At 39.7% G+C, this 144179-nt stretch overlaps 4 protein-coding genes and 1 long non-coding RNA gene across 7 annotated transcripts; all 5 read left to right on the plus strand.

The window, feature by feature from the left end:
- The first annotated feature begins 75174 nt into the window (after positions 1–75174).
- LOC131303366 (uncharacterized) lies at positions 75175–81804 on the plus strand. The gene is made up of 4 exons (XM_058330203.1): positions 75175–75402; positions 75489–75551; positions 80499–80553; positions 80641–81804. The coding sequence occupies exons 3-4, from the start codon at positions 80522–80524 to the stop codon at positions 81443–81445; spliced, it is 837 nt and encodes a 278-aa protein (XP_058186186.1). The 5' UTR covers positions 75175–75402; positions 75489–75551; positions 80499–80521; the 3' UTR covers positions 81446–81804.
- On the plus strand, positions 78224–90759 carry LOC131303364 (uncharacterized). Its single transcript, XM_058330201.1, has 6 exons — positions 78224–78490; positions 84448–84730; positions 84877–85060; positions 85156–85412; positions 85627–85833; positions 90479–90759. Exons 1-6 carry the CDS (start codon positions 78270–78272, stop codon positions 90527–90529), a joined length of 1203 nt encoding a protein of 400 aa, XP_058186184.1. The 5' UTR covers positions 78224–78269; the 3' UTR covers positions 90530–90759.
- LOC131303365 (uncharacterized) lies at positions 82233–83308 on the plus strand. The gene is made up of 2 exons (XM_058330202.1): positions 82233–82907; positions 83003–83308. Exons 1-2 carry the CDS (start codon positions 82309–82311, stop codon positions 83286–83288), a joined length of 885 nt encoding a protein of 294 aa, XP_058186185.1. The 5' UTR covers positions 82233–82308; the 3' UTR covers positions 83289–83308.
- Positions 90760–96277: 5518 nt separating the features above from the next.
- LOC131303367 (uncharacterized) lies at positions 96278–111412 on the plus strand. Of its 3 annotated transcripts, XM_058330206.1 has the most exons (7): positions 96278–96668; positions 100686–100942; positions 109311–109508; positions 109634–109724; positions 109894–110167; positions 110668–110818; positions 110855–111412. In XM_058330206.1, the coding sequence occupies exons 1-7, from the start codon at positions 96388–96390 to the stop codon at positions 111037–111039; spliced, it is 1437 nt and encodes a 478-aa protein (XP_058186189.1). In that variant the 5' UTR covers positions 96278–96387; the 3' UTR covers positions 111040–111412. The 3 variants fall into 3 exon arrangements, with proteins under 3 accessions (XP_058186189.1, XP_058186187.1, XP_058186188.1); XM_058330204.1 differs by having other exon boundaries at positions 110668–111412; XM_058330205.1 differs by having other exon boundaries at positions 109326–109508; positions 110668–111412.
- On the plus strand, positions 100949–106585 carry LOC131303368 (uncharacterized). The gene is made up of 3 exons (XR_009191997.1): positions 100949–102091; positions 102290–106176; positions 106403–106585. It is a non-coding gene; the product is annotated as an uncharacterized LOC131303368 (long non-coding RNA).
- Positions 111413–144179: the final 32767 nt, after the last annotated feature.

Below are 144179 nucleotides of genomic sequence, written 5' to 3' on the forward strand. Positions count from 1 at the left end.
ATTACGCCACTCTTATCAATAAGTGTCGTAAAGAGTTAAAATGGATGATTTCATTACTTGAAGCAATGAGGGTTTTCTTCACAAGGATGTCAATTTCAAACAGAGATTTGAGAGAAGCAATGTAGTTAGGAAATAGTATGGATATAACTAGTCGATTGGTATATACTTCCTACTAGGATCTAGCTGGCGGACGTAATTGTCGTTCCCTTCGAGCATTCCCAATTTAAACGAACTCTTCGATCTAAGTGTTCCCGGTTTGCGTCCGGTACAAGTGGTTAGCGTCCGCAGCCCTTGAATAGTTTCACGCCTTCCTTTGTCGGTTTACGATTCTAAGGAATCTCGCGATATTTAGAGGTTAGAATGGAAGCTCTAGGAGTATTGGTTGATCTTGTTGGCTTCAGACGTTGCGTTGGGATGTTCTTTTAACTTCTGCATCAGTGTCACCCTTGTTGCTTGCGGTGGCGGCCTCACCGTTGGTGCTGGCATCTTGACTTGTTCTCGTAGTCCTTCCTTTTTAGTGTTAGAAGGGAGTTATTTAAAATCTAGTTTCCTAACGGCGCGTAACTCGAAATCGCAAGGTTCTTACTCCTAGTGAAAGGGTGATGAGGTGAGAAAAGACCATCGAGATTTTGAAACACGAACCAATTTTCAAAGCAGCAATGAAATAGGATGCAATTTGAATTCGGCTATTGTTTCGGCTGCTTAGGCCTAGGGTTGGTTAGTGCTAAAAATGGCTACCATAGCTTAGTTAGACCTATTCTGCGTTCAGAGGGTCCTCCGTTATCGTATCCAAATCCGTGGCGCGTATTCACTATCTACGAGGGAAAATTGAAAGGGGTTTTTACTAAAACAAATTTTCTTTTGCAAATGGTCTATCTTTCAAAAGTCAAAAGTAGCTTAATAACATAGTATGCAACGGTACTCTCTTTTAAAAGTAAAGCAGGTTTTTTTTTCATAGATACGAACATCATACAACATAAGCATAGAATTACAAACATAAACATAGAGTTCTACTATAAAACAAATAGATTAGAACAAGATTCCTAATACAAGTTGAACACGATCTTAATCCTTAACATCCTACATCCCGAAGGATTACAATCGGCCTAATATATGTCTAAATGGCGTCGTTGGGTTCGGGTCTCGCCCATCCTCGAGATTCTCTACCATCTTTCGTTGTAAGCTTGGCGCAACTGACGTTCGTACTCCTTTATGACTGCGGCGAGTGCGACGGCCACGACGAGAGTCCCGTACCAGAAGGTGTTGAGACGGTTATTCACGGCGAACCACCGTGGCATGCCTATTGTGACTACCGCACAAAATATAATGAGGGCGAAGAGTTGCAACCATAGGGTTTGGATTGTTATGGTTATTTCGGCTCGCTCGATTTCTCGGAATATGGCGTCTTCCGGAAATCCTCGTCGTCGGGTTGCCATGGCTCGGCTTGGTTCGGTTCGGTTTGATAGGATAGGATGGAGATTTGGAGGAGTTATGATGGTGAGGGAGATGATGAGATGGAAGTGGTGGTGGGGTATATATAGGGGACGGAAAAGGGGTGTTGTGGAGGGAAAGATTGGAAATTTAAATTTGAAGTTTGAAATTTGAATTTTGGAGGTTGAAATTTGAAGGTTAGGGGGGGTGCGGTTTGCCGCGCCTAATGGGGTTGTGCTCGGCACTCGGTGCCAGGTTCCGCTCTCGTCGTTTAAGAGGTGTGAAAAATATTTATCCAAAAACGAGCCGCAAAGGTTTACTAACCCCAAAAATGTTTTTTTTTTTTTTCGAGTTTCTAGGTTCCACATTCGATTCTTGATTTAAGTCATCATCCAATTGTTCGGGAATTCCCAGCTCGGCTGTACTGCCAATTCCGCGCCTTGCTTCAATCCGAAGATTGTTTTGACAGAATTCCACCCAATTTGAGACGGTAAACTTAAACTCAATTCACGTTTGTGCAACGGTCAAACTATCTCATGGTTCTACCCATTCTACCCATGGCCGAGGTTTTGAACCTAAAGCTTTGATACCAAGTTGTAACGCCCCCAATTTTGGGTACGTTAAATGAGGCATTTATTATATAATAAAGAGAGTCTGGCTCATTATTACATCATAAATACATCATAAGGAAAAGGTACATTTATTCAACAAGGAAGGAAACTAGGGTTCCTAATACTACTTTGCTTGCTCTTCCATCCTAGCAAGCTCCTCTGCTTCAAAAGCTTCCACGGTGTACATCTTATCCTGTTCATCTAAGGAGTCTGACACATTATACCAGCGTCACCACCGATATAATATGTCAGGGTCACCAAAAGGTAACACCGTGAGCTACAACGCTCAATAGAACAAACTCATACCCGCTAACCCATAACTTACAAACAACAGGTTATACAATCATCGATTTCCACATGATACATGTATATACAGCTAACAATGACACATCCACATTCGTTAATCATCTATCGTTGGTGTCCAAGATTTTCGTGTTTCTCCTACGCGACTCATCGTAGACCGTGTCAACATTTCAACCTTTCAAAATCATTTGTATTGGCTCCGTACCGCGGATAACCAAGCTACACACCCAACCTTTCAAAATCATTTGCATTGGCTCCGTACCGCGGATAACCAAGCTACACACCCAACCTCAGTTCCGCCGTTCCGGTCTCCCGAGTATCCTCACAATGGTTCCGCCGCACCGGGTTCCCATTGGCACACAATTGCATTGGCTCCGTAACGCGGATAACCAAGCCACACACCCAACCTCGGTTCCGCCGTTCCGGTCTCCCGAGTATCCTCACAATGGTTCCGCCGTCCCGGGTTCCCATTGGCACACATTCACACACACACATCTCACATAATGCCATCAAAATCGGTCATTATGTAGTTTCAAAAATATTTCCTCCTTCGAAACACATTTTTCTTGTTAACCACACCCTAGGTGTCATATTTCTATTTTCTCGATTTTCGTGTCTCGTTCTCATGCATAGACTCCGCGGTAGGACTTTTCACATACGCAACCATAAATCATTCATTTTAATCTAACAAGATCATCCAATTCTATATTGCTAAGCATGCTCGAAAAGATCAAAATATGAATACTTCAAATCAAGCGTTAAAATCTTATCTTTCGAAAATCGTTATATCTTACTTTTTGAGAAATTCAATACAACATATGTTTATTTAAGACAAAGTCATTTATCCAACATGTTCATACCTCCATTAGTGAGATAAACTTATTGACAATCATGCATTTTAAACGATAAGCTTATTTACTTGAAACCAAACAATAGATAATCTTATCTACGATATTGATACTTTGAATCAAGAACATGCTACTCTCTAACGTAGATTTTATACTATACGTAGAGTTATTGGATTAGGGTTCTACGTATACTTAGGGAAGTGAGTAGAGAAAATCTACATGATCGTAATGTCATTTCAAGATTTTGTAAAACGAGCTTGCTATTTATTCCTAATACTTTAACTTGCCTTATCATAAGCAAAATAACTAAAGTTATACTAGGGAAAATGAGTAGAGATTTATCTACCTTGATCCGAAACTAGTCGGGGCCGAATAAGCTAGTTGGAAGATTTTCTACGGGCGGTGAACTTGCAAATCTGGACCAAACTTTGGATGGCAGTAACTCGGTCAATATTTGGCCGAATACGATTGTTCTTGGGTTGAAATTGAAGCTCTCGAAGTGCTCTACAACTTTCGTGAAGGAAGTTGATCCTAGAAACTACTTTAGGCAGGAGAAAAATGGTGAGAAAGGAGAAGACAGTATGCTGTCTGGAAATAGGAATCCGAGATTTTTACTGAACTTCGGATGCCAATATCTTTGTCATTTCTTCACCGATTGGGATGGTTCTTGGGTCTAACTTGAAGGTTTCGAAGTGTTCTACAACTTTCTCGAAGGGAGTTGGTTCTAAAAACTACTTTAAGCAGGAGAAAAATAGAGATTCGTGGAGGGCAGTAAGCTGCCTGGAAAAACAGAAATGGTTTCTAGAGAGAAGTGAGAGCAAGAAGTGATGGTGTGAATTGAATGGAAGGCATGGGGTGCTATTTATAGCCAACACTTGAGCTCCTCCTCCTTCCTCTATGGCCGGCCCCCCTCTCTCTCCTTCCTCCCATGGATTTGCTCCATTGTCATGTCCAATCAAGCTTGAAAGCATGCCAAGTCTTCCATGAGTTGTCACTTCCATTTGTTGGCCAAATCTTTAGGTCATCATGAAGGGTTTTGGACTTGTCAAGTCTATGGGGAGGTTGCTTGCAAGAAAGAATGAAATCATTGGCTAACTTTGTACTTTGAAAGACTAGAAATGGGTTGGCATGTAGTCAAAAAAAATAGGCTTAAGGCTATAAATGTTGCTTGTGTAAGTAATCAATACTCATGCACACACTCCACCCCACTCTCTCCATCCGGCCTTTCTCTCTCTCTCTCTCTCTCTCTCTCTCTCTCTCTCTTTCTCTCTCTCTCTCTCTCTCTCTCTCTCTTGTATCTATATACATCCAAGAAAATCTAGGAAAGTAAGTCTAGGATTTTAAGACTAGAACATAGGTGTGCATGCATGGCAAAGCTAGCCTTGCTTCCTTGGAAGCAAAATGATGAGATTCCTTAGCCCATGATTTTGTATTGTCAAATCAAGGCTTTATTGGCAACTTAATTGCTATTAACCAATGGTCAAAAATTCTCCTAGCATTTATTAACCATTGGTTAAAGAAGGTAAGTATGAGCTTGAATGACTAGTCAAATCTAGGTTCTCATTATGGCAAGTCTAAGGTTGAAGCAAAATGATGGGATTCTTGTATGACTTGTCTTGTCATGCATTTAGGCAAGTCAAAGGTCTAATAACCAAGGGACAAAAATTCCCCTAACAATTATGGACCAAGGGGTAAATGGATATTGGTAATAATTTGATATGATTAGTCATGGAAATCTATTGTCCAAGGGATAATATTTTCCCTAACAATTATGGACCAAAGGTTAAAGTTTTCCCTTGCCTTTATTATCCAATAGGTAGGGTGAGTAATGATGCTAGGTAAAGTGAAATGACTAAACATAGGAATAAAATGATTACTCCTATAGTCTAATGGTTCAATTAGGGTTCGGGGGTTCAAAAGGCTCAAAGACGGTCAAAAAGGTCCATCTAGGATTAGGAAATTGTAACTAGATTGAAACGGTAATTAAGGTTTTCTAACGAATTGGTTGGAAACTAATTCTACTTGCCAAGTAGGATTTCTAGCCAAGAAATATAATTTAAAGATTTTATTTTAACTCACTAGAAAAAAAAATACGAGTGCTTCTACAAGCATACTTGTCTTTAGAAAATGACTAGATTGCTCGGCGTGAAAGATATAATTTTATAAGTTTCAAATCTAATTATGACGGATTATAAAAATTAAAAAGAAATTTTTAGTAGCAAATCCAAGTAATTAAGATAAAATTTAAATATTTAACGAAATTTTTATTTACCAAAAATCAGGGTCGTTACAATGTACCCATGAGGTACCAGACCATCTGACTGGAACACGAACATATGATCTCTAGTTTTTTTCAGATACTTGAGTATATGTTTCACTGCAGTCTAATGCTCTTGCCCTGGATTACACTGAAATCTACTAACCATGCTAACGACAAAGCAAATATCAGGTCTAGTACACAACATAGCATACATGAGGCTTCCTACTGCCGAGGCATAAGGAACTGCCTTCATCTTCTCCATCTCCTCAGGTGTCTTACGACACTGATCCTTGGATAGGTTGATTCCATGTCTGAAAAGGGAGGAACCCTTTCTTGGAATCCTGCATGCTAAAACGAGCAAGTATCTCATCGATATAAATAGCTTATGATAAGCCAAACATCCTATTCTTGCGATCTCACATAAGCTTAATCTCAAAGATGTGACCGGCTTCTCCTAAGTCCTTCATATCGAACTAGCTAGATAGTCACACATTTACCGAAGACAACATTCCCACATCGTTTCCGATTAGCAGAATATCATCTACATGTAGTACTATGAACACCACCACTTTTCTGTTGCGCTTCTTGTACACACATGACTCATCCGGACATTGATCAAAACCAAAAAAAAACTTGATTGCTTGATCAAAACGGATGTTCCAAGATCTAGATGCTTGCTTGAGTCCATGAATAGACTCCTTAAGCTTACATAACATGTGCTCTTGACCCTTTGCTATGAATCTATCCAGTTCCATTATCTAGATACATTCCCAATGGGTTTAATCCCTTCGGGTGGTTCTACAAGATCCCAGACTAATTAGAGTACATAGACTCCATCTCTGATTTCATAGCCTGTTATCAAAATTCCGCATCTTTATCTTCTAGTTCCTTATTGTAGTTGTAGGGTTCAGCATGTTGTTCTTCAGGGATCGTATCATAAGATTCTCCCAAGAATGTATACCGATTGGATGGGACAACAACCCTCCCACTACGATGAGGTACTGGTGTGTCAACAACTCTTTCTTGCAGTATAACGTCCCTGTACCATTAGTGTTTGAAGAAGTCTTTATCGGTCCCTCTCCTTTCAATTTCTTTAGAACAATGTTGCTTCTAGGCTTGTGTTCTATTACATAGTCCTCTTCTAAGAACCGGGCACATTAGGGCTAACAATGACCTTCTTATCCGTAGGACTATAAAATAGTCCACCTTTCATTCCTCTAGGGTACCCCGTGTTGTGAAAATTCGCAAGTGTACGAAATCGTAACAAGTAATATAGTGATAAAGAAAGATGTCGAACCCACGAGGACTACTTACCTATTAACTATTGAGATTGTTCTAGTTCTAAATTATTTGGAATCAGTAAAAGTGATGGATTTTGGATTTGAAAAATAAAAACAACTAAAAGTAATTCAACAACTGAAGATTTGACCAAACACTTAAAGAGAATAAGCTTTCACTCAAAAAGAAAAATACTAAGGCATCCGACTCACCTAACCAATCCAATCCCAAATCCTAACCATGCAATCAGTCAATTATAGTCCTATATGACAGCGAGAAATTCAAACTTTTCTAAGACCCTCTCTCGAGTAGAATTAGAACTACCCAACATATAATAATCCGTGATATGTCTATGCGGATTTAAGAGCATTTGAGCTCATTAAGATTAACAAAATTTCTCATATAAGCTGCACAAATCACGTTGGCACATTCCTGTCTTTCGTTCAATTCATGGCATACATCATACGAAGTTAAATTGCATGCATCATCTCTCGAATTAGCATGCACAACACATCACTCAAATATTGGCCAAATAATTGAGAGCACTAAACACAATGATGTAAACTCAAAAGGACTGATAAAATTATGATCACATAAAAATAGGATTTGGAATTGTCATGGAGAGGCTACATCATAGCCTTAGCAATAGATATTAGTTCATAATAGAATCAAAACAGTCCATAATATTTCTGCTATTCATAATGAAAATTGTACGAAAAGAAGGTGAAGAGTTTAGAAGGAAACTGTCAACAAACTCCAATTCAGCCTTTGTCTTCTTCTTCCTTTTCCCAAACTTCTAATTCTTCTCCAATGGTGAAAAAAAACTCTTTTCTTTCAAGCTCTGATCGTCCCAAACTTTTCTTCTATCTTCCTTATAAACACCTGTCTTTATTTCCCAAAACAGGATTCTCAATTAGGCAATTTTCGTCCTCTGACTTGATCCCCAATTTTCACCATATTATTCTTCGATTTTTGGAAAGTCTTCAACACGAAAGTTGTAGGATTCTCTCTTAGCTTTCCGTAGACACCAAGATCACCCTTATTGGATTTCTCTAGCCAAAGATATGCTCCGATTACGGAAGGGAACTTCAGGAAATCCGAGAAAAGATCAAGTCTTTCCTATTCTTTTGAAGAAGGCAATCTTTGTTCATTCAAAAAGGAAGGTTTCCTCCTCAATTCCCATCAAGCCTTCAATGTTTTTATTCCTGAACAAAAATAAATAAAGTAAATAAAAACTCTAATAAATAAGACAATTAAACACAAACTAACATAAAATTAAGAATAAAAGTATGCCGAAACTTGCATAGAAATTAAGCACATCACCCCGCAAACAAGCAAACTTCTGTCCTCGATTCCAATTTATCTGCGTTCCCATTCAGCACATGTGCTGGACTACCCCAAACCCGAACATGCTACAAACTAGGTTTGCGCCCAGTCCATAGTTCTGTGGGTGTAGATGGTACTGACTTAGATGGTACCAAGTTAAGAATATACGTTGTTGTTTCTAGTGCATGTCCCCAAAACGAAAATTGGTAAATCTGAATTACTCATCATTGATCTCACCATAACTATAAGAGTCATATTCCTTCTTTCTGCTAAACCATTTTGACGTGGATACGTGGTGCTACTAACTGGGATGTAATCCCTTCAGCTAACAAGTACTCCCTAAATTCTCCCAAGAGGTATTCGCCACCACGATTAGATCGCAGTGTCTTAAGACATTTACTCAGACGCTTCTCCGTTTCCGCCCTATACTCCCTGAATTTCTCAAAGCATTCGGACTTACGGTGCATCAAATAAATGTATCCAAACATTGAGTAATTATCAATCAAAATGATGAAATACTCAAAACCACCTCTTGCTTGGACATTCATGGGTCCACACAAATTAGAATGAAACAATTTTAACGGCTCTTTGGTTCTTTAACCTTTTGCTGATAAAAAAGCCTTTTGGTCATCTTACCTTCTAAATAGGATTCACAGACTAGAAGTTTCTCAACTTCCAATGAACCTAAAAGTCCATCCCTGACCAGTCTAGAAATCCTATTCAGATTAATATGACCAAAGCATAAGTGCCAAAGATACGTTTGGTTCAATTTAGAAGGCTCATTTCTCTTACATGGCATATTATTAGTGTTATTCAAGTCATGCAGTTGCACTGTAGGAAATATAGGATTAATAAAGTATAGATTATCCATCAATGAACCAGAATAGATAAAATGTTTATTTAACTTAATAACCACAAAGTTACTGAAATAAACCAAATATCCATCTTTAATCAACTTAGAAATTGAAACCAAGTTTCTTCTAAGTGTGAGAACATAAAGACAATCTCTCAAAATTAAACTCTTATTATTACTAAAAATTTAAAATAACATTTCCTACTACAACTGCTGCCACTCTCGTAGCATTACCCATGTGTAGATAAATCTCTCCATCACCGAGTCTTCTGGTTTCTTGGAACCAATGCAACAAATTGCAAACATGATTAATGATTCCCGTATCTACACATCAGGTACTGGTAGATAACACCACTAAACATGATTCAATGACTAGTGAAAAAATATATCTTGATTATTCACTTTATTGAGATAGAATAGACATTCCTTCTTCCAGTGTTCTTGCTGCTTGTAGTGAAAACACCAACCCTTAGGCTTTTCCACTCCACCTTGAGGTGCTCTAACTGGCTCCACAACCTTCTTCTAAGACTTGTTCTGCTTCTTCTTGTCTTTCGACTTAGAAGTAGAATCCTTTTTCGCCACCAATACAGATGGTTTCTTCACACCCACAAGACCCTCAACTGCATGGAGTTCCTTAAGAAGTTTCGCCAAAATTAAATGCATTTTGTTCATAAAATAGTTCAGGTGAAACTACTTAAAACTTTTAGACTGCAATGAGTTAAGAATGAAATCGATCTGGATTTCTCCATCTATTTCAGCTCCAAGGATCTCTAGTTCATTAAGAAGAGTTATCATCTTCAGAACATGATCCCTAATTGGGGTCCCTTCAACATGGGCGATACTCACCAATTTTTATAAGATTTTGCTTCCTGTTCTGTGGCATTCTCATCAGGTCTAGGAGGGCACACCTCAGACAATACAAATTTGTGCCCCTCAGCAGTTAACACAATATCCAAATTCCTTTTCCAATCAATATAATTCGATCCAGTAAGTTTATTTACTTTTAGAATAATGACAAGTGGATTGAAAAAGCCCATTTTTGAATCTGAGAATCACATAACATAACAATCAATTATGAAGGGCAATAAAAACTTTGAATTTCATTTTAATATTGGTTCCCTCTACCATATGTTAAAAGAAAATCATTGACAACCCTACACACCGTGAAGAGCATGCCACGATGGGAAGGTTGTCTACTCTTCATCATTCGTGTAGATAGGCACAACCTTTTAATTTTACTATCCAACAGACACTATACCGTGCCAAGCAAAATTAAATAGCCAATATAGCTTCGGTCCTATAAATAATAATAGTGACTCAGATGGTGAGGATACTATTCTTTATAGCTAAGTGTATACCATTACCTAGCCCCATGACCCATTGTTCTGTTATGAACCTCCTCAGATGGTGAAGTGACCCACACAACAATTATCTTAGAGCTATCCCTTTAGGAAGTTTGTACCGATGATGCCACAATTAATTTTGTCCGATAGGGAGGAAGGTTTTGAAACCAACACACAAAATTAATTATATCACCTACGAACTAGCAATGGAGACCATGGGATTTATTCAAAATAAATTTCCTCTCCCACTTAGTTATTTAAAAATTTGTGAGGGTTATCAAATTTTCGAGTTCGCAAAAAACGTGATCTAGGTCAAAGGCCATATATTTTCATGTTGTCTCAATATGGTAAATGATCACATATGCAAGCAATATGAAAATACAAATAATAAGGAAACACAAGATAAAAGAATCCAACTATTATGGTCAAAATTTTCAAAAAAAAAACTATTATGGTCAAAGATGCAATCCTTGAGCAACAAGGAATCCTTCCAAACTTGAAATCCTTAAGCAATCTTTACAAACTTGAAATCCTTCAGCTACACTTGTGTGGAAGACTTAGATACTTTGAATCTATCAAGGAAACCAAAATCCAATCGTGCTTAGGCAAGAAAATTCAGATTTGACATATTCCCGCGTAAACTGCACAGCCTTCAGTATTTTGGTCATATCTTCCTCATCCGACCTCCAATTTAAGTGATTCAAATTGGGTTGGATTCGAAATTCAATTATCTACAAGTTTTGTGAAGAAAAGATTTTCTAATTCCAACACTTACTTGGTCGAAATAGCCCTGCAATCAGGCCCTATGAATCTGTAAAAAATCTGTTGCGAGCCAAACAACTTATATCTTTTGTATCTATCATCTTCGATCTCCGAATAACCGTTGAATGCTATTACAATCGAAAAAACATACAAACATCGATCTTATGCCTCCATTGGAGTTCACATGCTACGTTAATTATTACAACCACAAAAAATAATCGTGGCACCCAACAAATAACACATGCTACGTTAATTATTACAACCACGAAAAATAATCGTGGTACCCAATAAATAACAATAACCACGAAAAAATTATCGTGGGATCCAGTCACACAAAAATCAACAAAAAACATGTGACCATAATAGCTGGGTAAGAACGCTGCAAAACAAGGGTTAGCACAGTTCTACGTTCTACCCTCTATAACCTACGAACAACATGGCCTGTTTAATCCATACGCATGATTACAACCTGCTCTGATACCACTATTGGGAAACTGAATCCCCAAGACCCAATAATGATGCGTATAGATTAGACAACAGAAATTGTAAAACCCTACAAGGCGGAATTAGGGTTCTACCTCAACTCCCTACGACACGAACGCTGGTTGAACTTGTTATAGCACGCCTTGCTATAAACCACGAATACTGCTCGACGGTACCTTACGATCTTCTATCGTATTCCTTGCACGTCTAGAACACGAACCGAGTGTGGACTTTTTCGTGATCTGTTTGCTCTCTCTATGCCTGCCTCTATTTACTGAATAATAGAATAACATCAACCTGACCTAGAGAGCATAACATGCATATATAAGGCTACGATAGGGACCTAAGGAGTAATAAGTCTGGGCTCCCAGTGTAAATAAGAAAACCTAATCCACCAAGATTCTATTTCTTATTTCACTAATTATAATTCACCCCACTACAGAATTATAATTGCACTCTCATTCTTATCTCAATTATATTACGAGCTCCATGATATTAAATACTTATTAATCTTCCCAAGTTAAGATTACAGATACCCATTGATTAAAATAAATTACTAACATTGGTAATCACAGAAACACAACAACGACCCAACCAAAAGGATTTTACCATGACTTTGAGATTGAATTTCATCGCTGGATGGTAGCAAAGATGGTGGCCGTGGGATTCGTCTCAAAATTTGACTAGTTTGAGAATGTCGGAATAGGAGTCAGGAAGGGAGATTGGTGAATGATAAGGGCGGTGGGTGATCTTGACAGGTGAAGGTTAAGAAAATAAGGATCGAGGAGTAGGTTGCGCCAGGATTTGCAAACGCATTTGCAATGGATGATTGTTTTTTTGGGAAGTCTGGAGAGAATATTGTGATGATTATTGTGGGTATATCATTTATGGAGCTGCAAAAATTCATTCTTTTCAATAAAATAAAAAGGTTTATCAGTGATGAATTTCAAACAGTGATAAAATTCAATGGGATCTGGTTTATCAAATGGCTCATTGGAATTCTTGTGAAGCAAGTTGGTGCCGGTGGGCACGGCGGAGTAAGTAGTTTGGATGGGGACGTGGAGCAATAAGTCTCTGGTCAAATATGCTCTGTTTGAACTTTCCATTTCCTTATGAAAATTGAGGGATCGAGAAAACATAAACAAACAAACATAAACTTCCAAATCTTTGAAATTTCGTCATCTGTCGATTCGTTTACAATTTTATTCAATCTCTGTTTCTCTATTGAAGATTTAGGGTTTGTTTGGAACTTATGAAAAGAGAAAAAGGAAAGCAATTTTTTTTTCTCTTGTTTGGTTTGAGAGAAAACAGAAAGCATAGTAACAAAACGAAGAATAAGCACGGTGAATTTCCCTTTACACTTAAATCAATTTGTAGGCATGTAAAAATTCTAGCCTATCACAAATTGCCATGTGTTGCTAGGGCATACAAATTAGCCAATCAAATGTTGCCAAGTGTCTGTAAGTCAAAGTTTCATGGACGGGCCAATAAGTAATGCCAAGTGTCCGTAGTCAAAAGTTAGAGACATGTAAATGGACTAATCAAATGGTTTGATCATCGGGCAGCAGCAACATCCATACTTGTCACTTCTTAGGCTAAGAGTCAATCTTTTGAGTCTTATCTAGCTAGTTTTGGCTACTATGGTGATCCATATCTGTTTTCTTTTTAAAAGGTCCATGTCTTGAGTTTATTTTGGGTCGTAAGTCCGCTGGTTGCACCTAGCATGAAATGTGGACCTAAAATGAAAGTCTCCTCGAACCTGAACTACGAATGGCCTGATTCTCTATTGGGATACGTATGCACCTTTTGGTCGGCCACAATTTTGAAAATGTTTCCTCCTATGCTAGTTTGCTGCCATAAAATACTCATGATAACATCAAACGTTGAAAACAATCCAAAAGGGTTTCAAAGTAATCTTATGGCATCTTTTGGAACACATCATAATCACTTGAATTGTCAAAAGCACAAAATGAATTTTTCAAAACTATGGCCCACATCATTTCTGCTGAGCTAAGAAGTTGAAACATTTCTGTACCCTCACAGAGATCACTTGTAAGCAAATCATGCTGTTGAAGATGAAGAGTAGAAAAGAGAGGAAAAATGAAGAGAAAAAAATATGAGCTCGCTAGATTGAAAACCCGCAAAGGCAGTCTAGGCAAAAGTTAGAGCACGAACAAAGTGAGAAATCAGCTATGTCTCCATGCATCTGCTATGTGTCTCAAAGGATTGTCCTCAATCTTATAAAATCCACTTGGTTAAACATCGAAGCCCCTAATCTCTTGGTTAGGATCCTTGCCACTTTGTCATGTGTTTCAAAATGAAGAAAGGCATTCATTTCTCTATCCCAAACACTTATCCTTTGCTAGCCACGTTGAACCGCTGGATAATTTCTTTGAAAAGCTTGCTAGGCAGCCATCCCCTACACTGGGGCAAACAAAAAAATACAATGAAAGATGAAAGAAAAATCAATGAAAAAAATAAGCACCCCATCATACAAGGGACATTTTGAAGGAAACATTTCTTCCAATTCATACAAATGACATTTTTGAAGAAAACAACTCTTTCATACAAAGTGAGGCAAGAGACGACAAGAGTTGTTAAAAATGTTGAAGATGGCTACTAGCTTTTAAAACCCAAGCGTGAGTAGAAATTAGGTTTGAGCCTTTACATCCGCTTCTTTCTCAAGCCAAAACTCCAAGCCTACATTATGGTCCATAACAAAGTCCTCTCAGATTGGGGAACACGACTTAGTAGCATGGTCCTGGACACTATGGGCATCACCAATGTGTGACTTAACACGAAGGGCAAGAATCCTGGAGTTTGCATCATCTTGGCAAATCACACAACATGGAGAGTTACGTGAGACAAAGGGCACGACTATGTCCCCCTTTATGCTTCTCTTGAAAGTATCCAACCTCTTATGTGGGTCGATCAGTAGGCGCTTGTCAATCCAACTCAAGTCAACCAAATCAAACTCGAAGTAGCAAACTCACCTAATTGACTAACGGCATGGGTTTGCAAAATAGTTCTGTGTCCTTTGATGATTGAATGATGTGAGTGTAGAACATATAGATGTGTGGGCAGCGTGCCCTGAAAAAGGCGGATCGATGAGCGCGTTTTTTGGCAGACGAGCGCTCAATGTAGAGTCGCCACTTGGGTTTGAAGGTCCGACACCCAAGGAACCGAATTCGAAACGCTCGCTGCGCTGTTTGATTTGAAAAAGGTGAAGGCACCAGTCCGTCATAACCATATATGGGTTCGGGAGCCAGGTTACGACAGCGGAAGGGTTTTAAGGCACTCCTCTCGCCCAATCCGGAGATCGGTTTCTACTTAGGCATTTGTGAAAACAATTGCGATTCTGTTTGATTAATAAATTCTTTAGCCATTTAGGACAGGGGAACGGTTTAATGGGGAGATCGTTCTTGGTCGATGAACTCTTCGAGCTTGTCTGACCAGGCACAATGCTCCTCTAGGGACAGCGTTGAACCAATTTGAACCATTCGGAGGTCTACCACATCTTTCAAGTTTATTAAAAACTACAATTTCAATTAATAGGCTGAGCATGCCTTTCGTCTTCCCTTTCGGCGAGGGAACACATTTTCTTGGGGATGATCCCATCGAAATCTATCCCTTCATCATCAGAGTCGACACAGTTTATTCAAAAGCCAGCGAAGTACTTAGAAACAAGATAATGCATATCATAAGAAAGCCCCTCGGAGTTGTCAAGTACAGCAAAAGACTCGAATAGAAGCTACGACATGGAGGGCCAAGAGGCACAACCTCTGACTTAGAGCTAGACTTAGACAACTTGACAGACACCGTGTTAAACTCAGACTCAAAAGTGTCAATGCAAAATAGACGCAGTTTGATAATGCAACTTTTATAGTTACCCTTGGCTTCCTCATAGAGAGGTGGGATCTAGAGGATATCAGGCCCAAGCAATAGCACTTTGGCTTCCTCAGCTTCTTCAACCAAACCTACTCAGTGCTCCCTTGAACAATGAACCTCAGTTCGTCAGTCCGCTCCTTTGTAAGCTCCTCATTAATGTTAATCTAGGTGTCGACAGTGAAGACCTCAATTACCCAACCTATAGCCATCATGTTCATCTCTGGTTCGAACGGGATGGATACGATTGGTTTGGGTTGGCTTTCTGGGAAGATATAGTGGCTAAGGTTGAATATGGTGGAGCTAGGGTTGATATGAGTGGAGGTGATATATATCTGACCAACCAGAGGGTTAGAGTGGTGTTGAGGCAAGGAATTGGAAATGACATTGGGCTTTGGTGGAACTTGAACCGTGCCATTGTCAATGAGATCTTGATCTCATGTTGAAGACGATAGCACGCATCAATAGGATGGCCAAGCATTTGGTGGAAGGCACAGAAGAGGTGAGGCTTGTAACCAGAAGGTAGGACGTTTGGCGAGGAAGTTGGGATCAAAGGTTTGAGATGCCCAGACTTGACGAGTTTTTCCATCACTGCAGACAGAGATGCCTCGAAGACAGAGAAATTTTGAGGTTGGGTTCAGGCCCGAAAGCTTTGGGCGTTTTGAACCTGATTGACATCGGCAACATGATTGGAGTCAAAAGCTGGAGCATCTCTCCCACTTATGGCTATATTGGAGTTGTTGTTGTTACCGAACAGTGCGCTACTATTTCCAAAATAGGGCTGCGGCTTTGCTTTCTGTGAGGAGGGCTCTCCCCTAGGCAGAATTCTACTTTGCCGTGCATCATCAATGGCCAAACCAGACTTAAAGAAAGTCTCGAAGTTTACAGATGCTTGAACCAACACAAGGTTCTTGGCATAGTCGGACTGAAGATTGCGCAAGATGATACGGAGTTGATCCTTCTCGCTCAGGCGTTCAGTCATTAGAGCGGCTTTGGCTCTCCACCTCTTAACAAAATCTACAAAGGACTCCTTTGCTTCCATTTTGGCGGACTCCAACTCACGAGTTGTCATCTTGAGTTGAGAGTTGTAATTGTATTGTGCAACCAAGGCAGCCCCAATGTCCTCCCAAGTTCTTCTTTTGGAGATGTCAAGAGACAGAAACCATTGAAAGGCGGGCCCAGAGAGAGTCTGTGGGAACAACTGAGACAGCCTCACTTTCCACACCCAGCAGCTTCATTGCAGTATGATAGCCAAAGAGATGAGTCTTGGGATCACCGCTCCGTCAAACTTAACCAAGCAGGCATCTTGAATTTGTCGGGAAGCCTAGCATTAGGGTGTAGGCAGAGACGATCCAGGTCAATTCCTCCTACGCTGATCTTCTCAGATTTTGAGACAGCTTCTTCCAGCTTAGCCATCTTGGCCATAAGAGCGGCCAAGTCAGGGTTTTGAACAGGCCTAATAGCAGCAAGGTTCAGGTTTGGATTTGGAGCAGGCACACGAGCCTCTCTAGGGGTGGGCTAAATGATGAGCCGGCCTGCATGGTTTGGATCCTCAATAAAGACAGGGGTGGCATGAACATCCTCATCGCCCTCGTCCTCTTCTTCGGCCACTGGTGGAAGACGAGTGTTGATAACGTCATTCAAACGGGTGATGTTAGCATCAGTCTGAGTGGTCCTCTGCTGCATAGCAGTGATACAATTCTGGAGGTTCATGAGCATGGTTTCTAAAGTGAGCGGTTGCGGCTGATCTGCCATGACAGGGTTTTCTGATGAGCCTGAAAAAGATGTTGAAGATGGGGAAGCCGACAGTGTGGCTTTTTGCAATATCGATGGCGAACCTGACTGTAGGGCGGCCAACAGTGAACCTGGAGAAGCCTTCATTGTAACTGACTGGGAATCTAGCCTGACAAGTCTTTGAACCAGATTTTGAAGACGTTCCCAATTAGGTTTGGCTCTTCCTTTCGATACTCTCTTGTTTGGTGCAATAGTTCCAAACTAGATTGTGAAGTAATTGAAAGCTCAGTGATGTTCCTGCAGCAGCAATTAATTGCAAAAAGAAATGCAATGTCCACGTCATCGTCGTCGGTGTCCTCCTAGACTCTACAACTAAAAAAACAAGTCTGTATCATGACGTTTGAACGCTACCAAAATCCTCGATATTCTTTTCGAGGGTGTAATAGATCGACTAACACTAAGAGATGTCAAAATAGTCTAAGCTTTGACTACTCCATTCTCGAAGTTTCAACTTTTGGAGTCGGAACAACTCAGTGTTGATGACGTGATACTGGAACCGAGGCGGCGTAGGTGACACAGCGCCATATCCTAAACGATGTACATGCTGTGCACGATAACCAAGGTGGTTTAAGCATCACAGCATTCTCTCCGTTGTTCCTTGTTTCCTGTTTGAAACCTCGATCGGGTATTTAGACAAGACTTAGAAAGTCTTGATTTCCCATAGTCTTGTTGACTTAAGGACTTTGAAAACATGCACCATTGAGATGCATGACTCTTCACCGAGCCATGGCAGCGTCCTAATAAGGATAAGACAAACTCGAAAGAGAGACAACCTAAAAGCCGCCCTAAACATGCTCCTACGCAAAACGGTATATATGTACAGTGCATACGATAGGGAAAGCAGTAACATGTAGACAGTATATGGGGTTAGATGCAAATAGATCTTACCCTGTAGGTACCTGTCTTAGTTTGGAGAGTTATAATGCTTTGCATATGCAAAGGCCGGTTTTGGTTTGAGGGGGTTCCTCGGACTAAAGCCAAGATATACCTCCTACTGCCCGCGTAACCATAGAGCATCAGTCGAACGGTAGAATGACTTATCATCGTCGAAGGTTGTTAGGCGTTCGGGGTCCCCGGGCTCCGGTAAACCATGCCGGCTTGCCAAAACACTCCAACGCGGCTATCCAACATCGATGGACATGAAGATGCTAAAGAAAATTGATTAATGAAATAGAATCGCAAATTTGCAAATGCCGTTTCAAATTTGGCTCTCTTTATTGATCAATACTTAGAAGAAACTACACGAGAGAACAATCAGAAAAGCCCCAGTCGGGATGGCCAGACATGAGGTCCTATTAAATCACTAATCCTTTCTTTAGCAGCGCAAAGCTCACTATCTTGACAGACTTTTGTGGGATTGTTCTCAAGCGTATTAAAATCTAAGTATAGACCAACATTGATTCGATATCCCCAACAGAGTCGCCACTGTGGGCAGCATGCCCAGAAAAAGGCGAATTGATGAGCGCGCTTTTTGGTGGACAAGTGCTCAATGTAGAGTCTCCACTTGGGTTTGAAGGTCCGACACCCAAGGAACCGAATTCGAAACACTCGCTGCGCTATTTGATTTGAAAAAGATGAAGGCACCAGTCCGTCATAACCATATCTGGGTTCGAGAGCCAAGTTACGAGAGGGGAAGGTTTTAAGGCACCCCTCTCGCCCAATTCAGAGATCGGTCTCTACTTAGGCATTTGTGAAAACAATTGTGATTCTGTTTGATTAATCAATTCTTTAGCCATTTAGAGTAAGGGAACAGTTTAATGAGGATTAAAGCTATAACATGTTGCAAGATGTGATAGATAGCATGGATGAGCAATTAGTATAGGATGAAAACAGACTGGAAGGCTGCTGTTTTGGAGTGACATACGCAGGAAGAAATCAGCATGCACTGACCAACTCACTACATGTTGTTCACACCTGCGCGCGCCACTACAAGACCTATGCGCGCTAGTAAGCCTAAGCCCACAGCTCTTATTCTCAAACCCTCTGGCTCTGGAAGGACCAGTGCACACCCAGGACAAACCAAGCAGTATATAGCAGTTAAAACTACACAGTTTATAGGCTGAAAAGCCTTACAAATTAACAAAACACCCCCATAAACAGTGTGGGGACAAAACAACGGCCTAAAGCCAAGTTACCAAAGCAAAGACCACTCACTGGTCAAGGACTGACCAGTGCGCGCGTATTGCGCCCTGGCATGCTTATTGCGCCCTGGCACGCGCTGGTATGAGTCAACCTTCCAGTGTTTGGTTTTGCGCATCCTGGGTTCTGGGACAAGTGTAGAAAGATTCCAGGGGTATTCCAAACCAAAAAATAAGCAATTTAAGCTAAGCTATGGATTTTAACATGCAAAACAGTGGATTAATTCTCATCATGCTTCACAATAATTTAATACGTAGAGTACAAACAAGAAATGACTAGCATCCCATCCCCACGTGGACCATCACATGCAACCTAGGACAAGCGCGCGTGGCAACCTAGGACAAGCGCGCGTGGCAGTGGGTCCGGCGCGCGCGGGAGTTCCAGTGCACGATTTCTTGTAACTCTGCTGACTTTAGGGCCAGGACTGGTATCGATTACCAGCCTTGGCCTTGCCAGCCCCCCTCTGAGATCAGAACAGAAAGACAATAGGTATGTTATACTTAGATTGAGTTTGAAAGAGCTTAAGCTTTGATGTTTTGAGGCTTGATTGAGGTGGAAGAACAAGCTATGTTCTTAAGGGTGTATGAGTGATAGAAGCAAGGAAACAAGGTAGCTTATGTTGCTTGAAACTTTGTAACCTTAGGTTGTATGGATTTTCTAACCATTTTAATTTTGTAACCCTTTGAATGGAAGACCCATGGGGGGTATTTATAGAGAGAGAGGTAGAAATGGTGTATGAAAGAGATAGAATCAACCAAACAAGGGTTGGTTTGGCTTGGTGGCCAAATTTCCTCCTTTGGAAAGATTGGTGGGAGATAGGGGGATGCAAAGAGAGGAGCTCAGCCAGTCCATGAGGTTGGTTCAGGTTGTTTAGTGGTTAAGCTTACCAACCAAAAAAAGGTGATGGGGACAGGTTTTGACCAATGCGCGGGTTGCGCCCTGGCGCGCGTGGGTCAACAGTCAAACTTTGACTATTAACCACCACCTGTCCGGTTGACCTGCGCGAGCTGGTACCATACTGGCGCGCACGTGCCAAACCAACCCGTGCATGGGTCAACGGTCAAGCTTTGATTGTTGACCACACCTGGCAGCTTGATCCGCGCGCGCTGGTTCTCAACCAACGCATGTCAGTAGGGTTTTTGGCTTTTTGATGTGGCTTAAGATTAGGTTCAAGGGTTTTGTAAACACTCAAAGCTCAAACACTTATCATTCCTGGGGTGTTCTTGATCCATTTCATCTTTGGGGAATCAGAAACCGTAAGTAAACTAATCTGGAAGCCCAGATTGGGGTGTCTACAAGATGAAATGATATGATTTTGAAATCCTCGAGGAAAATTTTTCAAAGTTGATTTTATCCTAAGCATTCTTAACACAACAAATATAAGCGCAGTCACTTTTTGCAAATAACATGGGTCTTTCATTTCATGAGGAGTGCAACAATATGGTCTTTTAGCCAAACAATATTTTTGTGGTGCCACTAGAGTATTGCAGTCTTTCAAATCACCTGGCTAGTGTAAGCAATAAGTCATTGTCAGCCTCCCTAAGGCAAGGGGAAGCATTGGATCAAATACGCGAAAGTTGAGATGTCCAGAATACATTGCAAATTTACATGCATATTAGTATCACCCTGCCTTTTGCATTGATCTATTGATCCTAGTGTTTCATGTGTATATCATTATGACTGCTTAATGGAAGTAGTCGTCTTGGTTGCATGAGCTAACTCCAAATATGAGGTGTTCTTATGCTCAAACAAGGCAGGTTCATCAGGGCATCATGACCATCGTCTCTATGCAAGGAGTAAAGTGAGCCGTGGACCCAATTGGGCAAGCTCCCTGCGACAGCCAATTTGCCTCGCCTTCATTTCTGAGTTAACTAACAATTTAGCAAGGGTAACAAAGAGATGCACTGTAAAGTTTACCTCCTCGCCAACACACTTAGCCTTCAAAAAGAAGAAAGCTCAGCTTGAAGAGCATCATATGTTGGGAGAACACCTCAACTCTTTTATGGAATGCTGTCACACAACATTGTCAAGAGCATGCCAAGATCTTTGTCGAACAGAAAGAGAAACATTGCTCATCACATGCTAGGAGCAATTAGATCGTTGTCATCATGCACATATTCTCCTGGATTTCGGTCCTTGAAGTTATTAGGACCAACCACATCAAGCTACGCCAACAGAGCCAAGTCAAAGAAGGTGGAAGATAGCCTCGTAACTAGTCCTGAGCAAACTCTACAATTGGCACCATGTGAGCAGCATTAAAGTGGCTTCGCACTTCACATCTCCATAGCTCCTTGCTTCGTGCTTTCATCTCCATGTCAACAGCTCTGCCTTCATAACTCAGAAGCCTCACACTTGCTCTTTAGTAGCACCATGCACATGCACATGCCTTGTCATATTCGTGGCCTTATCTAGCTTTTTGTTGTTCAAGAACTCCGACCAACTCCACACTCAGGCCTCACCATATGCATAGCCTTGTGCTCAGTAAGTTCCATCTCAACAGTGCAGTGCTTACTTTAGCTTCCCTGAGCTCACATCTTGAAGCTAAGTAGCCTCGCCACTTCCAAGCCAGCGAAACAATCTTGCGGCTTCCACTTAATGCATTAAGTGAACAACCAACAAGAAAAAGCACCTATATAAAGCTTGCAATAACCTAGTGCACACTTAAGCCCTTCAGAAGGCATCTATATGGCTAAAATCCTCCAAAATGGGCATCCATGTTGCTAAAGCCCTCCAGAAGGCGTTTATGTTGCTAGCTTCCAGAAAGAGTTCAACCTCCAGAAGGCATTTGTGTTGCCAACTTGTAGAAACCATTTAGCCACCAGAAGACATTTGTGTCGCTAGAAAGAGTTTAGCCTTCGGAAGGCACTCCTAGCAGTGGAGATGATGGAAATCTCCCTAACAAAAGGAGGTAGTGAGAATCTCCTAGAGTGCACGTGTGAATCACTCTGTCAGTCGAGGCAATGGAACTTTCCTTAAAACACCAAGTTTGAAGAGGCGATGGAAATCTCCAAAGGCAATAACAACCAACAAATTTTGCCCAAAGCATTTAACAAGTCTTATGGCATATAGTCAGAATTAGCCTTGGAGGCGCTCCCAAGCAAGTGGAATATGGTCAAGAACTAGCCTTGGGGACAATCTCGAGCATGTGGAATCTAGCCTTGGCGACAATCCCGAGCATACTCAGAACTAGCCTTGGAAACATCCCGAGCATGTGGAAACTAGCCTTAGAAGCATCCCAAGCATGAGAAACAAATCAAACCCTGTGGAAGATGGAATACTCAACAACTCTAATCTCAGCAGTTCTATGCTCACATTCTCAAGCTCAACCGATGCCACACCATCAACAAGATATCATCTGTTCCCAAGCTCTATGCTTGAATGCTCAAAATCCAACATTTTGAATGCTCGAAGCTCTTCGAATGCCCAACCACTGTGTACTGGAAGCTCAAGTTCTACACTTGAATGCTCAAGCTCTACGCTTGAATGCCTAACCACTGCGTACTGGATGCTCAAAGCCTGTACTTTGAATGCTTGGACTCTACCCTCCGAATGCTCGAGCTCTATGCTCTGAATGCTCAAGTCCAAAACTTGAAAAAAGCTCTACGCTTAAAACAAACACACACGCACGGGCCCGTGCACATATTGCATTATTCACATCGAGTCTGCATCACCATTACCATTATCACATCTAACATATCATCATCTTCATTATACATAATGTGTTTTTGCATCCCTCACTCATGAAATAGGCCAATCCTGCAGTCAAACTGGCTCTGCACCTCGGTTTTGTTGATCGGTCCAGTGCCTCAATCCTCTGGCTCTACGCCAAAATTTATGACAAGAAAGCTCCGTGCACAGTCCTTCAGAATATAACCAGCTCCGTGCCTCGGTTCTATCACCTCAAGCTTCAACTTCAACTCCTCAGGCTCTCGCCTCATGACTGCAATCGGTTCTGCACCTTGATTCCCTCATCTCAATGCTCCATGCTCTAGCTACTAGCCTAGTGCCCCCCATATCTCAAAAATCGGCGTCTGATTCATCCCCAGTAGATGGTTAGGATTCCACCCCAATTATATCTATTCCATCAAGCTCATTTGCAAGGATAAGCGACTCTACCAAGCTCCCTTCAGTCAAAGTAAGGATGATCAAGAAAAGCAAATGACTCACCCGCTGTGTATTGATCTACCCCAAAATACTAAGGATGCTCTCCGAAAAACTTTCCCCGGTAGCCCGCGCTCCTTCAACTGCTCCTCGCCAAAATCCTGGCATTGCCCAAGTACGTTGCACTATGGCTTTTAAAGCCCGAAGGTACGTTTTTTGTTCTCAACCCTTCAAACTTTTTACTTTTTTATTGCCTCCAAACTATGGTTGGTCTGAATTTCCTTTGTGGAATACGTAAGCCCGACCATAACTAAAACCTTTTTCAAAAAAACCATTGGAATAGTGGTTGGACCAAATTGAGTTGCTTTTTACAGCTTTGACTTTTACTTAAACATGTCTCGCGATCCGTCTAAGTTCAGTCAAAGAGGGGCATCTGTAGACACCCCAATTTGGCATACTGATTATTTCAAGTCTCACCTTGGGGACCATCCCGATGATGAATGGATACAGTGATTGTTGATTGACTTCTCATAAACCCATAGACTTTTGGTGAATACTTTTAGCCACTTAGAGGACCCGATTCAGAGCCAAATAGCCTTTCAGTCAGAAATACAGCATTCTAGGAAAATACATCTATCAACCGTAAGATTGATTCTTTGGCCACCAGATCCATTCCTCGGCCATCAGATCCTTTCTTCGGCCACCAGATCCATTCCTTGGCCGCCAAATCTATTCCTCGGCCGCTAAATCCATTCTTCGGCCACCAGATCCACTCCTCGGCCGCCAAATCCATTCTTCGGCCGCTTGATCCATTCCTCGGCCGCCAGATCATCTTTTTCCAGATTCTGGAATGTTCTGTCAATCATTTGGTCCGTTCAGAAAACCCTAGCAGCCAAATCCCGATGCGTTTGGGCTACGTCAAGAGATTGCCATGAAGAGTTAGTATTGCACTACAATTCCAATTTTGATCATGCATTGTGATTGGTTGGAGTGAGTCACCCCCATGCCTATATAAAGGAGCCTCCAAAATTAATATGTTCAATCACTCTCTCTAGCCACGATACTCTGCACATATACTCTCTCATACTCCCTCTACAAAAGCCCTAAACTTCCGAAGGCTGTCGCGATCCGACGATCAAACCCCGAAGTACAAACCCTAAACCTAGGGTTTCAAGAAGTAAAGTCAGTCAATCATATCCCTAATCCGAAGCAATCAAGCAACTGAGGGATCAAGGTGGTGAGGCCCAGGGGCCTATGATTTGATCTCTTTTACGTTTTTGTACTTTAATCATAGTATTTTGGTTTTCTGTTAATTGTTTAAGTCTGGTGTGAGGAAGAACACTGGCTGGGTCTTCGATCCTTCGGCCGGTACATCGATCCAGATGGATTCCTCGGCCGTGACATCCATTCACCGGCCGAGGGATCCATTCTCTAGGATAGTTTGTTTTCTATTTTGATGCATGTTTTTATTACTGTTTTGGCTCACCTTATCAACTGTTAAAAGCTAAATAACTAGATTATGTGTTTAGAATTAACTAAAGCAAATACTAATCATATGTCGAACGATTATGGGCCAGTTTCACGACTGGGCAAAGAGGGGTGCCTAACACCTTCCTCTTATTGTACTTTTGGCTCTCGTACCCGGAATCTCTATCTCTTTTCCTAGTTTTTATAAATTAGGTGGCGACTCTATTTTGATGATAACAGTTATCGTGTGGCGATGTTCCTAGCCATGGGAACATCCACAATTTTGGTTTATGATGTGGAACCAAACAAGCATGATCAATCTGTATGGCGATGCCCCGTTTGGGAGGTGTCAACACCTCTATTGCAACTATCAGCTTTGTTGTTTGCTTGTAACTATCATTCTACACAAGTTCTTATATTGCAACTTCAATTTACTAAACCCAATCTGTGGTCACATACTCTATGACATATGAATTCGTTGGTACTATTCAACTTAGACTTTGTTGCTACCATTACCAATTTGGTAGTACCATTTGTTTTGATTCCTTAACTATGAAATCACGTGATTTGAACTTGTATCCATTTACTTGCCTAGATCTATTCGGTTGGTTTGGATTTTATTGCTGCAATTACTAGTCTATCTGTTGAAACTTATTACCCTATTTAAGTTCTTATGTTGTAATTGGCCCAAAATCTTGTGGTGACAACCACTCTACTGTGGGTCCTCAACTCTGAAGACACATGACTCTTTCTGTAACACTCAGCCTTAACTTGTTCGAAGTTCTTATCATTTCCGGTATTGGATAATTTATGATCTTGTATCAGTTAGTTTATCAGAGATCTGTTTCACTACCTTGTATTTATCCTTAGTATCAACATCGTTCAGTTGCCAAAAGGTTGTTAACAAACTTCGTTGATTTGTAGAGCAATAGGAAGGTTATGAGTGATCGTTTCAAGATTCTTCAGACCATCATGGCATGGTACATTGAGTTTGTTGTCAAATCATTTTAAAGATTTCAAGTGTTCTTTGAATTCTAGATACCTCATTGTCATTCTCGAAATTCTTGGTTAGCATTGATCGAGTTCTGGGGCTTACTCTTTTCATTTGAGGTGACAATCAAACCCTTTCTTATTACTTAGAATGACCCAACCTAGAGCGAGAATGTGGTGAGACTTTTAGAAGAATTGGCATGTGTTCTAGGCTTGTTAGATTTAATATTAAGGGGTGCGATGGAACCTATTTGCTAACATCATTTGGAAGCTCGAGAGAGAATGACCGAACTAAGCAAGGGATTATGCCAACAGTCGTCGTCATCCATGGCCATTCAAGGGGAGAATTTTATGTTTCATAAAGCATCACCGCGTTGGAGTTTGTCTTGTCTTGGGTAGAAAATGAAGCTTTTATCGCTAGAAAGATAGGTTAAGTGTCGAATAAGACGCGTGTCTTTTGGATGCCCAGGCGACAACCAATGAAATCTAGTTGGAAAAGGTGCTTGATCACCGCACCTTCTAGATGGAAGTCTTGGGATGTCAATTGGACTATTGGGTTACGTTTAAAGGCAATATCTTTATGTTCGGATAGATAATCGTATATAGAAATTTTTGCAATAAATGGAAGCTTCAAAATTGCGTACCGTTTGGCATTGCTGTCGAAACTTTCAGGTATTTGTGATCGCTCTATGTGTAGAAATTAAGAAAGTACGAATCGAATCCATTGCATGTGTTAGAATGGTTCGAATTTGAGTTAGAAGCAGGCATGTCCCATGGTGAGAATCCAATATGTAACCTAAATTTGCGTAGTCAAGTGTTGAGAGGTAAGCTGATGCCATTAGCACGAGCTTACATGGGAAGGGAGGACGAAGTTAGAAAGATATACTCGTGTTTGTTGTGGTTTGATTTATATGAATCTTTGATGTAAATTTTCATGATTATTGAATTGTTGCATGATGAATACTGTTATGATTGAGGCGTATTTATGTGTTGCATGTTTGATTGGGTTGGTTTAGCAAATTTTGAGGATGAAATTTCTTTAAGGAGGGAAGGGTGCAAGGACCCGTAATTTCAAAAATTATTAAAAAGGTTTATTCGATATTATAAATGGGGGAAAATATGAAATTTATTGAGTTTATTTAATTTGGGGTCAATGTGTTAGAATTGCTATTTGAGGGAGTGCAAGTGTGATTTATGTGGGTGCTAGTATATAAGTGTGGGTGTGTGTGTAGGAGAACAAAGTTCTCATTCCTCTCTCTCTCTCTCTAACTCCCGATCTATTTCTCTCTCTCGGCTCCCTTTCACTCTCTTCCTCTCTCACTCAAAAATCCACCAAAACCTATACAAACCCACATCCAATTAACCTTCTATCCATGTTGTTGAGCTTAAATTTCGTGGGTTTTGCTTGGAGGAGGAGGATTCGGTTGATTTTGAAGTTTTCGGAGTCTTGGGCTTGATCAATCACTTCGGTTTCGATCGAATCACTTGATCAATCATTCGGTTGATTTTGAAGCTTGGAGGAGGAGGATTCGGTTGATTTTGAAGTTTTTGAAGCTTGGGTTTTGATCGAATCTCTTGTTATGAGTTTATGTGATGATTATGTGCCTAAATCATGCTTTAGTTCGTTGGGTTTCAACTTTGTGCTCATTCTTGATTTTCTGTAAAATCGCCCACTGTAATACATCGGTACCGGTACCTACTTTTGAGGTACTAATACCTTAGTACCGATAACTACTTTTTGAGGTATTGGTACCTTGATCTCTGATTGCTCTCTGGATTGGTTTGGTACCGATACCTGTGTTTTGTGGTATCAATACCCAGTGCTTAGAAAACTGTCTTGAAAATGTTGAATCCCCTTTGTTTGTATTGACTCCCGATCACTTCTAACACACTCTAGATATTGTTAAACCATCCCTAAACTTGGTTACTCGGGTTCCAATGATTTGTTGATCGTTCTAATCCCTTTGATACTCGTTAAACGTAATCTTAGTACCATTGTAAATGGAAAATGTATCGTAAGGACGTTTAGGTGCACCGTAGGTTATATGAGGCATTGTGGTGAGTATGATGGGTAGTCGTGAGTCTGCTAGTGATCCGAAAGGTAACATAGTAACTCGTATCCTCGTGCTTCATCTCGTTGATCTTCCTAGGTTCCTTCGGCACTCGTTATATAAGATTCTCGTTTAGAACCTAGCAGGTGGTGTGTTGTGGAGTCATTTATGGGTTCGGTACGTGACGAAGGGTGTTGTGATAGACTTGAGGAATAACGTGAGTTTAAGGTATTTATCAATGTACAATGGGGCATATTTATGGGTTTATATTCCATTATGTGATGATGAATGAAAGAATGTGAACTTGGAAATTGTTGTCTTCTTGCGTGCGGGTTGTTAATGCATGTGTGTATGTGTGAGTTGAAATGTTGAATTGAGGCTCCTGCAACGCAAGGTGTGGTAATGCAGAGACTCTAGAGGGCCCGCAACGCAATGTGCGGTAATGCGGAAACCCAGGTGGAGAGAATTCACTGTAACGCAAGGTGTGGTAATATAGTTGAATGTCTCGCATGATGAAGGAACTTATGATTGACTTTAGAAGTTCGTGTCATTGTTTGGATTGTTTACTGCTTGAGATTGTGACCGTTAAAAGAAGAAATAATCGATTGATTCTATCGAAGTTTTGTTTTTTGAAAAGAAAGGAGTATGGTTTTGAAAAAAAGGATTTTTATTCCGGTATTCCTGAGCGAATCAACGGTTCCGGTATTTGGGCACAAATCAATGGGTTTCAGCTATTCAAGCTCGAATCAATAGAGTTTGACCATTAAACGTTATATATTGCTCTACATTACATCAATTTGAAAACAAAGGAACTTTTTATTTAAGAAGGATTATGATGATGGATGAAATGGATTTTGATGATGAGTGATAAAGAAGTGAGAAATGACTGTGGAATCATGTGTGGTGTGGTAAACCGGTTGTGAACTTGTTATTTGGTCTATTATGATTGATGTGGGAAAGTGAATGGTTCGAGTTAGACATATGAGTTGATGAGTATTGCACATAGGATTACTAGAGTCCTTTGGCCATAGCATGTTGTACTTTGATAGTCATACATACCTTGGGCATATCTGTCGTAGTTCACTCACTCTGGATGCATAACTCATTATATTTTCTTATAACTTGTGTATAGATTTCTCTATTGGGCTAGTGTAGCTCAACCTATCATTTTCAGGTACATTGCATGTCACTGTCATGGAATGCTTGGAGTGCATGCTGATGTTGTTTAAAGTTATTTTTGGAAGCACTTGTCTATATTTGTAAACTAAACTGCATTGTATCCTATTTTCCATTGTGGAACTCTGTAAGTATCGAGCTGGTTTGTGGATTTGGGGACTAAACTATCTTTTGGGTTATTAATTGTAACTCCGGTGAGGATTTAAATTATTAAATGTTATTATTATTTATGTTTAAAATCAAGGGCGTGACATGTTTGGAATGTTGGTATGAGAGAAGGGGGTGGACAGGGAGTATTGCTTATGAGAGGATGCTTGCGGGGAATTTTCTGACGTTATGAAAATTGTTCGAAAGCTCCAAAAGCTGTCCGAAAGCCCGGGTTTAGGGGTTGCCTTTTATAGGCAATTTTTTGGGGTGAGGTCGCATGCCCATATGCAACCTTTGCTTGGTTTATGCGCACGGCAAGTTCACCTCTTCTCTTGGCCAATCAAGCCTCGCCAATTCTTCAACCAATCATTGCCCTATGAGGACTCGCTTTCGCTACGACTCCGGTGGGTTTATCAGCCAATATTCTAGCCAATCAAATTCCACAAACCCTTCAGCCAATTAGAGGCTTTCTTAGGGGTTAAGACAGAAAGGAGAGTTGCTGCACATAAATCGAGGCAATGCTTGGATGACCGCCGGTGGCTGATCAAGGCCCGGTTAATGTCATTTTTCTCAGATTGACGCGAGGATTGCAATGGTGACGTTCGTATTTGATTGATTGCTACTAGATAAAAGCCGAGAGATGGTGCCATCGTATTTAGTGTTGTAGTTGTACTAACAAAGTGCTTCATGTGTCGTGGGACGTGCTTTTGTCGATGCAGATATTGCTATGCTTTGATAGTGTGGTGTTAATGCCCGTGTTGTGGTCAAAGTTGCTGTGCTCTGGTTTTTAATTTAGATGTTGCCATGCTCTGGTTGTTGGCTGTAACAACTCCGATTTTTCGTGCAATAAAAATCTCGTTGTTATTGAAATTTCTTAATTTCTCGTTGATGTTCTTATTTGATTTTCTTGTGGTTTGTATTTAAGCAATCGATCGCCTTATCATCGTAATTCTCGACTAGAAACCCTAATCGCACTTTGGACCCTCGAGAATCGTTTCTCGACTATTTAGTCCGACCTAGCAAGCCTAGTTAGCTTCTAACCGGCTCGATGGAGTAACCAAACTAGAAAGTCACCTAGTTACGTTTCCCTAACCGAAGATGGACCATTTTGCCCATCTTGAACCTTTTGAACCGTTTGAACCTTAGTCTAGTAATTGTTTAATTATTTTCTTTTATTATTTTGGTTTTATTCTTTATCCATTGGACGATAGATGTTAGGGGAATTATTATCCATTGGATAAAAGAAACCCATTTCTTTATATTAAAAGGATTTTGAAGGATTTTAGCAAAGTACTATGATTGACATTTATAATTATTTTGAAAAGTACTTTTCAAATTACTTTACTAATAAAAGTACCCAAGTAACCTTGGACCATTGGATAATAACCATTAGGGTAATCTTTACCCATTGGACAAAAGCATTCTCTTTATTTTATTTGGTAAGTACATATATATATATAACCATGGGATTTTACAAAAGGACATGTAGTCATTTCCAAAACATAGTTTAATATTTAAAGTACCCGTACCTTATTATCCATTGGATAATAACCATTAGGGATTCTATTAACCATTGGGTAATAGGCTCATCTTTCAACCAAAGTACTTAACCCATTAAACTAATATTTTGTTAAGATTCCCGGGAGTACAAAAGTACATTATTTTATTAATTAAAGTACTCGTACTTTATATTTGTTTATTGGGGAAAATCTTGACCCTTTAAGACTAAATTACCCTTTTATACAAAAGTACCCTATATTTATTTGTATTCTTACATGTTTGTACATATATATACATATGTATATAGCTAGTACATGGGAGAGAGAGAGAGAGAGGAGAGGGGAGAGAGAGAGCCGAGAGGGAGAGAGAGAGAGAGGCCGAGAGAGAGAGAGAGGGAAGAAGGAAGGAAGAAGAAGAAAGATGTGACTTGTACTTGGTGATTCTTCATCTTTTCAAAAATTGAAGATGTATATCTTCCATATCTTCCTCCATTGTCCTCCTTTGTACCAATTTCATTTGTTTAAACCAAGAATCTTGTACCCATGTCTCCTCCATGGCAACAAATCTTCCAAGAATCCCATCCAAAGACTAACATAGCCATGCAAGCCTACCAATTTAGCTTCCAACCTTTCAATCAAAGCATGACATGTGAAATAAAGTGTGACATAGAGAGAGAGAGAGAGGGGCCGGCCAAAGAGGGAGAGAGGGAGAGCCTTGCCTATAAATAGAAGCTCACTCCAAGCTTAAACTCAAACCTTCTCACTTTGCTCCAACTTCTCTCTAGAATTTCTTAGTGTTCTTGCTTCCAAAGTTCTTCTTTTCTTGAGTTCTTGAGTGTTCTTGAAAGAAACCACCAAACCACCTCCCAAAACCACCGTTAGATCTTTTAAAGTAGCTTAGTTAGTTAGAAAGTTGTTTCTAGGAAGAGAAAAGATCAACTCTCTTCCTTTCGAAGCAAACCGACGCCGTTACGCCGCCGAAATCCAAAACCGACGACCGAATCTTCTTAGCCAACTACTACCGCCAAGAAGCAAGGTAGGATTTCCTTAACTTCCATCCCGGTAGTAACTTCTTATCTCTATCCCTAAGTATAAGTAGTTTTGTATCATAACTCAAAAATAAGTTCATTTGAAAGTAACTTTGTTCATTAAAGCTTATGTAGATAAGGTTATCTTTGTTTAAAAATGAGTGGGATGAATGATGTTGTTGTTGTGATTCAAACATGTTATGTGGTCAAGAGTTGGATAATATTGTTGTATTCATCTTAATTTTATCAATGCTCGTTATGCGGAAAGTCCTACACCACGGAGTCTATGTATGTAACGTGACACGAAAACCAAGAGAATAGAGACATGGCACCTAGGGTGTGTTAACGAAGATAAAAATGTGTATCCGAGGGAGGAAATATTTTGAAACTACATAATGACCGGTTTTGGGTGCATTATGTGAGTTGTGTGTGTGTATGCCAATGGGAACCCGGCGCGGCGGAACCATTGTGAGGATACTCGGGAACCCGGCGCGGCGGAACCGAGGTTGGGTGTGTGCTTGGTTATCCGCGGTACGGAGCCAATGCGGTTGTGTGCCAATGGGAACCCGGCGCGGCGGAACCATTGTGAGGATACTCGGGAAACCGGCGCGGCGGAACCGAGGTTGGGTGAGTTAAAAAGGAGTTTTTGGGTAAAAAGGAAAGTGAAGTAAAAACATGGTCTACGACAAGTCCAAGTAATGAACACAACGTTAGTCAAGTAAGGATTGTAGAATCGAATATTTGTATGGACTATATGCATGATTTAAGTGGAATTGTTGTTATTATGTTCTTCGTTCATAAGTTAAGGGTTAGAGGGTTTGGATAGTTCTATTGAGCTTTTTGGCTCACGGTGTTGCCTTTTTGGTGACCCTGGCATATTATACCGGTGGCGACGCGGGTATAATATGTCAGATCTCATAGATGAGCAGGGCGAGCTTTACACCTTGGAAGCCTTCGGAGCCGAGGAGCTAGCTGTGATGGAAGAACAAGCGGAGCTGTAGATTAGGAGCCTTAGTTTCCTTCCGTTTGTAATAAAAGTACTCCTTTTCATGTTTTTGTTGTAATAAAAGAGCCAGACTCAGTTTTTATTTCAATAAAATGTTTTATTTAACGTACCCAAATTTCGGGGCGTTACATTGGCAATGTGTTGATGCCATCGTTGATTATTAATGCTGTGCCACTGTTCGAATGCCAATGCCATGCTGAATGTTAATGCCAGGCCGCTGAATATTGCCATGTTGTTTGAAATATTCTCGAGGCTTGCTTGGGGCCTTTGAATATTGCCATGCCGTTCAAATATTTTTGAGGCTTGCCAGAGCGCTAGAATATTGTCGTGTCGTTGAATTTTGGGATTTTAAAAGACTTTTAATCATTTGCCTATGTCGGAGTTCTTCGGACTTATAACCGCTGATGGAGTACTCTATAAAGTGCTTCTTGTCATGCGAGGGCATTTTTGCATTTGTTGTTGACCTGCAACGAGGCTAAAAATATATATTCAAGTGGTGGGGCAAAATGGGGTGTCAACAATCTGGTTTGAAGGTCTTGGTCCTCACGCCATGGTTGCATCCCTTGGCGACTTCCTGTTGGTATTCTGCAAGCTTCAGCCGAGCATTGTCACGTTCCTCTTCTGCCAGAACTAGCTCTCTTTCCACGGCTATATGGGCACACACCTTTAAAAATTTGGTATAAAATCGGGAGCGCTGTTTTGAAAAGAGCGGCGAAACGCTAAATTCATAGTCGCCACCCAAGGAACCGAACTTGAAATGTTTTTGTCATGTTGTTTGATTTTGAAAAAAAGGCGTAGACAAATCCGTCGTCACCTTGATATCTAAGGTTTGGGAGCCAGGTTACGAGAGGGGAAGGGTTTTAAGGCACCCCTCTCGCCCAATCCGGAGATCGGTCTTTACTTGGGCATTTTGTAAAACGTTTGATTCTCTCTCATTAATCGATTTTTAGCCAGTTAGGGGAGGGGGAACAGTTTGAGGGGTTTAAAACTGTAATATGTTGGCAAGATGTGATAAAATGGTTTGCTCACTTTATTGAAACAATAAGTACATGATGAAAACAGAGTCCTGTGAGAGTTTTAAATAGACTGGAAGACACTGTTCTGGAGTGACGTGCGCAAGAAGAAACCAGTATGCACTGATCAAGTCATTGCATGTTGTTTTAACCTGTTTACGCCACTTATGAACTCGCTTACGCCAGTAAGCCTAAGCCCACAGTTCTTATTTTCAACTCTCTAAGCTTTGGAAATGACTAGTGCACACCTAGGACAAACCAAGCAGTCTATATTACAGATAATATACAGTTCTAAGGAGTTTGAATGGGCTCAAAGACCACCAAAAGAATAGAACACCCCATAAATAGTGTGGGGGATAAAACAAAGGCCAAGGCCTAGTTACCATGTATGGGCCAGCCACTAGTCAGGGTTGGACAGGTGTACGCGGGTAAACCACTGCGGTACTCCAGTTTAAGCCACTTGACCAGTGCTTGGCTTTGCACTTTCTGGGTTCTGAGACATGTTCAGAAAGACCCCAGAGGTATTCCATAACAGCAGGTATGAGTATTGAAATATAGCTAATAGTTTTAATAAAGGAAACCAATAAACTGGTTTTTAGCATGCTCACAGTGATCTATATACAAATGAAAACATAAACAACAAGGCACCAGTCTCCACACTGACCTGCGTGCACAGCCACAAAGTAGCGTACGCGACTTACAAACTGGCGCACGCTAGTCCTTGCTCTAACGGTTTTTAAAACCTTGCGAGCTTAAGGGCTAGGACAGATATTGATTACCAGCCTTGACCCTACCAGCCCCCTTTAGAGATCAGAACAAAGAGTTGTACAAAGGTGTTTTACCTTTGGTTTTTGGGTTTGAAAGGCTTGAGCTTGAGCTTGAGGGTTGTTTGATGAAAAGTGGATTGGTGTATGGAAAACCAGGTATGTAGCGCTTACTTTTGCGAAAAAGAGATAAACAAGAGGCTTGGATTAGAACTTTAGGCTTTTAAACTTGGTGAACTTGGCAACCCTTTGCTAGGGTGAGAGGGGGGAGTATTTATAGGAACAATGGGGGACTACAACAACCAAAGAAAGGCTGGTGTCTTAGTCCTTAAGTCTTCCCTCTCATTGGATGAGAGGGAAAAGGTGAAGTTTGGGATGTAGGGGCTGTCCCTGGTGAAGACTGCCATTAGGGCCAAACAGAGCCTTCCTTCGGCGTACGTAGGTGTGGTGGACCTGCGTGCGTGGGTCCAAACGTCACCATGTTGGTTAACGGTCAAAGCTGACCGATGACTGACACGTGGCAACTAGACCGGCGCATGCTGGTGTTAGACCAGCATATGCAAGTAAGGTTTTGGCTAAGGCTTTTTGGGTTTAAAGGGGCTTAAACACTTGAAGCTCAAACACACTAACATTCTCAAGGTCCTCTTGATATTTGTCATTATCGGGGAATCAAATACCGTAAGTAAACTAATCTGGGAAGTCCAGATTTGGGTGTCTACAGTAGCCCCTCTTTGATGGAACTTGGAGCACCATCAACTGGGTACAAGTAACGTCAAAGATTTCTAGACACCCCTCTAGGCTATCCAGAACCAAGGATGCTAGCAAAGTAGACATGTAAACTTAAGGAACCTGACTGATGGATTGAATTGAACGAGCGGGCCATTGCTAGAGATAAAATTGGACGAGTGAATCGCCGCTTGTTGGTCGAATTGGATAGAATAGGATGTTGTTGCAGAGTTGGACGGGACAGGCCGTTGTTGAATTTGGATGGACGGGTGGACCGTCGTTGCTGGGGATCAAACTATCCTCGGCACACACAATTTCCAACAAACACGGGTAGGTCGTGTCATGTAGGTTAAATTCCATCTGACGGGATATAAAGCCAATCTCTTTATCAAAGACCATCCGAGACAGAGCAATAAGGCTGCTGGAAGATGCGCTTGAAGCTAGACTGAAGTAGAGGTATCTGTTTGGGGCAGGCCAAGGTGGACTCTCCTGGGGAACAATTAGTTGCGGACGGACGAACCATTGGATGATATTTTGATCGTCGTTGATGGATTTGAGCCAGACGATATTCTGATCGCTGTTGAAGGAGTGAATGCGGATGATATTCTGATCGCCGTTGTCGGATTGAACGCAGATGACATTCTGATCGCCATTGTCGGATAGGACTGACAAAGCATGCTTCTGGATGAACGTGCCGTTTATGGACTAGACAGAACCGGTTGTCATTGAAGAGAACGGGCGGATTTTCATTAAGGAGGACGGGACAAGACATCGTTGAATTGCATGGCCGGGCGGACCGTCAATGAGTTGGACGATTAGGTCATCATTAAGGATGACACAGACCATCGTTGCGGTGGACGGGACAGGCCATCGTTAATTTGAGGTGGACGAGTGGACCATCATTGAGTTAGGACAATGGATCATCATTGAGGATGATACAGACCATCGTTGAGTTAGGACAGTGGATCATCATTGAGGATGACACAGACCGTAGTTGAGTTAGGAAGGTGGATCATCATTGAGGATGACATGGACCATCGTTGATTGGGAGGGTGGATCATCATTGAGGATGACACGGACCATCATTGAGTTGGGACGGTGGATCATCATTGAGGATGACATAGACCATCTTTGAGTTAGGACGGTGGATCATCATTGAGGATGACATGGACCATCATCGAGTTGAGACGGTGGATCATCATTGAGGATAACACAGACCATCGTTGAGTTGAGATGGTGGATCACCATTTAGGATGACACGGACCATCGTTGAGTTAGGACGGTGGATTATCATTGAGGATGTCATGGACCATCGTTGAGTTGGGACGGTGGATCATCATTGAGCATGACACGGCCCATCGTTGAGTGGGATGGTGGATCATCATTGACGATGACATAGACTATCATTGAGTTGAGTTGTATTCTCATCCCCAAAGTGTATTCTAGCTGCCAACAGAGTAGAACAGTGATGCTATGTGCTCGATGGTTGCCATGGAGAACGAGATAAGGAAAGCAGTGTGTGGCATTCACCCACATTTGCACTATCCCAAAGAAGCGATTCCGGCTTCAGTTCCAATAGTGACTATTCCCCAAGTATGGACCCCAAAATCCTGCTGACTTGCTACTTTCAATACTGGATAGACGTGCTCTTGCACTTGATAGACTTTTCCTGCTTCCAACATTTGATAGACAATATGCAATGATATGCATACTAAATTGAACACACAAATTGAAAATGCAAGGGTGGACTAGGGCGGCTTCTAGAGGACGAGGACCTAGAATGACCATAGCCACAAGAGCTACACAGAGCAACACTGCCACCTCAACCCCAACTCAGAGATATGAGAGCAGTTGACAACCAGCGGCTAGAGGTGTGCAGTTGAAAGAAAGGCCCATAGAAATGGTGGCTCACGTCAAGGAGTCTTCAGAGGTTCAAAGGAGAAGTATGAGAGAGAGAGAGAGCGTGAAAGTCTCCTCAAAATAGGAGGATGGGAGCGGAGCCCCAGGTACTCGAGGAGATCGAGAGTGACGACAATGACGAGAACGAGGCTGAGCTCTACCACTGAGGACTACCACTGAGCCTCTTTACTTTACCGTCCTTTGCCTTTGATGTTCGGGCCTGTGTGCCCAGATAGATAGATGTTGATTGGGCCGGCTTGCCTCAGTGACCTTGAGTAGGAAGAGCATTAGGCTTGCGTGCCCCTTGATTTCTGGGCGGATCGATGTGCCCCGTAGATATGCTTGTGAAGTGAGCCCCCCTCGCATTTGATATTTAATTGTTGCTGAGCCATGGATACTTTGGGTAGCAATATAAAACTTGCATTTTCCAGTTTGTTGACTCTCTTTGAAAGTGTCTAAGAGAATGCAAAAACTAACCACTAATATCCAATTTGCATTAATAAGCAAACTGAGCCGACACGCAAACACACATACACGCAGAGATTTGCCTAGCTCAAATGGAAAAGGAATAAAAAGTCCCCGAATATGACGTAGACTTTTAGACAAGCAGAATATAATGAAATTTTGGGAATTAACGAGCCAAAACTCACAACATCCTTAAACAGGTGAAACTGACGCTCGCATAAGCTTAAATTGATGAACAATGACCTGTACAAACTGACAAAACTGAGAAAAGCATCCCAAAATGACAATGGATTGAAAAACTAAAAAAATGTCACAAAACGGACATAAGACGCAAATGATGACTCGTATAAGCCCGGACTGAAACCGACACCCCTGTGCAGTCACATTAGGTCCATATGAGCTGTACGGTAAGACACAACTTGGCAAAAGCCCCTTGAACGGATTTCAAGGCACCGAAACTTTGATTTGAACTTGAAATGGAAAATGATAAGTTGGAAGCAGTAGCTGACTACTACTATATGCTGTAGGAATTGCAATAGCACGCGCAGGATTTGTACTAATGCGTGACTCTAAGGACACGAGCGCATGCATTTGGGACCAAAGCACGCAGCTGCAATTCTACAGCAGGTGCCTTTGTTGACACTTCTTTTTCCTAAAGGAATTGAGCCTTGTGGTTGCAAAGAGAAGCCAGAGTAGGTCAAAATATCGATTGACTTCACATTAGACTTCACTGAACTTAAAATAAAATGTGAGCTGTTAGGCCTCACAAGCATTTTGTTATGTTTTTCATGCCTCAAATGTTTTAAGGCTTTTATGCTCAGCTTTGGTAATAGAAGTAGTAGTTTTCAATAAAACTGAAAGACGAAGGGCTTCCCCCTTCTGATTCTCCAATAAAGCTTGTCTTGTTCTCGACCTTTGATGTGCACCAAAATGTCAAACATGGATCAAGTTAAAAGATTGAGACCGAATCTTGAGTAGAGATTGCCTACGTATCCATTTTCAAGGAATTAGGTCAAAACGTAGTTCAGGCCAAGGTTCACTCGTGCCTTTTACCTCTCCTTTTACGCTCTAACTTTTGCCTAGAACCGCCTTTTCAGGTTTTCAGTCTAACGAGCTCTTCATTATTGTCCATTTATTTTTGCCTAGACCGCCTCCTTAGGTTTTCAGTCTAGCAGGCTGCTCTAACTTTTGCTTGGAACCACCTACCCTTGGGGTTATTCGGTCCAACGAGATTTTTAAAAATTGCCTATCTACTTTTGCCTAGACCGCCTTCATAGGTTTTTTGGTCTAGCAAGCTGCTCTAACTTTTGCTTGGAGTTGCCCACCCTTGGGGTTTTCAGCCCAACGAGCTTCTCTCAAGGAAAAGTAGCTTTTGAATTGATCCAAGTTGACCAAGGTATTGAAGTTTTGCTGCCGTCGAGACCAATGATCTTTGGGTCGCAGCCTCAAATAAAATGGCTTTGATAATGAAGGATCTAGAGCGCTTCGGCTAAAACTCCTTGCTCTGGGTCATTTTTACACTTTCTAATTTGTGCTCAGCAGAATGCCGCTGCTACTGCCTTAAACATGATATGAGGCCCTGAGCCTTCTGAGCTTCTGCTTTCTGGCTTGGTATCCGGTAGCAGGGGATTCAATGCTTCTTTATCTCAGGATCAACGTCAGGTGTGTGTTTTCTGAGACCATGCCAAGTCGTCAATGAACTCTTCAAGCCTATCTTGACCAAGCGCAATACTCCTCTGGGGACAACACTGAATCGATTTGAACCATCCGGGGGTCTACCTCATCATTGAAGTTTATAGAAATTACTTATTCTTTTAGAGGATGAGCATGCCTTTCGTCTTCCCTTTCCACGAGGGAACACTTTTCCTTGGGGATGCTCCCATTGAAATCTATCCCTTCATCATTAGGGTTGACACAGTTTACATAAAAGCCAGCTGTAGACACCTTAATTTGGCCTAACGATTATTTCAAGTCCCACCTTGGAGACCATCCCGATGTGATTGCTGATTGATTTCTTTTGAACCCATGGACTTTTGGTGAGTACTTTTAGTCACTTAGAGGACCCAATTCAGAGCCAAATAGCCTTTCAGACAGAAATACAAAATCCTAGGAAGATACATCTTTCGACCATAATATCTATCTCACAGCCTCAACTTCATTCTTTCAACCGTGAAATATGTTGCTTGAAAATCTCCCTGAGAGATTGATTCCTCAGCAGCCCGATCTATTCTTCGGTTTCCAGATCTATTGCTCGGCCGCCAAATCTATTGCTCGGCCGCCAGAATGTCTATTTTCCAGATTCTGAAAAGTTCTGTCAATCGTTTGATCCGTTCTCAAAATCCTAGCAGCCAAATTCCGATGCGTTCAGGCTACGTAAGGAGATTATGAAAAGAGATCTTTTGGTTATATACTTCCCGAAGGCAGTCACAATCGCCCTAACCTTCCGAAGGCAGCCACAATCCGATGATCAAGCCTTCAAAGTACAAACCCTAACCCTAGGGTTTTCGGGAAGCAAATCAGTCAATCACCCTCAATCCAAAGCAATCAAGCAACTAAGGGATCAAGGTGGTGAGGCCAAGATGCCTATGGTTTGATCTTTTTCATGCATTTACACATTAATCGTAGCGTTTTGATTTTCTGTTAATCACTTAGTCTGGTGTGAGGAAAAACATCGGCTGGGGCATCGATCCCTCGGTCGATATATCAATCAAGTGGGATCCCTCGGCCGTGACATCCATTCACCGGCCGAGAGATCCATTTTCCTGGGATAGCCTGTTTTGTTTTCTGCTTATTTTGATGCGTGCATCAATTATCGTTCTCGCTCACCTTATCAACTGCTAAAGGCTAAAATCAATTTACTTGTTTAGAATTAAATAAAACAAGTACTAATCATATGTTGAACGATTATGGGCCAATATTACGACTAGGCAAAAATGGGTGCCTAACACCTTCCCCTTATTGTACTCTTGGCTCACATACCCGGAATCTCTATCTTTTTCCTAGTTTTTTAAACTAGGTGGCGACTTTATTTTGATGATAACCGTTATTGTGTGGCGATGTTCCTAGCCATGGGAATATCCACGATCTTGGTTTATGAAATGGAACCAAACAAACGATGATCAATCTGTCTAGCGATGCCCCGTTCGGGAGTTGTCTACAGTTTTGCGACTCTGCTAGGGAGATTGAGAGTCATAACCAAAAAGTTCGACATAGGACTATTGCTTGCTTTATCTAATTCTTGTATCATATGCATCGAGCGGGCAACCTCGTTGAGTTCATCTAATATCCCGGCATGTCACGGGCTATGTTAAGGGTTCCAGCAAACTCCATCGTCACTTGTACTTAGTGGTATATCAAGAAGGGAATCACGCGATTGCTGCCTATGATGGGCTGGCGAAAGGACTGGTCCCCTTTGACAACAGAGCACCCTTGAGGCTACCCAAACCTTACATGTGTTAGAAAGTCATAAAACTCATCAAAATAAGACAAGAACCCGCAGGTTAAGGAATTTTCCTAAATTTTGCGTTGAAGTTCTTCCTCACACCCTGTATCATTTGTTATTGAGGCTACCCAAACCTTACATGTGTTAGAAAGTCATAAAACTCATCAAAATAAGACAAGAACCCGCAGGTTAAGGAATTTTCCTAAATTTTGCGTTGAAGTTCTTCCTCACACCCTGTATCATTTGTTATTGAAACATCTCTTTTTGTGCAAAAGGGTTGGGATTTTCAGCCCAAATCCTAACCCTATATGGCCAAGTACTAACTTACAGGTATTTCACTTTAAAGTAGGCACAATAGGTAAGCCAAGAAAGCAACCACAACCAATTTTATATTCTTACAACTCCCGAAGTCACGCCAAACAGAGGTCTTTGCAGTTGTCTAGTATGTCACCCTCGCCTGCCAAAACACCTTCACCGCAATGGTCCCAATCACTTCCTAGGCCTTCGCGGACATCCTTTCAACAAACCTGATTATCTTCCAATCCCCGAGTTTCACAAAGCTCTTACCCCACTCCCACTTCAAGAATGGCAGACAACAATACTACTATCGCTGATCCCCAAGCTCAAATCGCTATTTTGCTAGTCGAGAAAGCAGCAAGAGATGCTAAGGACGAAGAAGACACAAAAGAAGATGAGAATCCTCTTAAAGTGGTAACAACGGAAAATCCAGAATTGGCCAAGCAAGTCAAGGAGATCAAACATGCTCTGGCCCGTTCACAGGGGGACCAAATTCTGGACTTTGAAGGACTTTGCCTCTTCCTAGATTCTCAATTGCCTGAAAGATTCAAAATGCCAAACATCGAGAAGTTCAATAGAACTAGTAACCCTACCAGCCATGTCCGCCATGTTATCAACATCCTGAAGCCGATGGATTTGGACGACAAGCTCATTGCTCAATTATTCCAATGAACTCTCACAGGAAGTGCCCTCGATTGGTTCTTCACTTTGGAATTTGTGCATTATCAAACTTGGCCTGAAATTGCCAATGCTTTTGTCAAGTAGCATGCATACAATGTCCCGATTGAGTGAACTACCCGAGATTTGGAGATGACCAAGTAGGAGTTGAGCGAAGACTTTGTTACCTTTGTGGCTAGATGGAGAGAAAAAGCCGCCAAGATGAAGAACCGTCCTTCTGAGGAAGATCATGTGAGAATAGTTGTCAATAATCTGCAGCCTAAGTATCTTAAGCACATCTACACTCAAGCTATAACTGATTTCAAATGCCTACATGCTACTGGGTTGCAAATTGAAGAAGGGATCAAGCTAGGGCTCATTGGGAAAGAAGAAGCTCCTCCACCCAAGAAAACCTTCCTGAACCGTACATCTCATGCCTTCGTAAACACCCTTGACCCAGCTCTACCACAAGACCTGTTCCAAGCCAGCCCTTCCCGAAACTCAAATCGGCCTCGCCATAACTTTAACCCTCTTTACATGACTCTCTCCCAAGCCTTAACTATTCTAAGCTGTCAAGGGCATCTCAAACCCTTGAACAAACCATCTCCTAAGCCGCCTTATGACCCCAACAAACAATGTGCCTACCATCAACACCGTGGGCATGAGACAGACAGTTGCATGCGTCAAACGCAAAAGAGATTCAAAAGGGAAACCTTAAGAATCAAGCTGTTTGTGTTGCTGACAAAAGGGAAAGACGGGATCAACTTTGGTTGCTTAAGAAACTAGGTTTTTGTCAAAACTTAGAAAGAAGATGCTATTTCCGCAAGAACACTTAGAGTTAGCTTGCCCATTGTGAAAGTACAAAAGCAAAGGAGATTCAAAAGAAAATATCTCCACCAAATCCCTCTCCGAGATACAGAAGCCCTCTTGTGAAGAAATGCTCGTTGGGTAACCTGAACACCCAAGTAAAAGTAAGAGCAAAGCCTTCTAGGACAAGAAGCTGCAGCCTAGGCAAAAGTTAAGGCATTTGAAGAAAAGCTCGCTAGGGACTCAACCTCCATTAGGTAACCTAGGCAAAATCAAGAGCATGTGAGGAGAAAAACCAAGAGTAGAAAACCAACCCCAAAGGTTGTGATTTTGGAACTACGTTCATGGCCTGATTCCCTGATTGGGATACGTAGGCAATCTCACATTGAGATGTGGCCCAAACATGAGGAGAAAAGATATCAATAGATTTGTACTCAATGATAGGCATAGCTAACCCTACGTGTTGAGTTTGCAAAAGATAAGTATGCTTTTCTTGAAGAATTGACAACAGCAAAAGACATGAGAATTATCGTTCATCCCCTCTAACTTGAAGGTCATTGACACAATGAGCAAGATGTCTTAAAGATTCTCGAATTTGACAAAAAGACCATGGAATATGGCAAAAGCAAAAAGGCATAAGTCAAAGTCAAGCATAAGAAGGAAGAGAAAAGAAGTTGCCACTTGGCTAAAACAAAATCTAGCTTCCTTTGGAAAATGGAAGTGACGGCCGAAGGATTCATATATCGGCCGCAATATCGATTCTTCAGCCGTATAAATCGATTCCTCAACTTGTATTTCGTTTCACACAGATTATTATATCTTTTCAACTATGGTTGTTTATCCAAGAAACAACAAATACTTGTTCAAACAATTTCAAAAGCCATGATCTGACTATCACATGCAATCTCAAGACATTTAGGGGGAAGAAAAGCATTTCTCATTTCATTACAAAATCATCACTGTGGTGGCTTTCATTACATAAATACAGGTTCTGCCTGTTTTTACTAACTATGGACAAGAAAGAAAAAGGAAAATCCTAGGGCTAGTCGTGGCGGCGTCTCCAAGATGGCCTTTGAGATGAAGATGGGGTTTGCTCACTAGTGCCCACATCCTCCCCACTGGCAGTAGGTACTCGCTCAGCCACAAGCTGCAAGAAAAAGGATACAAGCGCTCATATTCAAGAAAGAATGCAAAACAAAGGAGTAAATGGAAAAACCATACCTCCAGGATTCGACGTGGCTGCCTCCAAACCAAAGCCTTTGCACTCTGTTAAGCATGCAACCATTCCTGCACTATCTCAGCAGGCACCTGTGGGATAATCAAGCATTACAAACATTGGAACACAGGATACAATGATAAAGCAAGGAAACAAAACCAGAAATGAAGTGGCACCTGCGAAACCCCGGGCGATAACGTGTAAAGTTGGGTCGAGCAAGGAGTAAGTGCCAAACGCTCCTCCTTTCCATCAGCAGAGTGGAAGGACAAAGGAAGGGGCCCGTGGCCAAACAGGAGAAACTGAAGGAACGGGAGGTGGAGTCAAGAAAAGGTGGCAATACTCCATGTAGTCTCCCGCCCGAAGAAGCAAGCCCGCCCAGTCTCTAATCCGAGAATTCCTCAAGTCTTCCTTGGACATTGAGGAAGTAGATCTCATTGATGTTAGAGGTGGAGGAAGAACAAACTGAAGAGCCTCAGCGTGTGGGCGCCACTGACTAGCCACTCGATTGCCTAGATACCAAGCTCAGCAAAAAGGTCCCTCGAGCAAGCTACGAGTACGATCCAAAAATCTGGAACGTGCAAGAGGAACGTCCTCCGGTACACCACTCCAAAGGTAAAAGCACACCTACAAATGGGGTCGAATCAGCCACAACACAAGGAAATGAAAATCTAAAGGAATACAAGGACAAAGACAAGGAAGGTACCTAATCAGCCGTCAGCCAGTCTAAAATTCGTCGCGCCTCTCAGAAAGGATTAGAACAAGTGACCTCGGCTTCCGTTGCCCTGCTAACCATCGCTCATAGCGAGGTACATAGTTCACATCCTCGTGCTTGGTGTCAAAGGGAAACCGGAGAAGATGCTCGAAAGCCCAGAGCTAAAAATGGATTAACAAATAGATTCAATACCAAGAGAAATCAAAACGAAAAAGGAGGAGGAAGAAAGGTATACCTCAAGCACTCGGTAGTGACCCCCAAGGATGAGACTCTTGTCTCATGAACAAGCTCCGAGGTTGCCATACAAGATGGCCAAAGCGGATCCCCCCCAATCAAATTCTCCAATAGCCCCCAAGTGTTGTAAGGGAGCCAAGAACTATGTATGCACCAAGCTATCCTTGTTGACAAATAATGTTTGCCCCAGGAGGTAGAGGAGGAAAGCCCAGGTTAGTTGTTTAACGCTCACCTGAGCCAAGATATCAGCTTTCATGAAACTCTTGCTCAGCCAGGAGAGATCGAGGTGACCTTATGAATGAAGAGGAGGCACCTTGCCCAAGAACCACTCCAAAGCTCCCTCTCGCTACCAAAGCTAAGGATCAATCCGGAGAGGAGTACCACCTCCTCGTAGCCCAGTAAGCAAAGAAAAGTCACCTGGTGTGATCGTCATCTCACTGGCAGAGGGGAATGGGAATGTATTGGTGGTATCTCACCACCGCTCAACCAGCGAGGTCATCAGGGACTAATCAATCTTTGGAAGGTTGAGGCCCAAAGCAAACACCTCAAAACCTGCAGCACGCACCAACTCTCGAGCCTGTTCTGGCAGCGTCAAGAACCACTTGTGCTCTTCCTTGCCTCCTCCACGAGCTTCTTGTCTCCTGTTTCGCTGTAGAATTCCTCCAAAAACAAGAAGGGAATTAATCTCATGATTGCATAAACAAATGAAAAGCTAGGGGCATCAAGTTAACATCTAAAGAGCACACATTGCCTAAATAGGGGGCACAGTTATTTCAGCCTCTTTAAACAAAATAATTTTGACCCTACTACTGGTACTTCTCATTAACGCCCCTAGCTGAGAATAAAAAAGGGATCATGTCCCGCAACCACAAATAAACAAAAACAAAAAATTAATTTCAAATCAAAACCATAAAACTAAAAATAAAATTTTTGTTTTTCAGGAAGTGCAAAAGCTTTCCGAAACATTGAGAACACTCAAGTGCTACTCAAGCTCCCTGCGAACAACCTCGGCCTTTGGCCACCGACAGTAGGACGGTACTGCAAGAATCCACCAGAACCCAACCTGCGCGAAGGAAGAACATAGGAAACAGCGTCAAACAGATCAAGTTCCTCAACCGCCTCTTCATCGGAAGAAGGATGGTCACACCCACATGGAGGGAATGAGGAGGAGCCCACAAAGGATGGCGGAACATCGGTAGAAGAGGACGGCGGCAAGTCGGTGGCCTCTATTATAATCGAAAAGGAAGGAGGAGAGGACGGTGGTGAAGAATGGCAGTCGAGAGTGGCGGCAGTGGAGAGCAATAGTGGTGGTGGTTGGAGAAACGGGAGATGAAGAAGTCTCGGACGAGAGAAAGGAGGAAGAAGGAGAAAAGAAAAAAATGACCCATGAAATCGATTAAACTGAACTTAAATCAATTTCCTAACTGTTGACATTCTTATGGCCGAGTCATCGATTCTTCGGTCGAGACATTGATTCTTCGGCTGCTGGATCTATTTTCTGGCCCCCTAATCTATCTTCCGCAGCAGCATCGGATCTTGCTCAGTGCACTAATTCAAGCCAATATGAAGTTTTGGGTCCACAATCAACAAAACCAATGATTGAATCAGCCTTGGGGGCATTTTCGGGCTAGTGCAGTATGATCAGAATTAACCTTGGGGGTATCCCCGAGTACAAGGAATATCAAGTGCCAGCATTAAAACCACATCTGGGATCTTCCAAAGCTCTGTCTCCGCAGCAACAAGTTGATGGTCACTTGACCATTTGAGGATTGTTAACCTCGAACTCTCGCTCACAAATCCAAAGGACCCATTATCTCAGGCTTAGGCTCTACGCCTCAATTATTGCGCTCCAAAAGTACGACAGCCATCGTGTCCTATGCTCGTTTCCATTCAGCAGTTCCACACTCTCCGTCAACTCTATGCTTATATTCAGCAGCCCCATATCACTCAACGGCTCTATGCCCTACTCACTACTAAGCTATCCAGTGGCTCCATATCCGTGAACTTACTACTTTAAGCCCTGTGCTCACATCACCTCAAATAAGATCCATGCTCACTATCTCAAATAACTCCGTGCTCAAATGAAGTATCCTCCATACTCACCGTCCCAGCGGTTCGGTGCCCGCTATCTTAGCAGCACCATGCTTCTTGCCTCGAACTCCATGATCAAGCTACTCCGCAACTCTATGCTCGTAAACTCACTATCATCAAATCCAAGCCCCTCAACGGCTCTACACCCACAAACTTTGCGGCCCTGCACCCATAAACTCATTATTCCAAGCTTAGCGGATCTATGCCCATGACCACCTCAGCAGCTATATGCTCACTATCTCAACAAATCCAAGTTTACAATCTCCATTAAATCAATCAGAGGCTCTAAGCCCACAAACTCAGCGACTTTATGCCAGCAACTCTACTCAAATCGCTCCATGCTCATTATCCAAGCTACTCAGCGGCCCTACACCCACTACTCAATAGCTTCATAATCTCATCAGCTCTATGCTCGCATTCTCAAGCTCACCATCTCAACTGGCTCTGCACCGTAACAATCAACAAGACATCATCTGTTCTCAAGCTCTACGCTTGAATGCTCAGAGTCCAACACTTTGAATGCTCGAAGCTCTTTGAATGCCCAACCACCGTGTACCGGCTACGCTTGAATGCTCAAGCTCTACGCTTGAATGCCTAACCACTGCGTACTGGATGCACAAAGCCTGTACTTTGAATGCTCGGACTCTACCCTCCGAATGCTCGAGCTTTACGCTCAGAATGCTCAAGTCCAGAACTTGAAAGAAGCTCTACGCTTAAAACAAACACACACGCACGGGCCCGTGCATAATTGAATCACCATTATCACATCGAGTATGCATCAATTACATCACCATCATCATCATATCTAACAACCATCATATACATACTATATTTTGCATCTATCTCTCTCATGAAACAGGTCAATCCTGCATACAACAAGCTCTACACCTGGGTTTTATCATCTCAAGCTCTATGCTCTGACAATAAATACCGGCTCTACGTCTCAATTTCATCACTTCAAGCTCTAAGTTTCGACCCCTTAGGCTCTTGCCTTATGATCGATACCAGCTCTACGCCTTGGTTTCATCACTTCAAGCTCTATGCTCTGACTCCCAACTTGTTTCGCGCCTCGGTTCCATCACTTCAAGCCTCAAAGCTCCAACTCTCAGGCACTCGCCTTATGATTGTAACCGGCTCCGCGCCTCGGCTCGATCATTTCATGCTCCGCGCCTCGGTTCCCTCATCTCAGGCTCCGTGCTCTAGTTATTAGCCTTGTGCCCCCATATCTCCAAATCGGCATCCGATTGTCTCCAAAAGATGATTTGGATTCCACCCCAATTACATCTATTCCATCAAGCTCATTCGCAAGGATAGGCTACCCTACCGAGCTCCCCTCAATCAAAGTAAGGATGATCATAAAAAGTAAACGACTCACCCACTATGTATTGGTCTACCCAAAAATTCTAAAGATGCTTTCCGCAAAAACTTCCCTGGCAGCTCCGCGCTCCTTCAACTACTTTCCGCCAAAATCCTGGCATAGCCCAGGTACGTTGCACTATGGCTTTTAAAGCCCGAAGGTACGTTTTATGTTCTCAACCCTATGAACTTTTATTTTTCTTTATTGCCTCGAACTATGATTGGTCTGAATTTCCCTCGTGGAATACGTAGGTAGCCTCCCAGCCCAACCATAACTAAAAACTTTTTCAAAAAACCCTTGGATTAGTGGTTCGACAAATTTGTTGTTTTACGGCTTTGACTCTTACTTAAACATGTCTCGCGATCCGTCTAAGTTCAGTCAAATAGGGGCATCTGTAGACACCCCAATTTGGCCTAACGATTATTTCAAGTCCCACCTTGGGGACCCTCCCGATGATGAATGGATACACTGATTGCTAATTGACTTCTTGTGAACCCATGGACTTTTGGTGACTACTTTGAGCCACTTAGGGGACCCAATTCAGAGCCAAATAGCCTTTCACACCAAAATATAGAATCCTAGGAAGATACATCTTTCGGCTGTAATATCTATCTCACGGCCTCAACTACATTCTTTCACCCGTGAAACATTTTTCTTGAAAATCTCCCTGAGAGATTGATTCCTCGGTAGCCAAATCTATTCTTTGTCCGCCATATCTATTCCTCGGTCGCCAGATCTATTGCTCGGCCGCCAAATCATCTATTTTTCAGATTTTGGAATGTTCTGTCAATCATTTGATCCATTCTCAAAACCCTAGCAGCCAAATTCCGATGTGTTTGGGCTACGTAAGGAGATCATGAAAAGAGATCTTTTGGTTATATACTTCCCATTCAAATCGTGCATTATGATTGGTTGGAGTGAGTCACCCTATGCCTATATAAAGGGGCCTTTGGTTCTGAAATTTTACATCACAATCAACCCTTTCTAGCCACGAAATTCTGCAAAAACACTCTCTCATATCTCCCTTACAAAAGCCCTAACCTTTCGAAGGCAGCCGCAATCCAACGATCAAGCCCCCAAAGTACAAACCCTAACCCTAAGGTTTTTGATAAGCAAATCAGTCAATCACCCACAATCCGAAGTAATCATGCAACTGAGGGATCAAGGTGGTGAGGCTCAAGGGCCTATGGTTTGATCTTTTTCATGCCTTCATACATTAATCGTAGCATTTTGATTTTTTGTTAATCACTTTGTCCGGTGTGAGGAAGAACATTGACTAGGGCATCGATCCCTCGGCCGATATATCAATCCAATAGGATCCCTCGGCCGTGACATCCATTCACCGGCCGAGAGATCCATTTCCCTGGGACATCCTGTTTTGTTTTCTGCCTATTTTGATGCATGCTTCAATTATCGTTCTGGCTCACCTTATCAACTGCTAAAGGCTAAAATCAATTTACTTGTTTAGAATTAAATAAAGCAAGTACTAATCATATGTTGACCGATTATGGGCCAGTATTACGACTGGGCAAAGAGGGGTGCCTAACACCTTCCCCTTATTGTACTCTTGGCTCCCATACCCGGAATCTCTATCTTTTTTTCTAGTTTTATAAACTAGGTGACGACTCTATTTTGATGATAACCGTTATCGTGTGACGATGTTCTTAGCCATGGGAATATCCACGATCTTGGTTTATGAAATGGAACCAAACAAGCAATGAACAATCTGTATGGCGATGCCCCATTCGGGTGGTGTCTACACCAGCGAAGTACTTAGAAGTTGGATAATGCATATCATAAAAACCTTGGGGTTGCCAAGTACAGCAGACTCAAACTTGAAACAAAAGCTACGACTTGGAGGGCTAAGAGACACAAACTCCGACTCATACCACGTACAAGCACCACCCTTAGAGTTCCGCGTCACGGAAGCAAGCCCCCCATGCGGGGGTCCCTAATCAAGCATCAAGACAAGATCGAGAACATCGCAAACTCCTTCCGAGATCGCTAACCACACGTCACCCATGGCCCGGACGGGAATGAAGGACAGAAGAAGTGAAGAAATCCATAGTGGAGGTCTTCGGTAGAACGGAACGAAGAGAGAAAGGAGAGAAATGGAAATAAAACGCCGAGGTCGCGGCCTTTTATAAAGCTATATGGAAACCAAGTGATTACGCGGCCGACATTTCGATCCTTTGGCCGAGGTATCCATTATTTGGCCAAGAAATCGATCTCCTGGCCCCTTAATCAATCTCCCACAACAGCATCAGATTTTGCTCAGTGCACCAATCTAAGCAATTATGAAATTCTGGGTCCGTGACAGACAGAAACAATGATGGAATCAACCTTGGGGGCATGCCCGGGCACGAAGAATGTCATACACAAGTTTTCTCCGTAGCATTAAGCTTACCAGTTGCTGGTCATTTAAACTCTCACTTAGGCTCTCTACGCCCAAGTTACTGCACTCCGGAGCAAAAAGCTCCATCAAAGCTACTCAAACAGACTCCACCGTCCTAACCGCAAATCCATGCTCACTATAGCACCACGTGCTTCATGACTCTATGCTCACTATCTCGCTATCCCAGTAGCATTGTGCTCAAGCAGCCTCATACTTACTCACCATCGTCAAAGCTACTCCATCTTCACAACCCCGTACCCCCTGGCCACCTAACAGTCCTGCAGCACTCATCAAGATATTCAGCGGCTTCACATCCGTCCAATTTAGCAACTCCATCATCACTATCAGCAGCTCTAAGCTCGCCCAGCAGCCCCGAGCTTGCCATCTCAACAACTCCTCAACAGTACCCACTACTATCAAGTCACTCAACAACTCCATGTTCATCCGTCCAACAGCTCTATACTCCCAACAGCATAGCAACCCAGTGCCCAAGTTACTTTACAGCACCATACTCCTTGCACCATCAATAGCTTTACACTTACTCAGTAGCTCTATGATCAACTACTTCAGCGGCTCTACGCTTGCTACAAGTTCACCATCTCGACAACTCCACCTCAACAGCTCCATACTCACTACCATCAAGCTATTCGATGGCTCTACGCCCATGTTTACCCTCACCATTATCTCAGCGGCTCTACGCTCGTATTCACCATCTCAGCAGCTCTACGCCCATACTCACCAGTTCAGCGGCTCTACGCCTATAACCATTCAGCGGCCTCGCACTTTCTATCTCGCTTCATCAGCTTCACCCACTCAGCAACCATCTTAATAGTTTCACTACCTCCTAATAGCTCACTCAGCAGCTCTATGCTCGCTATCAGCAGCTCCATGATCAAGTTACTCAGCTGTGCTACGCCCATACTCACTACCATTGTAGAAAGTTCTACACCTCGAGCTCTGTAGCCTCGTATTCAGTAGCCTCACGCTCGCCATCTCATTCACCCAATGGCTCTATGCCCAAGTCCACTATCTCAACTGGCTCTACGCCACACCAATCAACCAGATATCATCTATTCTCAAGCTCTGCACTTGAATGCTCAAAATCCAACATTTTGAATGCTCGAAACTCTTTGAATTGCCAACCATTGTGTACTGGATGCTCAAGTTCTATACTTGAATGCTCAAGCTCTATGCTTGAATGCCCAACCACTGTGTACTGGATGCTCAAAGCCTGTACTTTGAATGCTCGAATTCTACCCTCTGAATGTTCAAGCTCTATGCTCTAAATGCCCAAGTCCAGAACTTGAAATAAGCTCTACGCTTAAAACAAACACACACGCACGGGCCCATGCACATATTGTATTATTCACATCGAGTCTGCGCCAATTACATCACCATTACCATTATCACATCTAACTATCGCCATCATATACTTACTATATTTTTCATCTCTTTTATCAAACAGATCAATCCTACAATCAATCGGCTCTACGCCTTGGTTTTATTAATCGGTACAGTGCCTCGATCCTCTGGCTCTACACCAAAATTTATGATGGGAAAGCTCTGTGCACAGATCTTTAGAATACAACTAGCTCTATGCTTCAGTTCTATCACCTCAAGCTTCAAGCTTCAACACCCCAGGCTCTCGCCTCATGACTGCAACTGGCTCCGCCCCTCGGTTCTATCACTTCAAGCTCCGTGCTCTAACTTCTTAGGCTTTCGCCTTATGATTGTAACCGGCTCCATGTGTCAGTTCCTTCATCTTAAAGCTTCATGCTCCAGTTACTGGCCTCGTGCCCCCCATATCTCAAAAATTGGCATCCGATTGTCTCCAGAAGATGGTTAGGATTCCACCCCAAATACATCAATTCCATCAAGCTCATTCGCAAGAATAGGCTACCCTACCGAGTTCCCCTCAGTCAAAGTAAGGATGATCAAGAAAAGCAATCGACTCACCGAGTATTGATCTACCCCAAAATTCTGAAGTTGCTCTCCGCAAAACTTTCCCCGGCAGCCTTGCTCCTTTAACTACTCTCCACCCAAATCCTGGCCTAACCTAGGTACGTTGCACTAGGGCTTTTTAAGCTTGAAGGTACGTCTTCTGTCTCTAACCTTCCAAACTTTTTATTTTTCTTTATTACCCCTGAACTATGGTCGGTCTGAATTTCCCTTGTGGAATACGTAGGTAGCCTTCCGGCCTGACCATAACTAAAACCTTTTCAAAAACCCTTGGAATAGTGGTTCGACCAAATTAAGTTGCTTTTACATCTTTGACTTTTACTTAAACATGTCTCGCGATCCGTCTAAGTTCAGTCAAAGAGGGGCATCTGTAGACACCCTAATTTGGCCTAACGATTAATTCAAGACCCACCTTGGGAACCATCCCGATGATGAATGGATACAGTGATTGCTGATTGACTTCTCATGAACCTTAAGACTTATGGTGAGAACTTCTATCCACTTAGAGGACCCAATCCCAAGCCAAAAAGCCTTTCAGATAGAAATACAGTATCTCAAGAAAATCTATCTTTCGGCCGTAACATTGATCTCACGGCCTCAACTTCATTCTTTCACCCGTGAAGTGTGTTGCTTGAAAATCTCCTTGAGAGATTGATCCTTCAGCTGCTAGGTCTATCCTTCGGCCGCTTAATCATTTCCTCGGCCGCCAGATCCTTTAACCGGCAGCCAAATCGTCTATTTTCTAGATTCTGGAATGTTCTGTCCTACGTTTGATCTGATCCTCAAAACCCTAGCATCCTTTTTTCGATGCGTACGGGCTACGCAACAGATCGTGTCTAGAGATCTTTTAACATTAGAATTCCTTTTTGATTCATGCAATTTGATTGGCAGGAATGAGACACCAATTGCCTATATAAAAGGCCCTTAGGGTTCCAAAATTGATATGTCAATTCACCCTCTCTAGGCACGAAACTCTGCAAATATACTCTCTCACAACCCCTCTACAAAAGCCCTAACCTTTTGAAGGTAGCCGTCATCCAACAACCTAAATCCCGAAGTTCAAACCCTAACCCTAGGGTTTATAAGAAGCAAACCAGTCAATCACCCTCAATCCGAAACAATCAAGCCACAGGGGGATCAAGGTGGTGAGGCCCAGGCACCTTTGGTTCGTTTTATTTTCAGTTTATGCATGCTAATCGTAGGATTTTAACTCTCTGTTAATCGTATAGTCTGGTGTGAGGAAGAACATCGGCTGGGGAATCAATCCCTCGGCCGATACATAAAATCAGGAGGATTCCTCGGCCGCGAAATCCATTCACCGGCCGTGGAATACATCCCCTAGAACAGATCTATTTTATTCTGCTTATTCTAACGCATGTTTCAGTTACAGTCTTGGCTCACCATTAACTATTTAAAGGCTAAATAATCAGTTTATGTGTTAGAATTACATAGAGCAAGCATCAATCATGTGTCAAACAATTATGGGCCAGTCTTAAGACTAGGCAAAGAGGGGTGCTTAACACCTTCCCTTTATTGTACTTTTGGCTCCCGCACCCAGAATCTCTACTTGTTTTTCCTTGTTTTATAAACTAGGTGGCGACTCTATTTTGGTGATAACCGCTATCGTGTGGCAATATTCCTAGCCATGGAAATATCCACGATCTTAGTTTATGAAGCAAACAACCAAACCAATAGCAACGATCAATCTGTATGGCGATGCCCCACTTTGGGAGGTGTCTACAGGTTGTTAGGCATTCGAGGACCCTGGGCTCCAATAAACTGTGCCGGTTACCCAAAATACCTCAACGGGGCTAGCCAATATTGATGCACATGAAGAATGCTGAAAATTGATTAATGAGAGAGAATCGCAATGTTTGCAAAATGCCTTTTAAAATGTGGCTCACTTTTATTTACCAATACTTGAAGAAAACTACTAAAGTGAACAATCAGAAAAGTCCCAGTTGGGATTGGTCGGATGCGAGGATCCTATTGATTAACCACTCCGTTCTTCAGCAGCGCGGAGCTTACTATTTTGATAGACTTTTAATTGCGGGATTGTTCCCAAGAGTATTAATTTTCAAATATAGATTAATGCAATTGTTCCCCAGCAGAGTCGCTACTGTGGGCACATGCCCTTAAAATCTTGGTATAAAATTGGGTGTGCCCTTATGGGAAGAGCGGCGAAACGCTCAATTCAGAGTCACCACTTAGGTTTTTGTGGTATGCCACCCAAGGAATCGAACTTGAAACATTTTTGTCACGTTATTTGATTTTGAAAAAAAGGCATAGACTGGTCCATTGTCACCTTGGTATTTGAGGTTTGGGAGCCAGGTTATGAGAGGGGAAGGGTTTTAGGGCACCTCTCTCGCCCAATTCGGAGATCGGTCTATACTCGGGCATTTGAAAAACGTTTGATTCTCTATCATTAATCGATTTTGAGACAGTTAGGGGCAGGGGAACAATTTAAGAGGTTTAAAACTGTAACATGTTGGTAGGATGTGATAAAATGGTATGTTCACTTTATTGAAACAATTAGTATAGAATGAAAATAGACTCCTGTGAGAGTTTTAAACGAACTGGAAGACACTATTCTGGAGTGACGTGCGTAAGAAGAAACCAGTATGCACTGATCAAGTCACTGCATGTTGTTTTAACCTACGTACGCCACTTATGAACTCATGTACGCTAGTGAGCCTAAGCCCATAGTTCTTGTTTTCAACCATCTGGGCTCTGGAAATGACCAGTGCACACCTAGGACAAACCAAGCAGTCTATATTACAGATATTATACAGTTCTAAGGAGTTTGAATGGGCTCAGAGGCCACCAAAAGAATAGAACACCCCATAAACAGTGTGGGGGATAAAACAAAGACCAAGGCCGAGTTACCATGCATGGGCCAGCTACTGGTCAAGGTTGGACTGGCGTACGTGAGTAAACCACTGCAGTACTCTAGTTTAAGCAACTTGACCAGTGCTTGGCTTTGCACTTTTTGGGTTCTGAGACATGTTCAGAATGACCCTAAAGGAATTCCATAACAGCAGGTATGAGCATTGAAATACAACTAATAATTTTAACAAAGGAAAGCAATAAACTGATTTTTAACATGCTTACAGTGATCTATATACAAATGAAAACATAAACGACAAGGCACAACTCCCGACGCTGACCTGCGTGCATAGCCATAAAGTGGTGTACGCGACTTACAAACTGGCACACGCTAGTCCTTGCTCTAACGGTTTTTGAAACCTTGCTAGCTTTAGGGCCAGGACTAGTATTGATTACCAGCCTTGACCCTGCCAGTCCCTCTCAGAGATCAGAACAGAGAGTTGTACAAAAGGTGTTATATATTTGATTTTTGGGTTTGAATGGTGCTTGAGCTTGAGGGTTGTTTGATGAAAAGTGGATTGGTGTATGAAAAACTAGGTGTGTAGCTCTTACTTTTGCGAAAAAGATATGAACAATAGGCTTGAATTAGAACTTTAGGCTTTAAAACTTGGTGAACTTGGCAACCCTTTGCTAGGGTGAGAGAGGGGAGTATTTATAGGAACAATGGGGGACTACACCAGCCGAAGAAAGGCTGGTGTCTTAGTCCTTAAGCCTTCCCTCTCATCCAATGAGAGGGAAAAGGTGAAATATGGGATGTAAGGGCTATCCCCTGGTGAAGACTGCCTTTAGGGCCAAACAGAGCCTTTTTTTTACCCTAAAAGTCCTGCTGATCTTGGCTGAATAAAGGTGATGGGACAAGGCTTGATCGGTGTACGCAGGTGGTGGACCTGTGTGCGCAGGTTCAAACGTCACCACGCTGGTCAACGATCAAAGCTGACCGATGACTGACATGTGGCAACCGAACCGGTGCAAGCTGGTGTTGGACCGTGTATGCAGGTAAGGTTTTGGCTAAGGCTTTTTGGGTTTTAAAGGGGCTTAAATGCTCGAAGCTCAAAGACACTAACATTCCCGAGGTGCTCTTGATCTTTTTCATCATTGGGGAATTAAATACTGTAAGTAAACTAATCTGGGAAGTCCAGATTTGAGTGTCTATAGGTTTCTTCATTGGTTTTTGGATCGAAGTGTTCAGTCCTTAAGGTAGGGAATCTAGATTCCAAGGGGATCATGGCCTCCATGCTTAATGCCATGCAAAATGGCGTCTGTCTCGTGGACCGTTGAGGGGTGGAACGATAAGCCCATAGGACTCGTGGTAGCTCGTCAACCCACTTGCCAATTTTTGAATTAAGCCGATGCTTTATCCCAGATTAGTTTACTTGAGGGGGTGTTTCCAAGTCTGGTTCGTGGGTTTTGGGTGTGAAAAATGGTAAAAGGGGGTATTTATAGTGGGCTGAAATGCATGCTGAATTTGGGAAATTTTCACAGCGGGTACCGGTACTGGGAAAATGCAATACCAGTACTGGAACATTCAAAATGCCAGACGACACAACTTTTGGACACCGGGTGCAGTACCGGTACTGGCTGGACAGAAATTTGAGATTTTTCCGACGGACACCGAATCAAACCCCACTTGCTACCAACACTTCCAAACATCAAAACAACCTCAAAATACGCTATTCCACATATTTAAATGATTAAAGAAAATAGAATAATTCACAGGTCTCTACAAATCTTCTTTATAAGAGAGAGAGAAGGAGAACGCTTCTGCAGTAGGGTTTTAAATTTGAATAAGGGTTTGATTTTGATCGATGGCAATTTTGTAATTAAATTAAAGAGGCTGGACAATCTCTATCTCTATTATAAAACAGAAGGGTGTGGGGACAAGTTGTTGCAACGGCTCAGATTTATTTGATCCAATGGTTGATGTGTGCTCTCCAACTCTCTTAAGAAAGTGCCCACAATCTTTCAAATATTTCACAAAAATGTCATCTCTTCTTTTTACCCAGCTTCTGTCATTGGCATAATAATAAAATATATATCCAGCTCCTATCGTTTGGGGTCCCCACCCCCCCCACCCCCCCCACACCCCCCCCCCCCCCCCCCCTTTCTGTCTCTCTTTTCTGTCATCTTTCGAATCCCAACCGAGGTCTACAAATCCTATCGGAAGCTAGACCAAGAAACATTCCTTTGGGAATTTTGATTTATTCCAGCGAAGCTGGTTGAAGAAAGCTGCATGAAAGCTGGGCCAAGAAAGCTTCGTGAAAGCAAAGGTTATGGGCCTAACAAAGAAACCATTTTTTGAAAGCCATATGAAACATTCCTTTGGGATTTTTTTTTTGGAGTTTTTGGTGTCTGTTTCTTTCCAAGGTGTAAGTAGTGTTTAAATTTCAATCTAGCTGCTGTTCCGGGTGGAATTTGTGCCTTTTCTAAGTGTTCAAGAAATTTGGGTGATTTTTTTGGGTGTGGGTGGGTGGGTGTGTTGTTAAATGTTACACATAATTGAGTTTTTTTATTTTGACTCCTCTTGACGTTTTGTTTTGAATGATAGTTTAGTAGTGTAATCCGCGCCCAGGTCCATGTGTTTTTAGACCCTTCTTTTTCTTTTTCTCCCTTCCTTTTTCTATTATCCTCAGGTTGCCCGTGCCTACATTGGTAGAAATTGATGCAAGTCTTGACAGAAATTGAACTTCAGAATAGTAACTCCATAGGTACATAATTTGCAACAAATTGAGCCAATTTCAATTGGGGTGAGTAGTGCCGTACGCACGGGTAAACACTATGCTTCCGGTGATCGCTTACATTGAGGTATTTCAACCAAAGCCTGAGTTCTCTGTAGCTTTTTTCGATATGCCTGTTTTGTTCTCACGATCCGAACTAAATTTTTTTTTTACTATTTATATGGTTAGTTTATAGCGTTTGATAACTATTAGTGATTGAAGTTACATTGAGATTTTTGATTTCTGGGTTCTAATATGTTCTTTCATTTCTGCAAATAGGTTTAATGTATGTGGTGGGGGATCCATAGTAGTGCTATTTTAACTTTTTTACTTGGTATTTACTAGGATTCCATACGCAAATTGATAATTCTTTGTAGCTAGCTTAAAAGTTTAGTTCGGGGAGTGCCGTAAGTACAGGTAATTCTCTTTCGTGCAACTAAGAAGAGGGTCACATACTACATACAAATGAATTGATTTAGTGTTTGAGCCACTAACTAGCAAGTGCCATAGGCACGGATAAGCACTAATTTAATAAAGGAAAATCTCAACTCAAATATTGGATCAATTCAATCTCAACCATTGCAACAACTTGTCCCCACACCACTATGTTTTATAATAGAGACTAGTGCTTGCCTGTGCCTACGGTATTACGCACCCCGATTGAAATTGTCCGTGCCTATGGCACTTGCTAGCTAGTGTCTCAAACGCAAAATCAATTCATTAGTGTGTAGTATGTGACTTAGTGGCACGAAAGAGAATTATCCATTCTTACGGTACTCCCCCAACTAAACTTTTAAGTTAGCTACAATGAACTATCAATTTGCTTATGGAATCCTAATAAATACCAAGTAAAAAAGTTAAAATAGCACTACTATGGATCCCCCACCACATACATTAAACCCATTTGCAAAAATGAAAGAACATATTATAACCCAAAAATAAAAAACCTCAATGTAACTTCAATCACTAACAGTTATCAAATGCCATAAAACTAACCATATAAAGAGTAAAAAAAAATTAGATCGGATTGTGAGAAAAAAATAGGCTATCAAAAAAAATTACAGAGAACTCAAGTTTTGGTTGAAATATCTCAATGTAAGCGATCACCGGAGGCATAGTACTTGCCCATGCCTACGACACTACACACCCCGATTGGAATTGGCTCAATTTGCTGAAAATTATGTACCCATGGAGTTACAATTCTAAAGTTTAATTTCTGTCAAGACTTGCATCAATTTCTACCCATGTAGGAATGGACAACCCGATGATACCAGAAAAAGGAAGGGAGAAAAAGAAAAAGAAGGGTCTAAAAACACATGGATCTGGGCGCGGACTACACTACTAAACTATCATTCAAAACGAAACATCAAAAGGAGTCAAAATAACAAAACTCGATTATGTGTAACATTTAACAATATACTCACTCACCCACACCAAAAAAATCACCCAAATTTCTTCAACACTCGAAACAGGCACAATTCCACCCGGAACAACAGCTAGATTGAAATTTAAACACTACTTGCACACTTGGAAAGAAAAAGACACCAAAAACTCCCAAAAAAATCCCAAAGGAATGCTTCACACGGCTTTCAAAAAATGGTGTCTTTGTTAAACCCATTACCTTTGTTTTCACGGAGCTTTCTTGACCCAGCTTTTACACAGCTTTTGTAACGCCCCGAATTTTGGGTACGTTAAAAAGACATTTTATTGATAAAATCAAATGGAGTCTGGCTCGTTATTACAACAAAACTCCAACAAGAGTTCAATATTTACACAAATGAAGGGGGTTCTAGGGTTCCTAACTGGAGCTCCACCTGCTCCTCCATCCTAGCCAGCTCCTCAGCTCCAAAAGCCTCCAAGGTGTACATCTCACCCTGTTCATCTATGAGGTCTGACACATTATACCGGCGTCACCACCAATATAATATGTCAGGGTCACCAAAAAGGCAACACCGTGAGCTACAAAAGCTCAGCAGAACAATTCCATACCCACTAACCCATAACTTACAAACAACAGGTAAAACAATCATCGATTTCCACATGATACATATATACGCAGCTAACAATGACACATCCACATTCGTTAATCAACTATCGTTGGTGTCCAAGATTTTTCGTGTTTTTCCTACTCGACTCATCGTAGACCGTGTCAACATTTTCATAAACAAACCAACCTTTCAAAATCATTTGTTTAACTCACACAATTTGCATTGGCTCCGTACCGCGGATAACCAAGCTACCCACCCAACCTCGGTTCCGCCGCGCCGGGTTCCCGAGTATCCTCACAATGGTTCCGCCGCGCCGGGTTCCCATTGGCACACAATTGCATTGGCTCCGTACCACGTATAACCAAGCCACAATTCAAAACCCTCGGTTCTGCCGCTCCAGGTTCCCATTTGGGGTTTTCAAAAAATTAAACCTTCGGTTCTGCTGCTCCGGGTTCCCGAGTATCCCCACAATGATTCCGCCGCTCCGGGTTCTCATTGGGTTTTCGAAAAACTAAACCCTCGGTTCCGCCGCTCCGGGTTTCCGAGTATCCCACAATGATTCCGCCGCTCCGGGTTCTCATTGGGTTTTTCATAAATCTTACTTTTACACACGCACACAACTCACATAATGCCACCCAAAACCGGTCATTATGTAGTTTCAAAATATTTCCTTCCTCGGAAAACATTTCCTTTCATTTAATCACACCCTAGGTGCCATGTTTCTACTTTCTCGATTCTCGTGTCTCGTTACATGCAAAGACTCCGTGGTATGACAAAAACAAGCATGAATCATTCTAACAAGATCATCCAATTCCATATTACTTATCACGCTCAATCACCACTTATAGCATAATGCCACATGTACGGACGCCTTTGGAGTGTATCACTTATGCTTTATTCAAAGCACAACGCCACATGTACGGACGCCTTCGGAGTGAAATCACTTATGCTTTATCACACTATAAGTAATACAAGCAATTCATATATGCATACTCATAATCATCTTAAAAATCAAAATATGAATACTTGGATTCACATGGTAAATAACCTACGTATTCATCGAGTAAATATGGTACCTACATGATACTTAGGAATAGGGATAAGGAATTCCTACTTATACGTTGAGTTAGTGGACAAGGGACTCTACCTTACTTCTTGGCGGTAGGGTGGCTACAGAAAGTACGTCGGTGGTCGGACGGAGTAACTTCCTACGGTATGCCTTCGGGAGCTTCGAAAGAGAATGGTTTCTCTCAAAACTTCTTCTTGACTAACACTATTCTACTTTATGGATCGAAGGGTGGTCGAGTGGTGGTTTAGTGGCGGCTTAGGTTGAGTTTCTTGAAGAACTCAAGAACAACTCAAGAACATGAAGAACAAAGAAAGAACAAAGGAATTCTAGAGAGAGAAGTTGTAGAATGGGAGGTGTGAGTTGAATGGCATGGGAATGGCTCTATTTATAGGCAAAACCTTGGCTCCCTCTCCTCTCACAAGGCCGGCCCCCCCTCTCTCTCCATACTTCAATTTTTGACACTTGTCAAGCACTCATGGAAGATCAAAGGCTAAATGGTAGGCTTGCATGGCTAGGTTAGGCTAAATGGTAGGCTTGCATGGCTAGGTTAGTCCTTGGATTTGATCTTTGGAAGATTTGTTGGAAGAAAGGAGACAATGGTACAAGATTTGGTCTTAAACAAATGATAGAAGTACAATGGAGAGTTAATTTTTGGCTAGGAAAAAGATTCACCCAAGGATTTGAAAAGATGAAGAAAGATCATGGAAGGTACAACCAAATTTCCTTCTTTCTTCCTTCCTCTCTCTCTCTCTCTCTCTCTCTCTCTCTCTCTCTCTCTCTCTCTCTCTCTCGGCCTCTCTCTCCTCTCTCTCGGCCTCTCTCTCATCTCTTTCTCTCTCTCTCCTAGTACACTATATACATATATATATGCATAATAATAATATAAAAGTACAAAGTACAAGATTCACAAAATCAAATACCCAATAAAGAATTACAATTAGGCACATGTCTCCAATAAACTAATGGATATTGTACTCTAGCAAATCTAGGGTATTGATACACATGTACAAATGTATTCTAGGAAGATCAACTCCCCAATAAATTAATCCAATTGGGTACAAAACCCCAATATAAAATAATAAAAGAGTACTTTTAAGAATCTTAGGTCTTAAAGACTACTAAGGCTAATAAGTACTTTCATAATAAAATATTGGTACATCATCCCATGGGTTTTGAGAAAAGACTAGTTTATTAAAACCCTTGTACTTGGTTGAAAGATTAAACCTTTTACCCAATGGATAATAAATCCCCTAACTTTTATTGTCCAATGGACAATAGTAACTAGGGAACTTTTATATTAAAATAATCAAAAGTTGTCCTTTAAAGCATGTGACAAAAGCTCTATATTTAAATATAGGTGTGGTACCAAGTACCTCAATTAAATAAAAAGGCTAGGACTCTCCCCATTAGTTTATAATAAAGTACAAGTACCATTTATTTAATAAAGTACCTTGGAAAATCTAGGGTTTAGATATACCCCAATAGTTTAATGCATAAGAGTACACGGGAATCCAAATCTTGATATTAAAACAAAATCTTGTACTTTGTTGGAAGATTAAGGCTATTATCCATTGGGTAATAATTCCCCTTGCGGTTAATAACCAATGAACAAAAGAGTACAAGTACTTTTTATTTTAAAATAAGATTTTGAAAGACTACATGTACTTTAGTCAAATATAATAATGAAAAGCTTATTGTCCAATGGACAAAAAATTACCCTAACAATATAGACCAATGGGTAAAGGCAAAAGGTTCAAAAGGTCCAAAAGGCTCATCTAGTAACTAGGTGAGTTGGTTGCTCGGTTCCTCCAAGTAGTCGGTTGGAAACTAACTAAATTGGTCAAGTAGGATTTCTAGTCGAGAGTTTAACCAACGACCAAAATCTAACTACGACGAAAATTAGCAAGAAATCATATAGCCACTCAAGAGAAAATAAGTAATTCAAATAAAATTCAAATATTTAACGAAATTTTTATTGACCAAAATTCAGGGGCGTTACAATCTATCCCCCTTAAAACAATTTCGTCCCCGAAATTGGCGCGCGACTACAGATTAGACCAGGTCGCTAGACTGATCTCGGAATCATCGTCTATCCCCCTTAAAAATTGGGGTAGGTCACCATCTATCGAATTAAGCCTCATCACTTGCTTAACGAGATGGGGTTGAAGTTGCTTCTGCCGTCAAACAGCTTGCCTCGTCGTACGCATTTGGTAAGGTCTCCACCGTAAATACCAACGCCAAATGCAAAACTTCTACCAAATCATCATGCGGTCTTGTATCCTACAAATGTTTCCTTAGCACGTCCTTGTCGAATCAGCTTGCTTCCTCACCTAACGATATTAAACCCGTTTCCAAAAGTTCCTTCAATTGGGTCTTGAGCTCTATTAGTTTGGCAGGAGCCCTTTGATATGGCGCCACAGAGACTGGTGCCATCCCCGGTTGGATTCTATGGAGAAGTCTATCTCTCCTAGGGGTGGTAAGCCAGGAAGCTCTTCAGGGAAACATTGGCGTATTTGCACACGACGCGTGGTAATCCCGCTTCCATGCTATCGGCTTCTCCTTATTGGAAACTAGCGGCCATCCAAGTAGTGGATTCTGCCACCTTGATCTTTTCGTCACCGAACTCGCTGTCTGTCTATCCCCCTTAAAAGGAATCGAGTCCCTTCTAGGGTATAAGCTGTCACTAACTTCTGATGGCAGTCTATGACCACACGACGTGCTGATAGCTGGTCCATCCCCAGGATTACGTCGAAATCTGCCATGTCGGTTGTAACGCCCCGAATTTTGGGTACGTTAAAGAAGACATTTTATTGAAAATAAAATGAGTCTGGCTCTTTATTACAAAACTTAAAAGAAGTACTTTTATTACAAACGGAAGGGAACTAAGGTTCCTAACTACTGCTCCGCTTGTTCTTCCATCCGGGCTAGCTCTTCGACTCCAAATGCCTCCAAGGTGTAAAGTTCACCATGTTCATCTATGAGGTCTGACACATTATACCGGCGTCGCCACCAATATAATAAGTCAAGGTCACCAAAAAGGCAACACCGTGAGCTTAAACGCTCAATAGAATAATCCAAACCCTCTAACCCTTAACTTATAACAATACAACATATAGTCAAAGATTTCCACATAGCATGCTCATCTAACAACAACACATTCGTATACGATAAACCATCAACGTTGGTGTCCAAGATTTGTGAGTTTCTCCTACGTGACTCCCCGTAGACCGCGTCAACATTTTCCATATTTCATAAACGTATCACCTTTTCAAAAACTCAATTTTTAACACACCCAACCTCGGTTCCGCCGTTCCGGACTCCCGAGTATCCTCACAATGGTTCCGCCGTCCCGGGCTCCCATTGGCACACATTGCATTGGCTCCATAACGCGGATAACCAAGCACACACCCAACATCGGTTCCGCCATTTCGGACTCCCGAGTATCCTCACAATGGTTCCGCCGTCCCGGTCTCCCATTGGCACACAAAACACACACCACACAAAGGGGCTACAACGTCCGGCCACATTGCGGTTTCCAAAACATTTCACACTTTTCAAACACGCCCTTTTCATAAAACCACACCCTAGGTGTCATGTTTCTACTTTCTCGATTTCCGTGTCTCGTTTCTCATACATAGACTCCGCGGTGGGACTTTTCACATACGATATCATTCATTGTATTATTCAATCTAACAAGATCATACATTTCAAACTACTTGACATGCTTGAACCACTTAATAACGAACAACATGCATTTCATACGTTTTCAACAAAAGATAACATTATCTTCTTTAAATGAAATGTTTAAAGATACTTCCTAATGAACTTATTTTTTTGGGTACAATACTATGTTTGGGAAAGTAAGTAAGGATAACTACTTGGGATGGAAGATAAGGATATCCTACCGTGCTTCTTGGCGGTAGTAGTCGGTTATGAAAATTCGGCCGTCGATTTTGGATTTCGGCGGCGTAACGGCGTCGGTTTGCTTCGAAAGGAAAAGAGTTGTACTTTCTTTTCCTAGAAACAACTTTCTAACTTAACTAAGCTACTTTAAAAGATCTAAAGGTGGTTTTGGAAGGTGGTTTAGTGGTTTCTCTCAAGAACACTCAAGAACACAAGAAAACTAGAACTTTGAAAGCAAGAACTTTTGGAATTTCTAGAGAGAAGTGAGAGCAATGGTTGAAGGTGTGAGTTTAAGCTTGGAATGGCTTGCTATTTATAGGCCAAGGCTCCTCCTCTCCCTCTCTCAACCAAATCTCTCTCTCTCTCTCTCTACATCTTTGATTTCTTTCACTTGTCAAGCTTGATTGAAAGCTTGATGGGTTAGGCCATGGGGCTATCTAGGCTTGCATGGCTAATCTTAGTACCTTGGATGGGATTTTTGGAAGATATGTTGGAAAGAAGGAGACATTGGTACAAGATTCTTGGTTAAACAATTGAAAGTGGTACAAAGGAGGACAATGGTGGTAGATAGGGAAGATATTCATCTTCCAAGTTTGAAAAGATGAAGAATATCAAAGTACAAGTCCCATCTTTCTTCTCCTTCCTTCTTCCTTCCTTCTCTCTCTCTCCCTCTCCCTCTTTCTCTCTCTCGGCCTCTCTCCTCTCTCTCTCCCTCACGGCTCTCTCTCTCTCATGTACTAGCTATATACATATATATATATATGTATGCACTAATATGTAAGAACACAAATAAATAAAAGGGTACTTTGGTACTTTAAAATCTAAACGGATTTAAGGTCAAGATTTCCCCTTTAAACTAATATAAAGGTACGAGTACTTTAATTAATATAATAATGTACTTTTGTACTCCCGGGAATCTTAACAAAATATTATTTTAATGGGTTAAGTACTTAGTTGGAAGATGAACCTATTACCCAATGGATAATAAAACCCCTAACGGTTATTAACCAAAGGATAATAAGGTACGAGTACTTTAAATACTAAACTAAGTTTTTTTGAAAAAGACTACATGTCCTTTTGTCATTACACATGTGTTTATATATATATATATATATATATATATATATATATATATATGTACTTACCAAATAAAATAAAGGAAAGGCTTTTGTCCAATGGGTAAAGATTACCCTACTGGTTATTGTCCAATGGTCCAAAGCTACAAGGGTACTTTTATTAGTAAAATAATCGAAAAGTACTTTCAAAGTAATTATCATAGTACTTTGTTCAAATCTTTCAAAAATCCTTTTATTATAAAGAATTGGGTTTCTATTATCCAATGGATAATAGTTCCCCTAACATTTATCGTCCAAAGGATAAAGAATAAAGTTAAAACAATAAAAGAAAACAATTAAACAATTTCTAGTCTAGGGTTGAAAAGGTTCAAAAGGTTCAAGATGGGCAAAATGGTCCATCTACGGTTAGGGAAAAGTAACTAGGTGACTTCCTAGTTTGGTTTGCCAACAAGTCGGTTAGAAGCTAACTAGGCTTGCTAAGTAGGGCTTAAAAGTCAAGAAACGATTCTTGAGGGCTAAAGTGTAATTAGGGTTTCTAGTCGAGGAGTAAGATGATAAGGCGATCGATTGCTTAAAGACCAATCGCTAATAATTAATATGAAAACCATCGAGCAGTTAAGAGAAATTACGAAATTTCGAATAACAACGAGATTTTTATTGAATGAAAAATCGGAGTTGTTACATCGATCACTCTAAGATCGCAGTTTAGGCGCAGGTTGGCTACTACTAGTTTGCACCCTTTACGCACTGGACTAATAGCTATACTCCCTTCAACTGGTACGTGGCCAAGGCCACACGATCTCCGTTCCGGGTAATCTCCAAGGTTCTGAGGATCATCTTGACCTCATTCAGCCACGATAGAGTTGGTGTCCCCATGAAAGGTCGGAGGTCAACGTTTGCAGAACTCTTTCATCGCTCAGGTTCGGGTCATAGGTTCGTCGTCGTGGTTTTGGTTTTGGCGGTTAGAGTTCAAGGCAGTTACGAGTGCGTGCATGATTTGTGCTAGGTCGGGGTTGGGATTAGGGTTAGAGGAGTCACCGGTCTCATATCCTATTCCGCTGCGTCGGTTTACCATCTACGAGTGGAAATTGAAAGAGGGAGGTTTAGTCTACCGAATCGATTTCCCTTTTGTAAAAGGCGTTTCCTACTAAGGGTCAAATAGTATGCAACGGTACTCTTTTAAAAATAAAGCATGTTTTTCATAGATAAGAATATCATACAACATAAGCAAAATTTTCATAGATAAGCAGAAAGATACAATCATAAGTATAGAGTTCTACTATAATGGCAAGTAGAGACACGAGATTTTTCCTAACACAAGTTGAAAACGATCCTAATCCTTAACATAGATAAGCAGAAAGATACAATCATAAGTATAGAGTTCTACTATAATGGCAAGTAGAGACACGAGATTTTTCCTAACACAAGTTGAAAACGATCCTAATCCTTAACATCCTACATCCCGAAGGATTACAACGATTACTAGTTTTATTCTATGCACGCCTAAGCAATCTCCTTGGCCGTCACAGATCCTTTGGGGTCTCGTCCTCCTTTAGATTCTCTTCACCTAATAGGTTTTCCTCCTCGGTCACTTCATTGGCGTCATTATCACCTTCGACTTCTTCCTCCGTGACTCTAACCTCAAAGTTCTCCATCAGGGGTAAGACACCGAAATACTCATGGAGAGCAGACAGGATCGGAAACATTTTCGAAAACCAGGGGTCCTCCTCCACGGGAATAGGGGTATACTGCTGCACCCTCATGAAATCTCATTTTTCAGCTAGTACAGCGGTAATAAAGTCGGGATTCTCCCCTAGTTGAGTTGTCATAGCTTCTATGGCGTCCTTGAGTTGGCGATCTCTAACCAATAGGTTAACTAGGTGGTTCATCTACCAGGAAAGGTTTCAACCTCAATTAGTAACAGAGTTTCATTAACTCTAAAGAAAGCTTTTGAGTTTCTAAGTTCCACATTCGATCCATGATTTAAGTCATCATCCAATTGTTCGGGAATTCCCAGCTCGGTCGTACTGCCAATTTTCGCGCCTTGCTTTAATCCGAAGATTGTTTTGACAGAATTCCACCCAATTTGAGACGGTAAACTTAAACTCAATTCACATTTATGCAACGGTCAAACTATCTCGTGGTTCTACCCATTCTACCCATGGCCGAGGTTTTGAACCTAAAGCTCTGATACCAAGTTGTAACGCCCCGAATTTTGGGTACGTTAAAAAGACATTTTATTGATAAAATCAAATGGAGTCTGGCTCATTATTACAACAAAACTCCAACAAGAGTTCAATATTTACACAAATGAAGGGGTTTCTAGGGTTCCTAACTACAGCTCCACCAGCTCCTCCATCCTAGACAGCTCCTCAACTCCAAAAGCCTCCAAGGTGTACATCTCACCCTGTTCATCTATGAGGTCTGACACATTATACCGGCGTCACCACCAATATAATATGTCAGGGTCACCAAAAAGGCAACACCGTGAGCTACAAAAGCTCAGCAGAACAATCCCATACCCACTAACCCATAACTTACAAACAACAGGTAAAACAATCATCGATTTCCACATGATACATATATACGCAGCTAACAATGACACATCCACATTCGTTAATCAACTATCGTTGGTGTCCAAGATTTTTCGTGTTTTTCCTACGCGACTCATCGTAGACCGTGTCAACATTTTCATAAACAAACCAACCTTTCAAAATCATTTGTTTAACTCACACAATTTGCATTGGCTCCGTACCGCGGATAACCAAGCTACCCATCCAACCTCGGTTCCGCCGCACCGGGTTCCCATTGGCACACAATTGCATTGGCTCCATACCGCGGATAACCAAGCCACATTTCAAAACCCTTGGTTCCGCCGCTCCGGGTTCCCATTTGGGGTTTTCGAAAAATTAAACCCTCGGTTCCGCCACGCCGAGTTCCCGAGTATCCCCACAATGATTCCGCCGCTCCGGGTTCTCATTGGGTTTTCGAAAAACTAAACCCTCGGTTCCGCCGCTCTGGGTTTCCGAGTATCCCACAATGATTCCGCCGCTCCGGGTTCTCATTGGGTTTTTCACAAATCCTACTTTTACACACGCACACAACTCACATAATGCCACTCAAAACCGGTCATTATGTAGTTTCAAAATATTTCCTTCCTCGGAAAACATTTCCTTTCATTTAATCACACCCTAGGTGCCATGTTTCTACTTTCTCGATTCTCGTGTCTCGTTACATGCAAAGACTCCGTGGTAGGACAAAAATAAGCATGAATCATTCTAACAAGATCATCCAATTCTATATTACTTATCACGCTCAATCACCACTTATAGCATAACGCCACATGTACGGACACCTTTGGAGTGTATCACTTATGCTTTATTCAAAGCACAACGCCACATGTACGGATGCCTTTGGAGTGAAATCACTTATGCTTTATCACACCACAAGTAATACAAGCAATTCATATATGCATACTCATAATCATCTTAAAGATCAAAATATGAATACTTGGATTCACATGGTAAATAACCTACGTATTCATCGAGTAAATATGGTACCTACATGATACTTAGGAATAGGGATAAGGAATTCCTACTTATACGTTGAGTTAGTGGACAAGGGACTCTACCTTACTTCTTGGCGGTAGGGTGGCTACAGAAAGTACGTCGGTGTTCGGACGGAGCAACTTCCTACGGTATGCCTTCGGGAGCTTCGAAAGAGAATGGTTTCTCTCGAAACTTCTTCTTGACTAACACTATTCTACTTTATGGATCGAAGGGTGGTCGAGTGGCGGTTTAGTGGCGGCTTAGGTTGGGTTTCTTGAAGAACTCAAGAACAACTCAAGAACATGAAGAACAAAGAAAGAACAAAGGAATTCTAGAGAGAGAAGTTGTAGAATGGGAGGTGTGAGTTGAATGGCATGGGAATGGCTCTATTTATAGGCAAAACCTTGGCTCCCTCTCCTCTCACAAGGCCGGCCCCCCCTCTCTCTCCATACTTCAATTTTTGACACTTGTCAAGCACTCATGGAAGATCAAAGGCTAAATGGTAGGCTTGCATGGCTAGGTTAGTCCTTGGATTTGATCTTTGGAAGATTTGTTGGAAGAAAGGAGACAATGGTACAATATTTGGTCTTAAACAAATCATAGAAGTACAATGGAGAGTTAATTTTTGGCTAGGAAAAAGATTCACCCAAGGATTTGAAAAGATGAAGAAAGATCATGGAAGGTACAACCAAATTTCCTTCTTTCTTCCTTCCTCTCTCTCTCTCTCTCTCTCTCTCTCGGCCTCTCTCTCCTCTCTCTCTCTCTCTCTCTCTCTCTCTCTCGGCCTCTCTCTCATCTCTTTCTCTCTCTCTCCTAGTACACTATATACATATATATATGCATAATAATAATATAAAAGTACAAAGTACAAGATTCACAAAATCAAATACCCAATAAAGAATTACAATTAGGCACATGTCTCCAATAAACTAATGGATATTGTACTCTAGCAAATCTAGGGTATTGATACACATATACAAATGTATTCTAGGAAGATCAACTCCCCAATAAATTAATCCAATTGGGTACAAAACCCCAATATAAAATAATAAAAGAGTACTTTTAAGAATCTTAGGTCTTAAAGACTACTAAGGCTAATAAGTACTTTCATAATAAAATATTGGTACATCATCCCATGGGTTTTTAGAAAAGACTAGTTTATTAAAACCCTTGTACTTGGTTGAAAGATTAAACCTTTACCCAATGGATAATAAATTCCCTAACTTTTATTGTCCAATGGACAATAGTAACTAGAGAACTTTTATATTAAAATAATCAAAAGTTGTCCTTTAAAGCATGTGACAAAAGCCCTATATTTATACATAGGTGTGGTACCAAGTACCTCAATTAAATAAAAAGGCTAGGACTCTCCCCATTAGTTTATAATAAAGTACAAGTACCATTTATTTAATAAAGTACCTTGAAAAATCTAGGGTTTAGATATACCCCAATAGTTTAATGTATAAAAGTACACGGGAATCCAAATCTTGATTATTAAAACAAAATCTTGTACTTTGTTGGAAGATTAAGGCTATTACCCAATGGGTAATAATTCCCCAAGTAGTCGGTTGGAAACTAACTAAATTGGTCAAGTAGGATTTCTAGTCGAGAGTTTAACCAACGACCAAAATCTAACTACGACGAAAATTAGCAAGAAATCATATAGCCACTCAAGAGAAAATAAATAATTCAAATAAAATTCAAATATTTACCGAAATTTTTATTGACCAAAATTCAGGGGCGTTACAGCTTTCTCAACTAGTTTTGCCGGAATAAATCAAAAATCCCAAAGGAATGTTTTTTTTTGATAATCGAAAGGATTTGTAGACCTCGGTGTGGATTAAAAAGATGACAGGAGTGAGAGAGAGAGCAAAAGCTGAATTTTTTTATTTTATTATGACAACGACAAAAGCTGGGTAAAAAGAAGATATGACATTTTACTGAAATATTTGAAAGATTGTGGGCATTTTCTTAAGAGAGTTGGAAAGCACACATCAACCCTTGGATAAAACAAATCTGAGTCGTTACAACAACTTGTCCCCACATCCTTCTGTTTTATAACAGAGACTAGTGCTTGCCTGTAACGCCCCTGAATTTTGGTCAATAAAAATTTCGTTAAATATTTGAATTTTATTTGAATTACTTATTTTCTCTTTGAGTGGCTATATGATTTCTTGTTAATTTTCGTCGTAGTTAGATTTTGGTCTCGACTAGAAACCCTACTTGACCAATTTAGTTAGTTTCCAACCGACTAGTTGGAGGAACTGAGCAACCAACTCACCTAGTTACTAGATGAACCTTTTAGACCTTTTGAACCTTTTGCCTTTACCCATTGGTCAATAGAAGTTAGGGTAACTTTTGTCCATTGGTTAATAACATTTTCATTATTATATTTTGTTTAAAGTACATGTAGTCTTTTAAAAAATCTTATTTTAAGAAAAAAGTACTTGTACTTCTATTATCCTTTGGTTATTAACCGTTAGGGGAATTATTATCCATTGGATAATAGCCTTAATCTTCCTACTAAGTACAAGGATCCTATTTTATATTCAATGGTTGATTTCCCATGTACCTTATGCATTAAAATATTGTGGTGTATCTAAACCCTAGATTTTTCAAAGTACTTTATTAAATAAATAGTACTTGTATTCTATTATAATCTAATGGGGAGAATCCTAGCCTTTTTATTTAATTGGGGTACTTGGTACCACACCTATATTTAAATATAGGGCTTTTGTCACATGCTTTAAAGGACAACCTTGATTATTTTAATATAAAAGTTTCCTAGTTACTATTATCCATTGGACAATAAAAGTTAGAGAATTTATTATCCATTAGGTAATAGAGTTTTTCTTTCAACAAGTACTAGGGTTTACTAAATTAGTCATTTTCCCAATTGCCCATGTGAAGAAGTACATATATTTTATTATTAAAGTACTAGTAGCCTTTAAAGCCTAAGATTTTCCTAAGTACTCTTTTATTATTTTATATTAGGATTTTGTACCCAATTGGATTAATTTATTGGGGAGTTGATCTTCCTAGAGTACATTAGTACACTATTTTATTTATTTAATGGGACATGTGCCTAATTGGATTTCTTTAAAGGGATTTTGGGTTTAGAAAATCTAGTACCTTGGTACTTTCTTATTCTTTCTTGTAATATATATACATATATATATATATAGTGTACTTGAGAGAGAGAGAGAGAGAGAGAGAGAGAGAGAGAGGAGAGAGGGCCGAGAGAGAGAGAGAGAGAGAGAGGAGAGAGTGAGCCGAGAGAGGAGAGAGAGGGAGAGAGAGAAAGGGGATTTGATGTGTACCTTAATCTTTGATCTTCTTTGTACTTCAAATCCTTGGCCATGAATCTTCTTTCCTAGCTAAGAAACTAACCCTCCATTGTCCTCCATTGTACTTCTATGATTTGTTTAAAGACCAAATCTTGTACCATTGTCTCCTTTCCTTCCAACAAATCTTTCAAAGATCAAATCCAAGGACTAACCTAGCCATGCAAGCCTACCATTTAGCCTAACCTAGCCATGCAAGCCTACCATTTAGCCTTGATCTTCCATGAGTGCTTGACAAGTGTCAAAATTTGAAGTATGGAGAGAGAGGGGGGGCCGGCCTTAGAGAGAGAGAGGGAGCTCAACTTTTGGCTATAAATAGAGTCATTCCCATGCCATTCAACTCACACCTTCACCTGCAACTTCTCTCTCTAGAAAAATCTTCTTCTTTCTTTGTTCTTTCTTTCGTTCTTCATGTTCTTGAGTTCTTCAAGAAACTCATCCAAGACCACCACTAAACCGCCACCCGACCACCCTTCGATCCATAAAGTAGAGTAGTGTTAGTCAAGTAGAAGTTTCGAGAGAAACCATTCTCTTTCGAAGCTCCCGAAGGCATACCATAGGAAGTTACTCCGTCCGATAGCCGACATACTTACCGTAGCCGCCCTACCGCCAAGAACTAAGGTAGAACCCCTTGACCCCTAACTCTACGTATAGAACCGTATGTTAGAAATTAGAATACCTCTACTCACTTATCCTAAGTAGATTATCCTTAACGGATTCGAAAGATAGAACTTATCGTTTGTTTAGAAGTATTTGTATTTTGATCCTTAAGATGATTATGAGCATGCATATATGAATTGCTTGTATTACTTGTGGTGTGATAAAAGCATAAGTGATTTCACTCCAAGGGCGTCCGTACATGTGGCGTTGTGCTTTGAATAAGCATAAGTGATACACTCCAAGGGCGTCCGTACATGTGGCGTTATGCTATAAGTGATGATTGAGCATGATAAGTAGTATAGAATTGGATGATCTTGTTAGAACATTTCATGCTTACTTTTGTTCTACCACGGAGTCTTTGTATGTAAACGAGACATGAGAGCCGAGAAAGTAGAAACATGACACCTAGGGTGTAGTTAATAAAGGGAAAAGTTTTCCGAGGAAGGAAATATTTTGAAACTACATTATGACCGGTTTTGGTTGCATAATGTGAGTTGTGTGTGTGTGTGTGTAAAAGAAATATTTGAAAAGGGTGAAATGTTTTGGAATCCGCAATGTGGCCGGACTTGCCCACTGTGTGAGGTGTGTGTGTGTTCCAATGGGAATCCGGGAAAAGCGGAACCATTGTGAGGTTGTGTGTGTTCCAATGGGAATCCGGGAAAAGCGGAACCATTGTGAGGTTGTGTGTGTTCCAATGGAGATCCGGAATAGCGGAACCATTGTGAGGTTGTGTCTGTTCCAATGGAGATCCGGAACAGTCACTACAACAAATATCACTTTTTATAGCATAAATTGATAGCGTTTTTTTAAAAATGCTATTGTAGAGGAGTCATGAGACACGGAAAAAAGGGGAAAGAAAACTATAGCGTTTTCATTTATTCGACTACAGCGTTCTACCAATTTTTTTCGCGCGCACCTCTTTTCCCCTTTTCCCTCTGCGATTTCCCTCCCTAATTTAGGGCGCCGACCCCTAAAAGATTTCAATCTCTTCCAAATCCTCACAAAACACCGCACCCCAGCTCACCCTCCCCCTCCCCCTCCCCCTCCGCCTGTCCTCCACCAACCCGCAGTAGCTCTCGGCGAAGCTCTCCTGCTACAGTCGTTGGTCGACGCCGCTCATCTCGAAAACCGCCTCCCCCTTGGTCGACGCCGCTCATCTCGAAAACCTTGGTCGACGCCCTAAGCTCTCGGCGTCCGCCGCATCCTCGTACACAACCACCCCCTCCAGCCGCTCGAAGAACACATATCAGATAAAAGCGTGAGTTCTGTTCAGCGTGAGTTCTGTTCTGTTCAGATGGGTTGATCGCGTGAGTTCTGTTCTGCGTGGTCTTCCTCTCTAATCACTCCGTATCAGATATCAGCGTGGTTCAGCGTGGTTCGGATCTTCTGGGTTACAATAGTGAGTTGTTCTTCCATCAATTGTTTTTCTTGTGTGATTTCCCTCTTTTTCTCTCTTTTTATGCTCGATCCGTAATTCGTATACAGAAAGAAGCAAACTTGTTGCGCCAACTGAGGCAAAGAGTCATCCAACAGAGAAGCCCTAAACAGGTTCAGTTCGATTTTCCTTGATTCTTGCCCAAATACAAACTAGGGCTTAACATTGAGTACACTTTTGCCTAGAAAACACAAGAAGATCATTGGGGTTTTAACATGTTTCATTCATACGATTAATGTCATGTTAGCCTGGGCTTTGCATGCTATGCCTCAGTACAAGGAACTTTATATTGTATTTTAATTTTTTCTTGGACTGTGATTCAATTTAGGATTTCCTCTTCTTTTTTTTTTTTGTCTTGTTTGACTTGATTATTTATATTTTACACTTACCCACGTGACTAAACTTTATAATGTAGTTTAAGTTTGTTCGGGAGTGTGGACTTTTTTGTTTTTTTCAATCGGCTTTGTTGTGTTTAGGAATTTGGGCTTTGCTTTGTTTTGTCTTTTTTGTGATGTGGTTGCATGTTCGATTAGAGTAATGAATAGCTCAAAAAAGGGCCCCTAATTTATTTATTCCAATAACAAGCAAGAGTGATTATTTGTTAATTTATATAGGCATGCTTTTGAGATTCCAAGCAAAAGTAATAATCTTTTAATCGATATAGGCATGCTTTGGTTCATTATGTGGGCTCCTACCCTACCTTTTGTGAAGCAACTATAAAGAAAATCTTTGAAGTGGTCCACTACTTGGGCTTTAATGTCTGATTCTAGTGTCCCCAAATTATTTGAGTGAATGTAAGAGAACTATATAGATGTTCCATCCGTATGGCATTAAATATTAAGTTATTGTCATAAATTTTACAAAAAGAACTAGCACTTTTCAGTTTAATACTAAGAGCAGAAGAACTTTACTATTGTATCTTATTACGATGCTAAAAGCATTTTGCTTTTAAAATTCACCACTAAGTTCCAATGAATTTCACTAACTCATAAACTACTATTTTAGGCCAGAATCTAGTTTCCACTTTCGCTCTTGAGGTCATTCTTGACGGGAAGTGGCAACCAATAACCTTAAAGGGTTTTCTCCATTTTCCAGCCATTATCTCTTTCTTCCACTTTCCGAATTTCTCCCTTTTGAGACTGCTCTATAGGTGCTGCCTGACAAACCAAAAGTCATGATATAGCTTTATGGGCATAGTCATCAAAATGGTTTTGTTTTAGTCACATTTTCAACTCGTCCAGATAGCAAGACATATAGGAGTTTTAAGATCTGTATATCATCTAGGTTAATCAAATATTGGATATCGGAAAGTGTTTCTGCTCTAATCATTTTTTTCTCAATAGAAATGGGATTGTCAAAATTGAAATGGACTTCTCAGACAAAATCCAACTTGTTTTGACGGCTACCAATGTTTGATTAACCAGATTCCACCATGGATAGTTTGCATAATGAGACCTACAAATAGAAGTCAAAGATAATCAAAATGGGACTGTCGTGAGCTCCATTTCTCCTCACATGAGGATCACACGACGGGAACAAAGGGGGGAATCACATGAGATGAGGGCATCATGTAGCAACATGTTCTGATAGAAAATCCACAGAAAGTTAGGGATCTACGCCCTCTGTCCACATAGTTTGTTCATTTTCACTATTTTGGCCATCAAACAACATATTCTATATTTTCCGTTCACAATTTATTTATTTTTTCTTTTGATGACTTTGAAAACGTGGTCATCGAAAGACAATTTATATCGTTTTACGTACTCTCCCAAGGGCTTGGGGTAGGGGCTACTAGTTGCATGGGTGGAGCACTTGCAAAAGGTGGCACAAGTTTAGAACATTCTAGCCCCCACAAAGCCATCCTCGCCTATGGGAGCTTAATTTGAACCCTCAACACCAATGTGGATAGCATGGACTTGCGTCAAACTCACAAATTAAAAGACAAATTAGATATCAACAAATAAACTCCTGCTACATAAGCGACAAACTTACAAATGGCTTATGCACCTTGGTCCTTACATCCAGCGCACAACAGATTTTATTATTTTTCAAAAAGAAAAAATGTTTGGACGGTTGTAGATCTGAATGAGATGTCAATACTATGCTATTCTGAACCTTGATGAGGGAAGCCTTTGATAGAATGCAGTCTATCCATTATAATTCACGCAAAAGTAACAAGAAAATCACAAACACAGAGTTTTCATATATGAATAACATGCTCTGGCACATATATTCTTGCTCCCACTGCTCATTTCCGTGACATAGGTATGAACCACAAACCATTGGCAAGTAACCAATAGTTGAGTAGTCATCCCTATAAATTTATATTTCATTTATTCTTGATGTGAAGAGACTACTTGCCACCTATTTAAACTAGACTAGAAAAATTATGCAACCGAACACTTCTTCAGTCATGAGTTCACAGACCCACTCACAGAGACACAAAATAGGAAAAAGATGGGTGTGCGAAAAATACAAACAGCATATACCATAAGAAAATAGAACTTAGGTGCGGGTGAAAAAGATTACCTTCTCGTCATTGTATGACTTGTTTTGGATGACCATGACACCACTATCAAACTTCCGGAGCATTACTGGACTGTTCAACAAAGTGGAGTATAATAAACAACTTACATAGCTTAAGGCCTGAGCTTAGGATTAAGAAAATGCATTAGCCAAAGGGTGGCAATACTTGATAATATAGAATCCCAGTTTCTCCTTAAAGATGCCCCACACACAACACTAACACATCAGCATTCTTCCAAAGAGAACACGCTTGCAATAAATCCTCAGGTGAGATCAGTTCTGCACCAAAGGACACCACAAATGAAATGAAGGACTTCCAAATCGAAACCCAATGGACATTGGAAGCTCATTGTTCTGATTCATTCATCTTGCATAAATATTGGTGTATTATTTTCAGTGCATGGATTTACCTTTGTTTCCTTATTAATATCCTGACCTTCATCGTTCTTTTGCTTCTTGATTCCGCAGTCATAGAAGAATACTGCACTGGTAGAAGTAAACAACCAGTTCAAAGAGTGCTCAACAGGTGTGATTTGATTTTTGCTAGGATTGGCTGAGTGTTTGATTTTTCGTACATGCCTTAGTTGCCTACATTATGTTGACATAGTGCCCAAGAGTGGATAGATTGGAGTGTGTGTTTATGTAGTATGTGTTTTGTACAATAGTGCAACTTCAAAAGTCCACTAGAGTATATGTAGTGTGTGTTTTTCCGAAGTTAATTAACTAACTGATTGCTTGTTGGTTTTGTTACAAAGGGCTGCATAATTGGTCTTGTTATAAACTGGAAGGTATGAGTGGTCTTTGTAGAAAAACAAGACCTGCGTGGCTACTTGCGAAGCTGATAGGTTTTTAAAGGGTAAAATATGTACTTACGCCTTGAACTATGCCAAAATTTTTTACTTCCCCCTCCAACTACCAATTGAACACCTTTGCCCCTTCAACTATAAAACCGCTACCTAGTCAGGACAATGTCCCCCTTCCGTCCAAACCATGGACGGAAAACTTAACAAAACACCCTACCCTACCTATTTTGGCGCCATCAGAAGGGTACTTTAGACATTCACTCCCAAACCTTACTCAATCCCTCTTTCATCTTTCAGCAGGAAACACTAGTAATTTCTCAAATGGGACCATACTCAATCACAGAGAGAGAGAGAGAGAGAGAGAGAGAGAGAGAGAGAGAGACCCATTGCTTCATGACTGGACTGCTCACGGTTGGATTGCTCACCACTGGATGGCATGGACCTTGAGAGCCTTTTATGGAAGCATATTTTGCAATGGCATTCTACTAGACATTTTGGACTCATTCATAATGGAAGGAATATAAAATATATGCGAGTAATTTGGACAGGACAGGACAGGAATTTGTCCAATTATAGATCCCACATTTTCTGTCCTTGGAATGCTAGCATCTACCAGATATTTTGGCTTTCTATTTCAGTTTTGATGCATATGTAATGCATAGAACTCTCTTTTGGGGCAAGAAAGCAGGATACTTAATTGTTTGCCAATGAGAGAGAGAGAGAGAGACGCAAACACAGTGATATCTGGTAGGTTAAAAGAAGAAGAGATAGGGATGGAGAAGAGAATAGATACATATACATATATGGACAGTTAAAAGACATTAATACCCTTACAGTAACCTAGTTACGGTGTTTCGTTAAGTTTTTCATCCAAATAGAAGGAATTGTCCTGACTAGGTAGCAGTTTTATAGTGGAAGGGGTAAGGGTGTTCAATTGGTAGTTGAAGGGGGAAGTAAAAAATTTCGATATAGTTCGAGGGGCAAGCACATATTTTACCCGTTTTAGAACGTAAATATGTTTGAAACCATCTTCTGGGAAATTAGGCAATAACTTGTTAATGTTGCTGCCTATCTAAGTTTCCACGCCTAGCTTCCACTTCTTTTAGTGATGGTTGTGGAATTGAAAAAACTAAGAAAAGATGAGGAAAAAGAGGATATTCTGCATTCATTTGTTCATGAAGATGTATCTTGCTGTTTTGGTATGCTGCATTTTCTTATGGGCGTGTCCTAAGGGTATGGCTTGGAGTGGGTTAGTTCCTACTACAAACCACTTCAGTCTTGATTGTATTTTCAACAGGAGTCATGTTTTTTTCTGCTGCTAAACCATACTGTTTGCTACTGTGAAGAATCTGTAAGCTGCATTATTTTGTATATATGCTGTTGTGTTTTTATTGCTGTCGTGTCTGCTAGTGCTGCTATGTTTTTGCTACTGTGTCTGCCATATCATAGAGCATCGTAGAGTAGTGTAATTGTTGTTGCTGTTTTGTTGTTGCTGCTGTTGTTTTTCTTTGGCTGCTGCTGTTTTTCTATGGCTGCTGCTGTTGCTGTTTTGCTGCTAATTTTCTGTTATGGCAACTATTTTTCATGTCAAGATGGTGTATCTTGCTGCTTTTTCCTATGGTGTATAGTCTACTGCTTTTTCCTAGGATTTTTGCTGGCATTCTTAGCGGTTATTGTTCCAAGACGAATGGACTTACCTTATGTATTACATGTACGATTGTATGATATCAGGAAACAAGCTTGGTGTTGTTAAGATGGTGGACAAAGATTGGGTGCGTTTGAATAGGTAATAGAAAAACTTTTTTAGACAACTATAGATAAACTAGTTACATATTCTTAAAACATTTAACACACTTGGCTTGTACATTTGTAGATGCACTGACGAGTATATGAACGCAGCATTGAACTTTGTGGAGATGGCTAATCAAAACGCAGGATATTTAGGAAAGATTCTATGCCCTTGCAAACATTGTCGGAATTTGAGTCACCATTCTCTTGATGATGTTTATGAACACTTGGTCATAAATGGAATGGATCCTACATACACAACTTGGTTTCATCATGGGGAGGAACCAAGTGCTGCACAAAAACCTAAAGAAGTGAAAATGTCAGATGCGCATAACTTATACAGTGCGACTTATGCACGAGATGCAGACCATCTTGAACCACTTGACGAAGCTAGAGATGAGGTCTTTGTAAAAGCATTAGAGGATGCAGAAACTCCATTATACCCTGGTTGTGAAAAATATACGAAGTTGTCAGCAATTGTTACTTTGTACAAGATCAAAGCTGAAAATGAATGGACAGATGAGAGTTTTACTATTCTTTTGGGTAAGCTTCAGGATATGTTCCCCATGGATAATACAATGCTATGTTCTGTTCGTGCAGTTAGAAAGTTCCTTAAAAAATTTGAATTGGGTTACGAGAAAATTCATGCTTGTGTGAAGGATTGTTGCTTATTCAGGAAAGAGGACGCAGAATTAGAGAACTGTCCAAAATGTGGTAGTTCAAGATGGAAGGTAGATGTACGCACAAAGCAAATAAAAAAAGGGGTTCCTGCCAAAGTGTTGAGATATTTTCCTATAATTCCAAGGTTTCGGAACATGTATAGGTCATTTGAAGTAGCTAAAGATTTGGCATGGCACTATACTCATAGAAGCAGTGATGCCAAGATGTGACACCCGGTAGATTCACCAACTTGGAAAACAATAGATGATAAGTGGCCATCTTTCTCAGCAGACCCACGGAATCTAAGACTTGGTCTTGCTACCGATGGTTTCAATCCATTTCGGAATTTGAGTTCGACGTATAGTTGTTGGCCCGTTATGCTGGTTATGTACAACTTGCCACCTTGGTTATGGATGAAAAAGGAAAATGTTTTGTTGACACTATTGATCCCAGGACCTAAGCAACCGGGTAATGATATTGATGTATATCTACGACCTCTTATCGAAGACCTACAGATTTTGTGGACCAACGGAGCACCTGTTTATGACAGGTTCACTAACTCTACATTCAATCTGAGGGCCATTTTGATGTGGACAATGCATGATTTTCCAGCATACGGAAATGTTGTCGGCTGTACAACTAAGGGTAAATTTGCATGTCCTATATGTGGTGAAAATACACATTTTCTATGGCTGAAATTTAGTGGGAAAACTATATATTTGTGCCATAGGTGCTTTCTTCCACCATCTCATCCCTTGCGGAAGAAAAAATCATGGTTTGATGGAAAGGAAGAAAAGGGGAAAAACCTAGAATCATGACTGGAAAACAAATTTCGGAAACTTTAAAAGATATGAAGAATGATTGGGGGAAAGGTGGAGAAGGAAATAAAAAACGAAAGCGGGACAATGAAGATAAACAAAGGTGGAAAAAGAGGTCAATCTTATTTGATTTATCATATTGGGAGGTAAGTTTTATCAATCAACATTTTGATCAATTTATATCTTATATTTATATATATTGATCTTAGTATAGTTTATGATTGTTTCTCTACTATTCTATGTAGGAATTGCTAGTGCGTAATAACTTAGATGTCATGCATATCATTAAAAATATTATTGAGAGCCTTATTGGCACGCTGTTGGATATTAACGGAAAATCCAAAGATGGTTTAAATGCTCGCAAGGATATGCAAGATTTGGAAATAAAGCATGACTTGCATCCAAAAGATCGAGGGTCTAGGACATATCTTCCTCCAGCTTCCTATACACTTTCCAAGGATAAAAAGCGAATATTTTGCAAGAGGTTGTTTGACTTAAAAGTACCTGATGGGTATAGTTCAAATATTGGGAATTGTGTATCAATGGATGAATTGAAGGTCACAGGTCTCAAATCTCATGATTGCCATGTGCTAATGCTTCAGTTGTTGCCTGTAGCCTTAAAGGGGTTACTACCATCTGGACCCAGAAATGCGATACTTCGCCTTTGTGCATTCTTCAATAAATTGTGTCAAAGAGTTATTGATCAAGAAGAAATGGCATCCCTTGAGGATGAGGTGGTTGAAACGTTATGCATGTTTGAGAGGTTCTTTCCACCTTCATTCTTTGATATCATGGTGCACTTAACAATTCACTTAGGACGAGAAGCACGACTTTGTGGGCCAGTCCAATATCGTTGGATGTACCTTTTTGAGAGGTGAACCCTTTTATTTATTTTTAATGAGTAATCATCTATGGTTTTGTTCATCATCTATGATTGTATAATGTGAATGTACTTTTCTTCATGATTAGACATATGAAGATATACAAACGAAGTGTTGGGAATCATGCACGACCTGAAGGTTGTATAGCAGAACGCTACCTTGTAGAAGAGTGTATAACATTTTGCAGCCGACACATGAAATCTGTGGAAACAACCAATAGGGGACCTCGCAATCAAGATTTTGAGAACGATGTTATTCTCGAAGGTCGTCCAATATCGGCTGCCACATCCATCACATTGACTGATGAAGTTTTAGAAAGTGCACATCGTTACGTTTTATTCAATACAGCCATAGTGGAACCTTATTTGGAGTAAGTTTGATGAAATTCTGCTTGCAGAATTCATAAATTTTTATATACATGTGAATCATTTACTCATTCTTTCTTTTTCTATTAGGATGCATATAGAGGAGTTAAAGAACTCAGATGCCAGCCTTGGTCTTCAAAAAAATAAAAGTGTACTTTTGAAAAGGCACGCTGACAACTTTTCAAAATGGTTGAGGGAAAAGGTTACCACTTATTTTGCTTGAGGTTTATCAAGTTTAATATTGTAATTAGTATAGTATTAATTGGGTTGCATATACTTGAACAGATTCAGGTAAAAGCATGCACAAATAATGAATTGGAGATACTACAATGGCTTGCTAATGGTCCTAGAAAGCATGTCATGAGTTATACGGGTTATATCATCAATGGGCAGCGGTTTCTCACAAAGGAAGCTGAGAAATCAACCCAAAATAGTGGTGTTTCCATTGACGTGGCAACTCTGTGTAGATCAAGTGTGAAGGACAATGCACAAGTCGTTGATGTAGTTTCATACTACGGGGTGATTAAAGATATAATTTTGTTAGATTATCACACATTTCAACTACCGATGTTCAAGTGTGACTGGGCAAACATTGGCCATGGTGTTAGGATGGAAGATGGTTTTACACTTGTTAACCTACATCAAAGTCAGACCCAATATGACAAAGATCCATTTATCCTTGCATCCCAAGCAAAGCAAGTTTTTTATTCAAGGGAAACCGAATCTTCGAATTGGTATGTTGTGCTAAAGGCACCTCCTAGGGGATTTTATGACTTGGAAATGTACGAAGAAACTATGGATACATCTTCTAGGCCGCAAGATGTTTCAGCCCTTGGTGTGGACGATGACGATGATGATGAAAGGATAACTAATGTTAGAGGAGATTGTGAGGGTACATGGATTGAGGATTTCTAGTCATTGCGCCGTGTAACTTTTGGTTTTTCTTTTTTCGTTTGTATCTTGCTAGGATCTTTTTTGGTTTGTAACTTTTGGTATGTTGTACTAAAGGCACCTTCCAGGATCTTTTGGTTTGTATCTGGCCATTGTGCCTTAATTTGGTGTTCATATTATACTTGGATATTCGTTTAGTTAATTTCTGGTTGCTGCTATGTTACTGGTGCAGATTGGTTTTGTTTTTTCAGTTAACTTGTTTCTTTTATGTATTCAGTAACATGTATATCCAGCCGAGGCACTTGTCCAAAATGTTGACAAGCTATGAAAGGTTAAAGCAGAAAAAAATGGATCAAAACTTAGTACAATTGAAGGCTGCTGGAGTCAAGAATGTGCCAAAGTTTTTTTTGGGCTTAAATAACATTAAAGTTAATGATAAGGAAGAAGTTGACATTCGGCGTGCAGTCGATGGTGATGAAGACGTCATACTATTTGATGGTGAAGAAAGGTCGTGTTCTAATAATGACAATGATGATCCTTCGGGGTCTAAAACAAATGAGGTGATGTTTCTATAGGATGTATACTCTTTGATAGATTAATGTACTTCTACATTTTTTACATATACATGCTCTTTTTATAATTTACATGCTCATTACAATGTTGCCCATTCCCCTTCATTCATGCATTGCTTTTTTCATATTTTCAGGTGAATGGTACAGGTCCAAGAAATAAGAAGGATTGTTCTAGTGCACAACCTCTGAGAAAATCACAAAGAACTCAAGAACAGGGTGGCAGTACCCAGGGAGCAACCCAAGCTCAGCAGCTTCCCACATCACCTACTGAACAACCTGACATGTTTTGCACCCCACATACGGTTGTTGGTTGTGTGGGTGAGAAACAATATTTTGAGTTTATTTCTTGTTTGTTTACTTTTTTTTATTTAATGTTTTAGAAGTACATTCATATCCAATGCTAAACTCTATAGAAACTCCTGCAAGCCCTTCAAGAACGTCACAAAATCTCAAGCGCAAAAGAGGCCCAACCAAGCTGAAAACCATTGCTATAGATGGAAGTAGTCGGATTGAAGTTAAGTTTGATGGGAATGGTGAACCAATAGGTGAGGGATCAGTCAAGTTGTCTTCTTTCTTGGGACCTCTAGTTCGAGAGATTGTACCATATACACTAAAGGATTGGCGAAAGCTTCCTTCGGCAATGGCAGAAATCCTATGGCAATCTATTAAGGTATGTCATAGTGCCCAACTATTATAATGCTTTTAGTTACACGATAATAGAATTTCAACTCTCTTTTTTCATATCTTGACTGATCCAATCTTCATGAAGAAGGGCATAGAGTTACATGATAGAATCTCATGACTTCAACTCTCTTTTTTCCCTAAGTTACTCTTGTGGAAGTAAAAATTATAGAATTTCATGCAAGCTACATTCAAAATTTTAGGTAAGATTCAATCTTCATGAAGAATGGCATAGACAAATGGTTTTCCGGAGAATGAATGAAGATTGGAGAGCCTCAAAGTCGATATTAGTAAAAAAAATAAGAAACGCTTCGAATGAGGAAGAAAGGCTAAAGCTACAGCCTGATAACGTCAAATCGCTACATGATTGGAAGGATTTTGTGAAGGAAAAGACTAGTAAAGAATTCAAGGTATGTGCACCCTGTTCATCCCACTCCACCACTTGATTCCTGAAAATGCTGCTGGAATGAACTCTTGTTTTGTTCAGATGATCTCGCTAGTTTTAGCGTACAAAATATCTTGTATCTACTTTGTTTAGATGAACTACTAAAACGGTTGTAGCATTTTACTTTGTTTAGATGAACTACTAAAACGGTTGTAGCTGAAAATGCTGCTTTCTTGCGTATACTTTGTATCAATCTCCACAGACAAACACTGATCAACTACTAATAAAGAGTGGTTTTGCAAATCGAATATGGAATCTGGTTTCTTAGAAGTACTTCTTAAATAAGCATACTTAGGTCTTCTTTCCCTACCCTCTTTGATTGTCACTTCTCTTCATGGCAGCACACCACAATCACCACCTATCCTAGCTGAACTGTCACTGCTTAATGATAATTCAAATTGGGCATTACGTAGAGTCGTAGACTCACTCAACATTTTTGAGGATGAATAAAGTGGCTCCATCCGAGATTAAAGTTTTGAGGTGGACTATTGAAGCTCGCTTGGCCTGAAGGATTCGTGCGTATGGTCCTCACTCTACACCAGACCATTACAGTCACCAGCAGTAATGTCCAAATGGGTGGGGCTGTGGTCAGATTTGAAGTTAAGCAGCCTAAGTATCTATGCACTTCATAAATAAGCTTAATCCTGTTATATACAAGGAATAACGGGAAATGTTGCATTGGGTGCCTTAGGGATAAGGTGGAATCATACAACTTTACTAAAAAAAGGTGCCTTGGTGCAATAAGTCATAGCATAGCTTGCACGAGTCATGACTTGGCAAAATAGAGATCACGAGTCATAGTCATGACTTTACTATATAGTGATTATTTTGCGGGTGTTGGCTGCTATTTGGCTACTTTTATGAGGTCCATGTTTGGCTATTTTTCCGTTTCAGCTGCTACTGTTATGGTTCTGTTATGGGCTACAATGTTTGGGCATTTGTGTACTTGTGATATGTTCCAAAAACAGGACTACATTGTGCTTTCCATCCATGCTTCAGCATTATTTTGGCTGTCTAGTAATGTTGCTGCTACGGCTTTGTTGGACTGATCTGTTATTGTTGCGGCTTTGTTGGGTTGGGCTATGGTCATATTAGAAGTTAAGCAGCCTAAGTATCTATGCACTTCATAAATAAGCTTAATCCTGTTCTATACAAGGAATAACGGGAAATGTTGCATTGGGTACCTTAGGGATAAGGTGGAATCATACAACTTTACTAAAAAAAGGTGCCGTTGTTTGGGCCGATGGACATAGAGACAAGAATGGAAAACCCAAGAACAAGAATGTTGCACAAAAGATTGTAAAGGCCATGGCTCATTCTTTATTTGTGTGGTTTATTTGTTATATATGTTTGACAATCTCATTAGTCATTTGCATTGTTTTTTTTACTATGCCATTTTTAGGAAGATATGGGAAAAATTGAACGGAATGGACAGAATTCAACTAATCTGAAAGAAGATGCTGTTTCTAAAGTGCTTGGTGCCGAGAGGAATGGCCGTGTAAGAACATTTGGAAAAGGAGTCACTCAAACAAGATTAACTATATTATCACAAATGAATGGTCAATTTGCTGAATTACGTGAAGAAAATGCTCAGATGAAGTCTCAAATGTCGGATATGCGAAATACAATTGACGAGTTCAAGAAAAGCCAAGTCAGTCAGTTATCATTTTCTTCGTTGGTGTTCATTTCAGACTAGTTTGATTAATGACATTTTATTTGTTTCCCATTGTTGAACTTTCTAGGTTCAGAATCCGGCAACAACTGAAGCAACACCAACTACACCCCTTGTTTCTCCATCGGTAACATGTCATCCACAGAGTGACATTACCAAGTGCAAGTTACTAGATTGGATGGGGATGGGAGATGTAGTTGCGGAGGGGCGTTGGGCTTCAAGTGATCCACATTCTAGTGCGCATTGTGCTCCGATCGGCCCTAATGCAATGAAAGTTTGGGTGGATGTGGCAAAGAAACCTGAAGAGTTTCTATGGAGGGCTCCAAGTGATATGACCTATATCGTAGATGCTGTGGGAAGTACCATCGCATGGCCTGCTGACTTTGTTATTCTGGACTCTTCTTCCCCAGGGTATTGTACTTTTACTCTCCTCCATATTGAAGTATTATCTCAGATGATAAATATGTCTGATTTCTTGTGTTAATGATCTCCATGTTGGAGGGTAGATTGTTATACCAGAATTTATGCATACCTAGTTTTAGTGTTGTCTATTTTTGGCTAGGAAATATCAGTTAACTATTTGGAAGGACATTAGTAGGCATAACATGACGAGAATGCAGAAACTTGACGTTCTTTTGCTTTTTAGGAGAAAACAGTTAATAGCTTTGAAAGGAACATTGAGTATGAAGGTGTTTGATCAAAGTAATGCATGCTTTTTAAAAAGAAGAATATGTTGTTTTCTCTAGCTATGTGGATAGCCCGTTACCAATATGGTATTGAATCAAAGGTTTGTAAGAAATATGTTAAGTGTAAACCCAATTTGGGTATATCAAGTAGCTCTATGTGCGTGTCTTTAGTCTTTGTAAGAAAAAAAGAAGAACAAAACGTTAGAAGAGAGAAAAACGTAAAGAGAGAAAAAGAAGGGTTTTGTGTGGTCTTGTGTGTGCTATGTTTTGGATGTGAAGTAAGCTTTGTAAAGCTTGGATTTGTGAAAGAAAATTCAGTTTTCTTGTGCCCAGATAAGTCTACTTCCTCCTCTGTGTTATTGCTTGAAAAACTGCACATTTGTAGCTCACTTGTGTGCTGAAAATCTGCTCTATTCTGCTGTGTTTCTGTTGTGGTTTTTGCTCAGTTTAGGACTGTTTTGCGGGATATTTGTGTTTGTTTTTTGGGTGCCTTATTCCCCCCGGCATGGATGGCCTAAATGTAGGTTGGCCTAAATGTCTAACACTTAGAATCTTCCTTGGAGTCCAAACAAATTAAACAAATAACTTTCTGGGATCCCCAAGAGTCATTTCATGGGATCATAAACACATTACAGTCATAGGGTGTCCAGTTATTCACGTTTTTGCTTGAAACAGATGATTTTGCTAAGAATCTTATCTAGCCTGGAGATCTGTTGCCGTGGATGGTTAACGGGTTTCGATAATTGCTGGGACGCTTGGTGGTGTTGGGTGATGTGATTTGTTTTAGGGAATTTGAATCAATGAGAAGGGTGTTATGCCAAATTGGGGTATTGATTGAATCTGTCAACACCAGTGGACATTGTGGTTATTAGTGAGAATACCAAAAAATTAGTGATGGGTCACCTTGTTCTGGGTTTTACTACCTAAATAGACACAAAGCTTAAGTTAAAGATTAGAGTTTTAGATATGCCTAAAGGCTAAAGGATAAATTGGGTTTGCTGCTGGACATCTGGGTAGACTTTTTTTGGAGGATTGTGCCACGGGAGCGAGGTTGAGCACAAGTAGTCTGGGTCCAGTTTCGTGCTCAATTTTGCTTCAGGAGCATTTGAATAATTTCTCCTACTCTGCCAAGTTGCTTTTCTTTTTGAGGGTACTTAGGAATGCCGAATTGGCCAAGTTGCATTTCACCAGTTAAGGAATACTTTAAAGCAGATGCATTGCATAGGCACATGCCGCACAGCATATTAGGGATACTTATGCCACCACTGATATCAAGGTTAGAAATCCAATGGATCCCTAGTGGGGTGGATCTAAGGGAATCAAGGCACCAAGGTCATACTGACTTACTTTCTTGGTCTAACTTATACTGTAACTTCCTTGTTTGTAGACAACACGGGACCTGTCAGTAGGAGTAGGGTAATGCTTTTTGACCCAACAGAAACAAATATAGTAAACAACTGTGGTTTTGAAATTGTCTAGGGGAATGCAAGCATAAACATGGGTTGGCCGGGGACATCAGGAAGGACATTTTAACCACTTGACTCGATCAGCATATGTGATAAGTTATAGTCTAAATTATAGTGCATGTGCTCACACAGCTTTTTCAAAAACCTGGTAGCAGGTTTTAGCTTTACACTGTTGAGTTTTCTTGGATCCCATGTGCACCATCCGGACGGGAATCACGACTGTCCGCACGCCTTGGTTAAGACCCAAGTTGTGCTCACTATTTGAGTGTTTGTGTGTTCGAAAGGAAGCATCGAGATAGGAGTCATAACCAACCGGCCCAATCTAGTAGTCGTACTGTAGTATTAATTACCATGCATAAGCCATGCTTGACTTTGTTATACCCCCCCCACCACCACCTCTCTTGTTAGTCCAAGATAAGAAGCACGGATACGGATATGGGACACGGACACGATACGTATGGAGAGTAGTATCGGTATCCGTATCGAATACCGATACGTGGTACGGAGGCCAAAACAGAGTATTCATGCTTTAGAGGCAGCTTGAGCATTAAATTCAGACTCATTCGTTATTTGTGAGTTCTGCTTGTTATATATGTTTACAGTCTCATTAGTCATTTACAATGATTTTTTATTATGCAATTTTTAGGATGATATGGAAAAAATTGAGCATGAAACACCAAGCTCACCTTCGAATAATATGAAAAAAGTTGCTCTTTCTAATGGAAATGTTTAGTAGAAATTGTTATGACTCCATCAAATTGAAATGTTTGCTTCTACCATATGTAGGTTTATGGGTTGATAAAGAAGTGTTGTTGTGACTTTTTGCTGAAGATGTAGGTATGATCTTGCTAGTGTGATGGCTGTCATTATCGCTTGGTTGGTTGAAGCTTTTTGTTGATACTTATGGGATGGATAGATTTTGGAAGGACTGTTTTGGTTGAAGCCTTTTTGTTAATATTTCAGTGTCAAGGTTTGAACTCCACTTTTGGGATACATAGATGTTTTGGAAGGCTTTTTTGTTGATATTTGGTAACAAGGCTTGTACTCTACTTTCAGGATACACGGATAATTTGGAAGGCCTTTTTGTTGATATTTCGTAACAAGGCTTGTATATACTAGTAGATAGAAATGTTGGAAGGATATTTAGTATATTGAATTTCTTTTGTAATGGTAATCGCGTGCTTTGATGTTTGGAAATATTTTGTTGGTTTGGTATGCAATATTGTGAAATATATTGTCAAGGAAGTCATTGGAGATGCCATCTTCTTTTTTTTTAAGCATTGTATGAACTTGTTATGTGGATTGCTATTCAGGTTGGATTGTAGGTTGTATAGTCAAGAAGCCGGCTAAAAATCAATTGAAATAGCAGGTCGAAAATGTTGTAAAAAATTTACAATGGACAGCAGGGCAAAAATTTATGAATAATAGAAAACCTAATGTTGTGGAAAATTTTCAACTTATAGCGTTTCTTAAATGCTGTGGGAAATTCTAAATGTATAGCGTTTTAAAGATGCTATAGAAATTTTACAATATATAGCGTTTTACAAATGGTATAGAAATTTTACAATCTATAGCATTCTAAAAATGCTATAGAAAGTCTACAAATCTATAGCGTTCTAAAAAATCTTGTTAAAAGTCGACCAATCTATAGCGTTTCAAAAATCCTGTTGAAAGTCCACCATATGATAGCGTTTTAAAAACCCTGTTTAAAGTCTACCATATGATAGCGTTTTAAAAACCCTGTTGAAAGTCTACCATACTATAGGATTTTAAAAATGCTGTCTAAAGGCTACCATACTATAGCGTTTTAAAAACGCTGTCTAAGGTTCAAGACTTTTAACAACATCGGCTAATACAGCGTTCGGAAAAACGCTGTGTATATGATTTAATAGCATTTTACGAACGCTATAAAATCCAATTTTTCTTGTAGTGAGTGGAACCATTGTGAGGTTGTGTGCGTTCCCATGGGAACCCGGAGCAGCGGAACCATGGTGAGGTATGGCTTGGTTATCCGCGGTACGGAGCCAACGCAATATGTGCCAATGGGAACCCGGGACGGCGGAACCATTGTGAGGATACTCGAGAACCCGGAACGGTGGAACCGAGGTTGGGTGTGTTAAAAATGATTTTTTGAAAAGGTGATACGTTTATGAAATGTGAAAATGTTGACACGGTCTACGATGAGTCGCGTAGGAGAAACTCCAAAAATCTCGGACACCAACGATAGTTGATTAACGAATATGGATGTGTCATTGTTAGCTGTGTATACACGTATCATGTGGAAATCGATGTTTTATCATAACCTGTTGTTTGTAAGTTATGGGTTAGCGGGTATGGGATTGTTCTGCTGAGCTTTTGTAGCTCACGGTGTTACCTTTGGTGACCCTGACATATTATATCGGTGGCGACGCTGGTATAATATGTCAGACCTTGTAGATGATCAAGATGAACAGTTCACCTTGGAGGCTTTTGGAGCTGAGGAGCTGGCTAGGATGGAGGAGCAGGTGGAGCTGTAGTTAGGAAACCTAGAACCCTTTTCATTTGTGTAATTATTGAACTCTTGTGGGAGTTTTGTTGTAATAAGAGCCAGACTCTATTTTGAGGTTTTCAATGAAATTGTCTTTTTAACGTACCCAAAATTCAGGGCGTTACATTGCCCGTGTCTACAGGACTACGCACCCCAGTTGAAATTGTCCGTGCCTATGGAACTTGTTAGCTAGTGTCTCAAATGCTAAATCAATTCATTAGTGTGTAGTATGTGACTTAGTGGTACGAAAGAGAATTACCCGTGCTTACGGCACTCCCCCAACTAAACTTTTAAGCTAGCTACAATGAACTGTCAATTTGCTTATGGAATCCTAGTAAATACCAAGTAAAACAGTTAAAATAGCACTACTATGGATCCCCCATCACATACATTAAACCCATTTGCAGAAATGATAGAATATATTAGAACCTAGAAATCAAAAACCTCAATGTAACTTCAATCACTAATAGGTATCAAATGCCATAAAACTAACCATATAAAGAGTAAAAAAAAATTAGTTCGGACCGCGAGAAAAAAACAGGCTATCAAAAAAAGTACAGAGAACTCAAGCTTTGGTTGAAATACCGCAATGTAAGCGATCACCGGAGGCATAGTGCTTGCCCGTGCCTACGGCACTACCCACCCTAATTGGAATTGGCTCAATTTGCTAAAAATTATGCATCAATGGAGTTACTATTCCGAAGTTTAATTTCTACCAAGACTTACATCAATTTCTACCCATGTAGCGTGGGCAACCCGATGATAACAGAAAAAGGAAGGGAGAAGAAGAAAAAGAAAAAGAAGGGTCTGAAAACACATGGATCTAAGCGCGAACTACACTACTAAACTATCATTTAAAACGGAACATCAAAAGGAGTCAAAATAACAAAACTCGATTATGTGTAACATTTAACAACACACTCACCCACCCACACCAAAAAAATCACCCAAATTTCTTCAACACTCGAAACAGGCACAAATTCCACCCGGAACAATAGCTAGATTGAAATTTAAGCTCTACTTGCACACTGGAAAGAAAAAGACACTAAAAACTCCCAAAAAAAATCCCAAAGAAATGTTTCACATAACTTTCAAAAAATGGTGTCTTTGTTAGACCCATTACCTTTGCTTTCACGGAGCTTTTTTGGCCCAGCTTTTACGCAGCTTTCTTCAACCAGTTTTGCTGGAATAAATCAAAAATCCCAAAGGAATGTTTCTTTTTTTTTTTTTTGTTGATAATCAAAAGGATTTGTAGACCTCGGTGTGGATTCGAAAGATGAGAGAGAGAGAGAGAGAGAGAGAGAGAGAGAGAGAGAGAGAGAGGAACCCAAACGTTAAAAGCTGAAATTATTTTTTTATTATGACAATGACAAAAGCTGGGTAAAAAGAAGAGATGGGCATTTTAGTGAAATATTTGAAAGATTGTAGGTACTTTTTTAAGAAAGTTGGAAAGCACACATCAACAATTGGATCAAACAAATCTGAGCCGTTACAACAACTTGTCTCCACACCCTTTTGTTTTATAACAAAGATAGAGGTTTTGTCAAAATAAAAAAATAAATAGAATGATAGAGAAATTAACTGCATGGATAAATTGGACATTTAAAGGGAGATTTTCAAAACATTTCCAAACTTTGACATCAATGTCTAATAGATATTCAAACTTTCTTAAATTTCAGTTTTACCATGTCTAAAAGATCCAAATTAGACATTAAATTATAATTCAATTTTTTTACGCCCAAATTGGACAAGAAATTTCAATTTCAATATCTAAATTAGTAAAAATGAAGTTTAAGAAAATTTGGGTATCTATGCGACGTTGAGATCAAAGTTTGGAGGTATTTTGAAATTTTTCACATTTAAACACCAAATAACTTCCGAACAAAATTACCACCCCCACTCCATGTTCTCACCCTTCACAAACTCACTCTCCATCTTTCGTTAAGAAAAAAGAAACTACATATTGCGATGTCAACAATTGTTGATATAGTCGTTGTCTATCCCAGTTAAGATCATACGACACATTGACACTATATGTTTTGTAAGCAGACAGTTGTCATGCAAAAATTGAATTAATTAAAAAAAAGATTGTGTGAAGTAGAACTACTAAAGTTCCCGTACATGAGGTGTGGAGTTCAAGTCCCACACTCCCCCCTAACACTCACATCTAACACTAACATTCTCATAAAGTATGGCAAAAAAAGAAGAAGAAAAAGAGTAGAACTGCTCCTTGAGCTTCCAAGGTTAGTGCTCCAACCACACATAATGTGGGTATTTTGATTGATTGGATTGTGTTCGTGGGTACCTGATTTCCTATTGTTATTGCAGAAATGATTTAATTTTACTATCTTATTTTTTGTAATATCATTAGGGTGCTGTTATTCGCAGCCTTTTATTTTCTTCCATAACCCACTACATTCGATAAATGGTTGTTGAAAATCATATATAACATTTCGGTAAATAGCTGTTGAAAACAATATTATATTTCGGTAATTACATGTCGAAAATATGTTCAACTTTCGGTAAACAACTGCCGAACATACATTTTCGGTAAATAGTTGTTGAAAAAAATATTATATTTCGGTAATTGGATGCTGAAAATATATTTCAATTTCGGTAACTAACTGTCGAGTATAATTGAAAATTTTTAACGAGTTATAGGAGAAAATAAAGGGTTGCGAATAACAGCGCCTTATCTTTATGATTCACTTTTTATTCTCTTCGAGGAACCTTAATTACTTGCAAAGGTTTTTGGTTTGTTCACCTTCTGTTCTCATCCATCCAAGTACATAAAATTTGACTTTGCCCATGCAAAATTTATTTGGCTTTTGACTACATGGCAATAATGCTTATGGATGTATTGGATTAGTTTAGTTTCCCGGAAAATTGAGGCGTGGCTTCGAAATTTAATTTCCTTAAACAATGAATGTGCTAAATGAATTTCCTTAAACAATGAATGTGCTAAATGGATGTGCTTCATTAGAGCTAACACGACTAAATGACAAAAACTTATGAAGAACTCCTTGGGTATAAGACAAAAATGACGACGTTAACATAGTAAGGTCTCTTCCATCCATGGATATTTATGTGAAATTGTATCTACATGGAATTTTTGACAAAAGCACATTCACTTTTACTGTCAGAAGATGGTTCTAATTATATATATATATATGTATGTATGTATGTATTTAACAAAAACAAAAATGATTTGCATACACATAGGGCTGCAAACGAGCCGAGTTTAAGAGTGTTCGAGCTTGGCTCGCCAAAAATTTAGTTGGCTCGAGCTCGGCTCGAGCTTGTGACGAGCTGCAGGACTCGAGCTCGAGCTCGGCTCGAGATGTATTTACAGAGCTCGAGCTTGGCTCGTTTATGAAACAAATATATATATATATATATATATATATATATATATATAATGTAGTTGGGCTCGCGAGCCAATGCGAGCCGAGTTTCGACTAACTCGAACTCGGCTCGTTTATGAAACGAGCCCAATATTTTAGCTCGAGCTCGTTCGTTTGTGTCTCGAACCGAGTCGAGCCGAGCTTCGAGCGGCTCGCGAGCGGCTCGGATAGTTTGCAGTCCTACATACACATCGTGTGTACAAGATTTGTAGATAAAATTGCAGAAGTTCCAATGTGTAGGGTCAAAGTGAAAATTGCAGTAAGTTCCAATGTCCAAGATTTGTAGTTTACCTTATTTTCTCCTCCAGCTCTAGGAAGGGGTTAGGGCGCTGCTATTCGCAGCCCTTTATTTTCTTTCATAGTCCGTTAAATTTTTTTTTCAATTATACTCGACAATTAGATACCGAAATTGAGATATATTTTCAGCATCCAATTACCGAAATATAATATTTTTTTAATAGCTATTTACCAAAAATGTATGTTCGGCAGTTGTTTACCGAAAGTTGAACATATTTTCGATATGTAGTTATCGAAATATAATCTTGTTTTCAACAGCTATTTACCGAAATGTTATTTATGATTTTCAATAACCATTTATCGAAATGTAATGGGTTATGAGAGAAAATAAAGAGTTGCAAATAGCAGCGTCCGTTCCAAAGAGCAGAGAATAAACAATCTTCAGAAAAACCAAAGTGCAGAGAAAACCAAAAAAAACTGGTAGGAGGGCGTTTAGGTTTCCGTTTTCGTTTGAATCGAGATCGTCAATGGCGGACGAAGCTCCGAGGTCGGAAACCCCACCGCGAAGTGTCGAACAAGCCCGGGCTTTCGTCGAAGCAACGATGGCGTCGGACACAGCGGGAGGCACAGAGTCTTCTTGCAACAACAACAACAACAACAGCGTCGAGACTTCTTCCATTACCTCTGACGGTGAGCGCCGAAATTCGCTTGAGTATGCTGATGAACTGATGGAGAGAGGATCCAAGGCCGCCAAAGAGCAGGACTATGCTGAAGCTACTGAGTGCTACAGCCGTGCCCTAGAAATCAGGTTAGGGTTTACTTTGACCTTCTCCAATTGTATCACTTCTTGTTGAAATTGGAGTCGCTGATCGCTTGTGGTTGTTTGGAATCAAAACCCAGCTCTGTTTGGAAATTGTGGAAAGTGAGGGAAGAGAAGGGAAAATAATTGAAAAGGAAAATGTGAGAAAAGAATGGGGGAAATCGTACTATGCTTAGAACCCTATCATGCCATCTTGTTCCTCAAACCAAACAAGGGAAGGGAAAATTTTTAATCTCTGGAGTAGCAGTTAGAGATCTTTCTCTTCTCCTTCTTTTGTCTATTTGGCACTTTAAAGTCATTGTTGAGGGGATGATGATTTTCAAATGAATAATTGCAGTCTAATACACAGCTTTTCCAGTATAACTGGTGTGATAGTACCTAAACAAGTGTAGAACCACACCCAAATACACAAACACTCACATAAATGTGTGGGACCAGACACACTGGTGGTATAGTGTGTTTGAGCCCCACACATTTATGTAGAGTGTTTGTGCATTTCGGTGTGTGTTTTGGGTGGGGTTCTAGACTTGTTGATATTACATTTCATCCCTGCAGAGACCGTGGTTCTAAATTGCAATTGTGATCCCCAGAGCATGTAGTTGTTTTATGACCCTCCTACTCCATCCAAAAAGAGGAGGAGGAGCCTTGAATTCTCCTTTCTTTTCATCCATGAACATGTTTCGCACTTTTGAATTCTGTGCCCTTTGCTTTGCCGAAGTACGTATTTGCCAGCAAACTAATGTTTTGAGAATTTTTTCCAAATTGTTTGGTTAACGTATTGTAAGACACTAAGACTCTTACGTTATGTTAGGTTAATGTATTTTGCATTGATATAGAGAGCTGCTAATGGTACAGCAAAAAATTGTACAGCAGCGCAGATGGGTTTTGCGTCCGTCTCGGGTCCCGCAAAGATGATCGGAGCCGCTCATTTTGTTCAAAACATATTGTTTACGGTCCCTGTAAAAAATCATCTCAATCCGATATCGGTAAAGGTGTTTACGAATCATCCAACTTTGCTTCATAAAGGTTGTGAAGCAAAGTTGGATGATTCGTAAACACCTTTACCGATATCGGATTGAGATGATTTTTTACAGGGACCATAAACAATATGTTTTGAACAAAATGAACGGCTCTGAACATCTTTGTGGGACCCGAGACGGGTGAAAAACCCATCTGTATATGCTGATGTACAACTTTTTGCCGTACCGCAATCTTTACTGATTGATGTAATATCCTGAGTGCCATGAACCTTAGTTACACGAAGCGGGAGCGGGAGCGGGGGAGCGGATGATCACAGAAGTGTGGGAGCGTCATTGGAAGAGGTTAGGAAAAATTATTAAAATTATAAATATATTTTGGAATTTTATATTGTTAAATGTAAATATAAAAATATTATTCTACCACATAAAATATTACTATTAAAATTATAAGTTTCTAGTTATATTTCAACATTTTTATTGTAGCACATGATTACACAATAGAGCTCTTGTGCATATTAAGTAGACGTAAAAGTTAAGGGCATTAATATGACTCTAGAAGGTTAATATCAGATGTGCTCACTAACAAGATTAAAACAACTTTAAAGGTACCAATTGCAACTTGAATCGTAAGTCTCTCAACTGTTTTTTGGGTGTAAGTTCCCGTATAGATAAGGAGCGAGTTCCCGTCGTCATTGGGACGGGTTTCTTGGAGTTTCCTTCGACGGAAACGCGTTTCCGCGTTTCCGTCGAAGAAACGTGGGCATAGCTGAAGGTTCCTGCAACTATGCCATGAACAGTGATTCAGGCCGTGCAATGGAACAATTTTTGCGCATGGAGTAAACGGTGCTTGGTCCAAGGATTTGTTACAAAAAAAAATGGACAGTTACTTTTTGGCTTTCTTCATTTACCCGTTTGCCCTTAACAAAGAGTTCTCTTTGGGGATAGAAAGTAATTATTCCCGTCTTTGTGGGTTTTCTCAAAAACCCAGAAAATGGGCAAGAGTGATGTGGACAGGTTTTTGTCCAGATCTTTGCCTCATGTTGTTTGCTCACCGAGATTAAAAATCTGAAAGGAAAGGAAATGTGTTTTGAATTGATACCATAGTCATTCTTTCGTTTACTAATAAAAGAAATTCAGTTATTAAGGAAAATGAAGGAAATTCTTGTATATGTTATGCCGGGGAATGTCTAAATGTGACCATTTTAAAAAATTTATTTTAGAACTTCAGAATTGTTCAAGCTGAACAACAAAAAAATGGTTTTTTGGTAAACCAATCTCCTTCTCCACCTAATATTGACACCTTTTTACTTTTCAAAAAGCGAGTTGGACACTCATGACTTTGGTAAAATCAATACCGGGGCAGTGGCAGCGAGGCTATGATTATTGTTTTCACCTTAATGCTTCTCCATGATGTATATATCTCCAATTGGGGAGGAGTAATATCTTTCTTTCTATCACTTTCTTAGGAGACTACTAATAAAATGGTTCAGACCAACAAAAGGCTAATGAAATGCGATATTTGTGTTTTTCTCGTTTGTTGATGGCTGCCTTGTATTGCTAATATCATGGGCCCATATAAATGAGGAACACTTAAACTTGGCTATATATTTTTCATTGTAGAGGTATAAACAATTTAGCATTAATGTACACTTTTGTAAATATATTCGTTGTGTGGTTAAATATTAGCTAACTTACCTAGACTCTTTTTAGTTAGTGTCATTGTTAGTTGCATGACAAGGTTATTATAAGATCATTGTTGGATTGGAGTAAAAAATTCTCGTAATCCTGTAATAAAATCATTTCTATCTCCGCTTAATGTTGACACCTTTTGGACTTTTTAAAATGCAATTTAACACTCACAAACTTTTAGTGAAATCAATTACGGTGGCAGCTAGACTATAAGGCCCCGTTCCAGATTCTCAAATAAGTACTTAAAAAATAAGGACCTATTTTCAAGCTTAAAAATAATAGGCTTATGAAAATAAATTTTCAATTTTTTTTTCAGGGTTTAATAGATCTCATCGAGATCTATCAAACAAGATCCATATTGCATATTTTTTAATTTTAGTAAGCCTATTATTTTTAAGCTTTTTAAGGGGGGAAAGTGGAACACCAACTATTGGTCGTTATTCCATCTACAAGGTTTCTTCATAGTTCATAATAAGGAGGATTTAAGTAGTGTATTAACCTTAATGCTTCTCCATACTATACATAAGAGTTTATATGTGCATGTGGCTCGAATATGCAAAGACTTTTAGATGGAGAAATGACCGTTTAATGAGCTTTTGAGGATATTGAGTTCTTATACTTCATGCCTCCATTTGGAGACCTGTAATATTTTTCTTTTTATTGCGACCAACAAGAGGCCGTAATATTTGTGTGTGTTTTTTTCCGTTCGTTTATGTTCCCCTTTTAATGCTAATTACAAGAACGCATATAAATGAGCAACACTTAATCTTGGCTGTATATTTTCATTGTAGAGGTATAAACAATTGAGCAACTTGTGTGATATGTTTGTACCGTAGTTAATTGTTCTAACTTAGCTAAACTCTCTTTAATTGGTACTGTGTTAGTTGCATGACAAAAACATTATTATACACACTTTCTTTCAGTTCTTTCTGCTAAAAAAACTACGGAAGTCTTATTTATCCGTCATCACCCAACACTTCAATATATTTGTATTGGGCACTAGCTCGCATATATTGTACGTGAACCACACACTAGTTACAAAATAAAAGGCAGCGTAAAGGAATCAGTATGCTTGCTTAGTCGTTAGAATGCCTCGTTTGCTTATTTTGCATTTTGTTCTTTCAGCTTTACACTGTAAAATGATGGGAAGCAAATCTTAAATCCAATGTTGGCAATGTCTACAATATGTGTACTTTTTGGCATCACTGTTTTCTTACCTTGTTCCTTTAGAATAAGGGAAAGCTTCTGGGTGTTCTTTTGTCCGCCCTTTGTCTTGTAATAATAGCATTCCCGATTGTATCTCTTTGAAGTTGGTAATTACTTTTTCCATGACCAGGGTTGTTCATTATGGCGAACTTTCTCCTGAATGTGTTAATGCATACTATAAATACGGATGTGCACTGCTGTACAAAGCTCAAGATGAGGCTGATCCATTGGGTACAGTGCCAAAGAAAGAGGATGAATCTGAACAAATCCCCAAGAAAGATGGATCTGTTAAGGATGCATTAAACTGTGAATCATCTTCAGCTTCTGTTTCTAGTAATGCTAAAGAAGATGAGACTTCACAGCCGCATGAAGGAGCACCTGATGATGGTTAGTGTCCATGTTACTGACATTGTGTGCTTCTGGTAATGCTTCTTGATGGCAAAAAGGAATTTTTTTAGACATTTAAAAGCTTGAAATAGTCCATCTTGAATCCTTTTGTTTCTATTTGTTTGTTTGTTACTTTATAGTGTTTTTGTTTTTTGTGTTTGTGTGCGTGCTCATGCATATGCATATGCATATTTAGCCAGTGATACATGACACTGGACATGTAGGGTAAATTCTCATCTTGATAACATACAGTTGGACTCCAATCCATTTAGTCGCTTGACTCCCATATTCCTATTTGGAAATGCTATAAGAATCCTATGATGTAATGAAAAATATTAACGGAGCTTGCTATGCAACATATTTTCTTGAAACCTGTAATGAAGCTTAATGAAGGCAAAGGAAAATATTTTGGAACATTTGACTGACACCCCTTGAGGTTGGTCTTTGAACAGGTTCCATCTTAACCAAACCAACCAAACGAAACCGAGCCATAAATCCCAGTCAATTAGAGTTGCCTTCTGTTTTCTCCATTGAAGCTCTGTTGAGGACACGGTGTTTACAAAAAAAACAAAAAAAAACAAAAAAAAACAAAAAAAACTGGACCTTTTCGAACTACCATTTTTAAAGTCAATTTTGGTCTTCCCATCCCTCGAGTACTACCTTGCATTGTAACCATATTGGTTCCCAACTTCCCTTTTCTACCAAATCGATTGATCTAGGATAGACATGTCCCAAAAACCTTAATATATTTTCTCTCATTTTATTTTTTAGCAGTGCTATCCTACCATTCCGCGAAGTTTTTTATTTCTAATTTTATCTCGCAAAGTCTTACCATACATCCATCTCAAATTTTCTTATTTCAGTTACACTCATTTTACTTACATGTCATTTCTTAATAGCCCTCACTCCTTGCCATATGTATGCTGGTCTTATTGCAATACGGTAGAAAGTTCCTTTCAACTTTGTGCCTTGTTGGTATATCCTTTGGTCGCATGACAGCCTCAAAACACTCTGCCACATGAACATCAATTTTTTTCTGTATATGTTGCATATTTGCATCTTCCGCTTTATCTCCCTACTAACAATTGAGCCAAGATACTTAAAAACACTCTTCTTGGTAATTCTGATTTTGCAGGGTAACAAGGCTGTGTTTGTTTCCCATTTTAGTTTAGTTTAGTGGGTGGAGAGAGAAATAAGGTAATGAATGGAGAGAAGGGTAATGAATAGAGAGAGATAGAGAGGGATGACAAAGTAATAATTGGAGAAATAGGGTAATGATTGGAGAAAGAAATAGGATAATGATTGGAAAACAAAACTAAAATGGGAAACAAACACAGCCTTTGCCAGTTTGCCAACACTAGGCACTTTCTAACTTGCATTCCATGTACTTAGTTTTAATCCTGCTGATCCCAATCCTTCTCTCCAAGTTTCTAATTCTGCATTCACACTTCTTCCAGTTTCATCTAGTAAAACAAAATCGTGTACGGATTACCCCTGCATGTATGAAAAATGACATTGCAACCTCCCCTCCATCTTAAAATCAATGGCCAACCAACACAGTTATCTTGAGCCAGCAATGTCCAACAACACTGGCCAACACGTCATCGAGTACCAACCCCACTAAACCCCCCCACTGCCTCTATGCGACGGCCGAACCCCCCAACTTCACTCTGTCCACCAACGATCTCTTACTTTGCCACCTGCCCTTGTATGCTCCTCGTCCTTAGTGCCCGGTTATCTATCATGAGATTGAACAATAACCAACAATTATTGCAACCATTGGCACACCTCTTATTCTAAACCCCAACAGTTGGACCCTGTTGGAATCAGAATCAGAGGATGCACGAACTGGTTGAGATAATTGGCTGCAAGATGTAGAGGAGACAAATGAGGGTGGACGTGAGGATTTTTTAGGTTTGCAAATGAGGGGGCATAATGCCCAAAAACTCGAACTCGTGCCTTTGTCAACAAACCCATAAGATCCGAATCCCCAAAACCAATTGACCCAATTGTTACCTACCTCTGCCTTGCAAAACCTCATTTCCCCAATTTTAAGGCACTTTTATTTAGAAATGGTAGGCACTTGGCCTGTTTGGGCAGCAATTTGGCCCCAAATTGGGTTGGTCAAGTTTGGGCAACTGCAAGCTTGTTCTTTGATGACCAAATACCAGTGACCTCTTCGTATGGAGCAGTCATGGAGTCTTATACTCCAATACTCTAAAGTCTAAGTTTTCTCCAACCAAGGGAGAATAATGTAGTCCATACAAAGAGGTCACGGGTATTTGGTAATTTCATATGGTTGGAAGTTATGGCCTTTATGGATTGGAGGGCTAGTTCATTAGCCACTAAATGGACCCAATAAAAGTCTATTAAAGGCTGTGACTTTTCATTTAGGGTCCATTTGATTAGTGAGATAATGGTGGAAAATGCAAGAAAGAGAAAAAAATATATACTTTTTTTGTGTTCACTTAGCAAGAATATCCTAGAAAGTGGTTGAAAGTGAACTTTTCTGCACAACCCTCTAAAGCATGAGAGCTTGCTTTACTTTTTCTCACAAAATGTGCAGGAAAATTTTATTTTCTCAAGAAAATCAACAATTACTCTAACTTCCTTCTTTATCCTCTTCCCTCCACCTTTTCTCTTCTAATTTCGGCAATTTTATTCCCTCCAAACAAGGATATCTTATTTTCTCTACTATTTTCTTGCAAAACTTTCATTCTAATCAAACGGATGTGAGGAATTTTTTTTTTTCTTTTCTTTCACTTCACTTTCTATCATTTTCACTTCCCATTTTACTTTTCTCGCTAATCAAACGGACCCTTAGGGAGCTTTGACCCACAATCAATGTATTCAATCATCACACAACTCATTCATCCTATAGGAGCAGTTTTGGCATTAAAAACATTAGGAGCCTATAAATTGATGTACTTCAAGAGTTTGAGATATGAATGATTGATGCCTTGTTTGGATGGTATTTTGAAAAAAAAAATTTCCAACTCAAAAAACACTCATTACCCCTACTTCCAATCATTACTCTCATTTCTCTCTCCTCTCTCTAATCATTATTCTCATTTCTATCTCTATCTCTCTCCACTCATTACCTCAATCTCAAATTATTACTCTAATTTCTCTCTCCACTCATTACCCAAAAACCAAACTCAAAAATTTTCAAAACACCATCCAAACAAGACATGAATGAATAAGAATTCGCAAAAGCTTATAGCTTTGAAGATTGTGTGATGCAATCCTTTCTTTGGTGTGATGCTAAAGAGCCCCTAGGTGTGATGCCTAGACCTATCTTCCTATAAACCCTTCTTCTCCTCTTTCTACAGTTCACGTACATGGTTCACTGTCCCAAAGCAGCCCCTTTTCTTCGTGTTTGATTATACTCGGCCATACTTCAATCCCGTCCTGCATCATTGAGTGGAGTTGTTGGTTTAGTTGGATTTGAAGGTGGAGGACAATATGGTTTATTGGGGATCCATGTGTCAACAGCTAGTAGTTTGATTGTTGAAGTAGTATGTAGAGAGTTTTGCTTTGTGGTTTTGATGTCGCTACTTATTGCGAGATGATTGAGCTGTGGTGAACTAGTTGTTGCTGGTCATATTAAGGCATTGCTAGAATGGCACAGTTAATCACGAATTCACAATACTGAGATGTATGCAGGAGGTGATCTCATTCTCTCTTTTTTCATTTTGTTGTTTCTTTTTGGGTGGGTGGAGAAAAATGTTGGGCTTTAACTTTTTTAAAGTAATACTTGGTAAATGAGATAAGACCATTCTAGGGCTAAAATAAGCATTTTATAAGTTCTTAATTGCTGATGTAATCATTGGTCTAAATGACTAATTTCAGTGAATGTGAGTAGAAACCTTGAGGAGAGGTATTCAGTTCTCATAGGTTGAATAGGAATCTATATTCTACATAAAGTGCAAACCTCTGCTTACCATACCTCCGTTACCCAAGTGTCAAGTGTCTGATACGGACATTCCAGAATAGATGAGTCCAATTACCTATAGTAGTCCATTTGTTCTATCACTTATATAGGAGCCTGTAGACTGTGCAGTCTTCAGAACAAAGGCCACAAATTTGACACTGCTCCAAAGTTATTTTGGGTCCACAAAAATTGACTTCCAGCGTCTCAGGCATTTTGATCCTTTTTCATTTCTAAATTCTCGAATAAAACAAGAGCTTAATATTGCCAATATGGGTTCTCTACCTTTTTGCTGACCTTTCTTAGTTAATAGCTGACTTTCACACGAGTACCTCTGTGTAGCTCGAGTTCTGCTGACATTTCTTCGTTAATAGCTGACTTTCACGGGAGTACCTCTTTGTAGCTGAGTTCTTACTGCATAGATTACAAAGTGATATCTATTGGGAAGGTTGCTATGCTAGAGTGGCACAGGTTGAAGTTCATTGCATGCATGTTTGGCCTCTAACAATTCTTTCATGGATTTAGAGACCGTTGACCGCTTGACATAAACTTAAAGTTGGTCCTTTACTTGTAAATTATATTGGACGGAAATGATACATTTCAACGTCTGAAGTTACTATTGTAGAGAATAGAATAAGTCTTGCGATAGGTAGGCTCTATGTTTCTATATGTAAAACTGGAAAATGTTACATTACTCCAGCTTTGCATTTGCCATCAGGTACATACTTGATCATACTTCATACTCCTGTTACTGGGGCAACGAAGGAAATGTCCTTCATTTTCTGTTTTTTTCCCACATTAGGCTTGTTTTATTTAATTGATAGTTGATTTGTTTAACTTGAGAGATGGAAAAAATTGTTATTGTGGTTTCTAATTTGGGAGAAGTGGTTTTGATGATCTCTTTCAGTGGTTTAAATAGTTAATAGTTACAGCAGAATCACTTACATTATAAACCCATTATATTTGTTCTAAAAGTGTCTCATCTAATGGTAGTATGATGCAGAATACTGTTCCTTTCTCCCTGAATATTTAAATTCATGTATAGGATGCTAACTTTTCATATGCCAAAATTTGGACATGTGATGTACCAGTCCTGTTCCTGTTCCTGTTCCTGTTCCACACGCTGAATTGATTTTCCTAAATAATGAAAAGTTGTGTGAATATTTTTGCAGATAGTTTTAATGGGGGCTTGTTTCTGATGCAAAAATGCTGGGTTAAGACAAAACCAGAATCAAAAACTAGAAAAAGCTTCCAAATTAAGAAGGAAGTTGGTCTATTTGTAGGGTTGATAACTTGTCAACAGGTAGGATAAATTATCTATTGCGTGGTCGATTAAAGTAATAATTGGTTTTCACAGTTATATGGAATGACAGGTAGATTGTTTGGCTACAATTTATGCATTACATCATGAGGAACATAACTACCCCTCCCCTGCCCCTTGATATCGAGATTAGAGGCTAACTTATCTTATTTTGTCTGCATTGCATTAGATGAGGCAATTTTGCTGAAAAGTATTAACTCTATATCAGGTACCATAGAGGCCTATCAAATAGAAAAATCAGCAACATCCAATAGTAGCTGTCAGAAAACAATCAACAACAGCCATAGATGTCTCGAGTTCAGACAGTTGACAATGCAAGTACTCTTGAGAGTGCTCATGTACTGGTGCAAGAACATCCAATTTGAATTTGTGTTCAATTACAAGTTTACAACTGTGTCCTTGTCTATATACTTATATATATTGAGACCTGGAAAAGTTAGAAGCTTTTGTGAAATGCCAGTCTTTGTTTATCTTCAATTAATAAAAACACGTGTATAATGTAATCAGAGAGTCTTGCAGTATCGTTCATGTAGCTTCATAAATGGTAGAAATCGAAGGAGGCTATTCAAGATCCTTGCTTAGGTTTCTAAAGTGCTTACCGATATCCATCTCATGCCATTTTCTTTAGTTTTAATATTGATACACGTTTGGTATAGAATACTTATATGTTGGTTCTTGCTGTAGCACAATCTACTAAACATACATTTTTCCTGTATGGTCCTGATGTTTATGAACTGTCTTTTACTCTAATCAAATGGTTACAAGTCATAAGAAAATGGTTACTGAACTGGTAAAGGGGAGAAGCCAAAAAAAAACTCATTAAAAGATTACTGCCATTGTTGCAGCCCTACCGTGTCTTACAGAGAGAGAAGGGTTACTCAGACGTACGGTGTTTGTTTTTAACCCGAAGCAATTGCTGGACTTGGCATTTACTGAACCTAATGCTCAATTGTTGTTTGAGTTATCTATTAGAAACTTACATTCTCTTTATGTCATCAAAAGTATGGGAGGCACTATTGAGTAATGACTCTATCTTGTATGACACACGATCACCCTAATTTCTAGGATCCTATTGTTTGAGTCTTACAGTGGGCGTTTTAAAATTTATCATATGTGGTTTCAATTTACGGTGGTTGTTTTCTCTATATTTTATCTAGTCTATGAAGCACAGAGACTCTATTTTAAGCTACATATCACGTCGTATCGGATACGGATACGCTCGGATACATATCCGATACGTTTTTTAGTGTATCCTGTTTTCAGATTTAATTTTTGGTACCCCAATACGTTTTGGATATGCGCGGGGTTAAAAATGTTATTACTTAAAATATAGGGGTCCAAACTGCAATTAGGACTTTATATTTATTTCCCCTTGGACAAGTCAAAAACAGAAGAACGAGGGCAGAAAAAAGAAGACGATCTCTCTCGTCTCTCAACGACTGTAAGTCTCTCTCTCTCTCTCTCTCTCTCTCTCTCTCTCTCTCTCTCTCTCTCTCTCTCTCTCTCTCTCTCCTCTTCTTCTTCTCTCTTGTCTTTCATCTCTCTCTCATTGTGTATCAGCGCGCGTGTGTGTGTGTATATATATATATATATATATATATATATATATATATATATATATATATATATATATATATATATATATAGGCATATATATATATATATATAGGCATATATATACCTATACGGAAATGTATATATATATATATATAGGCATATATATACCTATACGGAAATGTATATCTCTCTTCTCTCTCTTCTCTCTCTCTCTCTCTCTCTCTCTCTCTCTCTCTCTCTCTCGTCTTATTTAGCTTGGTATGTGAAATGGTGAATTTGGGTAATGGAAAACTTCAATCATTAATGAAATTTTATTTTTATTTATTTTTATATTCAACGTATCGTATCCTAGTTTTTGGAAAAATCACGTATCTGCGTATCCGTATCCCGTATCCGTATCCATGCTTCTTAGCATCTAGTATTAGACGATTCCACCGGTTCTATTTCTTTATTCTAAAACAAGATAGATCGTTCAGCACGTGTTCAAATTTAACCAAGAGGCAGCAAGAAAGTTTGTTTGAGCAGTCCTTTCGTTCAATGATTGTGGGTCTGAAGTTGATGTTTGTTACTTTCATGCGAAAGAACTTGACAGCTGTATGAAGGGAAACTCTGATGTACAGTTTGCTAATGGGCCATGCTCTTTTGGCGACAACAACTTTATATAAGCCGAAGAAACTTCATCTTCACTTCCCTACATTTTGCTTTGATTAGAGCACTACAGAAGTTTTCGTCCACTTTCTTGTCCTGATGTGATATCAAAAGTTTATGTAATCAGAGGCATAATATTATTATTAATTTCTTTTTATACCCAGCTTTATACATTTTGCTGTTTTTTTTCATCCTTATATGACCCATGAGGATATTCAACTGTATCGTCTCTGCAACGCGTAATACCCTAGAAGTCACAGCTTAGTGTTTGGTTTTTGGACTGTTTTCTTCTTTATTCTTCTTTTTTACTTATTTAATTTGATGAAGGATTTAGAAACCATTTTGTCTCCATCTCCATGTTTTCCATAACCGGCAAATGAATGTACTTTATGTTGATTATTTGCCTATCCACTTGACTTAATATATTATGATTTCTAATTCAATTTTCCTAGATTCACTTGGTTTGGAGGTGGAGTTTGAGCATCTTTCATGTTGGGTTAGTTGTAAGATTGTTGCTGGAAAGTGGAAAGGGAGGATTCTTCAGAATGACACGTTTTTGCTTCATTTGGTTCTTTTGTTACTAGTATTAGTTACAATACGTGATTTTCGGTTCAGTCATTCCAAATTTCCAATCACTTGGCTCGATAGTGGTGTTCTGTTTTAGGCTTTTAGTAGACACTTGCTATCTTTGTATAATTTCAAGTCTGCTAATGAAATTCTCCAAGAAGCAAAGAAAATAGTCATGTGCTACTCTTTCAGATTGTGATTATGACATCAACCAACGTTTGACGCTTCAATACTTAAATTTAATGCTGATAGGGTAATGTAGGTCTGTTGGATGTCGTGCTTTATTCAGAAAGTTTTGTTAGAAATTCCTCGGACTGTATGGCTTTCTGTTTCTTGATACTTAGTTTCCGGTGGGAAAGATCAGGAAGAAGGTGAGGAAAGTGATGATGAGGACCTGGCTGAAGCAGATGAGGAGGAGTCTGATCTAGATTTAGCATGGAAAATGCTGGATCTTGCTAGGGCAATTGTAGAGAAACACTCCAGCGACTCAATGGAGAAAGTGGACATATTGTCAGCTTTGGCGGAAGTTGCTCTGGAAAGAGGTACTTCATCTATGTATTTTAATGCTTAGGAACAGAGACTACTAGATATTTGTGGTGCATGAATTCTAAGGTGTTTACTCGGCCTCTTATCTCTATTAAACATCCTTTGTTTTTGCTCTGTGCAGAGGATATTGAAACTTCCGTCAGTGATTACCTCAAAGCACTAGCTATTTTGGAACGCCTAGTGGAACCAGATAGTCGACATATAGCTGAACTGTATCCTTTTTGTCAGTAAGGTTTAAAACTCTACCTTCAGAGGATAATTTTAGGGATTATATCCATGCATTGGTGGGATGATGGTTCACAAATTTTAACACCATGTTTCAACATTCGGCCATCGCCTTATCTTATTTGGCTTATTCATTTCCTTGACCAAGGAATTTAGAAATTTTAGGATGTGTTTGTGTTTGGAGATTGGGTCAAAAGCTGAGGAAGCCCTTCCTTATTGCCAAAAGGCTATAACAATTTGCAATTCTAGGGTGCAGCAGCTTACGAACGAATTAAAAAGTACATCAGAATCGACAGGGATACCAGCTGCTTCAGAATTGGATCAGACGGTCCAACAGTCTTCAAATGGGCCCCAGTCTACTGATTCTGTAGGGGATAAAGAGGCAGAGATTGCAACACTGACTGGCCTCTCTGGTGAGCTGGAAAAGAAGGTAAGTTTTCTGGAAGTTTGGCATATTATAAAGGATCTGTGTTCGGAATATGCCCAGAAAAATGACATTTTGGAACGCACGTTCTGAAGTATTTACGCCTGCGTTCGAAAACTGTGAATTTTGCGTTCCAAAGTGCCCCAAATTTTATTTACACCTAAGTTCCAAGACTGAATTTACCAATCCAAAACAACCCAAAGTTTCTCCTATTTATTTTCTTGGTATTCTCCCTAGAAGAGGAAAATAGAATGTACCGAAAATTGAGAGAGTGAAGCTTTAGCAGGGCAAATGTAAATAATTGGAATGCTCCTAGAAATGTGTTTAACATGAATAATTTGTTTCATCAAAAAAAAAAAATATTTCGAATCTCTTGCCCCCACCTTACCACAATTATGTGTCATACTACATTCCCATTCTTGTTCCTCTTTTGCAATCCGTGAGTATAGTTTGGGACAAGCACCTCAAAGCGTTCATTTGACTATGTTTCTTTCTTTCGACTGTAGCTCGAAGATCTCCAGCAGTTGGTCTCTAATCCAACATCAATCCTTTCAGACATCCTTGAGATGGTGTGCGCCAAGGCAAGAGGAATCGAGAACAATGCTCCTCCTTCAGGTACGAGCTCTTCACAGATGGGCGCTGCTGGTGATAGTGGAGGTCTCGACTCTCCCTCTGCTGCTGGTGATAGTGGAGGTCTCGACTCTCCCTCTGTTTCCACTGCTCAAACAAATGGTGCTGCTGCTGGAGTGACAAATCTTGGTGTAGTGGGGAGAGGAGTCAAGCGAGTGGTGATGAGCTCAAGTGTAGCAGAATCAAGCCCAAAGAAGAAACCTACATTTGATCCTACACTTGATAACGATGATGGCAAGGCCTCTTGAAGGTATTCCTATCGTCTGTGTTTGGCCTCTTCTAGGCAACCATTACATGTTTGTGGGCCAAAAAGACTTTCTGCATTGACAATTTTGGAGTCTAAACAAATCACGGCTCATAGGCAAACCTTGATTAGATCATCACTTGTTTGTCTAAATATTGTAGATTTTTTTTTTTGGTTGTGTAGCTTATTAGTCTTCTCATGGAAGCCGTCTTTACCTTGCGTCTATGTGCTTATCAGCTATATGCTAGACTGAATTTTACGGTACACTTCTGCGTATCCATGGTTTTGTTTCTTTTTGTGTGTGCGTGTCGTATCCATTGTTATACTTTTGATTTTTGTATTCATAAAGATCAATTCTCGTTGAAAGTTTCAGTCAAGGCTTGTCTACTTTTTTAGTCCCTGTAAAATATACCAGGGTTCTAAATCGTCCTTTAATAATTTTAGCATCTTACATTATGACCTTTTCTCAATTGCACCCTTGCCATCAATTTAATGTCGGAAAAAGCTGATATGGTTAACGGTTGCTTAGGTGAAGCTGAGACGGGGTCAAGGGGTAATACATAGATGCACCAAGTTGACGCTTGCGGGCTAAAGTGGCTTGCCAACTGGCCTAACTAATCAGCAGGGTAATATCTAGGGCTGCTTAAAAAATCCGGTGAACTGTGAAACCGGTTCGGATCGAACCGATCCGTACCTTCTGGATTTTGTCCGTGGATTAATGGTCCGGACACGGATTGAAAATTTAGAAAACCGTGACTCGTGGTTCGGTCCACGGATTTTCATTACAAAACCGTTGATTAACCGAACCGGACCGTGCGATATTTATTTTATATATAAATAATATGTGTATTTATATAATAAATTGTTAGTAATGTTAACATTTTTTTCTGCCAATTTGTGTATTTTATCTTAATAATGTGATATAGTGTAGATGTACATTAAATATAATGAGTAAATCGTAGTTTTTTTGTAAAAATTATAGGTAACCTTAGTTGAATTTTAGTAGTTCGTTTCTTTTCCGGTTCTTTTATGTTATGGAATGTACTATAATTATACAATCCTACTAGTGTTTTAGATTCTTTTGAATTTGATTTCTGAAATAAACCTTTGGTAGTTTATGTAACAAGTACTTTTTGGTGGTGTTAAACTTAATTCTGAATGTAACATTCTTCCCTTTTATTGTGGGATATATGCTTGAGCTTTATTTTTGCTAAAATCCGACTCACGGATCGGATTGGAACCGGACCATAGGACTTTTGGTCCGGGCACGGATTTCATTTTGTAAAAATCGTGACTAGCGGTTCGGTCCTCGGATTCCTAGAAATCCGAACCGAACCGCGAGTAGCCCTAGTAATATTTAACAAAATCCAGTTCCAAGACCAAAATCTATCTCTACCCGAAACCTAGATCACCCATTTACTGCTACCTCCAATCAAAACCAATTATTTTCTGGCCCAACCTTTTCAATTCATCATAATGTAATTAAAATTCTGTATGTATAAAACCTTATGTTTAATTCTTATGATTGAATTTCCAAGTTGTCTTCTTCTGGCCAACCATCAGATCATGGCTTGGTTTGCGTTGACAGTCGATCCAAGGCTGGCTTGCTTGAAAGTGGATCCAATGCTACTGACCTTACGGCGCTTGGATAAATTCTGAACTGACACTTGACTATGTTTCACTTTGGAATTGCGAACTGACTTGGAGGAAAGATCACATCAGATCGACTTTTATATTGGGATAATGTCAAATTGAGGTTTGATTTAGGGTTTATTTGGTGGAAAGATCGATGTTGGATGTTGGGTTTTGTTTTTGTCGTTATTGCAATAAACTACAGTAACTTTTTTTAAAAATGGAGGAGGAAATGTAGAGGCAAGGTTAATTATGAGAGCATCTGCATTAAACACGCTACTCCCTTCGTGGCGGTAAACTAGCGAGAAAAAGTGAACAAAACCGAGTGCATCAATCGCGTCTTTGAGAGCATCCGTATCACTCTCTACATTTTGGGTTAATTTACACCTTAAAAAATCACTTTATTATTTTAGCCATCCATTTTTAAAATATCTAGTATATTAAGTTCTTTACTCTCACTTATCTTCTCAATTAAATATTAATAAAGTAATCCCCATTGATAAACAGTGCCAGATTAGAGACAAATAAAAGAAGTGAGAGAGACAAAGTACTAAATGGAGATTAATATAAAAATTCTTAACTGATGAACAATGCCTCTCTTAAGATTAAAGAGGGACTGTTTCAAAACTACAACTTTGGCAAGTGGTCCGTACAAGAAACGAGGCTGGTGTGTGGCTGTTTCTTTCGTTTTGCTCGTTAAAGTGAAGTAGATGGTAATTTAGCAACTCATGCGGATGCTCTGATTGGATCAAACTAACAAATGCTACGGTCACTCTCTTGAAGAAGAGAGACACTGTTCATATGTTAACTAATGCTCCTTCCGTCCCTTTTTAAGTATCCCACTTCATAATATCAACTTATTAAGAAACATCATCATTACGCTTTTCACATCAACTTTTACCTCCATTTTTTCTTATTTACCATCTATGAAGATATCATCATTACATTTTTACTCACTAACTTTTCAAAATAGACACTTATTAAGGGACAGCCCAAAATGGAATACTGGACTTTAAAAAGGGGATGAAGTGAGTATATATATATATATATTTTTTACACCCCATCCATTCCAAACAATATTTAAAAAATTTGTGTAGGGTCCACTATAGCATGTTTGTAATCCATCAAGTCCAATTCTTAAGTTTGTAACCTTCTAGTTCACTAGTAATGTTTTGTAAGGCCTTAGATCCATTTTACTTTTAAAAAAAATTACAAGACAAAAAAGCCCTCCTAGGGTTTTAATCTCTCTCTCTCTCTCTCTCTCTCTCTCTCTCTCTCTCTCTCTCTCTCTCTCTCTCCACCAACCCCTCTGTCCGACCACCACAACCGCAACCACCCGTACCCCCCATTGCCACCATCACCCCACCCCACCACCACCGCTACCACCACCACCATCGCCCCACCGCGGCCGCCACCACCACCGCTGCCACCGCCTCCCCTCCCCCCCCCCCCAACAACTACCGTACCACCACCGCCCCACCACCACTACCACAACCGCTGCCGCCACCACCATCACCCTACCACCACAATTGCCAGAAACTCACATATAACGTTAGAAGTTCTACTTTATTGAATTGATCCGCACAACGGCCTCATTAACTTGCTTCTGATAACCATATACATTTATAGCAGAGTCCAGTTCTTCACGGATAATGTTATATGAGCTTATTACAATACAAAAACATATAACATTACACGTTTATATCTAAACTCATATGTATGTATTACGTATGAGCTTCTTGAATCTTTTTTTATTATAATGCAAGAACATATAACATAATCTGTTATATGTTAATCTTATATGCTTACAATGCAAAAACAAACAAAGAATCTTATATGTATTACTTTGTCACATAAATAAATACACACACAAAAAAGAGATCTCGTAACCGTATAACATACATGAGATCTTGTCCTTTCTAACTCCAAAAATAAAAAATAAATAAATAAGAGATCTCATAACTTCTTTCCCTTCGTCGCCATCGTCTTCTTCACAGTCGACTTCATAGATAACTTAATACTATTCACCCCTTAAACAACTACACAAATAATAATAACAAACCAAATAACATCATGCCACCTTAACTGAAAAATATGGTTATCTGTGAAGAACTGAACTCTGTTATAAACATATATGGTTATCAGAGCAAGTCAGTGAGGCCGCTGCTCGAACCAATTCAATAAAGTAGAACATATAACGTTATATGTGACTTTTTGTGTTGTGAAACTCCAATATATATGTATATGGGAGCTGCTGACCTGCGTACCTCCCAACAAAAAAAGAACACTAGTCTATCTTTTATTGATTTGTCATTTCTGCATATATACGAAAAGTGTAACGCCCCCAATTTTCGGGTACGTTAAATAGACAATTTTCATTGAAAACTAAATAGAGTCTGGCTCAATATTACATCATAATTCTCACAAAAGTACTTTTATTCAACAAAAGGAGGGAAAACTATGGTTCCTATCTACTGCTACGCCTTTTCCTCCATCCTAGCCAGCTTCTCGGCTCCGAAAGTCTCCAACGTATAGAGTTCTCCCTGTTCATCTACAAAATCTGACACATTATACTAGCGTCGCCACCAGTATAATATGTTAGGGTCACCAAAGGTAACACCATGAGCTACGAAAGCTCAGTAGAACAATCTCATACCCGCTAACCCATAACTTACACATAATAGGGCATAGAATCAGTGAAATCCACTTAGTACATGCGTATTTAACACAATAATTAACAATGACACATCCACATTCACTATTCAACTAACGTTGGTGTTCGTGATTTCTGAGTTTCTCCTACGCAATATCTCGTAAACGTGTCTCTATTTTTCATTTCTCATAAATCAAATCATCATTTCCAAAATCGTTTTTACACACCCAACCTCAGTTCCGCAGCGCCGGTCTCCCGAGTATCCTCACAATGGTTCTGTCGTGCCGGGTTCCCATTAGCACATAAAACATTGAATTTGGCATTGGCTCCTCTCCACGGATAACCAATCCACAATTCAAAACCCTCGGTTCCGCCGCTCCGGGTTCTCATTTGGGTTTTCGGAAATCATTAAAATAATTGCGTTGGCTCCTCTCCGCGGATAACCAAACCACAATTCATCCTTCGGTTCCGCCGCTCCGGGTTCCCGAGTATACCACAATGGTTCTGCCGCTCCGGGTTTCCATTGGTTTTCAAAATCATTTCTTTACTCACATATACTACACAATGGGCAAGTCTGGCCACATTGGGGTTTCAAAACCACACCTTGCCTCTAACACACCCTAGGTGTCATATTTCTCCTTTCTCGATTTCTGTGTCTCGTTCTCATGCAACGACTCCGCGGTAGGACTTTAAGCATACGTAATCATAAATCATTCATTGTAATCTTGAAACTAAACTAGCAAGATCATCCAACTCTATATTATTAATCATGCTCAAATCATCACTTAAAGCATAACGCCACATGTACGGACGCCTTTGAAGTGAAAATCATTTATGCTTTGTCACTCAACAAATAATACAAACAATTCATGTATACATGCTCATAACTATCCTAGGATCAAAATACGAATACTTTCATACATTTCGATATACAAACAGCATACAATATACGTAGAGTAAGTAAGTAGAGGTATTCTACGTATACTAGAGATAGGGGATAAGATGATTCTACCGTTCTTCTTGGCGGTAGGGTGGCTACAGAAAAGTAAGTCGGCTATCGGACGGAGTGACTTCCTACGGTAAGCTTCTGGTAGTTTCGAATGAGAACGGTTTCTGTCGAAACTAGTTCTTGACTAAAAACTACTAACTTTTGGATCGGTCGGGTGGTCGGGTGGCCGTTTAGTGGGGGCTTATGATGAGTTTCAAGAAGAACTTCAAGAAAAATTCAAGAACACCAAGAACAAGAAAGAACTCAAGTATTTATAGAGAGAGAAGTTGAAAGGTTGGAAGGTGTGAGTTAAATGGCAAGGATGGGGTGCTATTTATAGCAAAAGTCTTGGCTATTACCCAAGGAATAAAATTTTCCCTAGCAATTATTGTCCAATGGTTAAGATTTTTCTAGAAAAATAATAGGCCAAAAGGTACATGTACCCATATATAAATATATTTGTGTACTTAGAAAATCTAGTAAAATACTTTACAAGGTACTATATAATCTTTTAAGATTTTCAAGTATCCAATAAAAAAAATATAAGATCAAAATTTCCTAATAAACTAATCTAATAAGCACATGTTCCTATTATATTATTATATATATGCACACATGTCCAAGTTTTCAAATATAAATGTAGGTACTATTAGGTACCACATAATCCATCAAGATTTCCAAGTATCAAATAAAATATAAGGCCAAGATTTTCTTATTAGAATAATTCAAGAAGTACTAGTACTTATATATTTATTAGTGTATTTAGAAATCTAGAAAATTAGATATTCACATATCTTTAATATATATAAACACATGGGAAAATCTAGGAAGTGATTTATTTAATAAATCCTAGTACTAGTTAGTAAGACTAACTTATTATCCAATGGATAATATTTTCCCTTACATTTTTTGACTAATGGATAAAAGAAATAAGGTAATATATACTTGAATAATATTTAAAATAACCAAATGTCCTTTAAGCATGTGTATATAAGTCTATATACAACTATATATGAGTACTTTATCAAATCTAGCACAAAATATCTTTGATAGAAGATCTAGGTTTCCTATTGTCCAATGGATAAATGTTTTCCTAACTTTTATTGTCCAATGGGTAAAGGTTCATCTATGGTTAGGAGATTGTAACTAGATGAATTGGTAGTCTAGTTCTTCCAACTAATCGGTTGAAAACTAATTCTACTTGCTACGTAGGTTTTCTAGTCAAGAAATATAATTTAAGATTTTATTTTATACACTAGGAAAATATACAAGTGTTTCTACAAGTATACTTGTCTTTTGAAAATGACTAGATTGTCCGGTGCAAAGAAATATAATTTAATAAGTCTCAAATCTAGTTATGACGGATTATTAAAGTTAAAAAGGAATTTTAAAGGAAATCCAAGTAATTAAAAATAAAATTTAAATATTTAACGAAATTTTTTATTTATCAAAAATCAGGGTCGTTACAAAAAGAGTTATCCAAATACAAACATATAACATATATGAAAACTAATAAATTTACATTATTGAATTGGTCCGTGCAGCGGCCTAATAGAACTGAATATATAACCATATATATTCACAGAACAAAATGAAAATCATGACAAACCCTAACCATGTGTGTTACATTCCAGAACAATGTGTTGACAGTCCACATATAACCATTATATCCTCATATTTTCACAAACAAAACTCTAAACTAACCAAACACTAACCACTATAAACACTACCAATTGGCATATCCTCATTTCTGCACATATAAGAAAAAAGTTAAATAAATGGAAACATATAACTTTATATGTTAAAAAAAGATTCAAGAATTCATATATTACCATATATGTTTCATGATATCAGATGTCAAACGAAAACCTAAAAGTTATATAACCTAACTGTTATATGTCTCATGATATACTATAATAGAAAATCACATACAACATATGTTAGAAATGATGGCATAATACATGGTACAGATTTGGATATATAACTATATGTGTCTCATATACAGAGAATAGACCATATTTTTTTAAAATATGATTATATGTACAAATAAAACTAATAAATTAATACATGAAAACAAATAAATTTACATTATTGAATTGGTCCGCATAGCGGCCTAATAGAACTGAATATATAACCATATATATTCACAGAACAAAATGAAAACCAGAACAAACCCTAACCATGTGTGTTACATTCCAGCATAATGTGTTGATAGTCCACATATAACCACTATATCCTCATATTTTCAAAAACAAAACTCTAAACTAACCAAACACTAACCACTATAAACACTACCTATTGACATATAACCATATATCCTTATATAAGCAATTGAATACAGTCAAGAACATATAACCATATAACCGTAAAGTGTTGACAGTCCTCATATAACCATATATTCGCACGCAAACATAATCCTAACCAATATGAACCATAAATATTGACATATAACTAAACCCTAACCAATATGAACCCTAAATATTGACATATAACCCTAAATATTAACATAAAGTTGGATAAGAAACATACCGACGTAATCGTCGACGACGGAGGATGTGGAGAGAAATGAAGGATCTTACCAGTGGCGACTATTGGGTCCACGACCATGAAAAATGACGGCGACGACGATGTCCAATCGTGACGACTGGTGGGTCCAAGACAACGACCGTGTTTGACGATGGGAAGCGAGTGGTGGACGACGGTGACGAAGGGCAGACGGTGTAAAAAAGGTTATCAAGACAAAGATGAGAGAGAGTAGCAAGGCATGGAAGGTAGGAGAAGGGAGGGTATTGAAGATAACAGTTGGAACAAGGGTGGTTTTTGTTCCTCCTCCGTTTTCTATCTCTTGTTTGTACGTACTCACATGGAAGTGTGATGAGAACTGCAGCAATTGTGAAGGAAACCACCAAGATGGACACCAGATGGTTTCTCGACAAATACTTCCATCACCTATCTTTTGCTGTATTGTGAAATTTAGGTTTCTCAATTTTACTCCAATGAGATCGACAAAATGGCCAACCCTCGGTGGTGAGAAAAATGGTTTTCACAATTTCACGCTCCAGGTTTTAAATTTTTTTTTTAAAAAAAGGGTATTTTATCTTATCGGGGTCATTCTATCCCTACAATATTTTACTCTTGTTTGATTATGTTTTATTTTCAACACCACATTCATCATAAAACTGTGCTTCTTGATTTTAAAGTAACTAGCTAAAGTAATAAGTGGCTTTTTAAGGTGTAATGTTTGGCTTTAAGACTTTCATAATTAAATACGTGCTCTTTATATGGTTTTATGACACTCTTAGGGCTCTCATTGAAAGCCGAGACCCAAAAATTAATTATGACAATTTAAGATGAAATGATCAAAAAAATAAAATTTCGCACCTGCTCAAACGAATTAAAAATTGAAGCACTTAATTTTTTTTTAACTAATTTTAATATATAAACAGTTTTAAAAAATACTCCAATTTTTAATCCGTTTGAACATTAGTTGTTTTTTTAAATATTTTTTTAATACTCATATAAACAAGTTTAAAACAAAATAGGGTTTGGTTTGCTGCTTTTTTTTCTTAAATAAAGAAACACTATTTTTAATTTTTAATGGGAAATTTTTTTTATATAAAGAGTCTAATGCAATAGACATTTTAAAAGTGAGTAGTTAAAGTAATAAAATGGCCTTTTAAAGTGTAATTTGATCCAAAATGTAGATAGCTTTGATGGGAATGGACCTATTTTCAAGCTTAAAAATAAGCACTTAAAAAATAAGGACCTATTTTCAAGCTTAAAAATAATGGGCTTACGAAAATAATATTTTAAATTTTTTTGCAGTGTTTTATAGATTTTAATCAAACAAGATCCATATTAGATTTTTTATTTATTTCAGTAAGCCTATTATTTTTAAGCTTAAAAATTCCAAATAAGTTTTTATTTTTTAAGGGGGTAAACTGGAACACACACTAATAAGTTTTCAAGGTGTTAATTTGAATGATATTTTTTCTCGTATTATAGCTGGCGCCTCGTTAGTTTCACCTAAGCATCCGTTAGCCACATCAGTTTTAATTTTTTATTTTTGTCGAGGGTAAGTCGTTGTGTGACATTGAAAAAGTTTTGTAATAGCCATGCATGGTTTTTGAAACCTCCTACATCTGACAGGGTAAAAAAAAGAAAAAAGAAAAGAGTAAAGTAGATAAGCGGTGGATCAATCATAATTACTCCCTCCGTCCCTAAATAAGTATCCGGCGCGCAAAACTATGCCTCACAAAATATGCATATTTTTTATTAAAAAATTTAATTTTTTTTCACAATCTAATAGAACTCATTGCTATCTATTGATTTGTGAAAAAAATTTCATTTTTTTAACGAAACAAATGCATCTTTTTAAAGGTCTAGGTTTGCGCATCGGACACTTATTTAGGGACGGAGGGAGTACATGTTTTCCCTCTTTAAGGTAAAATAGAAAATATAAATAGGGAAAGAATTAGGAAAGACATGCACCTTTTTGGAATTGAGATGAACTATGTTCTGGGAGTGCAATTTTGTTCACCCCATTAAAAGAGGGTGAACATTACCTTCTTTCCTATTGGTTGAAATGACATGGATTCCACCTCAAAGTGATGTTATGCTTACCATGCAATACACTTTTTGGTAAGTATGACATCACTTTGTGGTGGGATCCACACTATTTCAACCAATGGAGGGGCGGGTAATGCTCACCCTTTTAAGTGGAGGATGAACAAAACTCAACTCGTGTTCTAGAATGTATATATCGCTATATAGTTGCATTTGCAGATGAGATAGTCAAACCTAGAAATTGAGAATAACATATATGAATCCAAATTTCTATATGGGCATGGGGATGTGTAAAATTATTAGTACTTCATTCGTCCCTTTTTTAGAGTCCAATATTTCATTTTGGGGATCCCTTAATAAGTGTTCATTTTGTAAAGTTAGTGGGTAAAAATTGGTACATTTTTTATTTTGCCTTAAAAGTAGATTTCATTTTGAAAAGTTAGTGAATAAAAGTATAATGATAATGTCTTCATAGAGAGTAAGTAAGAAAAATAGAGGTAAAAGTTGATGTGAAATGTGTAATGATTATGGCTTATTAATAAGTTGGAATTACGAAGTTGGACATTCAAAAAGGAACAGAGGGAGTAGTATATGGTTACAAGTTTCCTACAAACATGACTGCAGGGGGTCTATCCACACATTTTCAAAATCGTAAGAGGTTATGTACACACTTTTGAACCATAGGGGTGTATCTGCACAGAGGGTCAAAGCGGACTTTACCCTAATACTTCAATCTAGACATTCAATTGATAATATCCTATTTTACTAATGAGAAATGCTAGGTACAAAGAAAATATACTCCGAAATCACTCAAAACGGGGATTTTTTTACTGCTAATAAAATTCTTGTAACGCCCCCAATTTCTGGATACGTTAATAAGACTTTTTATTACAAAACAAGTGAGTTTGGTTCATTATTACAACACAAAGTCTTACAAGAGTACTTTTAAACAAATAATGAGGGAACTAGGGTTCCTAACTACTGCTCCGCTTCTTCCTCCATCCGGGCTAGCTCTTCAGCTCCAAAGGCCTCCAAGGTGTAAAGTTCACCATGTTCATCTATGAGGTCTGACATATTATACCGACGTCGCCACCAATATAATATGTCAGGATCACCAAAAAGGCAACACCATGAGCTACAACGCTCAATAGAATAATCCAAACCCTCTAACCCTTAACTTACAAACAATACATCATATAGTCAACAATTTCCACATAGTGCATGCTTATCTAGCCAAATTAACTAACAATGACACATCTGCATTCGAAAATCAATCAACGTTGATGTCCAAGATTTGTGAGTTTCTCCTACGCGACTCCTCGTAGACCGTGTCAACATTTTTCCACATTTCATAACCGTATCACCTTTTCAAAAATCGTTTTTAACACACCCAACCTCGGTTCCGCCGTTCCGGGTTCCCGAGTATCCTCACAATGGTTCCGCCGTCCCGGGTTCCCATTGGCACACATTGCATTGGCTCCTCTCCGCGGATAACCAAGCACACACCCAACCTCGGTTCCGCCGTTCCGGTCTCCCGAGTATCCTCACAATGGTTCCGCCGTCCCGGATTTCCATTGGCACACAAAACACGCACCACATAATGGGCTACCACGTCCGGCCACATTGCGGTTTTCAAAACATTTCATCCTTTTCAAAACACGCCTTTTCATTAACCACACCCTAGGTGTCATGTTTCTAACTTTCTCGATTTCCGTGTCTCGTTTTAATGCATTGACTCCGCAGTAGGACTTTTCACATACGACATCATTCATTGTAATCTTTAATCTAACAAGATCATCCAACTCAATATTATACCACAAGCAATTTATGTATGCATGCTCATAACCAACCTAAAGATCAAAATACGAATACTTCTAAACAAGCGATAAGTTTCTATCTTTCAAAAACCGTTCTTTCTTCCTTTGAGGAAGTTCAAAACAACCTATGTTTATTCGAAGTTAAAAGTTGATTATTCCAACATGTTCAAACTTCCATTTAGCGAAAACAAGTTTGTTAACTTTCATGCATTTCAACCATTCTAACAAATGATAACCTTATTTACTTCTAGAAAAAATGATCAAAGATACTTCTATTTGAACTAAAGACGTTCTACCTTTCAACATACAAATCTATACCATACATAGAGTGAATGGACTAGGATTCCTACCTTATTTCTTGGCGGTGGTCGGCTACGGGGAATTGGTCGTCGATTTTGCGATTCGGCGGCGTAACGGCTCCGAATTGCTTCGAAAGGAAGAGAGATGAACTTTTCTCTTCCTAGAAACAACTTACTAACTAAACTAAGCTACTTTAGAGATCTAGTGGTGGTTTTGGAAGTGGTTTGGTGGTTTCTCTCAAGAACTCTCTAGAAACTCAAGAAAACTAGAACTTTTTGAACTAACACTTAGACTTTCTAGAGAGAAGTTGGAGCAATGAGTGAAGGTGTGAGTTCAAGCTTGGAGTGAGCTTGCTATTTACAGGCAAGGCTCTCCCTCTCCCCCTCAAGGCCCCCCCCCCCCCCCCCCCCCCCCCCCCCCTCTCTCTCTCTCTCTCTCTCTCTCTCTCCATATCTCATTTTTTATTCCAAACATCAAGCTTTCTTGGAAGATCAAAGTCTAGTCCTAGGCTTGCATGTTTAGGTTTAGTCCTTTGGATTTGATCTTGGACGATTTGTATAAGAAAGGAGAGTTTGTACATAGTTTAAAATTGATAAATGTACAAAATAGGACAATGGAGGTTAGATTTTGCTTGGAAGAATATACAACCAAGGATTTTAAGTACAATGGAAGATCAAGCCCAAGTCCAATCCAATCTCTTCCTCTTTCTCTTCTCTCTCTCTCTCTCTCTTTCTCTCTCCCTCTCGGCCCTCCTCTCTTTCTCCCTCTCTTCTCTCTCATGTACTAGTACACACACACACACACACACACACACACACACATATATATATATATATATATATATATATATATATATATATATATACTATGTACAAGAAAATAATAAACAATAGGTACTTTTGGTACTTGTGTCAAAGAGATCTAAAGGCCAAGATTTTCTTATTAAACAATAGAATTAGCACATGTGTACTTAGCAATATAAATATTCATCCAAGTACATATATTTATATATAACTAAGGTACTATGAATCTAGGTAGATCACACCTCCCATTAATTTAAACCAATTGGGTACAAAACCCCAATAGAAAATAATATCAAGGTACCTAGGAAATCTTAGGCTTTAAATCTAATAAGTACATACAATATAAAATATAGGTACAACATCACATGGGAATTTAGAAATTGACTAGTTTATTAAATCCTTGTACTTAGTAGGAATATTGGAGCTATTACCCAATGGATAATAAATCCCCCAGTATTTATTGTCCAATGGACAAAAGTAATAAGGAAATTTTTATAGTTAAATAATCAAAAATGTCCTTTTAAACAATTATAAAATTCTATTTTTTTATAGATATTAGTACTTAATCAAATCTTTCAATGAATACTTTTAATATAAAGAATAGGGTTTCTATTACCCAATGGATAAAAGTTCCCCTAACTTTTATCGTCCAATGGATAAAGAAGAAAACCAAAATAATAAAAGAAAATAAACAATTTCAAGTCAAGGGTTGAAAAGGTTCACAAGGTTCAAAGATGGCAAAAAGGTCCATCTATGGTAACTAGGTGACTTCCTAGCTCGGTTCCTCCAACTAATTTGTTAGAAACTAACTAGACTTGCCAAGTATGGCTTAAAATCAAGAAACGAACTCTAAAGGGCTAAAGTGTAATTATGACAAACTACAAGGAAATAAAAGAAAATTAAATCAATCCAAGTAATTTAAATAATAACTCGAATATAAAACAATTTTTATTTATTTATCAAAATTCAGAGTTATTACAATTCTATTAACGGTCATAAATACCTTAAAAGTGTATTCGGAATATAGCTAATAGTTCCACAACCTTCTCTCTCTGTCGAAAAAGCACACGCACAGTCATGGACTGGTTTCTTCAGCCCTTTTTCTATGTGTTGGTGTTATATGATTCACATAAGACTCGACTTGTTAGATGTTATGGAGGTTTAATGAGTGCGCGCGCGCGCGCACACACACACACACACTCTCTCTCTCTCTCTCTCTCTCTCTCGAAAGGGTATGCTGAATAGGATTTTTCCTGGCGAGAGGGGCAGCGGCTTCCCCCCCTCCCCCACTCTTCCCTCCTCCTCCTTTTTCTTCTTCTTCTTCTTCTCTCTCTCTCTCTCTCTCTCTCTCTCTCCTTTTCCTAGCCCATCTACTATTTTCATCGTCGTACAAACTACAGGTCTTCTTTGCACATCTTGGTAGCATATCCACAATTGCGATCCCCATGTTGAGAAAGTCCCGTGGTCGTGAACGGCAAGTCCAGCGTCCTCAAACAGTAGAAGTCCCGTCGTCGAAAGCCTTCATTAGCTGCATTTTTCATCCCCTCCCGCTTGTGTTTCAGTCTACAGATCTTGTGCATACTGGGCGGTACCGAGGAGGAGAACGGTCTTGAGATGGTGCTGGGTTGTAGCAGACAGTGGTTTTTTGGGGCGGCGGTGGCTGAAAGTTTGATCCTACGGCGGCAACAATAGCATGGTTAGGGTTAGGTTTTATGTTTTCCAGTTTTTGGGTCTTTCTGAGTTTCCTCCCGGTTGAGTCTCCCCCAATTTGGGTTTTCCTACCCTAGATTCTGGTCTCTCCATATTTAATGTTTATGTAGGTTTTGATTGGATTTTGTTCTGTGGTTCCTGGGATCCATTTGTTGCTTACTTCTTGTGCCCACCATGGCCGCAAAGGTTTGCCGGTTATCCTCGATGTCGGCTTATTTTCGTCTAGGAGGTTGTTGCTGTTGTGAGGTTCTAGAATTTTATGCTTGTAATATAGGCCTCTTATCACTATCTCTCTTTGAGATAGTCTTTGGTTGTATGCGTTTTATTATGAATGAAATCTCCTACTATTTTAGCAAAAAAAAAATTGTTCTGCAACCTCATAGGCTCGATGCATTTTCATAAAAATAATAGCGATGAGACTAATAATACTAGGGCATGTTTGATAGGAGGTTTGGGAGGGGGGATTGGATTAATAATCCAGTGGGGCTTCTTAATTCTGTGTTTGGTGTGGGAAAAGTGGATGGGATTGTTAATCCATTGGATTACCAATCCCCCAAATTGGGGATACTAGGAATATCATGGGAGATGTGGTATTGTTAATCCCATCTCATGGGATTGAGCCAGGAATGTCACGCCCTCGATTTTCAACATAAATTAATAATCTTTTTTGGAAATAAGATCATTGCATTGCATAGATAATACCCAAAAGAGAGTTTCTAACAGTTTATCTTACATTCCAACTCCAAAGTTTAAAAAAATTACATCATTGGCACTCCATCCCCAAATTACTTAAGTACAATACAAAAATATTTCAGTCAAAGGAGGTTAAGAAAGTTAAGTTACAAATACATCTTTATCAAAAGAAAATCATTTCAAAGATGACTAAGTAACTCTCGGAGTTAGCTTCCAAAACATGATTTTTCAATCCAAGCCTACAGAGCATGCGAGCTATTGTTCAAAGTTCGAACTTGAAAATGATGATAGGTTGAGCTACACTAGCCCAGTAGGAAAATCTCTACGAATTTTATATGTGGATGAGATCATAAGTGTGGACAAAATGAATCATGCTAAATGGCAAATCCTCTTACAAGTAGTGAATTAACAACCATTCTAAATCATTGGAGTACAATGAATTAGCACACAATGGTAAATCCAATAACCATACGTACCAACACCATTTACTAGTATAAAAGCACTCTCACACACACACCTCCCACTGCATTTCAACCCCTTGCAATTCTGTATTTCCATCCCTTGCGTTACAGTAAACTCCACCCTTTTGCGATTTTGTATGTCCACCCCTTGCATTATAGTAAACTCCACACTTATATTTCCCAACGACAACCACAATATCATCACGATCGACATCGAAACCATTTATTAATTCCACACATACCAACATTAACTAACACGTCACAAATAACTCATGGGTCACAACAACCAATACAAAAATGCAACTTTCATAAGAATGTGTAATCCTCAAACCCCAAGGTGTTCCACCCAAACCATGTATAGCAGTGAAACACTAACATCGCACAAAATCACCACATAACATGTAGAGAAAGAGAGAAATCCCTACCAAAGTGGATTTTGACAAAACCCTAAGTATACCAATTGCTATAGGTTTGAATCTACCAAGAACAAGCTCCTCCCAAGCTTTGCTACAAAATCTAGAGTGGATATAACCCAAAAACAAGATAAACAAGCGTGGATCAACAAGTGATTGAGAGGAAAGAGAGAAAAACGTGATTGAGAGTCAAATAGTGAAAGCAAGAATACAAAACTTACCCCTTGTTCACCAAACATGAGAATCAAGTGTGTTTGAGGTAGAAAGCACTTGGATCTTAAAGATTTGAGGTAGAAATCAAGGGATTTGAGTGAGATTGGAGTGGGGAGGGTGGGAGGGGGTGTTTCTAGGTCAATTTCGTGGGTTTAGGTGTGAAAAATGGTAAATAGGTGTATTTAAGTGGTCTGAATCGCGTGCTGAAAATTCAGAATTTTTGCAAAGTGTACTGGTACTGGGAAATGACTGTACCGGTACAGGTCACAAATGTGTTGAACGGAAAGTCACTGGTCAACATGTATCGGTACTGGGAAATGACTGTACCGGGTACAAGTCCAAAATTTTTAGAATTTTGCCAACATTCATCGAATCAAACTTCGTTCGCTACCAACACCTCCAAACATCTTTTCAACACCGAAACTCATAGCTTAACTATCCACTGAACGTCCCACAATGAAGACACGTTTATCCGTACAACTACGTTAATGAAATATGCATCACATACGATACTTTACATTAACCATTAATTAGAGAAAAATGAAAATAATACATAGGTCTTTACAAGGAAAGCCTAAAATGTCACCTCATACTAATCCCAATCCTAATCATATCCAAAACAAACGTGTTATACAATCCTACAATCTAATCATGTGCAAAACAAACATGAATAAATGATTCATCACCACATTAATAATCCCACCTCATTGTCAATCACTGTAACAACCCTGATTTTTAGTAAGTAAAAATTTCGTTAAAAATTTAAATTTTATTTTAATACTTGGATTTGCTTCCAAAAATTCCTTTTTAACTTTAATAATCCGTCATAACTAGATTTGAGACTTATAAAATTATATATCTTGGCTAGAGATTCTACTTGGCAAGTATAGTTAGATTCTAACCAATTAGTTAGAGGAACCTAACTACCAATTCATCTAGTTACTTTCTCCTAACCCTAGATGAGCCTTTTGAACCTCCTTGAACCTTTTGAACCTTTCAAACCCTAATTGAAACCTTTTGGACCTAGGTTATTATTACATACATATACATACACATATATTTATGACTAGTCAATCAAGTCATCTTAGATCTTTACCCATTGGACGATAAAAGTTAGGAAAACTTTTATCCATTAGACAATAGACTTTCCATTAAAAAGATATCTATGCTAGATTGTTAAGTACAAGGATATAGTTATATATAGGTATATATACACATGCCTAAAAGGTCATATAAGTATTATTTAAGTAGTTATTACTTCACCCTTTTATCCATTGGTCAATAACCGCTAGGAAAATTATTACCCATTGGATAATAGTATTAGTCCTACCAACAAGTACTAGGGTTTTATTTAATAATCATTTCCTAGATTTTCCATGTGATGATATACTTATATATATATATATGTATATATATATATATATGTACCTAGTAGATTTAATACCCTAGATTTTCTAAGTACATAATCTAGTTTTATAATAAGAACATGTGCCAATTTAGACTATTTTAATAAGGAATTTTGATCTTATAATATTTTATTGGATATTGGAAATCTACCAGATTGCATGGTACACCCTTATATATATATTTATATATATACTTGGACTTTTATATGTATATTATTACACAGTACACATGTGTTTAATAGATTTGTTTATTAGGAAAATCTTGGCCTAGGAAATCTTAAAGATTTACATAGTACTTAAGTACATTTTTATATGTGTTCATTTGTACATAGAAGTATACATATATATATATATATATATATATATGTGTGTGTGTAAATTGTACGAGAGAGAGAGAGAGAGAGAGAGAGAGAGAGAGAGAGAAAGAGAGGGAGATTTGGTTGTACCTTAACTTGATCTTCCATGATCTTCTCACATCCTTTCAATCTATGGTTATATATATCTCCAAGCAAAATCTATCTTCTAATGTCCTTTTATGTTCTTTTAAATCACCAAATCTTGTACAACCCCTCCTTTCCTCCACCAAATCTTCCAAAATCAAATCCAAAGTACTAAATCTAGCCATGCAAGCCTAGAACTAGGTAGAAAAGTGCAAGCAACCCTTGATCTTTCAATCAAAGCATGACAAAAATCAAAGATAGGAGAGAGAGAGAGGGAGATTCGGGTGAGAGGGAGAGAGAGGGCATGCTTGGCCTATAAATACCAAGCTCTTTCAAGCTTAAACTCACACCTTCACTCCTTGCTTCAACTTCTCTCTAGAATTTCTAAAATTTCCAAGTTCCAAAGTTCAAGTTTCTTGAATTTCTTGAAGTTCTTGAGAACTACCACCAAACCACCTCCAAAAAAACCACCCCTAGATCTTTTAAGTAGCCTAGTTTAGTTAGCAAAGTTGTTTCTAGGAAGAGAAAATCCGTCTCTCTTCCTTTCGAAGCACTTTGGAGCCGTTACGCCGCCGATTTGCAAAACTGACAACCAACTCTCAAAAACCGACCAACTGCTAAGAAGTAAGGTAGGATTCCTTGATCACCAACTCTACGTATAGAACCGTATGTTAGAAAGTAGAATGTCTTTACTCTTTATAAACGTGTGTTGTTTTGAACTTTCCACAAAAGATGAAAGAATGGATTTTTGAAAGATAGAAACTTATCGCTTGTTTAGAAGTATTCGTATTTTGATCTTTAGGATGGTTATAAGCATGCATACATGAATTGCTTGTATTACTTGTGGTGTGATAAAGTATAAGTGATTTTCATTCCAAAGGCGTCCGTACATGTGGCGTTATGCTTTAAGTTGTGATTGGAGCATGCTAAATAACATAGAGTTGGATGATCTTGCTAGTTTAGTTTCAAAATTACAATGAATGATTTATGTATACGTGAAAAGTCCTACCGCGGAGTCTATGCATGAAAACGAAACACATAAATCAAAAAAGTTAGAAACATGACACTTAGGGTGTGTTAATGACAAGGCGTGTTTTAAAAAAGGAGAAAAGTTTTAAAACCCCAATGTGGCCGGACTTGCCCATTGTGGGAATGTGTGTGTGTGTTCCAATGGGAATCCGGAAAAGCGGAACCATTGTGAGATTTGTGTGTGTTCCAATGGGAATCCGGAAAAGCAGAACCATTGTGAGGTTTGTGTGTGTTCCAATGGGGATCCAGAATAGCAGAACCATTGTGAGGTTTGTGTGTATTCCAATGGGAATCCGGATCAGCGGAACCATTGTGAGGTTGTGTGCGTTCCCATGGGAATCCGGAGCGGCGGAACCATGGTGAGGAATGGCTTGGTTATCCGCGGAGAGGAGCCAATGCAATTGTGTGCCAATGGGAACCCGGTGCGGCGGAACCATTGTGAGGATACTCGGGAGACCGGAACTGCGGAACCGAGGTTTGGTGTGTAAAAACGATTTTGGAAATGATGATATGGTAAAAAGAAAAGTGGAAAATGGAGACACGGTCCACGATGAGTCGCGTAGGAGAAACTCAGAGAATCTTGGACACCAACGCTAGTTGAATATTGATTGTGAATGTGTCATTATTAACCGTTTTGTTATGAATGCATGATCTATGTGAAAATTGTCAGTTTTATGATCTATTGTTCGTAAGTTAAGGGTTAGTGGGTAAGGATTATCCTATTGAGCCTTCGTAGCTCATGGTGTTACCTTTTTGGTGACCCTGACATATTATATTGGTGGCGACGCCGGTATAATGTGTCAGACCTCGTAGATGAACAGGGTGATCTGTACACTTTGGAGGCTTTTGGAGCCGAGGAGCTTGCTAGGATGGAAGAGCAGGCGGAGCAGTAGTTAGGAACCCTAGTTCCCTCCCTTATTGAATAAATGTACTTTTGTGAGAATTATGATGTAATAGTGAGCCAGACTCTCTTTATTTATGTAATAAAATGCCTTATTAACGTACCCAAAATTGAGGGCGTTACAATCACAATCCTAATCTCACCTCATTACCATTCCCCCAAAAATGATATTTGCTATCAAACACGACCTCATAGTACCCTTTTTTATTGCCTGCGATACAATATCCCAATTTGTTAAAATCTAACTTATAGTAGTTTATTTGCTTAAAATTTTGACAGATTGTAATTGATATGAATAAATAGTTTTAATTTTTATTTTTTTCCTTATTTAAAGGCGACTTAATTCAATAATATTTTCATAATTATCAAGGCCAATCTAGATATTCAATTAATAATAAGTTATTTCATACTCTCAATTTGGATTTTTATTTGGTTTGTTAAAAGTTAGGGTAAAATATGTACTTGCCCCTTTAACTATCCGATTTTTTTTTTTATTTAGTCCATTAACTATTAATTGAACACTCTTACCCCTTTAACTTTCCAAATGTTACACACTCAGTCCAATTACCATCTCCTGTCGATGTTTTGGACAGAAAAGTTATATTTTGGGGTAGTTATGTCTCACCCTTCTCCCTTACCAGTCATCTCTCTCTCTCTCTCTCTCTCTCTCTCTAGATTAATGCCAGCCACCATGGCCATGGAGCTCATGATGGCTACCTCCAGATCGAACAACACCTTTGCATCCAAATTCGAAGAAACATGGTGGTCCAGGAAGCCACTTCGCGTCTCAAAAGCGACAAGAAATTCACCCGGCTTCAAATCTCACCTCCCGATTTCAACCGAAACTCGTCCATGGAATTAAACATCAACTGTAAAAATCGTGGCCAACATCACTGTGACCAAATTCAAGCAGGTGATTTCCCTCCTGGGCCAAACTCGGACCGATTGCACCTACACTCGATTCAGGCATGCCCCTTTGGTTCCACAACCCCTGATTCCGATTCAACTCAACGAGTCCCTATATGACAGGTCAGAGACTAGGGTTTATTGCCCTATTCCGATTCAACAAATTTCTCTGACAGTTTCTCACCCGAATCTGAAGAACGGGGTGACTAGTTTCTCGTACTCGCCAGCAATTTCTGGAGCAAACTCATCGTTAACGGGGGTGACGGATACTAGAGGTGTCAAACGTGTCGTGTCGTGCCGGCATGGCTCGTTTAACTCCGTGCTAACTGTGCTTCGTGCCGTGCTGGCCCGTTTACATTATTTACTCAAATCGTGTTGTGTCGTGCCGTGTCGTTTGCCAATCGTGTCATGCTGTGCCGGCCTGTTTACTTAAATCGTATCGTGTTGTGCTGGCCCGTTTGCCAAACATATCGTGTCGTGCCAGCCTGTTTTCTCAAATCGTGTCGTATTGTGCCGACCCATTTTCTGAAATCGTGTCATGCCATGCCATTTTCAATCTTGTCGTGTCGTGCCGGCTCGTTTTCTTAAATCGTGTCGTGCCGTCCCATTTTCAATTGTGTCAAGACTTGCCGGCCCATTTACTTAATCATGTCGGGTCGGGCCGTGCCGTTTTAAGTCGTGTCGTGCCTGTGCCTGCACATCGCCAACCAATTTTCATCCAAAATATTATTGCATGGGTATGATGGGTTTTATTTGTATTGAAATATTATTTGTAATAATATTTCACACACACACACACATATATATATATATATATATATATATATATATATATATATATATATATCTCTTTGTCCCAAGCATTTTTGGTCTGTTAATGTTTTGAACCACAGCTCTGCAGTTTTTGTAGCAATGAGGGGAAAAAGCGGTTTCATTTAAACAACCAGTACAAATACAGTCCACCACTAAAGGTTTATTTTGGACGAACTATAAATTGGAGGGTTTGTGTCTGTCCAATTCCCCCCATGGCAACATCTTTGGCTTGTGGGTGGATTTAAAGATATGTGGAGGTTTGCCCTACAAGGGTTGGTGTTGGTCCAAAGTGGCCCTGCCTTGGAATGGTTCCTCATTATCAAAACGGGTAAATAAAGAGTTTGTTTGTGTCTTTAGTTGTTACTCTTAGGATTTGAGTTCTCTTATTCTCAAATATTTTTTGCTTTGCATGAAATATGAACTTACACAACTAAAACCCTTGGCTTTTCCTGGAGATCTGGTTGGGGTTCTGCTTAATACTACTGGACAGTACTATTAGTCACTTCTAATACTGTATAACCTTTTTGGATATCTGTATTAGAAAATGGAGATTGGTACTTCACATTCAACTTATGTCTTCTTGAATTGGACAAGGAATTAACAAATAAAGACCATTCAATAAATTCATAGAAATCTATTCGATGAAAAAAATTCATTTGCAAAATGAAGTAAAATTTAACATTTTAAAAAATAACATATTACAAATGGTCCTAACTGCCCCTAATTAAAAAGAAATTCTTGGTCTTAATGAAATAAAATTTAACAATTAAAAAAATAACATATTACAAAGGGTCATAACTGCCCCTAATTAAAAAGAAATTCTTGGTCTTCTATCCTTTGCTGCTTCTTCCCTTGGGACTTGGTGGCGGAGTGCTTGAATACTTAGATACGTGTCAAACACTTGTTAACATTTGGCTAATTGGCTCAAATAATTTGTAAGTTTATTGACCACTTTTTGAAGGACCAGTAGGCAGTAGGCAGCAACATTAGTTGCCAATTTGACCTTCAAATGTTGCCTCGCCTAACTCCAACGCATTTTATAAAACTTTATCATCATAGCCAAATAAATCTAGAAAGAGCCTAATTGGAACACACATACAAACACACATTCCTGCTATATGCTTGTATCTTTAACACACACACACACACACACACCTACACTTTTTTGAAACAAAAACTTGGCAAAAACCTCCAATCTTTGAACCAACAACCAACTAAAAATTGCACAGCAGCAAACCAGCTTAAAATTGCCCCAAAAACACAAGCCAAACATGCCAAAGTAGTTGAAAACTGCCCAAAACACAACCAGAATTGGAAAGGGCCCGATTGGAACACACACACACCCACAAACCTGGCCTGGTAAAAACTGCAGTTTTGCAACACCCAACAACAGCACCAGAAGAAGCAGCAAACACACACACACATGCACTTGCACTTCACACACACGTGAACTTTTCTGAACCAAAAATCTCCAGTCTTTGAACCAACCAACTAAAACTGCGTATTTTGAAAACAACTAAAAATTGCCCCAAAAACACAAACCAAACTTGCCAAACTAGTTGAAATTGCCCAAAACTGCAAACTGCACATTTTGCACACACCTGCTATTGCACACACTCATTGCACTTGCACACAGCTGTTGCTACACACCTGCTGCTACACACACTCATAGTAGCAACAGTAATAGTTTCACATATATGCTAGTGCACACACTCACTCATACACATTATTCCTAAATTCCAAATAACAAGTGAAAACTAGAAGTAAAACCTATTACATACATGACACAACCCTTTTCACACACAAGGCAGCCCCAAATATATGCCTTTTGGCTTAGACTTGTAAGCATCATAGCCAGAGAACAACATGCAAACCCAGAAAACAGAATCAAAACTACAGAAAAATAGCATGCTAAACTAAACATAGGCATGGCATCAAGGTAGTAATGAAAACATGATTGGACTCAGAAAATATATTTTGGGAATTAGAAGGGTACTCATGGCTGCATCTAATGATATCCCACAAAGGCGCCAAGGTATCCACCTTAATTATGAATTGAATTAATTCATCATTGCCCACAAATAAGATAACACACATGTTCATACTTTTTCATACCACCAAACACCAAAACTATGAAACTTGCTATTTGGCATGCTGTTTTTTGCAGTTTAGGATTAGATAATATCATGAATCATCATAGCCACACTAAACACCAATTAGCTACAGATTATAGCATCATAGCCACACTAAACACCAATTAGGCTCAGATTATATCATCATAGCCACTCTAAACACCAATTAGGCTCAGATTATATCATCATAGCCACACTAAACACCAATTAGGCTCAGATTATATCATCATAGCACACACTCAAATCTCTAAAGAAAAGCACCTGGATGCGGCGACATTAAGTTGCCTTTTAAGGCCTTCATAAGTTACCAGCACCAACACCCCTAATTAGCATTTATATCTGAGTCCGAAAAATAATCTCTGAATTCATCCGAGGATGGCATTTTTGAATTCCAAGAAGTGCATCCTCCTAATCTTTTAAGCATATAATACAAACCAAAATGTCGGGAGCTAGTCTGCTCCTCCTCTCATCCAACACTCTATTACGTGCACTAAAAGCAGATTTGGAAGCCACTGAAGACACAAGTGGTGTCAGTAAATCACGTGCCATGATACAAAGAATAGGAACTGTCCTTTCATTTTTTTCCCACCAAGCTAAGATATCAAATGATTGTAACTCGTCATTGGTAAGTAAATTTATCTCTAAAAATTGACTAAGTTCAGAGCGTGAAGAAATTTCACTTCTACCTGACCCTTAAATTAGAAACCAAGATGGGTCATTCGCATTGTTACTTGTAGAACATGGAGCAGCAATAGTAGTAGTAGTAGTAGTGCATGCAAATTTAGACTCATATGAAGCATATACAGAAGTTAATAGTGCAGTCACAGTAGAAGTAAAAGATAATGTAATCCCTAAATTCTCACCAATCCCTTCTAAAAGCAATTGAACCCCCCTTACCTTAATCCTTGGGTCCATTACAGAAGCTACAATAAATATTGTTGGCATGTTCTTGAAATATTTTTTGAATTTATCTTCCATAGACTTACAATCAACTACAAAATTTGTTTTCGTTCTATAACTTTTAAGAGTGTGACTCATATTATACAAATGATTAAGCACAAGACAAGTAGTAGGATAATGAACACCTGAGCAAGTGTAGGGAGGTATTCCTGAAAAGGCAGAAATAAGGCCCGAACACGTGGTACGTGGCACCATGGTATAAATACGACAGGGACAGTCACCGAGCAGGACGATGGTCGACAATGTGGACCAGTGACATGAGAAGTCATTGGTCCAGGAAGGTTGTACGGGGTCTTGGTCCAGTGAACATGAGACGTTATTGGACCAAGAGACTAATAAAGGAACAGTGACATATGAAGTGACTGGTCCAGGCAGTTTGTTCGGCGACGAGATAGCCGAACAAGGAAAAAACTCCAATCAAGTGCTGGAGCAGAGGGAACACTCTAGGAGGTTCCAGGACAGTGGTGTTCTGTGAAGGAATGGGATCCCAAGAATATAGGATCCATGAAAGATACCCAACAGGAATGAGATGTTCGGCCAGTTATAGAAAAGAGTCCTAAAAAGAATAAGGTAATGAACTGATAAGGGAACGAGAATCCAAGATATCCTGAGTTTCCTATACGAGATAGGAATCCTAGGGCGACAGGGATGCTTGGGCAGCAAGCATCTATGAATCTATAAATATGAGGTAAACCTAAAGGTAAAAGGTACGTAATATATTGCAATACGATTATTCTCCTACTAATAATTAGGGTTTTTCTGCTAGTACAAGATACTAACTTAGGCATCGGAGGGCCTTTGCCACGAGAGGCAAAGGTGCGCTCACCCCTTGTCTGTTTTGCATATTAGGGTTCCGACGATGAACTAGGGTTCCGGTCAAGAGGCACGAGTAGCCGTTACGATCTTGTGCTGTTCAGAGCACTACTTGATTTTGTGCACCTACAATTGGCACCATCTGTGGGGAACGAAAGAGTTCTCTTTAAAAAAAGACCATGGTGGAAGAAAATCCAACGATGCCGCTCGACCCAAAGAATCTGCTACGTGGGTTAAGAGATAAATCTCCACCCGGGGTGGACTGGGAGGGCAGGACAGCCACAGAGTCCACGATAAAGAGTAAATCCCATCGAGAAAGAGAGTCGGTTGCACACTCGAAAAGTGTGCACAATAATGAATACTTCCTCGATAAAAAGAGGCAGAAAATCGAAGAGTTTGCTTTATTGATCAAGAAACAAGAGCATGAGATCCGAAAGTTAGAAAGGATCTGAGAGCACCTTGAGGACTCTGGACTTTCATGAAGAAATTCCAGGGAAGACAGGTATGCTATGGTGAAACACAAAAAGGCTCCTTCACGAGGAAGAAGGAGCAGGAACAGGAGCCCCACCCCAAGGCAACATAAAGCTTCTCCACGAAAAAGGAGAAGTAGAAGTAAAAGCCGAACACCAGAGTGGCGAAAGGCTTCTTCAAGAAAAAGGAGAAGCAGAAGCTGAAGTCCCACCCTTGAGCAGGAACGAACTAGAAACACCATAGGGACAGGTACGAGAGACCTGATTCCGATTGGGAAAAGAATAGACCCAACAAAACAAAGGGACTAGAAGACGAGACCATGACTGCACGAGAAGCAGCACGAAAGGCACTTAGCAATATTACATCCTCCCCCATTGCAAGAAAGTTACAGGAGGCAAGACTGCTGAGCAGGGTGAAGCACGAAACGTTTGTCCTTTACGAGACAAATATAGATCCCGTGGCACAAATACAGCAATACCAGCAGGCAATGTTTATGCATGAGAGGGATGATGCAATTATGTGCAACATGTTTCCATCGAGTTTGGGTAAGGTAGTTTTATCTTGGTTCTATAAGTTGGGTCCACGCTCCATCCGAGGATGGGCGCAGTTGGCCGAGGAATTCACTGCTTGTTCCTGACGAGTAGGAAAGCGCCGAAGACATTTGAGAGCCTCTCCGTTATGAAACAGGGGGAGAACGAGCCGATCAGAGACTATGAGAAGAAGTACTGGGAAACTTTCAATGAGATTGAAAGTTGCAGTGAGGAATACGCAATAGCCACGTTCAAGACTGGGCTGCCTGTTCAGGGGGAGCTGTGAAAATCAATGCACATGAGTCCAGTAGGAACACTGGCAAAGCTAATGGAGCGGATAAAGCAGCATGCCAGGAACGAGGATAACATACTCCAGGAGGATGGCAAAATGGTTGCCGAGCAAGCCAAGGGGCCTGCGAAGAAAATAGATAATACAGAGCCCAAAACTTACAGGGAAAGAAAGGACTATGGGCAAGCTAAGAAAGAGCCATACAAGGAGAAGCAGGCTCCGGACCCCAATTCTTTCTTTTCGGTAACCACGGATTGGAAAGAACCAATCTATAGGATTCTTTATCGAATAAAGAATCAGCCTTACTTCAAATGGCCCCCAAGCCTGGGAGGAGATAAAGACACAAAGCGGGCTACGAATCAGCACTACAACTACCACAAGGTCGGGCCACATGAGTGAAGACTGTGAGATGTTTAAGAGACACCTTGATGATTTGGTCTCTCGTGGCTACCTTAAAGAAATTATCCAGGAAGATCCCAAGGGTAAAGATAGGGCAATGGAATTGGATTACGAACAAAATCCAAGGGGCGTAATCCATATGATACATGGATTGGCCGCACCTTAAAGGAGAAATGAGGTAAGGTTGCTCCAAAGGCAAGTGAAGCATGACCAAATGTGATGTAGTTGAGAAAGAAAAGAGGAGCAAAGGAGAGGTGTCCAACGAGGGCATAATCTTCACGGATGAGGACTTGGGAGGAGACCAGGTGCCACATAATGACCCCTTGTTCATAACCCTACGAATTGGGGAATATGACATTGAAAGGATTCTGGTGGATTCAGGAAGTTGCACAACCGTGCTATATTACGATGCGTTCAAAAAGATGGGACTGACACATGCGGATCTAATGCAATCAGTGACTCCATTGATCGGATTCGGTGCAGGAGTAGTTTGGCCATTGGGCAAAGTAACACTGTCTGTTCGGGCAGGAATAGTAGTACTGCGAGCCAACATCCTAGTGGTAGATGTGTCGTCTTCTTATAACGTGATTATAGGAAGAACGTGGTTGCACAAGATGAGGGCAGTTTTCTCCACTTACCATCAGATGGTAAAATTTTCCAGATCTATTGGTACTGAGAGAATTAGAGGGAACTAGAAGGTTGCCATCACGCCCTCGATTTTCATCATAAATATAAATGACTTCAATAAATAAAACCGCGTCATAATCCGTACGATAACCAAAATAATGTAGCATTCCCAAAATATTACATCTTAGGCTCCGAGGCCCAAATTAACACAAGTACTGAATATTCAAGAGCTAAGGATTTACAATATTCTGTAGTCAAAAGATTTACTATTAGAGTTATAAATACATCTTCCAAAAGAGATTTACAAAGACGATTAATTAACTCCTCAATCATTAACTTTCAAAAATAATTCCACCTCCAAGCATTTTAACCATGCATGCTATTGCCCTATGTTAGTACCTGAAATTGATGGAGGGTTTGAGCTACACTAGCTCAGCAGGAAATTCTAATCTAACATTATATGCAAAAGAAATGCAAGGATGATCATAGGAAAAGAACATAAATAAGGACAATTTGGTAATCAATACTCTTGGCTTAATAACCTCGAAACAACAACTTAACAATCACTGTTTAACTCACACCAGAACCATTCCCACCTTTTAAGTGTCCAACACTATCTCATCGTATGTGTTTTGAGCCAAAGCTCCTGCCGGGCTAATTATGGGACCCCGATATCCCCTGCCAGGCACCCACCCATCGATGGGCCCCGAATGTTCTCGTTGTGTCAATAAGTGTTCATAAATCTCATGTTCTCATATCGTACCATTTCAATTCAATCGAAGTTCATGTATTAGTCGGTATCAAAATTTGTCGAACAAGGGCAAGGGATGCGAAGGTACACAACGATCTCAACGAATATGATCAATAATGTTATGGAGTGATTTGGTGATGTTTATAACAAGTTAAAAGTGATCGGTGGTCAAAATAATGAAGTTTGAAACAAAACAGCAAAAGCTAATTTTAGGGCACTTTGTATCCATACTAGAAATCCTAGTATGGATACAGATTGGCTTCGTAACACATCAGAGAATCATGTATCCATACTGACCAAAGTAGTATCCATATAGATGGGGTTCGAGCAGATTTTCTGAAATTTCAAGGATTTCAATCTTAACAACAACACAACAACAATAACAAAGGACATGATTCAAGGCAAGGAAAACACTTCTATCACATATATTGAGAGGTAGAATCCCTACCTTGAAGCCGAAGAACAAAACCCACGAAAATACGAGCCCTAGTTTTCCGAAATCGAAACCGTGTGCAATACGACTCCTCCGAGCTCAAACCAACGAAATACGGACCACAATACGTGTAGGGATGAAAGATTGGAGGTAGTTTGAGTGGGTTTTGGGTGAAATTTGGAGAGAGAGCAAGAGAGAAGGTGAGAGCTGAGAGAGGGAGAAAGGGTCAGGAGAGGTGGAGAGGAGAAAATGATCCCCTACTCTCTCACCCTCCTATATATACTCACATACAAGACAATTGCACATGCACCCCTCAATTAACCATCTTATCACATTAGTCTCAAGTCCTTTAAACACACCACATTTTCCATTTCCCTCAATTATAAACATTAAAATTAAATGAATTAAATACAGGTCTCTACATTCTACCCTCCTTAAAGAAATTTCGTCCTCGAAATTTTTCATGCCAAGAGTAGCTAACATATATATCACGTATGTATGTAACAATCATTACTATCAATATCATGACACTTAAATCTTAAACACTCACATTAGTTCATTCCGGAAATAGATGCGGATACTTCTCTCTAACTTCGTCCTCCCTTTCCCACGTCGACTCTTCTTTCCCCTCATTACTCCACAAGACTGACACTAACGGTATCGTCTTACCCCTCAAAACTTGATCACGCGAACCTAGGATACGTATCGGTTCCTCCCCATAAGACGCATCGGCCTCCAACTCGAGTTCGGACCACTCTAGCACATGTGACGGATCTGGTTCGTACTTTCTCAACATAGACACGTGGAACACGTCATGTACACCCGATAGCTTCGGTGGCAAAGCCAAATGATACGCAACCTCCTCAATCTTCTCAATGATATCGAACGGCCCAATATAACGCGGTGAAAGCTTGCCCTTTTTTCCAAAACGCGATAAACCCCTATGAGGCGATACCTTAAGGAATACGTTATCCCCTTCTTCAAACAACAATGGGCGACGATGACGATCGGCATAATTCTTTTGTCTACTTTGAGCGGTCAATAATCTTTGGCAAATCACCTAGATTTGTTCGGTCGTTCTCTCTTAAGCTTCCTTAAGGCGTTGGCAAATAGCTTTCATGCTCTCGGAGGTTTCATTGATCATATCCGGTCCCACTAACGTAGCCTCTCCCAATTCGGTCCAACACACGGGCGATCGACACGGTCTCCCATACAAGGCTTCATACGGAGCCATTTCGATACTAGATTAATAGCTATTGTTATACGCAAATTCGACTAGCGGCAAGTGATCATTCCAACTACCCCAAAAATCCAAAACACAAGCCCGAAGCATATCTTCCAAAATCTGAATCGTTCTCTCGGATTGCCCATCGGTTTGAGGATGATATGCGGTACTAAACAAAAGATTTGTGCCCAAAGCAGCTTGCAAACTCTGCCAAAAACATGCAGTAAACCTCGGATCTCGGTCAAACACGATGGATACGGGAATCCCATGAAGTCGAATAATCTCCCGAATATACAAACGGCTAAGTGTATCCAAGGAGTCGGTAACCTGAATAGGCAAGAAATGAGCGATTTTGGTCAAACGATCCACGATTACCCAAATAGCGTCATGCTCCCTCGGCGATCTTGGCAAACCCGTGACGAAATCCATTGTCACATTCTCCCACTTCCACTCGGCCACTGGCAATGGTTGTAACTCCCCCGTGGGTCGTTGATGTTTGGCTTTCACTTGTTGACACGTAAGGCACTTGGATACGAAAGTCACAACGTCCCTTTTCATTCCAGACCACCAAAATTGCCTACGTAAGTCATGATACATGTAGAGACCCGTGTTTAATTTCAATAATTTTAATGTTAGAATAAAATTAGAATATTTGGGTAAAGAGAAAATGTGATTTGAATATGTGGTTTGGGTTGAATGTGATAGAATTTAGAAGTTTAGGGTGCAATTTGTAATTGATGTGTGTGGTGGTATAAATAGGTGATAGTGAGTGGTAGAGAATCATTTGTCCCACTCACGTCTCTCTCGGTCCTCTCTCTCCCACCCGACTCTCTCTCTCTCTCGAAATCACGCCTCTAAACTCAAAACCCATGAAGATTACCCTTCACTCCACCTTTTGCATGCGATTTTGAGCTTGTATTTCGTTGGGTTTAGCTCGGCGAGGAGTATTCGGTTGATTCAAAGTTTTCAGAGCTAAGGCTTGCTTGATTGAGCTTGGGTTTCGTTCTTCGACTTCGAGGTAGGAATTTCTCACTTCTATTATGTGTTAATGTGTTGATTTGGTGTTTCAATCGTGCCCTAAATAGTTGGTTTTGTTGTTGGACTTGTTCTTGCGAAATCTGAAAATCGTGCACTGAAAACCCAGGTCCTACCGGTAGAATTTTTGACCATACCGGTAGAAACGCTGTCCAGTAGTGCATTTTGGTGAAATTCTGGTCTCCTACCGGTACCGGTAGATTGTGTCCTACCGGTAGGGAAGGAAAAATCAGCATTTTGGCAAAATTTCGAACGGGCATAACTTTTTCATCCGAACTCTGTTTTGGGCATATTATATATCGAAATTGATGTGCATAAAATCTACTTTCCAATGGTGGTGGTCTCATCTCCTAATTCTCAACCACTAAGGTTTGGTAGCAAAAATAAGATAGATATGTTTGTATATGTTGGGAAATCTTTTTCCTTGAAATCGTTTGGGTGAGACATGGATGTTCTTAGGTTCTCCTGAGTACTTAATTGATTGGTCTAGCGAGGTTTAGGTGGTAGGCTATCATACTTGGGAAATGTTGGTCGACACCTAGAGAAAATATGGGTCGGGATGATTGATTGTACGTCAAAGTTGGATCGGGGGTATGCGAATGACGATGATCAACTATCTTATGAAATGAAAAGTGTAAGTTATAACAATTAAATTCCCTATTGAACTGTAAAACGAAAGGCGAAGTTGTTCCTAGCTACTTGCATGAAGTTCGGTTTGTGATTAACTGGTAGATACATAGTAGTGGAATAGATGGGATGGTGATAAGAATTATGGGGAAACATGATGTGTAACGGTTGGCTATGCATATGTATTGTTGCGGTATTGATATACACCAAGATGATTTGATATTGAAGACATTCGATTGATAAGAACTAAGAGTTGTTTTACTACATGAGGAGAAGCGGGTCCCATAACGCCCGGCAGAAGCACTCGTTCATGACACAGACGACTAGGCCCACCAATGGGTGTGGTGCTAGGGTAGGGGAAGCAGGTCCCATAACGCCCGGCAGGAGCACTCGCTCATGACATGGACTAGGCCCACCAATGGGTGTGGTACTAGGGCAGGGGAAGCAGGTCCCATAACGCCTGGCAGGAGAACTCAATCATGACACGGACTAGGCCCACCAATGGGTATGGTACTAGGGCAGGGGAAGCGGGTCCCATAACGCCCGGCAGGAGCACTCGCTCATGATACGGACTAGGCCCACCAATGGGTGTGGTACTAGGGCAGGGGAAGCGGGTCCCATAACGCCCGGCAGGAGCACTCGCTCATGACATGGACTAGGCCCACCAATGGGTGTGGTGCTAGGGCAGGGGAAGCGGGTCCCATAATGCCCGGCAGAAGCATTTGCTAATGAGAACATAAATGAGAATTTGAGAATGAAAGACGATTATGAATGAGGAACAATTAATGTGAAACACCGATGACTTTATTGGTCACTTATGAGGAAATTCAAAGAGTTATGTTCATTCTCTGCTAGAGTTGCTATATTTTGTTTACTGTAAAACATGGAGTTGTGGTTCATGAAAAGGATTTGGGAAAAAGGATAACAGTGATTTTATCGATGTATGGAAAAAGGATTTGGTAGTCTTGAGCGAATCAACAAATTTCGGTATTTGGGGCACTAATCAATGGACTTTGGTATTCAAGCTCGAATCAACGGAGCTTGACCTGTACTATTTTTTTTTGGGTTTCTCTACACTACTTTGCAATGGAAAAATGGAAGTTTTATA

The sequence above is a fragment of the Rhododendron vialii genome, chromosome 10a (genome assembly GCF_030253575.1).
Source record: "Rhododendron vialii isolate Sample 1 chromosome 10a, ASM3025357v1".
In the NCBI taxonomy this organism is placed as follows: Eukaryota; Viridiplantae; Streptophyta; class Magnoliopsida; order Ericales; family Ericaceae; genus Rhododendron; species Rhododendron vialii.

Coding starts and splice junctions, on each gene's coding strand:
- LOC131303366 (XM_058330203.1), top strand. CDS start 80,522: ATGGTGGACAAAGATTGGGTGCGTTTGAATAG. Junction 80,554..80,640: donor GATTGGGTGCGTTTGAATAG/GTAATAGAAAAA, acceptor GTACATTTGTAG/ATGCACTGACGAGTATATGA.
- LOC131303364 (XM_058330201.1), top strand. CDS start 78,270: ATGAAGGACTTCCAAATCGAAACCCAATGGACATTGGAAGCTCATTGT. Junction 84,731..84,876: donor CGGGGTCTAAAACAAATGAG/GTGATGTTTCTA, acceptor TCATATTTTCAG/GTGAATGGTACAGGTCCAAG. Junction 85,061..85,155: donor TACGGTTGTTGGTTGTGTGG/GTGAGAAACAAT, acceptor TAAACTCTATAG/AAACTCCTGCAAGCCCTTCA.
- LOC131303365 (XM_058330202.1), top strand. CDS start 82,309: ATGCATATCATTAAAAATATTATTGAGAGCCTTATTGGCACGCTGTTG. Junction 82,908..83,002: donor TGGATGTACCTTTTTGAGAG/GTGAACCCTTTT, acceptor CTTCATGATTAG/ACATATGAAGATATACAAAC.
- LOC131303367 (XM_058330204.1), top strand. CDS start 96,388: ATGGCGGACGAAGCTCCGAGGTCGGAAACCCCACCGCGAAGTGTCGAA. Junction 96,669..100,685: donor AGCCGTGCCCTAGAAATCAG/GTTAGGGTTTAC, acceptor TTCCATGACCAG/GGTTGTTCATTATGGCGAAC. Junction 100,943..109,310: donor TGAAGGAGCACCTGATGATG/GTTAGTGTCCAT, acceptor CTTGATACTTAG/TTTCCGGTGGGAAAGATCAG.